This window comes from Panthera tigris, chromosome E1 (genome assembly GCF_018350195.1).
Source record: "Panthera tigris isolate Pti1 chromosome E1, P.tigris_Pti1_mat1.1, whole genome shotgun sequence".
In the NCBI taxonomy this organism is placed as follows: Eukaryota; Metazoa; Chordata; class Mammalia; order Carnivora; family Felidae; genus Panthera; species Panthera tigris.
Window position 1 is genome coordinate 54,402,058 of NC_056673.1, and position 138,925 is coordinate 54,540,982.

Genomic DNA, 138,925 nt, shown 5'->3' on the forward strand with positions numbered 1-138,925 from the left:
TGCACATTCTGCTTGGCCCCGTGGAATCGAGAGGGCTCCCAGGGCCCTTTACCCCCCACACCCCTTGTTGCCTGCAGAGAACCCTGCCAGGCCTCCTGCTGCCTTACATGGGGTTCCAGGGAAAGGGAAAGGCTGCAAGTCCCGGCAGATGGTTTTCCATGGAACTTTGGGTTAAGGTGACCAAAAGAGACGCCTTCTTCAAGTCCTCCAGGCCCCAGAACTTGCCAACAAGAAGGGAGACCAGGATCTAGTCGGGTGGGGTGGAGACTCCAGTTCCTGGCGGGAAGCAGGGGGCCACACAAAGGGCTCTTCTGCTCCACGGCCCCAGGAGATGGGCCTTCAGCTAAGAAAACATTTTCAGTGGTTTGTGCTGCAGGTGCCTCCATTCCTGAATAGCTGGAAGGCAGCAGGCCCCAGGTTGGGGTGGGGAGAGGAGGCTCCCCACCTGTCTTTGCTCCCAGGAAAAGGCATCAGAAGGATGTAGACACGTGTTACAGAAAGTGCTGGGAGGGTGTTAAGGACAGACCCTTGGGGAAGCTGGGAGCCATCAGAGGGACCAGAGGCGGGGCTGGGAAGTGAGGGGGTGGGGCTGGGTTGAGAGGCAGCAGCAAGAGGCCCAGGGGGCAGGACCTCCCCACTCCTCTCACCCCTGCCCTCCCTCATGGCAGACCGTCTGTGGGGAACAAACCGGGAGCTGCCTCTCCAGGCTGGGCACCATCTGGGTGGCCAGGAAGTGGGCCAGGAAATGCCAGGGGAGCTGCCAAGTCCTGAAGTCACTGTGCCCAGGCCTGCCCTTCTCTGAGAGGGGGTGTGAGGAAGGCTGGAGAACTGTGGGGCTCTCTTCAGGGCGTGAGACCTGAGTGCGGGGGGGCGGAGGGGCAGGGGTGTTGGGGAGGCAAGTCAGGGCCATTAGCAAGCACCCTGATGGCAGCCCCAGCTTCCTTTCTCTCGGGTGCAGAGTGCTCTGTGTAGTGTTGAGCTGCTCCTCAGGGGCGGCCCAGTCTCCATAAGGCTTTGAGAAAAAGGAACTTGCAGGGGCGGCAGAGGGGGGCATTCCTCTCTGTTCTCAGACCTGCACCTGTAAGTCAACCTGCCACCTGCCGAGGCTGGGTGGATCAAGCGGGGCAGCTTTTTGACCAGAAAACAAAAGTCTCTTTAGCTCCAAAGGACCCCGCTCTAGGTCTCGGATGCAAAGACTCAGGTCCCATGGAGGTCAGAATTCTAAGATGTCCCCACGACCTCCTTCCCTGGGTTTCACTCCTGTGGTTATATTACATTATGTGGCAAAAGGGATTCGAAGCGGAATTAAGGTGACTCACCAGCTGACCTTCAAACAGGACAGGTATGTGGGTGGGCCTGACTTCATCACATGAGACCTTTAAAAGCAGATTTTCTCTGGTGGCAAAAGGAAAGTCAGATTTCCGAGCATGGGAAGGATTTGATGCGCCATCACTGGCTTTGAAGATGGGGGCTGTGCATGGAAAAGACTGGAGAGCAGCCTCTAGGAACTGAGAAAGACCCCCACCCAACAGCCAGCAAGAAAGTGGGGCTCTTTGTGCTGCAACCCCAGGGAACTGGTTCCGCCCACAAACTAAAGGACCCCGGGAGCAGATTATTCCCCAGTAACAGCTCAGCCTGGCCAACACCTGATTTTGGCTTTGAGACCCTAAGCGGAGACCCAGTCAAGCCCACCCCAGCCTTCCGACCTACAAAATTATGAGCTAATAAGTGGATGTTGCTACGCCTGTAAGTTTTGTGGTCGTTTGTTACTGTGCAATGGAGAGCAGGTGTCTGCACAGGTTGTGTATGTTGAGCCCAGGTGAGAAGGAAAAGGCAGCATTCAAATTTTTTCCCAAAACCCCATCCTGCACTCTGGCTGTGCACCTCCTCCACACCGAGGCACCCAAATCTTTGTCTGCATAGCCTCTGCCAGAGGCCCCAGCTCCACTCTGCAGGCCGGAAAGTTTGGACACAAACTGTTTATAGATAGACCCACTGCAAGTGAAAAGCACACACCCCGTCTTAGGCCTAATTATCCAGGTCTCTTAGAAGTTCGCTTCTCTGCTAACTCTCTCCTATATTTCCGCCCAGGTCTGATGCTGCTGGATCTTGCGGTCCTTGGCAACAGTGAGGTGAAGTCCCTTCTGGCAAATTATCTAAGCCAGACTCCCTAGTTTAAGACTCAGATTATCCTTCCAGATAGTTCCTTCAAACTCAGAATGAACTGCTCTCTCCCCAGTCACATGACCTAACTGCCTTGATTTCATCCTGTGGCAGATAGATGGTCAGTGAGCCATCATCAAAATCTCTGCTCCGCTTTCATAGCTTTTGTCAATAAGGAGCAGAAACTACATTTCCCAGCTGCCCTGGCAACCAGGTATGGTCATGTGACTCATCCCCACCAATAGAATGTGAGCAGAGGAGAAGTCAGCGACTTCTAAGCCAAGGCCAGAAGAAGCAGGTGTGCCCACCCCACCCCCCATCCTCCCCTCCCTCCTCTGCCAGCTGGATGTAGACCCTGGGGAATGGCAGGGGACCCAGATGGAAAGAGCTTGGGTCCCTGAATCACCATGTGGAGGAAAGCCATTGGCCCATCAAGAATACCTGCCTTGGGGTGTTACATGACTAAGAAATAGATTTCCAAGGTATTTGAGTCATTATGCCATTATATATAATTTGAACCATTATATAAAACATGAATGATTGCTATATAGTTGGGGGGTCCGTTACAGCTCTCCAGCCCACACTTTACAAAGCACATACATCCCTCCGCTTGGCCCTTCACCCGAATCAAGTTGCACAAGGTGCTGACTAACCTGGGGTGAGAGCCTCCAACTATCTCTCTGTATTTTGCTTTCCTTGGCTGGCTCCCGTTCCTGCCTTGATACTCACTGTCTGCTTACGCCAAAGTCTGGCTGACTCAGCTGGCCTGGGTTGCCATCCGTCTGCTGCCAGTGAGGGCCTGGCTCCCAGAAAAAATGCACATCTGTTCCCCAAAACATAGGCTTCTTATTTTTCAGCAAAGGTGGTGCAGCAATATATTTGGAGAAGCGAGCTGCTTGCTATTTGGCGCACGGCTGCTGGTTACTTTGGGACGCGGCCAGGGAGCACACAGCCCTAATTCTCTAAGCAAGAGCCTCTGGTGATTGGGGAAGAGCGGGGTACTGGAGAGGGGAGGAAACCAGAAGGAGGTGACAATTCTCTCAGAAAGCAATTAAGCATTTCTTGGTGCCCTCGGGGACAGCCTCAACTTTTGTACGTTTCCCCCAGGGAGGCTGGGGAGGGGCCGGGGGAGGGGAGGAGAGTATCTGTAGCAATAGTTCTTGAAAACTCTGCTTTGTGATGTGGCCACAACTGAGAAGCTCGCTGCAGGAAGGCAGCCTCCTCTTGCCCACTGTCCGGTGATGTTCCCTCCGGCACAGAGCAGCATCTTGTGGGGGGGGGTGGGGGGTGGTGGTGGAATGGACCAGCAATGAGGTCCAAGATACAAGGGGGCCCCTCCCTGGGTCCATCGCTGAAGAACGCTCCAGCAGAGAAGACAGGCCGGACTGTGGGTGGTGGTGCAGCCTAGGACAGGCCCCGGGCTCCACTATAGGTCACAGATGCCACGGCCCAGCTCTCCTGTGGGGTCAGATGCCCCGGAGGTCATAAACTTACACAGCAGCCCTGTGCTTCGAAGGGCTCCAGGATGACTCTGCCTCAGCAATCTCCAGTGCAAATTTGCATTTTGTTTGAGTCTGGAAATCACGGCGGCAGACTCCCCAGGGCCCAGGAATCTAGCCACTGGCTCCTCCTGGCATCTTCTGTCCGGGAGCAAGAGGCTACCAGATGCATAGGGCGGCAGTGAGGTTAAATTACAGCGATGTGACCTGGGCTGCCCCACGGACGCTGAGCCACCCTCTCAGAGAGGGCCGGCGAGGGTACCCGGCCTCCCTGCGCCCCTCGCTGGTTGTCTGAACCCTCCACGTGCAACAAGGGGTACCTCTACTTCCAACTCCAGGCCGGGATTAGCACCAGCCCCGAACAGGTGAACAGAGCAGCCCCGGGGTGCGTGCATCTCATGCAAGATGCCTTTGGAGGTTTCTGCTGAGAATCTTTCCCCAACTTTCCCAACTCCTTCACCGTGGCTCACCGCACACCCTGCCCAGAGAGCCTTTCCCAACAACGAAATCCTCCCTCCCCTATGCCTGACCGGGCCCCTCTCACTCTGTCACTTGCAGCTTAGGACTTTGCTCATGTGTTCCTTCCAAATGTCCCCTCTCCAAATCTAGCTGAGATCTTTCCATGCCTAGTTTGTAAACTTGTCTGCCCTGACCCCCACCTGTGAACCCCATCTCTCCCAGGAGGACCAGGGAGCCCGGATTTGACAGGTGCACTGATCCGGTGTGCACGGGTGCCAGATGCCCACAGAGAATGCCAGAGACCAAGGTCTTCCCAGGACTGGCAGCTCGGATGGCTCCCGGAGCAGAAATAACCCGAGACTGCTGCCCTTTCCTTCTTGAGTGACTCAGCAAGAAGCTGGGGGACAGAAGCACAAACCTGGTCCTGGATCTTGCAGGGGGGCTAGCGGGCAAGGCCATGGCCTTTGGCTGTGTGCGGAAAGGACCTAGTCCACGGCTGGGCACTAAAAAGATGCTCAACCTCACTTAGAATGCAAGAGTCAAATGAAAGTGACACTCAGGCCCCATTTTCCACCGAGCAGATTGGCAAAGATCAAAGGTTTGACAATGGCCCGAACTGGCAAAGGTGGAGAAGGATGTTCTCGTGCTTTGCCAGCAATATCATAAACCCACACAACCTCCATGGAGGGCGATTTGGCAATACCTGCTGAATGCACAGATTCTGCGACCCAGCAATTCCATTTCTAGAAAAGTAACGCCCAGTTGTGCACGTGCATTTGCGAAATGACCTAGAGGCGTGGTTTACGGGAATGACGAGGGATCCGGGGTGCTGTCCTCAGGGGATGGACTCCACACTTACGGTATGCCCAGGTGACAGGATGCAGCAGCCAGAACAAAGAATTAGAACCACTGATGTCCGGATCCGGAGACATGTCCCAGTTACGGTGTAAAGTGGGAAAACTAAAGAAAAGCAAGGCAGGAGCAGAAGAGACTACAGATGGCTGGTTTCAATGATCAATTACGAATGAATGAATGAATGAACGAATGACTTGGCATGCTACCATTTGGTAAAAAGCGTAAAAGAAAAACAGTGCAGGGGCGCCTGGGTGGCTCAGTGGGTTGAGCATCCGACTCTTGGTTTTGGCTCAGGTCATGATCCCATGGTTCGTGAGTTCAAGCCCCGCCCCGGGCTCTGTGCTGATCTTGCAGAGCCTGCTTGGGATTCTCTCTCCCTCTCTCTCTGCCCCTCCATGCACATCCTCCTATCTCTCTCAGAATAAATAAGCAAACTAAAAAAAAAAAAAAAAAAAAAAAAAGATAGAAAAACAATGCGTATGCTTGTCCGGTTGTAGGTGCTAAAGAACATCTCTGGATGGGTACCTAAGAAATTGCTTTCATCAGTTACATGGGAGTGAACATTTTCATCATCTACCTTTCTGTAAGTTTAAATGTTTGAACTGTGACTATATTACCTATTGGAAAAGAAAATACAGTTGCCACTCTGTGGGCCCCACTCTGGAATGGAATGGAATGGAATGCTCCCAGAACTCGGGAGGCCAGCAAGTTCCAGAACAGAGGGAAGAGGTGGACGAGAGCTATCATCCCATCTTACGGTCATGTGGAGGGTTACTTTTTACAGACTGCTTCATTCATGCTGCGCACTCAGTCCTCAGGACAGTCCCTTTCTTTCTGCTGAAGAAATGGAGGCCCAGAGAGGTGAAGTGATTTCTCAGAAGTCACACAGCAAGTGGTTGAGCCCGGACTTGCATCCAGGTTTTCTGCCTCCCCCTCATAAGCCTTTTCCTGCCTCACCCTGTGGCCGGAGAGTACTGGGGACTCAGGTCACTGCTGTGATATTCTTTTAAATGTTTATTTTTGAAAGAGAGGCAGAGAGAGAGGGAGACTGAGGATCCAGGCTCTGTACTGACAGCACAGAGGTGGGGCTCAACTCACGAACCCCGAGACCGTGACCTGAGCTGAAGTCGGACGCTTAACCGACTGAGCCACCCAGGCGCCCCTACCTAGAACATCTCCACCTAGAACATGAGCCAGGCCGCCGTGCTTACTGGTTCAGGCTCCAGCTGTGGTGTCAGAGGCCAGCCTCGAATTCTGGGTCTGCCGCATCCCGCCTGGGTGACTTAGGGGAAGTGGCTTATTGGGCCGACACTCGGTCACTTCATCTGTGAAGCAGGAACAAGAATGCCATCCACTTCAGAGGGTTGTCGTGAGGATTAAATGGGCTGAGTGCCAAGAGAACAGTAGCCTGGAAGTAGGAACAGGCTAGGCTTCCCGCGGCCCGGAGTTGCCCTCTGAGATGGCCCCACTGGGAGCCGTCTACTTCTCAGGAATCTTGCACAAAACAAAAGGAAAAGCATTTTGCATTCACTGTAGTGTTGGTCCTGCACTGTGGGCCTGCAAGTCCTCCTTCTGGTGTTCTGTTCTCTCTCCCTCCTTCTATCCCCACCCTGTCCTGCCCTCCTTGCTTCTGCCCAGCTCTCAGCAGCCCCGAGGGATGCACGGAGACCCGGGACAGCCTCCCTAGCAGAGAAAGGAGGCCACACGTGGCTGTCTGCCCCTTCTCCCCTCTGCCCTCCACTCCCACTTAAACATCCCAGACCTGTCTTCTTTGGAAATTATAATCAACCAGAAAAAGGCGAATAGGAAGGAAGAAGGCAACTAGAGGCCAATTTTTCCTCTCCCTTTCTCCACTAAACAGGTTTGACCCACAGCCTTTAGCTAGATAGCACCTCCATACCACGATCTTTAAAAACATTTTTTTTTATATTTATTTATTTTTGAGAGAGAGCAAGACAGAGCATGAGTGGGGGAGGGGCAGAGAGAGAAGGAGACACAGGATCCGAAGCAGGCTCCAGGCTCTGAGCTGTCAGCACAGAGCCCGACGCGGGGCTCGAACCCACACACCATAAGATCATGACCTGAACTGAAGTCGGATGCTTGACTAAGCCACCTGGGCGCCCCACCACCACCATTTTTTTAAAAACAAAACAAAAGTTTCTCTCTCTCATCTAATGGTCTGGAGGGGGTAGTCTCCTCTGTCAGTGCCTCTCTACTCCACAGAGTCCTTCCAGGAACCAGGCACTTTCCACCTTGCGGCTGGGCTGTTTGCTAAGACACCGGCTTCTGGGGGTTGAAACCGACCGACAGCCCCCGGGTCTCTGGGCCTTTCGGCCAAGTTCGCAGTTTCGCAGCCTGAAGTGCCGTTTTTGCGACGTTAAAGGGGGTCCAAGCAAGTGCAAGTATACATCCCATGGAAGATAGCTCCGCACACCAAAAGGGGTGCCCTCTCCGGACAGATGCGGAGGCAGCAGCCCCGTGGAAGACGGGGTAGGGGAAAATGGATTTTGGGTGAAGGAAAACCTGCGCTTTCTTCTGGGCGGACAGAACCCTGGAGTGAGGACTTCACCGCAATGTCTGGATTCCAGCCGTTCTGGGGGCCGGGACGTCCATGAGCCAGGCACCCAGCGCGGTGCTGTTGTGGCGAAGCCTTCCCCCTGGCCCGCAGCCGGTGCGGGTGCATCTGGGGGTGTCCTCACGTGGGTAGAAGACTGATACCGTCCTTCAAAGGAAGAAAACATTGACAAGAAGAACCATTTCCCTCTTAATTCAGTCTCCCCTTCCCTGCTCCTACTTTATTTTTTAAATTAACCTAGAATAGGGGCGCCTGGGTGGCTCAGTCAGTTGAAAGCCCGACTTCAGCTCAGGTCACAATCTCTCGGTTCGTGCCCCGCATCCAGGCTCACTGCTGTCCCTGCAGAACCCGCTACGGAGCCTCTGTCCCCCTCTCTCTCTGCCCCTCCCCTGCTTGTGCTCTCTCAAAAAATAAATTAAAAAAAATTTTTTTTAACGTTTTATTTATTTTTGAGACAGAGAGAGACAGAGCATGAACGGGGGAGGGGCAGAGAGAGAGGGAGACACAGAATCGGAAGCAGGTTCCGGGCTCTGAGCCATCAGCCCAGAGCCCGACGCGGGGCTCGTACTCACGGACTGCGAGATCGTGACCTGAGCTGAAGTCGGCCGCTTAACCGACTGAGCCACCCAGGCGCCCCAAAAATAAATAAAATATTTTTAAAAAGAAATTATTTAACCTAGAATAAAGCCGACTTTTATCTGTTTTTGGTTTTGTGGCATTTAGATTTGTGTAGCTGCCCACCTCAATCAGGGCAGGACAGTCCCCCCGTCCCGACAACCCCCCCCCCACACACACACACCCTTTCCAGCTTCCCCTTGGGGAGTGGGACCCTCTCCCCACTGCCGGCCCCTGCCTGGCAACCACCGACGTGTTCCTGGAGGTTGTCTTTTTGAATTTTCCAGAGCGACTTCCCCATTCTGCATTCCCACCCACAATGCATGAGAGTTTCAGGTACATCACGTCTCCACCCATGCTTGATATATCAATTTTTAAAATGTCAGCCTTGGGGCACCTGGGTGGCTCAGTCGGTTAAGCGTCCGACTTCAACTCAGGTCACGATCTCGCGGTCCATGAGTTCGAGCCCCGCGTCGGGCTCTGGGCTGATGGCTCAGAAGCCCGGAGCCTGCTTCCGATTCTGTGTCTCCCTCTCTCTCTGCCCCTCCCCCGTTCATGCTGTGTCTCTCTCTGTCTCAAAAATAAATAAATTAAAAAAAATAAATTTAAAATGTCAGCCAATATACTAGACGTCTAGAGGCATCTTGTTATGCTTTTAATTTACGCTGCCCTAATGGCTAATGACGCGGACCATCTTTTCATGTGCTTATTCACCATCTGTATGTCCTCTGAAGTGAAGTGTCTGTTCAAGCCTTTTGCACTGTCCTCCTGGCACCAGCCCAGAGGCTCATCAGATCTGGTTTTCAAGAGTTTTTGTAGAGCTCGGTCTTCAGCCGCCATCGCCATTGGTGGAAGGGGCCAGAAGCTGTAACCTGCTAATGACTCACATCCAGCCCCACCCAGAGGCTATGTAGGGACCCCACAGTAAGTCCCCTCTTTCACACGAACTCAGGCGTGATCCAGAGCCCCTCCTCTCACCTGGGAAACTGCAAGGGTACATTAGGAGCGCTGTGCCAAGAACAGAGGACAAAGACCAAGTGTATTTCTTATTACACCCCGGTACAGACTTTTGATGATGTCCCAACTTCCCTTGTCCTCGCTACGACTTTCACCCTCAGATCAGACTTTGTGTCACTTCTAAGGGAGGAAGAAATGCTGATTTTATAGGAAACTCCAAAACAGCCATTCATTTGCTTCCTGGGAGAACAGATTGTATTTTGCCTGAGGAATATGACAAACTCAAATTTGCTTTCTTTTACTCACTATGGAGTTGGTAAGGGTTTGTAAAAAGATTCACAGGCAAATGAATGCTCTCCACTAGCTCCCAAGGCCAACTCGTGTTCACTCTGACAGCAAAACGGTCTGACTTAGCCTGCAAGATATCACTTATCCGTTTGAAGCCTGTTTTTTTAAAGGGTCAGAGAACTTGCCAGAACGCGCACACACATCATTTCTTCTCAAGTGGAGTGGGAATTCATCTTGTCTCGTTCTGTGATTGTTGGGTCTGGATACACTCCCTGCCTCCCAAATCTCTGGATTCTAGAACGGGCGAGGTGACTCAATACCAAACTAAGAGCAACGAAGAAGGTGGAAGGGGGGTCCCTGGTTGCACGGATCTGACCAGCGCCAGGAGTTGGAACGCCTTCTCCCCACTGGCCTCCCTCCTGGGACTGGAGACCTCACTGTCCTTCTGCCCCTCCGCTCCCAGGGTCTCTAGCCTTGCAGCTAGACCCTCAGCCGAGATTTTGACTTCCTCCGGCCCCACTTTGCCGCCTGTTAACTGGCAACTTCGCTATCTGACCTGCCCATCTCATGGAATGATTTCCAGACACAAATGAGCAAGCACAGAAAATATCTGGAAAGCTACTGCCCAAACTGGCTCCTCTAGGGAATGGAATGGGGTTAAGTGGAGAAGGGGGGCGGGCATCAGGGTGTCTTTCGTGTTCAAACAACTCTGGTCTTGTTTCAAAATTTTTGAAAGTGTGAATTCCTCTTGTGATAAAAAGAAAAGTTTGTGGATGTTCACAGTGATTAAATGCACTAACATAATAATGCATCTCTTCGTCTGGGGGTGTCCTTGAGATCAGACAGGATGGGGATCTGGGTTCCAGGGCAGGTGGCAGAAAGAGAGGGCGTGGCTCCACAGTGGCTGTGAGTCGGCCCCTCCCTCCTTCCTCTGAACCCCAGATACAAGACATATGTTCCTCCCTGGGTATCTGGCCAGACCAGGCTGCAGGCAAGAGCCGTGGTGCCAGAGAGCGGGATGCTGCAGGACAGAATGGAGTCAGCACAGAGCACATTAAAAGAAAATCAATCGCTGGGGCAGCAGCCCACCCGAATGGGGGGCCGGGGGCCGCCACTGTCCTCCTAAAGAGCCAGCTTGTGGAGCTGGGGTTCTGGGCATGCCGGTGGCTCAGCAGGCGGAGGCCGGCCTGGGCCAACTGTATTCGGTGGCCAAGGGCACAGCCAGGGCCTGGCACACCTTCACCGGACAGCGAGGAGGAATGGGGCCGTGTGCATTTGTACTTGTTTATTTATGTTTGGAGCTCCTCGCCTGTGGGTGTGGGTGCTGACTTCCCCGTGTGCTTAGAACCCACCCAGGAGAAGCCCTCCCTGGCTCACAGCCCCTCCCAGGTCTGGGTAGGTGGCTGGGGGCCGGGGGGGTGGTGCATAATCCATGGGGAACCTAGGATATTCAGGGAAAAGGGACCACATAAGGAGACCGCCACTGTGGTGGGAGGGGAAGAGAGGAAGGAATGGCCCGGAGCCCAAGTCGCTCCAGCTAGCTGCATAAACCAGGTCACTTTAACAGCTGAGCTCAAGTTACAGAGTCTCTCAGCCCCCTCTGCCTGGGACACGAGGGACCAATGGTTCTCTGCTTGAGGCTGTAGCTGCTCAGTGGCCAATGGTGGACTCAGGGTGGGGGTGAGGAACGACCTAGGCCCTGAGTCAGCCCTACCTCAGACCCCAGCCCCACTCTTGTCCTGAACAAGCCCCACCTGTCAAGTTGGGAGAGACACCAACACATCTCCTCCAACGGGCTGTCTCTTACTCAGAAGAAGAATCTCTTCTCTCCTCCAAGAGCCCAAATAGAAGCCCAGACAGAAACCACCTCATACAGAGAGCGGCCCGAAGACCTCCCTCATTCAGGGCCTGGGAGTCTTCTGTAAAAGGCCAGATGGCCACGTCTTCTACTTCGTGGCCAGGGTCTCCATCACAACCACTCAGCTCCGCCAGGGTAGGTTGAAAGCAGACCACAAATATGTCACCAAATGGGCGTGACTTGTGCTTCAATAAAACTTTATTCATAAAAACAGACGGCGGGCCAGATCTGGCCTGTGGAGTGTTTGCCATTTGCCGACCCCAGCTGTAATTCACCAGACCCTTACCAGGGCAGGTCTGAGCAGCCTTTAGGGTTAGCTGTCTTTCCTAAACTCTCTAAACCTGCATCAGGGTAGCCAAGGTTCCCGGAGCCTGGCTGTCCACCACTGAAAAGAACAGGAGGAATTTGGCGGAGGTGGGGGGTGGGGGGGCGAGCAGGGGGGAAGCAGATGTTTGCTGATCGGACTTCCACCCCCATCCCCTGTAAATGACTTCACCTTTGTCCAATTTTTTTTAATTACATTTATTTATTTTTGAGAGAGGAATGAGACAGAGTGTGAGCTGGGGAGGGGCAGAGAGAGAGAGAGGGAAACACAGAGTCCGAAGCAGGCTCCAGGCTCTGAGCTGTCAGCACAGAGCCCAACACGGGGCTCTGGGCTCCGATCCACAAACCATGAGATCATGACCTGAGCTGAAGTCAGACATTCAACCGACTGAGCCCCCCTAACCCCGGGCGCCCCACCTTTGCCCAATTTTTAAGTTAAACATGAACAGATATCTCCCCAGTGAGCATAGTTGTGGCTCCATAAATCACCGAGGTAGGTATGATGCAGAGATGAACAAGGAGTGATGTGTTTCCGGGGGTATGTGAGTCTAGAGAACTTGCTGGAAGCCTAGGGAGGGGCGGCTGTGGGAGGAGGAGGGAAGGGGGAGGGAGCAGGGCCCAGGAGCCAGATATGTCCACCTCGCCTGGGGCTCAGGGTCAGGCTACAGTGGGAAAAACAGGGTTCCGGCTCAGAGCTGCTGCCACTTACTCACGAATGACCTTGGGCAAGTTACTTAATCTCTCTAAACTTTAGTTTCCTTGTTTTATAAAATGGAGATAAAAATAGTACCTGGTTCCTGGAGCCCCTGAGGTTTAGCTCAGATAACACGCGTAAAGCACTGAACACAACACTTAACGTGTAAGGGCAGGGCCGGACCTGCTGCTTCGGCTGCTGGCGGACTCACTGGCACCTTCCATGGGTCAGGCTTGTGCTAGGAACCGCTAAGTGAAACCTTACTTAATACTCAAGACGACCCTTTGAGGAGGCTCCTATGACCCTGTTAGAGGAGAGGCAACTGAAACTCAGGAGCAATGCCTTGCCCAAGGCGCACAGATTTAGCCACAGCCACAAGGAAAACGTGAAAGCACACATCCAAGAAGAGAAGGGTGGACTCAGGAATCTCCTCGGATTCGGTTGGGATAATCGCCGTTTTCACTTTCTAGAGGAAGGGGGGGGGGGGGGCTTTGGCCCCTGAGTCACCATCTCAGCCGGAGGCCTGTCTCTCCTGCACCTGCCCTCCTTGCCCAGCGGAACCAAGTGTCCTGGTGGGAAGGTTCTTTGGGGGTTACTGGGTGAACATGCCATGTGGCCGTGTCCCGACTTAGCTGGTATCTCTCCAAAATTCACGTTCGCCTCAACCTCCGAACGTGATCTTATTTGGAAATAGGGTCTTTACAGATATAATTAAGGTCAGGATTGAGATGAGATCATACTGCATGGAATCGAATGGCAGAGTCCTTATAAGGACTGAAAAAGGAGACATGGGGACTTCGGTGGGAGGCCACTTGAAGACAGAGGCAGAGATAGGAGTGATGCGTCCTCAAGCAAGAGTTGCCCGCAGCCAGCAGAGGCTGGGACAGGCATGCAATGGGTTCTCCCTCAGAAGAACTCAACCCTGCCGACACCTCGATCTTGGACTTCTGGCCTCCTGAGCTGGGAGAGAATCATTTTCTGTTCTTTGAAGCCCCCGAGTGCGTGGTGATCGGTTGCCCCAGTCTTGGGAAATTAACACGCCACAGGCGAACTTTTGCGGATGGCTCCCAGTCACACTGGTGCCACCCGGAGTCCCCAGGGACGCTAGTAGGACGGGACAAGGGGCAGGGAGAGGATGCGGGAAGGGGGAAGCTGGTGGGCAGCGCTTGGTTTGGAAAGCCAGGGAGTGTGCTGGCTTTAAGGGGGAGTTTTAGAGGAGCAGCTGCCCGAGCCAGGGAGAGGGGCGAGGTCAGAGAATAAGCAGGAGAGGCGAGGCTGGCGGAGGGCAAGGCTCCATGTCCTCGGTGCCTGAGACAGCGCTGGTGACAAGGTCTCTGTTAAAGAGCTAGAGCCGAGGCAATGAGAGGACCCTCTGGTCGGCTCCCTGTACCACTTCCAGTGGCCCTCCCACCCCCACGTCGAGGCCTGGGCCCGCCCAGCTGTCCACCGGACCATCCGAAACCGCCCCTCTGAAGCCATCCACCTGCTTGGTCAGAGCTGTGTCAGGATGTGGGAGGGAGGCCAGGCTGGATGCTGGCCACGTATAGGCCTCTATATCACAGCCCTGACCTTGGTGCCCAGGGCCTGGTCCACATTCCTGTTGCCCAGAGCAAACCAGTAGCACCTGGGAGACCGGGGGAGGGGACGAAGGCCGCCTAGTGCCTTTTCAGTGGAGGGGCTTTTCCTGTCCCTGCACTCCAGTCAAAGCTGGGCCCTCTGTGCTGTCACAACCACAGCCCATCTAAACTGGGCAGCTCAGGAGCTGCCGCGCCCCCCCTCCCCCCCTCCCTCGTATCTGGGCTGCTTTGCCACGCTCTTGACCATCAGAATATGGCAGAAGAGATGCTGAGCCAGACCTCACCCAGCCCTTGACAGGCCTGGCATTGCCACCAGCCCTTGGGATCACGAATTGCCACTTGAGAAGCCGGGGCCCCACGGCTGGCGAGAGAGGCCCCACAGGGGAGCCCTGCCGAGCTGCCATCTGGGACTGTCAGCCGGGTGGGGCCTTCACACAACCACAGCCCCAGCTGCTGCCTGAGAGACTAGAAGAGACTTAGAGACGACCTCCACCACCAGCGGGGAACCGGCCAGTTGAACCCTGTTGACCCACAAAACCATGAGAGATAAACATAAATTGTTTTAAGCCACTAAATTTAGAGGTGGCTCATTGACAGAGCCCTTAATGATAGGTGTACTCGGAAAGATCCGTCCCCTCATCCCCGTCCCCAGGCTTATTCGTGGGTGACCTTTGGCACAAGCACCTCCCCACTCCCAAGCCCGCAGTCCCTCCTTGATGATTTGACCCCACGGTCTCCGTGCTCCTCGGTGGTGCTGCTCTTGCTGGGATTGGGAGGAAAATTTTACATCAAAATCAACGAATATGGGGCACCTGGGTGGCTCAGTCGGTTGAGCGTCCAACTTGGGCTCAGGTCACGATCTCGTGGTCTGTGAGTTCGAGCCCTGCGTCGGGGTCTTGGGATTCTGTGTCTCCCTCTCTCTCTGCCCCTCCCCGACTCATGCTCTGTCTGTCTGTCTGTCTCTCTCTCTCTCTCTCTCTCTCTCTCAAAAATAAGTAGTTAGTAAAACAAATAAAAGATTAAAAAAATAAAAACTAAAATCAATGAATATCTGCGAAGCAGCTCGGATGTTTGCATCAGTCTGAGGAACTCAAAGAGACACCCGATGCCTTTTATGTGAAGAACGTTAAGTATCTTAGCAGTCCAGCAGGTTGAGCTTTGTTTCACCCATGAAAGTAGCAGGCAGGCCTTATTCCTTTTGTTCTAGAACACGAAGCTACATAAGATCACACAAATATGAGTGACAGAGCCAGGGCTCTGCATCTGTAAAGGGAGAGCTGGTGTGAACCTAGGGGGGGCTTTTGTGACTGCCTCCAGGGACGAGCGCAGTGGATGTGACCCTCGGTGATGTTGGAAGCTGGATCACAAAACGCGAGCTCTCTGCCTCAGTCTCCACGAAGCAGTCAGACCTCCCCACGGCTGCCATGCTGTGAGGAAGCCAAAACCAGCCCACATAAGGAGGCCACACGGGGAGGCCTTGAGGCCACAGCGAGAAAGATGCCTGCTTGTCCCCCCACCCCCACCCCCCACCGGCTGCCTCAGCTCCACACTGTTCCAGCACCGTCGCTATTCAAGCCAGAACAGCACAACCAAGCCCTTCCCGAATTCCTGACCCAAAGAAACCAAGACAGAAGAAAATGGTGGTTGCTGTTTGAAGTCACTAAATGTCGGGGTTATTTGTCGGACGGCAATAGCAGAGTTGGTTGGGGGGCTGGTCTCCCCTCTTTGTCCTAAAAAACCCTCAGAATATGACCCTATTTGGAATAAGGGCTTGTGGGTATAATGAAGATAAAGATCTTGAGATGGGACCATCTTGGATTAAGGTGAGCCCTACATCCAATGGTGAGCGTCCTTATAAGAGACGGGAAAGAAGTCAGAGGCAGAGGCTCGAGTGATGTGGCCACAAGCCAAGGGACGCCGGAGCCACCAGAAGCTGGAAGAGTTAGGGAAGGATCGTCCCCCTTGAGGCTTCAGAGGGAATGTGGCCCTGCTGACATGTTGATTTGGGACTTCCAGCCTCCTGAGCTGTGAGTGTTCATTCCTGTCATCTGTAGACATCTGCAGGGTTAGGCAGCCCTAGGGGACTGATGGGACCACAGATGCTGTGCAGAATGTGCTGCTCTCCTGACCTTGTTTTTGATGGCTCCTGAATCAGGTGCAAAACTGATGACAGAAGTGCTCCCTGGGGCAGGGGGAGGGGGACAAGAAGAACAGGAATTTTCTGATCAGGACTCCTCAGATGATGCACCGTGCCCATCCGTGGGCCCCAGCTCGGGGGAGGCCCAGAGCAGATGGCAGGAGGGTGGAGGCAGGAAGTGAAGGAGCCCCCGGCCGTCAGGCATGCTGTCTCCACCCCAGCTCTTTACAGAAAGGTCTGCCTTTTTGTAGGACAGAGGCATCTGGATACTCAGCTGGCAAAGCGTCCGACTTCAGCTCAGCTCAGGTTATGATCTCACGATTCGTGAGTTCGAGGCCCGCCTCAGGGTCTGTGCTGACAGCTCAGAGTCTGGAGCCTGATTCAGGCTCTGTGTTTCCCTCTCTCTCTCTGCCCCTCCCCTGCTTGTGCTCTGTCTCTCTGTCTCTTAAAGATAAATAAACATTGAAAAAATTGTAAATAAATAAACACTGAAAGGAAGAAAGAAATAAAGAAAGAAAGAAAGAAAGAAAGAAAGGAAGAAAGAAAGGAAGGAAGAAAGAAAAGAAAGAAAGAAAGAAAGAAAGAAAGAAAGAAAGAAAGAAAGAAAAGGCAGGCTCCCATAAGACAAACCGAAGCAGGAATGTCTTGTCGGGGGTCTCAAGTTTTTGATCCTAGAGTTCGGGTTACCTCCCTACAATCCTCAGATTTCAACTTTTTGGCAGTGCGTGCCCACAAAGCGTTCCCTCAAAATCTTGTGTGGCTTTGGGACTAAATCACCAGTTGGCATGCGATGCTTTACAAAGGCAGGGACACCGCAGCGGCCTCGGGTCTTGTACAAGGGACTACAAACTTCAGGGCTGGCAAGGGTCAGGCAGGCAGCATCAGCGAGGGAAGGAGGCTGAGTGTGAGGGGCAAGAGGGGCTGGTGGGGAGTGGGGCAAATGAGTGCTCTTGTTGATGATCGCTGTGGAGGAACGGGGACCCTGAGCTGCCACATCTTCCAGTTTTCTTTTTTTCCCTTCTAATATTTATGTATTTATTGAGAGACAGAGACAGAGCGTGAGTGGGGGGAAGGGCAGAGAGAGGGGGAGTCACAGATCCAGAAGCAGGCTCCAGGCTCCCAGCTGTCAGCACAGAGCCTGACGCAAGGCTTGAACTCAGCAACCATGAGATCATGACCTGAGCCGAAGCAGGACGCTTAACCGACTGGGCCACCCAGGCGCCCCCGTCTTCCAGTTTTCTAAGAGAAGCTGGAAATCCAGATTTTCATGTAAAATCTGATTGAAAAAATTTTTTTTAAGTTTTTTTATTTTATGTTGGGGGGTGGAGGGGAAGAGAGAGGGAGAGAAAGAGAGAGAATCCCAAGCAGGCTATGCACTGTCAGCGCAGAGCCTGATGCAGGACTTGAACTCACAAACTGTGGAAATCGTGACCTGAACCAAAGTCAGACACTTAACCAACTGAGCCACAGGGGTGCCCCTAAAATCTGATTTTTAAATTGTAGTAATCAATTCAAATTTAAAACATCCGGTGGCTAAAACAACATTTCTGTGGGCCAAACTGGGTGTGAGAGCCGCTGTTGTGACTTTTGCCTTTGTGACCATCCAGCTCAGCCGGGCACTGAGCTTAAATCCTATCTCTGCTCCTTCTCTCCTGGATGCCCTCCCACCCCGGTTCCTAGCTGGCCTGGAGTCCTTCCTCCCTTGTCTTTGTTCCCATGGCACCTCGTGCACTTCTGTAACTCCTATCAAGCTGTATCTCAGTGACTGGTTGGCATTATTCTTGCTGATTCAATTATAAATGCTTGGGGGCAGGGACCGTGATTCAGTTGCCTTTGTACCCCGTGCCTGGCACGCTGGGAATATCCAGTAAGGATTCACTGGAATGCACCTGGCAAATTCAGAGGCTGTGGTGGGAAGAGGAGGAGAGACTTGCTGGAGGTCACCTAGCTCACGGGAGGCAGAGCTGGGACTCGAAACCACTTCCTAGCTGCCATTTTCCTGACACACATCGCCGGGTGCCTGGCTTGGCCAAGGAGCCAGTGGGTGCCAGGAACAAGGGGGCTGAATGGTATTTCTTGGCAGGGTCCCAGGACTCCACCAAGAAACAACCGTTAGAGCAACAGTGGCTTCAGGAACAGAGAGGGAGACGTGGGCCGGGGAGATGTTTGGGGCAGTCAGGTGAAAAAGGCGTGGGACAGAATCAGCCTCGGGGGCATGACGTGTGCAAGAGAGAATCTGATAGAGACAAATACGGTGGCTAGAATCCAGAATCCACTGGGAAGTATGAGGAAGTTCCAGTGAGAGACAGCAGCCTGGGCTTGGGAAAGTGGCCAGGACACCAGGACTTTCAAAGTGACCTAAAGGCTGCCATCACGATGACAATGGCCTCCAGCAGGAGAGCCAGTCGAACATCAGCTCCCATTATCACCATTTCTGCTGCGATTGAAGACAATATGGACTGACAGTAAGACACATGGCACAGGGCATGTTGTGTGATGGATCGCACCCCCTCACCTGCCTGAAGAGGTGTTGATGTCCCAATTCCCATACCTGCGAATGTGACCTTCTTTGGAATTAGGGTCTTTGCAGATGTAATCACGTTAAGATAAGGTCCTACTGGAGTAGGGTGGGCCCTAAGTCCAGTATGACTACTCTCCTTATAAGGAGGCCATGTAAAGACACACACTGGGAGGGTGCCTGGGTGGCTCAGTCAGTTAAGCATCCAACTTCGTTCAAGTCATGGTCTCACAGTTTGTGAGTTCGAGCCCCGCATCAGGCTCTCTGCCATCAGCACAGAGCCTGCTTCAGATCCTCTGTCCCCCTCTCTCCCTGCCCCTGCCCAGCCCGCGCACATGCTCTCTCTCAAGAAAGAAAGAAAGAAAGAAAGAAAGAAAGAAAGAAAGAAAAAAGACACGTTGGGAGAGACCGTGTGACAACAAAACAGAGATTGGAGTGAGGAAACTCTAAGCCCAAGATTGCCACCAGGAGCTGGAAGAGACAAAGAAAGATTCTTCCCTGGAGTCTTCAAAGGGAATGTGGCCCAGCGGATATCTTGATTTGGGGCCCCTGGCCTCCAGACCGGTGAGAGGATATATTTCTCTTGTTTAAAGACACCCAGTCTGTGGTACAATAGCCTTAGCAAACTCCTACAGCATGCTTACATCTATTCTCTGACTTGATTCTCCCGACCACCCTGTTAGCTGCTCTCTGCCACTATCTGTGATAGCCAACCTCCAAGATGGCTCCACTGGCCCCACCAACTTGGTATGTATTTCTTTGTGTATTTCTCTTCCACGCGGAAGAGGGCAAACCTGTGTAACCAATAGGATACTGTGGAAACGACCGTGTGTGCCTTCCATGGCTAAGTTCAGTTTCTGCTTTGCCTTCTTTTAGAGTAACCGCACTGGGCAAAGCCTACAACCGTGTCCTGAAGCCACTCAAACAGCCTGTGGAGAGAGGTCTACGTGGAGAGGAACTGAGACGTCCAGCCAACAACCAGCAATGTGTGAGGGCGCCATCATGGAAATGGATCCTCCAGCCCGGTCCAGCCTCCTGATGAGTGCAGCCCTGTCAACCCTTTGGTGGCAGCCTCATGAGAGACTCTGAGCCAGACACCGCCATCGGCTTCTTGATTCCTGCGTGGGAATTTGTTACACAGCACTGGATAGCCGATACATTTTTTCCTATCCCAATGGTGGCAGTATGCGTCGGAATTAAGAGGCCACATTCTGGAGTCAACTATCGTTTACTAGCTCTTGGCCTTGAACAGACTACATCAGTCTCTCTGAGCTTCCTCATTTACAAGCAGGTAGCATCACTGTAATCTGTATTAGAGACTGTTGGAGGCTCAAAAGACTTAATAACATAACTTATAACAGTCCCTGGCACAGAGTAAACATTGTTGTTATCATATGGGTGAGAAGCAGCCTGAGACAGGTGGACAGATGTCTCCATAGCTACACAGCCAGGTACCCAGAAGTTAGGTTGAGTCTGAACCCAGTCTCTTGACTCCTCCCACAGCGCTCATGGTTTAACTGGGTGACTGAATGTGTACCCTGGGTGAGTCTATAAGGTCTCCAACCCCCTCCCCTGCAGCAGACCATTGCCGCCATGAAGCACTGTCCCCAGCTGGCCACACACGTTGTGCTGGGGGTGGAGGGCAACCAGTCAGGTCAGACTGTGGCTCTGGCATTGGCCCTGGGAGAACCCCTCAGTCCCTGAAGGAGGAGTGCTGGAAGGGCATGAGACACCAGGTAGCAGCAGGCGGGCACCCTTTGAGGGGCCTTTTCTGGACCACTCTTCATTGCCAGAGCAGGTCCCAGGACAGTGAATGAGTCACTGCTTTCAGCCCGGGTTCGGACATGGCCTGGAAGGCAGGACAACTCTTTTTGAAATGCAATAAGGTATTAGAAAGACAAAGCTGTCGGGAATCAATGTCCACCACGCAGGCTGCTTTCATTCGAGCTGATCGAAGTGACCTTGGACAGCGAAGGCTCAGAAGCCACCAGCTTCCATAGAACAAGTACTCACTCCTCTTTTTTCTCTACGTCTGTGGCTCCCACCCCACATATGACAGCAGGACACCATGAATGGCAAATGAGGCAACGGGGAGAAGGGGCAGAAATATGAAAAAGCCAGCGGCACTTGAAATGTACCTTTGAAAGGGCAAGATCACCTATGGAAACTGGATGCAAAGAACCTCCAGGTGTGCATGTGGCTAATGACCGGCCAGGTGTGTAGCTCTTTGGAAAACATCAGAGAAGCTTGGTGTGGTTCTTCCCAAACTGTCACTGAAGAGTGGCAGAGCGGGCCGCCTCAAAATACGCCTCTATGGCATAAGGATTATGTTGAGCTGATAATTTTGAGAAACAGCAGACGCCTGGAGAAGCTCTGGAAACTGTCAGAGTCACCCTTTTGTAAGGGAAAATTTACATTTATAAAGGAAATCTCCATCTGTAAGGGTGTCGCCCTCTCTGTACCGGGAAGAGAAAGACTAGACTCTAAATTCCTGGGAATCTTATCTCGGGAGAGACACCTGCACAATCTGCATAACAAACGTCAACTCCTATTTACTTGACTTTTCCTGGTCACCTCCCCACCACTGGCCTCCCCCCACGCCTTTCTTTCTTTGGCCTTTAGCTGAAGATAGTATTTAAGGCCTGAATTCTAGGCCACCTCTTGGAGTTACTCATTTCCCATGTATACATGTTTGTTTCCCTCTTATTAATGTGTCTTTTGTCACAGAGTTCCTGGCAGAGGACCTAGAAGGATAGAGGGAAAATCGTTCTTCCCTCCCCTACTTCATCGTGACCCCAAATGCCCCATGGGAGCAGCCAAAGGCTCTTCAGCTGATTTGCTTTTTCTCTGGAGCCTTACCATTTCTAGAAAGAGAAGGTTGGGTGAGAAGGGGCAAGGCCAGACACCAACAGAAAATGACTCAATGATCGCTGCCATTGACCTCCAGGAAGAGGAAACCTACAAGGGGTCAGCTCCAGAAAAAGGGTTTGTGAGGGCTTGTTGTGGGGGCTGGCTCACATCGAGCCCCCTTCCCGCCTCCGGGATCCTCACCTTCCAACAGACAAGAGTCCAGCGACCTGAGGAGCTCCTCACTGTAGTGCTGCCCCCACTGGGGACCCCATGCCCTGCACTCTCGCTGCCTGTCTCTCCATCGAGACCCAGTTCCCAGGGTTGCGTCCACTTAACCAGACTGTTGTGTGACCACATGCCCTCTCGGCCCCCAGTCCTTCTCGTCACATTTCCCTCCGGTGAATGTGTGCTTGTATTCAAGATAGATTTGCATTTTGGGGCGCCTGGATGGCTCAGTCGGTTAAATCCCTTGACCACCATTCGTTCTGTGCATGTTGGATGGTCCTAACAGGGACCAAAAGTGCCCTTTTAAAAATTGCCCGTGTTAAGAATCTCATTGGCGGGGCGCCTGGGTGGCTCCGTTGGTTAAGTGTCCGACTTCGGCTCAGGTCACAGTCTCGCGGTTCATGAGTTGGAGCCCCGCGTTGGGCTCTGTGCTGACAGCTCAGAGCCTGCAGTCTGCTTTGGATTCTGTGTCTCCCTCTCTCTCCGCCCCTTCCCTGCTCGCACTGTCTCTCTCTTTCTCCCAAAAATAAATAAACTAAAAAAAAAGATAGATTTGTATTTTGGTGGCTTTTAAACTTTATTAGCACAACCATCGTCTGGAGTACTAGTTAAAAGAGAATCGGAATGAGCCTTAAACACTGAGGAACGTCACCCTAATTGGAATGACTTCAGGCAGGGCTGGAAAATATTAGGGGAAAGGGCAGGAGGGCAAGACAAAGGAGGCAAAGCCTCATAGTAACTTCCTTTTTTTTTTTAAGTTTATTTATTATTTATTTCAAGTTTATTTATTATTTATTTATTATTTATTAAGAGAGAGAGAGAGAGAGTGAGGGAGAAGGGCAGAGAGAGGGAGAGAGAAATCCCAAGCAGGTTCCATGCTGTCAGCGCAGCTCGAACCCAAGAACCCCGAGATCATGACCTGAGCCAAAACCAAGAGTCGGATGCTTAATCGACTGAGCCACCCAGGCCCCCCCCCCGCCCCCCGCCAGCCATAGTAACTTCCTGACCCTTAATCATGCCTTTAACACAGGAAGGGCCAAGGGTGGGTGTGGGGAGGAATAGAGAAAACCACAAGGTGCTTGTTTCCTGGAACACTTCCCCTGGGGATCTGATCTGTGCTTCCCTATCACCCCCACACACACACCCGCCCCTTCCAAGTTCATCCTCCTAAGTCCCTCATTCCCCAGCAGCAGTGAACCCGATCCTTCATGGAGCATGCAGGCCTTCTGTGTTTTGCCTGTATTTCACCTTCCTTTCCTCATAGCTGACTTGAACAATTCTTGGTTTAACCTTGCCTCACTGGTTCTTAAGGTCAGCGTGCACTTGGGGGGTGTGCACCTTGGACAACCACTCTTAGGCTTCTTGGCTTAGAGACTTAGGTTCGATATCCAGAGTGGGACCCAGAAATCTGCTTTTAATAAGTTTGTTAATTTTTTTTATGTTTTTTGAATTTTAATTTTTTAAAATTTACATTCAAATTAGTTGGCATATCGTGCAACAATGATTTCAGGAGTAGATTCCCTAGTGTCCCTTACCCATTTAGCCCCTCCCCCTTCCCACAACCCCTCCCGTAACCCTCAGTTTGTTCTCCATATTTATGAGTCTCTTCTGTTTTGTCCCCCTCCCTGTTTTTATATTATTTTTGTTTCCCTTCCCTTATGTTCATCTGTTTTGTATCTTAAAGTCCTCATATGAGCGAAGTCATATATTTGTCTTTCTCTGACTAATTTTGCTTAGCATAATACCCTCTGGTCCCATCCACATAGTTGCAAAGGCAAGATTTCATTCTTTCTGATTGCCGAGTAATACTCCATTGTATATATATACCACATCTTTATCCGTTCATCCATCGATGGACATTTGAGCTCTTTCCATACTTTGGCTATTGCTGATAGTGCTGCTATAAACATGGGGGTGCACGCGTCCCTTCGAAACAGCACAACTGTATCCCTTGGATAAACGCCTAGTAGTGCAGTTGCTGGGTCGTAGGGTAGTTCTATTTTTAGTTTTTTGAGGAACCTCCATACTGTTTTCCAGAGTGGCTGCACCAGCTTGCATTCCCACAGAAATCTGCTTTTTAAACGAACAGTGCAACACAAGGTTGGAGAAAGTCTAAGAACCAGCCTCACCACCGTTTTTGTAAGATGCTCTCTCCCTACGCGATCGGGGAGTGGAGGGAGATGAGCCTGGGGCCGGAGCGTCCCAAATCATGGGCATTCCAGCCAAGGGCTCTCTCGGATGTGTGGTTTAGCATAATCTTTACAGCAATCCCACGGGGCAGGGATGACCACCCCATGTCACAGGTGAGCAAGTTCTGTGCTCTCTGGACAACTCTGCGGCTCTTTCTAGTTCTAAAAGTACAGTTTCATGACAGGAGGTCAAATGCCACACATAAGCCTTCTGTCCCTCACCACGTGACCTTGGGTGGGTTGTGCTCCTATCCTGGCCTCCAGTTTCCACACGAGGATAATAAAGCCGGCCCCATCATCTCCGGGGGCTTCTACAGGGGCTATCGAGACACAGGTTAATCACAGGGGGCTTAACTTTGTTGTAACTGGGTTTGATTATGACTCTAACCTTATGTCACCCAAACTCACACTTCATACTTTATTGCTTACATTGCAGAATCAAATCCTGCAGTGTCGATTTTAAAAGAAAAGAAAAAAGGAAGGAAACAGGCTCTCGGAGGGATTCCACGACTGGCTTTCATCGGGAGGGACTGTGTCCGAAAGCCCGAGCAGGGGTTAATGCGGCACGGTGGGTATGAGGCCGATTGTAAAAGTGAACAAGCAGGGCCACGGTCTGGATGACTGATAGCGAAAACGCAGGCCGTTGCATCAGCGGGCTGGAGTACGGCGGTTTACGGCCAGGTCCCACTTTAGCACAACCACAGCTGCTATTAAGACCCTCAAATGCATCATCAGTGGTTCTGAACTTGGCATAATGACCGAACTCTGCCTTATCATCAGAGGGGAGGAGAAGAACAGTGTGGAAACCAAAGGGGCTGAAATTTCAGCTGCTGCCAGGCGGCCCGGAGCCCCATCACACTCCCAGAATAGCCGGGCTGGGTTCCCGGCAGCCTCCGGCCGCACCGCAGCGGGGCTTCCGGCAAGGGAGACAGAGTCAAGGCCCCAGCAGCGCCGGGGGGATCAGCGGGGACTGGACGCTGCCCAGAAGCCAGCTTGGCTGGAGCGCCCGCCATCCGTGGTGAGTGTGGCGTGTGTGACTCTCCCGTGGCACCCCGGCCTTCTCCCTCACCTCCGGGTCCTGGCTGAGTTCGAGAGTCAGGGTGCCCTCAAATCCCAGGCGGGTGGGGGGGTGGGGATCGGCAGGGGTTTGTGGGCTGCGACTGGGTCTTTTGAATGCCATTGAATGAATTGTGTTGGTGGCTGGCGGGGGCTGGTGAAGGGCTGAGTGGCTCCGAAGGCAGGCTGCCCTGTGTGCAGAGGGGATGTGAGTGACTGTAGGGGCCAGCAGCCACCCGGAGAACAGGGTTGGAGAAGGAAGAAAGGCCTCGAGAGGGAGACACATGGCCCTGCCATAGGCCAGGCAACTGCTCAGCACAGCATTGCCATGAGGCTGGCTTCTGAAGCGAAGGGACTGTCCCGAGAAGAAAGGGTAGCTGAGAAGAGGCTGGCTGTGCACTCGATGCCAGGTGCTCTGTGGCCAGTGTCCTTCTCCTGTGCAGGCCTGTCCAGATCCTTCACCTACTTATTCCCTCCCAAAGATTTATTGAAGCCCTACTATGGGCAAGGCACCAAGGGAACAGAGATGGGTCAGATACCCATCTTTCCTTCAAAGAGCTTCTACCTGTAAGATGCGTTCATTACTAAGGCAGAAGAGGAAAGAGCCGTATGAGAGGTGACAAAGGCTCTCTGCAGCATGGCCCGGAGACGGGCAATCCAGTGGCATTCCAACAAATGGGTTTTAATCCAGGGCTTGGCCTCAGTCTTTAAATCTGTAAAATGGAGGTAATGATATCGGCTCTATTGAACTCATCAAGCTGTAAGGATCAAATATATAGAGAAGACACTTAAAAGTGTTCTACAGGAGCAAGCCATTATGAGTACTGCGATATCAGACCACCTAGCTTTTCTCTGAACTTCCTGGCCTGGATTTCTGGCCCAGAGGGAGGCAGGGATCTGAGTACATGGTTCACAACAGCTGCAAGGCCAAGGCTAAACCCTGAACCTGACCTCTCTCTTCAAGAAGGCAGCCTCACTGAGTTGCTGGCCAGTCAATCCAATATTCTGCTGATATTTACTGCCTTTTTGAATTGTGTGTATAAAGCACTATCCTGGAGCTTTGAATGAAATCAGAAGCCATTCCCCACCAAGCCTATCGGGGGTTAGAGAGGCAAGATGTTTAGGCAGAAGATATAATGAACAACGCAGAGCAATGCCAGATTAGCAAATTCAAGTTAGATGGGGAGCTCTAGGGGAGCCATGGGGTGGGGTCACCAGCAAAACATTCTGTGAGGAGCACAGGACTTTGAACGGGGACTGGTTCAGAGAGACCCAGAGGGGGCATCCTGGACAGAGAATGGGGGCAGCCTGAGTAAAGCCACAGGAAGGCAAGTCCGGAGCTGACTGGACTTGGGAGCTGAACTCTCGGGCCAGAGTGGCCATTTCCTATAGGGGAAAGGAAGGGGATGAGGCTGGTGTCTGGGTTGAGTGCAGGTTGCAGAGGCCTTGAATGCCGAGCGAGCAAGTTTAGTCTTTCACTTCAAGACAGTGGGAACCAGGGAAGGTGTCAGCAGAGTGCCAGGATGAAGGCAGGGAATGTCCCCCAAAGGACAGAGGTTTGCAGGGTGACTGGTGGTGTTGGGGAGTGGTAGGAAAGCTGCAAGTGAGGTCACCAGTTTGGGGCCATTTAGCTGCTACTAGGTGAAGGATATCCTGTCCCTGAAATGTTCTCAGATGTGGGGGGCGGGAGACCCTTCCTGAAGGTAACAGGGAGCTAGATGGGGCACTGCGTATACATTTCTTTTTTGGTTTCGGAAGGGATTGGTGGGCCGAGGGGCCTGAATCCTTGGGCCTTCTGCTTTGACCCTGGTTCCTAGAGTTACTGCCTGTTGACAGCTACTGTCCAGACCTGGGCACTCAGAAAATCCAGATCTCTTCTCCACTGGGAGTTGGTTAGTGGCCACTGAGCCATGGCCAGAGGCAGCGGGGCGGGGGGGGGGGGGTGGCGGTTGGCAGAAGCAGATTTGTGGCCAATGTGGATGGGCCTGGCGTCAGGTGACATTCCAGCAGGCTCTGCCCAAAGCCCACTTCCGGGTACAATTCCAGAGGGATCATCCATGGGCAGCCAGTTGTGGTGAATTAGTGTTTAACTTGCCTGCTCCCAGGACCCTGGCTTCCTATTTCTTAAGGTGCTACCTTGGTACCTGGGTCCTTAAAAACAAACAAACAAACAAACAAACAAACAAACAAACAAAAAAACCCAGGGGGCACCTACTATTTCAAGCACCATTCCTATTAGCCTAAGAGAAAAGGAGACTTAGCCAGACAGAGTAGCCTGGGCAGTAACCAGTTAATATGGAGCCTGGGAGCAAGGAGAAGTCAAACGCACCATCTGTTTATCAGCCAGTTGTGGGGCACCCAGCCGCCTGGCACAAGATTCCAGGTACCTACCTGTCAGGGATCCAAGAGCCCCACCCCCAGCTCAATGAGAAACTGTTCTCGCTTCACTGGGGCCAGGCCACAAGACCAAGGGCACTCGACCCCCAGGGACGGGGAGGTGGAAATGACTGCTGAGAGTGATTCCGCCAGCTGAAGTTGCATCCAGGACTCATGCTACTCATGCAAGCGGGTCTCTCTAGGAAGCACAGCTGAACTCTAGCCTCCCCTGGCCACCCGGTGCCCCAAGCCAGGACATGGAATGCAGGGCATTGCTGGCCCCGGGGCGGGGGTTGGGGGGAGACGGACTTTTCCAGAAGGCACCGGGGCTTGCCTGCTTCCCAAGGCCTCCGGCTCTGGGCAGGGAAGGTGCACACTGTTTGCAAGGCCCCTGCTGTGAGGGGAAGGTCTGCAGGGAACCACCCTCCAGGGGCTGCATCTCAACTCTTGCTGCTACTGTCCTGACCTTGAAACAATGGAGCCACCACCACGTGACAGACTCTGGGCCAGACGCTGGGGACCCCAGATGAGTGAGACATGCCTCCCTCTTGTGAAAGGCACAGTCTAGTGGAGGGGGGGGGGGCGGACAACGGTTAACAAGCTTGATGAAGGTACACTAGGGTCATGATACATCAACGATGCATGATGGGCTGTGCGTAAAGGGGCAAGGCCCAGGGTTCTTTCTGGGGAAGGTGAGGAAAGCTTCACAGAGGGAGCCTGGAGCTGAGCTTTGAGGCAGAGTTGATTTTGTAAAAATTTTGGTCACAGGAAGGACAGGATGTTGGAGGAAGAAGGAAAAGCAGAGGTGAAGGCCCAGAGCATAAGGTTATTCTGATAACCGTAAAACAGAATTGAAAGGTCAGAGATGCAGGTTCTAGAAGAGTTTGGGCACTTTTAGCTGACAGGACTAAGGTTCAGAGGGGGTGCATCAGGAAAGGAGAAGCTGACCTCTGGACACCTGTGAGAGGCAGGCTGTGCGAGGAACATTCTAGATTGGGCTTCATCTGGATGTTACAGAGAGATGTGGGGGAGGGGTTATCATGCCCATGGAGAGGAAAGTGCAGGCAGGGTGCCAGAGAGATATGGTGACTTGCCCAGGTCACACAGCTGGCAGGTGGCAAAGCTGCTTCTGACCCCCGGGCCTTGTCAGTCCCTCAGACAATTGCAGCCATGGATAAAAGTGGTTCTGATGGCCCAGCACGAACTCAAGCACTGTATTAGGGGAGGCGGGGAGCTAGACACTCCCCCACAATCCATCAATCCCGGATCTCTTTGAACAGCGGGCGGGCAGTATCCACCAGGGATGGCTTCCCAAAGTGTTATTTTTTGGTGAAAAGCGGGAGTTCATAAAGGCTTAGATGCCTGTGGGTCATTAAACTGGGTGAAGGGCATATGGGGGGTGGGGTGCAAGGGACCCTGTACCTGGAGTCTTGGAAAGCAAAACTTCCCTTCTAGCCAATGCTGGCTGGTCCTGTCCGGAAGCACCGACCCCCGACCACGTGACTCACGGGGCGGGCAGTGACGGCGGTGGGGGCGGTAATCAAGATCTGGACCTCCCATCTAGCCACCCCACATCCAGCTAGGCCCTGCTCAAGGGACTCAAGCTGGGGGCCCCAGGGATCCTAGAGGCTGAAAGGGCCAGGTCATCTGCCCCAAGGGCCTTGCCTTGTTTTGAAGGCAGATCCTGTTCCAGAGTGAGATGGGGTGAAAAGGGACCCAGCAAACCGCTCTCAGAAAACTGCGCTACATTTCCACGGCTATCCACTGCTCAAGGCTGGCAGGCCTCTTCCCAAACTCCCATCGGGTGGCCAGGCACCCCATACCCCAACCTTACCCCTGCCTGGGCAGGGAATGAGGTGGGGGTAGACTTGCCTCTTGGGAGAGGCCTCTGTCCCGGAAGGAGTTCCAGAAGCTTGAAAGCAAACTGTGATGTTGGGTTGGATCCACAGCTCACCGGCTTCCAGCCCATTTCCCCAACCCCGCCCCCCGACTCGCGCTCAGAATTGGCTTTTCACATATGCTAATGAGCAACCCTCCCAGCAAACTGATTTGGGCATTAGCTGTCCTGTTAATGAAAGCTACTGGTCAGAGGCCAGAAGAACTTGCTGGGTCACTCTGGGCTCGCCCTCAGACACTGGAGGGTCGGGGAGACGTGGGGCAGGGGTGGAGTCACGGGAGGGAGACACGGAGTAGGGTACAACTTTGCAGCCGAACGCGCTCTTCCTCTTAATATTTAAAAGGAACGGAAACAATTCAGTGATCACCACACTCCCCAGACCTGCAAGCGAGGGCAAGGCACAGGGACGGAGGCAGGTTCTAGAAAACCAGGGCCCCACCGCCAGCCCCGGCCGCTAAGCAAACATTCCCTCCTGGAGTCGGAAAAGCCGGTGCGCGAGGGGAGGGGCAGGCCAGAGGTTTATCGCTCGGGCAGCTCCCGGTGATTCATGGAGTTTGACTCCTGCTGGTCGTAGATTGAGGCACCCAAACAGCCCCGGAGGTACCCCCTCACCTTTCCCCGCGCCCTCCCCCCCCGCCCCCCACCTGGCCACCGCCGGACACCCGCTGCCTCCCCTCCCCCCGCTACCCCTCCTCCCGGGCGCTGCAGGCTGTGCAAACACACCCCGCCGCCCGCCCCGCCACCGGCTGGCTCCGACCGCGCGCTGCTGGCGATCCCCCAGGCAACTCGGCGTCACGAGAACAGCACCCCGGAGACCCGGCGCCCTGCCCTCCCTCCGCGTCCCCTGGGCCCTAGCCAGGCCCAACAACCTCTCCCTTCCCGGTGCGCCGCGGCCCCTCCGGGCCTTCCGTGCCGGCTACCTAGGCCCCTCTGGGCGCCCGCGGAGCCCGCAGCCCCAGGGGAAGGCGGCCGGAAAATCTCCTCTTGTTTACTGGGCCAGAGACGTCCCAGACTGGCTTCGCTTCCCCATTTCTGTAGTTCCCTTTCTGCTGATTCCTGGGGCCGGAGGGGAAAGGGTGGCAACCCGCCGATCCACCCCGAGGCAGGGAGTGGGGGGTGGGGCGCGGAGAGGGGCGGAGGGTATTTGAACTCGTGGAAAAGTCCCGAGGGGTGGACTCGGAGTCAGGGCCGATGCGTCCCGGAGCGCAGGGACCGCGGGGGCCGGGTTAAACACTGTACCTCGGGGAACACGACCGTGAAGGCTAATTAGGACAAGTCGGAACAGGGAACGGGGACGCGGGGAGGGGAGCGCGCGCTCAGAGTTGGACTGAGTCTGGGGCGATCGCAGGAAATCCAGGCGCAGGGGAGTCGGGCCCAGGGCGACGTTTGCTCACTGTCCCGGGTGGACCTGGGCCCGGCCCACGCAGCAGGGACGCTCGCGGTTGGCCCTCCCACGCACCTTTGGTGACCCCGGGGCCGGGGAAGGGCCGCGCGTGGAGGAGGCGGACAGTGGGTGTGTGGTGTGTCCACGTGTTCAAGCTCGGGGAGGGGAGGGGGCGCAGAAGGCGTGACAAAGACGGACTTTGTGTCTGAGTGTGCGCCTCGCTCCAGCCGTGAGCAGCGCGCTGTGCCCGGCGCGTGTGCCTCTCGGGCGAGCCAGGACGAAGGTGACGGAGGCTAGGTGAGACGCACCGAGGTGGCCCCCGCTCCTGTCCGTGTGTGCGCGCTGGGACATGCGGGGCGGGAGAGCCCGCCTGCGAGGTGTGCTGGGCTGCCCCCCAAACCGCTTTCCGGAGGGAGAGGTGAGCCCGGAAAGTGAGTGCGCGTGAGTGCGCGCGCCCGCGGGCGGGGGCGTGGCAGTAAACAGCAACAACACTCACTCCAGCTCCGCCAGAAACTCGGTGCTCCCTCCTCGGCCGGAAAGTGCGCCTCGCCGGAGCCTGGAGGTGAGTCGGCTGGGGGAGGGCCGGACGGGCTTTGTTGCTGTGCAAACGGATTGCACATACCTGGAGCGCTGCGGCCGCCCGATAAGCGCTTGAATGGAGGTGATGTCACGGTGATGCCGGCGCCAGCCCACCCTCGCCCGGAGAAAGGAGCCGAGTGCGGGGAGAGGCCAGCGCTAGAAGGAGAGACCGAGCGCGGCCAGCTCAGCCCAGGTCCCGGGGAGAGGCAGGCCCTGCGCCCCGAGCCCCGAGGCCCCCGCCCGGGCCCCGCCACCCCAGGCCAGGACTGCGCCTGGCTCCGCGCCCCACGCCGAGTCCCTCTCCCCCCGCCCGCGCCCGGCTTGGCGCCGGAGGTGGCAGAGTCGGGCGGGCGGTGCGTCCCAGGTAAGGACTCCTGCCTTCCCGCTCCGCCCTCCCCTCCGCCGCCTGGGTCGGGCTGGCTGGCGGTGGGTGCGGGCAGAAGCCCGAGGGCGGAGGACCGGGGGCGGAGGACTGCGCCAACTCCGCTCGGTCGCAGAAACTTTCCAAACCGGAGCCGGCTGGGGGACGGGGGTGGGGGGAAGCCCGGCGCTGTCCCGAACCCCACAATCGGTGCCCCCTCCACTCCGGCCGCCTCTCTGCGTGAGTCCACCGTCAGCAGTGACTTATGGGCCGGCGCCCTCTCCGGTGCCCGTGGATGGGGAGGGCAGGCTTCTGTGGCCGGAGGGAATCGGTGAGAGAGGCTGGGTCCCTGCTCATTCTGTTCCGAAGGCCGGGGGAGCGCCGGTGTAGACCCCAGGAAGCGGGGAGGGAAATTCTCCGAATCTTCCTGTAGGAAGTTTGCAATCAGACCATCAAAGAGCCTCTACTTCTGGCAGCTTGGCTTCTAGATCCCTGCTCCACTCCCCACCCCCATGGCTTTTCCAGGGCCTTTTGCGGCCGCAGGGGCGTTGGGTAGCGCCCCTCCATCCACCCGCCAGCAGTTATACACCCCGGAGAAGCCAGTCATCTCAAAGGTCGCGATCTTGATCCTAAAGCACAGGGACCAGAATGTGTCACAATAGGGTTTTGTGCTTCTGGAGGTCCCCACCTTGTGTCTTTCTATGTTTGGGGGGGGGGGGAATGTTGGGAAGTAGGGCACATTCCAGAGTGGCATTCCAGAGCAGACCCTTGGATTGAACACTTCCACGTTTCAGAATACTCAGGAAATTTTGGCCCAAAGGCCCACTTGATGTGGAGTCAAGGATGAGATTCCCAGAAGCCCCTCCCTCCCCAACCTGGAGACCCCTGGACCTGAGTAAGATGATATGGCCTAAGTACCTAAGTACCGGACTCCAGAAAGGGGGGGAGGGGAGTAGGGAGAAGGGAAGGAGGTGGGAGCACTGTAGGTAGGTCCTAGCGTTTCTCCTGCTGGTCTTCTCAGTGCTGGCAGATGGGGAGGGGGAGGTAGGAGGATGTTCTGTAGTATCCCTGGGTGAGCTTAGGTGCCTTTGAGGGGGCTATCAAAGGTCATGGCATCCTTAAATGTAACCACTGGCTGTGTGTCTTTATCTTACTCTGTATCCTTGAGCCTAAGAGATTCAGACTGGGGCAGTGAGAAGCCCATGGTGCCCTCTTCAGGATGGTCTCCCAGGCCCTAGGTGTTCTCAGATTCTGATGTGAATGGTAGGGGGTGAGGAAGGGGTTGTTCCAGAAAGGTGAGAGGGCCTGACCGCCTCTGATCAAGCCAGTCAGGGCCAGCTGGGCCTCTGAACCCACCGGTGCCTTGGAGGCCTCTCTGCTTCCCCCTGGAGAGGGAAAGAGGGAGGAAGGGGATTCTGGAACTGGATTGGGCTGACTCAGACCAGAGCTGGGGGCTGAGTAGCTCAGCTGGGGAAAGGCCGATTTCAGAGGTGATTAAAAATATTTGTATGACTGATTCCAGAGAGGTGAAGCAAAAGGGCCCCTTTGTCCAGAAAATAATCTGAGACTGGGCTATGCCGCAGCGGTGGTGTAGGAGAAATTCATGGGGCAGAAAGAAGTCCCCCTCCCCCTCCCGTCCTTGGTCCCACTGAGAATCTTGAAGCAAGGAGATGTGACTCCAGAATGAAGAAGGCAGGGGAGAAATGGGCACCGAGTCTGTTCAGCGAATGTTTTTTAAATGCCTCCTGTGTTCAAGGCACAGCGCCAGGTGTTGCAAGGATGCTAAGATAAACAGGTCTTGTCCAGTGCCCTCCCAAACCTTCCAGCCTCATAGGGGAGACATACACACAGAATTTTAACCATCAAGGCTCAGAAGACAGCTGGGAAGTGCAGGGCTTAGGGACCCGGTGGAGGGAGAGTCTCTAGGCAGAGCTGGGTCCATTTCTAAAAAGTCCTTCCCCCTTCTCCACCATCTAAAAGATGGCATGGGTTGACTGGCTGAATCTGCACTCCTGGAGGTCAAAGGACCAGTGCTGAACTCTTTTGAGCTTCCTGCTCTAAATCTGCTGGCTTCCAGGGATCGCTGCCCTAGGCCTGAGTTGCTGTATTCCTATGTTTACCCTCACCCTTGAATTTCCAGGGGAATCAGAAAAATGGATTGTATCAGGGTGGGAATGGTTTGTTTCATCTGGGGCTGGTAAGTTTCAGGGCACCTGGGCAGTTTGGTCCCGGGATGGGGAGGAGGAGAGGAAACAAGTTCCTGTTTCCTTCTTTGGAAGTTCCCACACTGGCAGTGCTGAGAAGGTAGGAGGCTGCTGGATGCCATCAGGGTAAAGGCATGTACTCCAAAGCAAGATGGACCCAGAAGAATAAATGACAGAGGGGTTGCAGAGCTAAATGGGACCGGGCTTGGGGTTTTTTTTGTAATGATATGGCTGTTATCAGATATGAACTTGTAGCGAATTGGTATCCTTTCCCCTCACCTCCAACCTTAGATGTTATTTTGGAAACGATCTCCCAGACCTGTCCATTATGGCTTGTTACCTTTGGCCTTGATCTTTCAACAGGGGTGAACGTGTCCTCAACAAATCGATTGCCTGTGCTTTTTGCCAGGTTGAAATTGTAAAGCACAGCCCTGGTTATGCCGCCTTGGTGCAAAAAACCAACCTTCCGTGGCTCCTCATTGCCTTCAGAAAAATGCCCCAAACTCCTTCCCTGTAGCATTTCTAGTCTGTCGCTAGCCACCTGCAGTCTCCCTTTACAAACTCAGTTCATACTTGAAGTTGATTAAATACTGAATAAAACACTGTTGAAAGATCTTCTCCATTCTGTCTTTTCTGACCCCTCAGCGCAAGGCTTCCTCCTCTGTGTCTTGTGGCACCTTTTTCCCCCCAGAGGCAAATTCTGTTGTGGGGCACTTATTTTCTCATACCTTATTATGGCTCATATTTTCTCATACCTTATCTCTCCTACTGGATTTTAAAAACCATCAAGTCAGGGACTGTATTTGTTCATCTTTGTAGTTTCCAGAGCTTGGGCTTTGTTCCCCTTCCCTCCCCTGGCCCCTCCCCCCTCAGATGCACAGTAAATATTTTCTGATTTGGAATAATCACCTGTTCTAAATGGGGACCCAGCGCAAGGTGGTGGAGGGGGGAGAAGTGCTTGAAGATGTGCAAATACCTGGGGGCCAAATCGGAGTGGCTTTTCTCAGGGCTCACTTCCACATCTCCAACTTTACCACAAGTTCTGGCTGCTTTGCTGTGAGCCCCAAACGCCCAAGATGGGGTTAAATGCTTAGGAACCCATAGCATGTAATCTGCAAATTATATCCCCTGGAGTGGTTCAATGTTCCTCCTTACCCATGAATCCTCTGCTCTTTCTTTCCGGCACTTGTAAATATGGTTTATGCGTTATTGATTTACGATTACACAAAGTCTCCTACAAAAGCTTATTTAAATGTCGATGCAGGGGAAGGCACGGTGCTTTTGCACTACAAGTTAAGAGAAACTGAGCTCTGTGACCATGCAGTTTTTTAGGAACGCAGTAAAGATGTTAGTTTATGAAGAGTTAACGATAGGTCGTATCTGGGGGAAGGAAATAGCAAGCTTAACTGAAAAATGAAGTAGCTCAGAAGGTCGAGATATCGACGGTATTTTCAAGGGGCTTGTAGGATATGTATTAAAGGACTTTGAAAATTGATGCACTTTTCTTATGTCAATTTCACTTTATCCATGAGTTTCTATTTTCCCTGATCCAGTAACAATACTCTTCCACTTCTCAATTATGGAGAGACGACGTTTCTACTGACTGGGATACAGGACTTTTGTTCACCTGTTAGAAATTGGGTAACGGGGTGGGGGGGGCACCTGGGTGCTCAGTTGGTTAAGCATCTGACTGTTGGTTTTGGCTCGGGTCATGGTCTCATGGTTCGTGGGATCGAACCCCACGTCGGACTCTGCTGACAGTGCACAGCCGGCTTGGATATTCTCTCTCCCGCTCTCTCTGACCCTTCACTGCTTGCTCGCTCACCCGCTCGCTCTCTCTCAAAATAAATAAATAAATAAATAAATAAATAAATAAATAAATAAAAGAGAGATCAGGTTAACCAGGGATGGTGAAAACATACGGGGGTAGGTATCACCACCCCCAAAGGAGGAAGAAAGGAAGTGGGAAGAGGAGGATCATGCCATTCCCCCACGAGCCACTAGCGGTCATTATCAGCCCAGGAAAGCTTGGTTGCTGTCTTTCTGGAGGGTTCTGTAGGACCCCAGAAGTGAGAGAGGAAGAGGCAGGGTTACAACTAGTTACTTGAACATAACGGGTGATATGATGTGCAGTACCTACGTTTCATAGTATTTTTGAACTTGGCTTTTTTTTTTTTTAAGTTTATTTATTTTGAGAGAGAGAGAGAGAGAGAGAGAGAGAGGGAGAGAGAGAATCCCAAGCAGGCTCAGCGGTGTCAGTGTGGAGTCTGATGCGGGGCTCGATCCCACAGACTGCGAGATCATGACCCGAGCTGAAATCAAGAGTCAGAGGCTTAACTGACCGAGCCACCCAGACCCTTGAACTTGGCTCTTTAGAACATTTAGAACATTTAGATTTAGAACATTAGATTCTCTCTTTAGAACATTTAGAACATTTAGATGTTCTCCAGGTAAATGTAAAGTCTCTCTTTGGACAGCTCACTGATTGGATGTTTCATTTCTCAAGAACCTGACACGTTCTTGACCTCCACTTCACACAGGGAACATCCAGCTGTTCTTGAGAGCGGGGGTTTCATTTTCTTTGCTGCTTAGCACTTGGTAGAGCCGCTGTTGGGACTGGTGCGATGCGGAGTACGTAGAGTGATCAGTTACCTTCCTGGTATGGATGAAAGATCTCTTTTTTGCCTTCTAGCCACTGCGCCTTAAAGTCTTCCATGATAGATGAGTTCTTGCATTGCCCTTGTCTGGTTCTTGCTTTTAAAATGTTAATGCCTCATAGGAGGATTTTTGCATGAAGTCATTAAGTCCCTAGCTGAGAAATTCGTTTATTTTATCCTTGACTCCAGCAATTGAGCTAGACAAAGAAGTTTGGATTCGGAAGAGGAGAGCTGGCCTGAAAAGTGGGCAGATGAAGGGCAGAAAAGGGAGGTGACAGGGAGGAATCCAAGGGAACTGTCTTCTTCATCTTTTCTGGCCGCAGGCTGCACCCTGTCACGGGTGCTCGTTAAGTACGCGTTGCGTGAATGAGTACGTGGCAGATTGGCCATGGACGTGGGTGTCACAGGGGCAGAGTTGAGGGGCACGGCATCGGGCCTGTTGAACTCTGGGAGTCTCAGGGCAGAGACAAAGTGCTAAATGGGTGGTATGCTTGGTTTTGACTTGCTCACAAACCCTCACACCAGCTACCAGAGCTCAGGGAATATTCGGATGCTGGATAGGCTAAGGGAACAGGGAACCTGAAAATTCAGTGACACTTTTCTCCTTTTCCATGACGAGGGACAGAGATGACAAATGGGCTTCATCTCACTTGCCTCTCTGGTCAGTCGATAGGCCTCCCGGGAGTTCTGTGTCAAGAAGGATTCTGAAGCTCAGGGGACAGTCTCGTCATCAGCTTGCACTGGCTGCCCTGGTTCAGGAGAGGGGAAAGCAAGAGACCCGTGCGTCCGAATCTGGCCGGCCTTGGAGGACTGATTTTACCTTTTCTTGCTCTATCTCTAGGGACCCAGCTGGAGCCTGGCCTGGGAGCCAGGATGGCCATCCCTAAAGCCTTGCTGACATGCCTGGGGCTGCCCCTCTTCCTATGCTCAGGGGCCCAGGCCCAGAATCATGTGCCACCCGGCTGCAGCCCGGACCTCAACCCCCTCTACTACAACCTGTGTGACCGCTCTGGGGCTTGGGGCATTGTCTTGGAGGCAGTGGCTGGGGCGGGCGTTGTTACCACTTTTGTCCTCACCATCATCCTTGTGGCCAGCCTCCCCTTTGTGCAGGACACCAAGAAGCGGAGCCTCCTGGGGACCCAGGTATTCTTTCTGCTGGGGACCCTGGGCCTCTTCTGCCTCGTCTTTGCCTGCGTGGTGAAGCCGGACTTCTCCACCTGTGCCTCTCGCCGGTTCCTCTTTGGAGTTCTGTTCGCCGTCTGCTTCTCCTGCCTGGTGGCTCACGTCTTTGCCCTCAACTTCCTGGCCCGGAAGAACCATGGGCCCCGGGGCTGGGTGATCTTCACCGTGGCCGTGCTGCTGACCCTCGTGGAGGTCATCATCAATACCGAGTGGCTGATTATCACGCTGGTCCGGGGCGGTGGCGAGGGCGGCCCTCCGGGCAACGGCAGCGCTGCCTGGACCACGGCCTCCCCGTGTGCCATCGCCAACATGGACTTTGTCATGGCGCTCATCTACGTCATGCTGTTGCTGCTGTGCGCCTTCACGGGGGCCTGGCCAGCCCTTTGTGGCCGCTTCAAGCGCTGGCGCAAGCACGGGGTTTTCGTGCTGCTCACCACGGCCACCTCCATCGCCATCTGGGTGGTGTGGATTGTCATGTACACTTACGGCAACAAGCAGCACAACAGTCCCACCTGGGACGATCCCACGCTGGCCATTGCTCTTGCCGCCAATGCCTGGGCCTTTGTCCTCTTCTACATCATCCCTGAAGTCTCCCAGGTGACCAAGGCCAGCCCAGAGCAAAGCTACCAGGGGGACATGTACCCGACCCGGGGCGTAGGCTACGAGACCATCCTGAAGGAGCAGAAAGGCCAGAGCATGTTTGTGGAGAACAAGGCCTTTTCCATGGACGAGCCGGCCTCAGGTAAGTGGAGGAATCCCCTCCCCACCTGCCCGTCTTTCCTTCTGCACTGCTTGTGGCAGGACACGGGGCTGTTTTCCTGGGCAGAATGGAAGTTTCTTGGGTTTATCTGTAATTTCCTGCCTGAAACTCCCTGAATTCCAGATTTGAAAAGTTTTTTTTTTTTCCTGTACTTTTTTTCATGAATGTATTTTCACTCTAAAATTTCAAACACCACGGATAAAACTCCCCTCCACCACCCAGCTGTCTTCCCAGTTCTACTCCATTCTTTCCTGTTCCGTCTTTAGAACGATAACCACTGATCGTGTACCTCCGCAGGCCTCAGTTTCCCCACTTGCAAAATGGGGCTGATAATGGTTCCTGTTAAATAGGATTCTTGCGAGGAGTAAATTCATGCATGTGCTCGGCACTAGGAAAGTACTCTAGAAGTATTAGCTATTAGCTGTGTGTATTGCCATTATTTTACTATTGTTAGTACCCTCCCAGGACTTGTTTTTCTCTTAGGTATACATTCATAGTCTTGGTTTCTGTTAAAAGTCTTCCCAGCTAAGATTTTCTTCTTTTTTTTTTTTAATCTTTATTTTTGAGAGAGGGAGAGAGAGACAGAGTGTGAGCAGGGGAGGGGCAGAGACAGAGGGAGACACAGAATCTGAAGCAACCTCCAGGCTCTGAGCTGTCAACACAGAGCCTGATGTGGGTCTCGAACTCACAGACCATGAGATCATGACCTGAGCTGAAGTTGGATGCTCAGCTGACTGAGCCACCCAGATGCCCCTCTTCTTTTTTTTTTTTTAATGTTTATTTATTTTGAGAGAGAGAGAGAGAGAGATCCAGCAGGGGAGGGGCCGAGAGAGAACGAGAGAGAAACCCAAGCAGACTCCAAGCTGACATCATCGAGCCGGACGCGGGGCTGGAACTCACAAATCGTGAGATCATGACCTGCGCCGAAATCAGGAGTCGGACGCTTAACTGCTTGAGCCACCCAGGCATCCCAAGATTCTGTTCATTTTATTAAAAACTCTGTGCCACATACCAGTCTAAGCAGCACCCACTATCCAGCTGGCTTGTCCCCAAGCTCCTGTCACGGCTCTTTGTTAATGGGATGGGGCTGTCCTGTTGGAGCCCAGCACTAGGGGTGCCGGCCAGCCATACAGCCTTGGAGGGGTCGGGCTGAGGGGGTTCTGGAATTGGAAGAGGCAGGGGTGGGTGAGGTTTCTGCAGCCTGTGCCAAGCCCCCTCTGGGAGTAGCTGGAGAAGCAGGCAGTGGGGGTGGGGTGGGGGATGATTCTCTGGGACCCTTGGCCAGTTGAGTTCCCAGTTTCCCAAGGGAAGAGTATTTCTCTGGCATTTGTTAGTCTAGCCGTTACTGAGCACCTACTGTGTGCCACGAGCCGCGCCTTTCCTGATGTGTCCTGTGGCGTGCGGTCTCGCGTGATTTCTTAGCCAGCTGGCTACAGCCCCTTCACCCGACATGACCAGGAACTAGAGGTACAGAGCCCTGACCCCCACGCCCAGACTGGGCTGATTAAGATGTTTGGGGGCTTAAGGCTTTAATGCCCGACTGTCAGTCACCAGCTCTGGGGTCTCTGCTAGAGGTGCGAGCCAGAGGCAGGGAAAGCTCTAGAATTAGAACTCCCTGCCTCTTTACAAACTGAGACGCCCATAATCTCGATCTGGGGGAAAGGAGTGATCCTTGTCCTGCCTGGCACTTGACCTTTGATCTGCCCACTGGGGTGGCCCTGGGCACATACCCGAGCAGGACCGATTAAGCGCTTTGCGGGGGAGGGGGATGGGGCAGGGGGCAATTGGTGAGGCTGGGGGGGAGGCGGGGCTTGTGTGCACACTTGGGCAGGACCTTCCCTGCCCACCTCTGCTGCCTGGCCCAGAAGCCCCAGCAGTACTCAGCCTTTGTCCTCTCAAGGCGAACACTTCTGGGGCTGTGAGGGTTTTTCTTTTTCTTTCTTTTTTTTTTTTTCTAAATGGAAAAATCAATGGAGCCGACCCAGCACTTAGGAAGCCAGCCCTGTATAGTTGTGGTCCCTCAGAGCCGCGGGCCATCAGTCTGCAGGAGACAGACAGCCGCCCGCCTCTCCTTGAGGCACAGCCTGCTCTCGGGCCCCAGGGGTTGGTCAGCAGCTTTCCTCCGACACCCTGGGAACCCCAGCAGGGGAGAACAGATCGGGATGCCAGCTGGGCCAAGGCCTGGGGAGGTATTCCTGGAACTGAAAATCATTCTGGAAACTTGCCAGCGTGCCACAGGACGGGAGGTACACTCAGTCCTCCTGGTGGGGCTCTGGGCCGTGGCGTCCTGGAGGGTCAGCATCCAGTTCTGCTTTGTGACGACGTGAGGAGTCTCAGGCTGTGGGGTCTCTGCTGTGCCTACCCTAGTGTCTAGCAGCTGGCCTGCAGTGATAGAGGCCAGCGCTGGAGCCTGGCCATCTTGGAAGGCGGCCGAACGAAGGCCCATGTGCCCCTCTTGGCCTCTGGCCCCGCAGGGCGGATGGGGATGTGGAGGTTGCTGACAGGAGCAGTTTTCTTTGCTGAAGTGGGGGGAGGGGGTGGTCCTCACACGGCAGGGGGGCCTGAGGGGAAGGCAGGCAACATCCTGCTTGCCTTGATTCCCGACAGAGGCATGCTGGGCTCTTGAGGGGCCCCCACACCTGCAGCCTTACCTCCAAGCTGGCCAACCCCGGCCAGGCTTCCTCCCTGGGTTCGATGTCCTCCCTGGGCAGGTGAGACCCCCCCGCTTCCCTCTGTGTGCTCCCCTTGGGGAGCCCTGCCTGAGAGTCCAGCCTCCAAACGGCTCCTGTGTTTCTTCGCAGCTAAGAGACCGGTGTCCCCATACAGCGGGTACAATGGGCAGCTGCTGACCAGTGTGTACCAGCCCACCGAGATGGCCCTGATGCACAAAGGCCCGGTGAGTGGGGTCCCAGGGTCTCTGTGACCCTGCTGGGGTCACGGAGCCCAGCCTGAGCGGGCAGGTGCAGAGGCCGTGTGGCCAGCGCAGGGTGGGGTGGGGTATGGATGGAGAAGGCTGGCTTCTCCCTCTGATGCATCAGGCTCAGGGAACCAAGCGGGGCTCCTGATGCCCTTTTTCCGGAGTTGTATACACCGCCCTCAGCTTCACCGCAGTGGGACCTGCCCCGTGTCATGGAGCGTCGCACAGTGACTGGGGTCCCTTGCTGTGGAGAATGCAGAATAGGCCCTCTTTGAGCTGGTGGAGGTGCCAGCTTTACCCTAAGCAGCTTAGGGAAGGACAGAGGAAGGTCTCAGCCAGGTAGGTAGGTAGGTGTCATTCTTTGGTGCCCCCAAAGGCACAGAGGACCCCAAAGCAGATCCAGGTTAGTATTAACTCCTCGACCACAGCTGTCCCAAGAGGGCCCAGGCTCCCTTCCCCCCACAGGCAGGAGAAGGCAGCTCTCAACCTCACCCCCCCACCCCCCAACAGTGGGTTCTGGAAACCAGATGCTCCATTAGCCAGCGGGGGGTGGGAACAGGAAGACAGGGGTTTAGATTTTCACTCACTCCATATATGTTCCTTCTCCCGGGCTGGCAGTCACTGTGGGGAGAGGTCAGTGACCCGCCTTGGCAGGATGCTGGGAACCGGAAACGAGGGAGGTCAGCGGGGTGGTGTTCTCATCCCGCCCCCCTTCCCTGCCGTGAGCCCCTGGGGTGGGGGGCAGGGTGCAGTGAACATCTGAAACTTACAGTCCCAGACCCTTCCTTCTCCCGAAGCTGAACCTGTGAACCTGCAGCCGGGCACTGGGAGGGGAGGGAGTCTCTGAAGGACATTGAGTTTGCTGGTTACAGCCTCCGAGGCTGTGGAACCCCTCCCTCTCCCCCACCCCTGGATCCTTCCTTCAGCGGATGCCCCAGCCTTGCCACCCTTCACTCACCTGTGCACCTGAGTCCTGCTTCCCTGAGTTGCGGGTAGGATCTGGACGGACAGGGATATTTCCTCTGATGTGGTGATTCTCAAAACGTGGTCTCCAGATTCCTCAACCCCCCCGCCTCCCGCCCCCAGCATTACCATCACCGGGGAACTTGCTATAAATGCAAACTGGATGGGGCTGGTGGTTAGCATCTCTTCAGTGGTATCATCTTGATAACTTGGAATCTGCCACATGGGGAGTACCCGCCCACAGAAATCAGTGGAACGTTCCCTCCCTCCTCACCCCAGGTAAACATTTACCAGGCCACCACTGGGTTGGATCCTGACTAGGTGTTGGCTGTGGCTTAACAAACTGCCCAGGTGATTCTGTTGCACACCCAGGTTGGAGAACCACCCATCTAGATGTCCCTGGAGCTAGATGTCCCCCCAGGGGAGCTGGGGGTTGCAAACCAGCAGGAGGAGCACCTGGGGCCCGAACCTGGGTGCAAACGAGTGGAAGGACCAGCCGGTTCTGATGAGACAGAAGGCGGCTTGGGACCCTGAAGCGGCAGGGGTTTCGTGGTGGGTCTTTCTGTAACGATAAGGCAGGTGGGGCAAGGAGTTCACCTTCCCTCCAGGGTGAGAGCTGGGCCGGGTGCCTCTGGGCCCTTCTCACCCCACAGTTGTCTCCCCTCCACAGGAATAGGGTCATCACAGCTCTAGCCAGGTTCCGGGCAGAGAATTTGTTGTGTGTGTGTGTGTGTGTGTGTGTGTGGTTTTTTGTTTTTGTTTTGCTTTTTTGTTCTTCAGTTTATTTTGAGAGAGAAAGAGAGAGAGATGCGGGAGGTGCAGAGAGAGGGAGAGAATCCCAAGCAGGCTCTGTGCCAACAGTGCAGAGCCCGATGTGGGGCTCGAACTCACGAATCCGAAGATCCTGAAGATCCTGATCTGAGCTGAAACCCAGAGTCAGACGCTTTCACCGACTGAGCCTCCCAGGCGCCCCGAGAATTTGGGTTTTAAGTCTCCACATCTGACTAGCCGGCCCAGGCTTCAAGATGAGAAACGTGGGCTAACCGAAGGCTGTCCTCGGCCAGGCAGACAGCAGCTGTGACTGCCAGGCGGTGTAGTGCCATTTGGAGGCCTCCGGGAAGAGTCTGGGGAGACGGGCGCCTGGGAGCGTTACCAGGCAGGCAGTTGCACTCAGTATGTGGTTCACCCTCCACTGGGCCCCAGGATTTCCCTAAGGCATTGGGAGCAGGAGGGAGGGGGCTTGAGCAAAGGGTCCTTCGGAGAATCATTGTGAAGCCCCAGGACCGTCTGAGGTGACAGGCGCCTCCTCTGTGTCTAGAGGCCTGGAGCTCTGCAGGGTGAGGCTTGAGGTCAGAGGCCAGCCCCTCCGCTTCCAGAAGTGGGGACACTGCTGGGGGAGGCGGGGGGGGGGGAGCAGGGAGGGGGCAGCTGGCAGGCACGGCCCCGCAGGAAGCAGAGTGTTTGTGCGTCCGCCCTGGCGGAACCTGGCTGTGAGACCTCCTGTCCTTCCTTCCAGTCTGAAGGAGCTTACGACGTCATCCTCCCACGAGCCACCGCCAACAGCCAGGTGATGGGCAGTGCCAATTCCACCCTGAGGGCCGAAGACATGTATGCGGCCCAGAGCCACCAGGGAGCCACATCGCCGAAAGACGGCAAGAACTCCCAGGTCTTTAGAAACCCCTACGTGTGGGACTGAGTCGGCGGCCAGGAGAAGGCAGGCAGATTTGGGAAGGGCCCTGCGGGGACCTGGCCCTGGAGAAGAGCCCACTGCTCTCCTACTTCCCTGACCCCTCAGTGGCTCCGGGCGACTGTGCCCCAGAGCCAGGAAAGCCCTCCCTGTCTGCCAGTGTTTGGGCGGGTGCAGGGGGGGGGTGTCCCAGGGCCCCCCACTCCCCCCCCCCCGAATCCTCGGTGTTTGTGGAGTTGAGAAGCTCACCTTAGCTTCATGCTCCAGCCAGATAGTGTTCTTCTTGGGGGTGGTGGCCAGTCAGTGCCAACACTTTCTGGAATCTTCCAAGAGATTCCTGCAACCTCGAGAGGTTTCTCAGGAGCGTCTGTCCTGGGTCTTGCTCCTCTGTGAGGAGCAAGGGTGCCTAATAAACACGTTTTTGCTTTATTAGCCCTTCCTCTGGGAATGTCGTTTCTGACCTGGGCTCTTGGTCACCGAATGGGCCTCCTCCTTTTACGGGCTGTGGGTGGTTCCTCTTTCTCCCTCCAAATCCAGTTCGTGTGAAAGCTGCTGCCGATGTTTCCTTCCATGCAAGCAAGTAGCTGACGCCTGTACCCAGGGAAGGAGTCTGCAGCTGAGCCTGGGTAACCCTGCAATTAGAACGAATTTGGGGCCCAGCTCCTGTGTGGGGTCTAGTCCAGCTCTGGGTTTATCTGAAATCAGGCAGTTTTCCTCCAGGACCCCCTCCACCTGCCATACGTGAGGCCAGAGCAGGGAAGGCAGGGGCCCGCCATCAGGCAGCTCTGTGGGTAAGGTGTGGGTAAGGGAAGCTAGGCCGACTTCAGACCCTCTTCGGGGCAATGGCCGTCAAGGTCCTTTAGGGGACGAGGCGGAGAATCGTCGCCTCGTGCCATTAGAGCACACTGTGCACTGGGACTTGTTTACAAAGTGGGTTTCCAAAGGTGGAAAGGGTCGGCCGGTTCTGGTTGGTTTCATCCCTGGGCAGTTATTAACATGTTCACTTGCTCAGTCCTTCACTGTAAACACAGCCTTTCCACATCAGCTCATTTTATTTTTTATTTAAAAAAAAAAAAAATGTTTTTTAGCGTCTATTCACTTTTGAGAGAGAGAGAGAGAGACAGAGCGTGAGCTGGGGAGGGGCAGAGAGAGAGGGAGACACAGAATCCCAAGCAGGCTCCAGGCTCCGAGCTGTCAGCACAGAGCCCGATGGGGGGCTTGAACCCACAAACCACGAGATCTTGACCTGAGCCGAAGTCAGACGCTTAACCGACTGAGCCACCCAGGTGCCCCCACATCAGGTCATTTCAAACCTCGTAGCTGTCCAGAAAGATGGACAGGACAGTATTCTGTCCTCTTTGTGGAGTCAGCATCCCAGAATCGTGCCATTGTAGGGTTGGACAGGGCCTTAGAGGCAAGTTAGGGGTTTCGAGGTCCTGGGCCCTCTCACAGGTAAATAGACTGAGCCAGAGAGGCCACACAGCCTCTAGAAGTGGCCACCCCAAGACCAGCCAGGTTGTCTTTGAGACCCATCTTCCTAGGCCTACCCTGGGATGGCCAGTAGGCCCCAGTGGCCGGGGCCTGGATGAGCGCAGAGCTTTGACCCTTGAACACCGGCTCAGGGCTTTGCAAAGGGGCTGCCAAACCCGCCCCTCCCAAGCTTGGGAATGTTTCTCCCCAGCTGGTCAGAAGCTATTTTCTGACACCGGTTGCAGGGAAAAAACAAATGTCTCTATTGGAAGGGAGAGAAAGGTTGCCGGAAGAAAAACAAACTTCTCCCAGAGTTTCCCTTCTATGTCAGATTGCACCAGCCCCCCCGGGGCCTCAGACACTTTTTTTAGTAAAAGTCAGTGCTTGGGCCCCGAGCAGTAGGGGGGGTCCCCTTTGACTCTTGTTCTTTCTGGTTGCTTTAGGCTCAGTCCCCGCAAAATAAAACAAGATGGTAGAAGCCCTCCTCCCTGAACCACACGCCGTCCTGATGTCCTCAGGCCTCTGTCCAGGCTGGGCAGGGCCCAGCACCTCTCCCGCCCTTGTCATTGGAGCTGGGAGGGACCGGAGGCCACCACCCTGAAGCAGTGGACTGAGTGGGTACCTGTGAAGCCCCGAGGTGTGTGGCTGGGGCCCCAGGGCCAGCCCAGCCTTTCCTGGTCCCCAAGTGACTGAGGCCACAAGGATCTGCAGAACTGCTAGGCCTGCCTCCGTCCCCCGTCAACGCCCTTCCCCCCCAGTCACAGCCCGTGTGCCCCCATGCTGTGGTTCTCCAGATGGCCATCCTCAGATGCCCTGTCTTCACGCCCTGGGCCTTCCGGCTGTTTTGGTGTCCAACATCAGCTTGCCCCGCCTGCGCCTGGGTGAATCTCCTCCGTGAGTGTTGGGAGCAGAGCCCTGGCAGAACTTGGCTCCCGTCTTTCTCATCAGGGCCTCCTGCCGCCACCTGGACCGTGGAAGGCCCCTGAGCTGGGACAGAGCTCAGCCCGAGGCCTACGCAGACACCGCTCCTCTTCGCGGCTTGTGGGTGCTGGGTCTCAGCCCCTTTGGTGCTTCCCTCACGTGCCCCTTTACGCCACAGCCCCATGCCTTCCCCACCTGCAACCGACCGGGGTGCATCGAGACACAAGGTGGGGTCTGGGGCCGCATTCTCAGGGGCCAGTTGAGAGTCCCAGGCCACGTGGGTTGGGGTCTCCACTGCTCACAGAACTGGGACTTGGCTGAGGTACACATCTCTGCTGGCAGTGTTCTCTCCCATGACATGCTCCAGAGGGTCCTGATGGCCACGGAGGGAATGGAGGGGGGGCATCCTTTAGGACCTGATGACGGTGGCACCGAGGACGGAGATGTGTGTACAGCTGGAGACTCGTGGGGACGAGGTCTTCTGACTTGGTCCTGCCCTCAGGTACCAGACAGAGCGGGCTGGTCTGAGGGGGCCTCCCCTGGCGCATGGCTGGAGCTCAGTGCTCAGCGCAAGAGTTGCCTCTGGGGGCCCAGGGTGAGGCAAAGAACCAGAGTAGGACCTGACCTTGCCCTGTAGTCCGCCCACAGCTCTCCAGCGCTACCCTCCTGCCCCTAAGCAGGCTGTGCCTTTGTTAACTGGAATATTTTTCCGGAGCTAAATTGGGCTAACAGGTCCTGCAGAGAGAGTAGCCATAGACTGTGTGTGACAGCACGTCCCCCCCCCCCCCCATTACCGATCCCTGTACTGGGTTACTTACCTCCATGAATGGTGCATTACGTCCCTCTGATGGAGGGGAAGGGGGAGCTCTGTGCACCTCAGGCTTCTCTTGATCTAGGTTAGCGGCCCCAAGATCCCTCACAGTGAATAAAGGCACTGTCTTTGCTTTTCAACGTGATAGTCTCCTGTGAGTCCTGGCCCCGCCAGGCAGTCCCGAAGAGCAGCCTGCGGTGAATGTGGGTTTGTTCATAGCCTGAGTCCTCCAGGGATCCATGCGTAGGCTTGGGAAGATGGGCTCCTGAAAGATACAGGCTACCCTGGCTTAGTTAGGGACACCCAGTGGCTCTGCTCCCTCCAGTCCTTGGCCAACTGGAGACAATAGGTGTGTTTTTAGGAGGAAGGTGCCTTCCCCCAAGTGGTCCAGCTACATCACAAACGAGCCTGGAATGGGAAAAAACTAGAAGAGTCTAGAACCTGTTGCCGGTGACATCAGACCTTGGTAAATTTCACACCGACCAGCCACTCAGCTGGAAGCAGAGTAGTTTGGACCCTCACTGCTCAGAATCAGATGACTTCATCCTCTGTGAGGAATTATAACCACAGAAACCCGGTGTGTTCGTTGAGAATTTTTCTGGGATTTCATAATACATATTTGTAACCTAGTCTCTTTGCCTTCTAGACCAATCGAGGCTGTTTGATTCCAACGAACTTTCTCTTGGTTAAGGATTTATTCTAAGGGAGGAAACTGAGCCTCCCAAAACAGCCAAAATGCGTGGCCCCGCCCGCACCCCCACAAGGTCTGGGAATGTAGGGATGGGGCGACAGAGGAGGACAGCCCCTCTCATAGTCCTGGGGCAGCCTGGTATGCTGGAGGCCATCACTGAAATACAAGAGCTCCTGGGAAGTCAGACAGGGCCAGGGGATGATCAGTACCTCCCCTGAGAACCTGCCAAGGGCCGTGCCCGGCACACTGCAGTTTTGGTTCCCTGTAATGGTTTACACCTCACATAAGAGCAAGAAACAAACAGGCGAAGTGACTTGCCTGGGGTCATGTCCTCCAACCCGTTCTCACCAAACCTAGCCCTTTTCTCTAGCTCCATGGGGTCTGCAGAGATCAGACTCAAGTTCAAGTGACCAGATTTTGTTTCCGGTCTGCCGTGTGCCTCCTGGGCCCTCCCGGAAGCTGCAGCCCCCGCTTCACAGCAGCCACATGAATTATTTAGTACCTGCGCCTGGCAGGGTAATGTTCTGACCTCACCCTCGCCCTTGGGTTGAGGGCGCGGCTCTGACCTTCCTCTCACTGAAAAAGGGATACTAACGGGTGGAGGCTGGGGTGCTGGACCCCTCTGTGGGGTGCGGGTGAATGAAAGAGGTCCGGGGAAGGAAATGAGGACCAGAAACCAACTGCCCTGTCAGCCGGAAGCAGTTCCGCAAAGAGAGCGTGACCCAGGTATCAGACAGGTACGGGTTCGGATCCCATTGCTTGCTTAACTAGCTGTGTGACCTTGGGCAGCTCCGTTTGCTCACGTGTAAAACGGAAGTACTAATACCCCGAGTTGGTTTTTAGTGTCCTAGCTCCTCAAGTTCATTCTGTGAAAGTCACAGCCAAGGCAGAGCTTCCAGGAGCTAGCCGTCTAGTGTTTTCTGCCTAGACACAATGGTTTCTAGGCCAGATTTCGCTGAATGCTGTCCTCCAGAGGGTCCACCTTCCCTTTTCTCTGCCGTCCCCCAAAGGTCCCAGGGAGGTTGGGGTAGCGGGTTGCTTGGATTGGAGGGGGATGCTAAGGAGAGGGACAGACCTCCCCTGGCAGTGGTTGACAATCCAGGTTTTCAGAGGGTCACCTGGGTCACCGGAAGTCAAGAAACCACGCTGAAGAGGGGGGATTGAACTGCTTTCAGTCCACAGCAAATGTTTACCGAGCTCCAACTCTGGGGACTCACAGCCTAACTCCTCCTTTGCCAAGTCAGACGCGAGGGCTGAAGTGGATGTGGTGGCAGCGGGGTCCCTCCTGGATCCGTACCGGTCGGTCGGCCTTAGGCAGGTGGATCACGCTTCCACCAGCGGCCGCTCCCCGCCCCCCAACACGGCTCCACGCTCCTCAGGTGGGACCTGGTTCTTACTGGCTCCTCTGACTCTGCCTCACTTTCCTCATCTGTAAAATGGACCCCGAGCCTCCAGCTCTGCTTAAGCCGTGGAGGTGAGGCCCCCGGCAGTTTGAGAGGTGACCCCAAAGCACACGCTGTGCTGAGGGGGCGCCCTCGCGTCCTCAAGGTCTGGCGCAGAACTGGGTGCACGCAGGACTGTCCCTGGAACAGAGATGCGGGGGCCCGAATCCCAGTGGCTTTCCGCTCGGTCCCCAGGCCCCTTCAAGCCACGGCCGGGGGCGCCCGATTCCGACCCGGCCGCCCAGAGTGAGCACGAAGGCTTCAGCATCCGGCGGGGCCGGGGGCCTGCGAAGGTTTTAGGGAGCCGTTAGCCGAGCGCTCCCGCCGCGGCCCTGCCCTCCGGGGCTCCAGGCGGAAGGCGCCGGCTCCCGAACGCAGTCGGCCGCCGCCGCCACCGCACCCAACCCACCTGGCGTGCTGGGACGTGGGGGTGGGGACCGACTCGGGGCTCTGACGTCACTCTCGCGGGGGCCGCCCCCAGCCAACCCCAGGCCGCCTCCCGCGCCCCGCCCCGACCTCCCTGCAACCCGATCCCCCTCCGCCGGGACGAGCCGGCCCCGACCGGCTGGCTCCGCTTCCACCGCCAGCTGGGAGTGGGCGGTAGCGTGGCCCCTCCCCAGCCCGGGGGCCTGGCCCAGACCCTCTGCTTCCGCTCAGCCTCCCCTCCCGTGATTGCAGTCCTTTGTGACTTTTTTCCTGTGCCCTCCCGGTCTGTTCGGCCCCAGACGCAGGCCAATACCTGTCGCGGTCATCCCGGTGTCTCTGGGCCCTGAACGAAGCCGGGGCCCAGGCAAGTAGGTCTTTGTCCCCACGAGGCGGAATCCCTTCCGGGAGGAGCGCTGGGCTCATTACCTTTGCATTGCGGGGTGCGATGGGGCCCCGCGCACTGGGAGCACCATCGCGGCCTCGGGGCTGCCTCCAGAACAGAGTTTCTGAGCCTCAAACCACTGACATTGGGCCCGGATCGTTCTTTGTGGTGGGTGCTGCCATGCGCATTGTAGGATGCTAGCATCCCTGGCCTCTACCTGCCAGATACTCAGTATCATCACCATCCCCCTAGTTGTGACAACCAAAAATATCCCCAGACATCGCCCAGTGTCACCTGGGGGCACACTGGCTTGGGTTGAGAAACACTCCCCTGGGGTATTACAGTGGCCGTGGAACCTGCTGCCCACAGAGCAGGGGGTCCTGAGCCGGGACTTCTGCCAGCGGGGTCTCTGGGACAGCATTCCTGGATCCCCTTCTCCACGAGGGTTTACAGATGCCTGTGGCCAACCTAGGGACTGTGACCGCTGGCCTGATGGCATTTGGGCAGCATGGTGACCAGCCTGCTCCTCTCGCTGTGCAAACACCTTCTGGCCCCTGCCCTGATGTGAGTGCTGGCGGAGACCAGGGACAGAGAAACTCGGTGAACTCGGTGTTCCTCTGTAGCAGCCGGTAGTTGGGCACCAGAAAGAGACAGGGTGTGTCTGTGTCAGTCAGGCAGCCTCAGGGGTTGGTGGAGAGGAGGTGGGGGAGGGGACGCAGTGGGCTGAGGCCACCAACCGAGCCCAGGGGCTGTCAGGTCTGAGGGTTAAGGGAGCATCCTGGTCAGCTGGGGTTCAGATGTGGACTCTTGGGGGCCGACCAGATGTGGCAGGGCTCAGTCTCTCTTTCCACAGGGGAGGCAAAAACCAGGCGCTCTCTCTCTCTCTCTCTCTCTCTCTCTCTCTCTCACACACACACACACACACACACGCACATACACAAGCATGCATGTGCACACACATGGAGGTTGGGGGGCCAGGTAGGGGAGCAGGGTTTTAAAGGACAGAAATAAATCAGTCCCAGCTGGAGAAGATTCCTTCTGTTCCTTAACCAGGGCTGTTTGGGGGTGGTCATCAAGATGGCCTCAACATCAAGATGTTGGCATCAGATTCCAGCAGCATCTGCCCCCCATCCCCCACGCAAAGTAGAGTTTCCAAAAGAATCCAATCCCATACTTAGAGGGGAAGGTTTTAACAGTGGCCCCTCCTCATAGATATTCATATCTACCTGTATTTGCACAAAGAGTCAGGGGCGCCTGGGTGGCTCAGTCGGTTAAGAGTCCGACTCTTGGTTTCAGCTGACAGCGCGGAGCCTGCTTGGGATTCTGTCTCTCTGCCCCTCTCTCTGTCCCTCCCTTGCTCATGCTCTCTCTCAAAATAAATAAATAAACTTTAAAAACAAAACAGAGTCACAAGTCCCCATACCAGTGTAAAGTGGAGGGGGTGGGTCACCGGGGCCAGGCTCGTGAAGGTCAGGAGAACTTTTGACTGTTTTCTTGCTCCCTCCTTCTATCCCTCCCTCCTTCCCCTTCCTCTTTCCTTCTCCATGAAAATAAATTGTGTATTTTTAAAAAAATTGATCTGAGAAAAGAAAAGGAACCCCAAGGTGAGCTCACCTTGTATCATTCCTCCCTCCCCGGACGTGACCCCACCCACTGGTATTGTCAGTGCTCACCCTTCACAACCGCCAGACCTCAGCCGTCCTTGGCCGCACCTCTCACGCCCCACCCTCCGAGAAAAATAGGCAGCTTTCACCCTGCCTCTGTTTTTTTTTTTTCTTTTTTTTTTTTTCCAGAGCATTCTCCCCTTGGGAGGACTTTTGAGGAGGTTGTAGATGGAGGGCCCGGTAAGGCAGAGTGTGTTCATGGCATGTAGGTGCATGGGACCCCCGCCTCCACGCCCACTCCCCACCAACCTTGCTCAGTAGCTGCAGTTCTGAGGACACTGAGTTAGATTTGCAGAGAATACAGACGTGGGAATGACTTCTGACTCACTCATTCATTCGCTCATCAGTCCTTCCTCAATGTTTATTAAAGGCTGCTCCCTGCCATCACGCTCATGAACGTCAGGTCCCTCCTTGAACTCCAGCACACAATTCTCCCTCCTCCTCGGGGATCCGTGAACCCCACCTCCCGGGGCACTTCAGCCACACGCCTGCCCCGGGGATCTCTGGGAGGGGCTGTCCACCCTCTGCGTGAATTCTGCAGCTACTTTACTATCTCATCAGGTGCCGTCTTGTTCTCAGGCTGCGAGGACAAAGCCACACCCTGTGTGTGCAAGTATCTGTGTACCCATGTTGGGAGATGGGGGCTCACGTGGGAGAGGCTGTGTCTCAGATCCCAGTGTGGAGTGGAGGGGGCAGCCTGAGCTGGATGAGTGTCTCTCCCTTGGTCAGGGTCATGGAAGTTGGGGGGGGGGGTCTGAGTCATCAGAATTTCCCTTCCCCTTAGGGACCAGTGGGCAGGGAACCTGGTGTATCTGTGCGGGCCATCTAACAAGGCATCACAGACCCAGTGGTTTACACAACAGAAATGTGTTCTGTCCTCTCGGTTCTGGAGTTTGGAGGTCCGAAATCAAGGTGTCAGCAGAGTTGGCTCCTTCCGAGGTTCCCCAAATGAAGGGTCCGTCCCGGCGTCTTTCCTGAGCTTACAGATGGCCATCTTGTCCCTGTGGCTCTTCACGTTATCTTTCCTCTATGTGTGTCTCTGTGTCCAAATGTCCCCTTTTTATAAGGACACCAGTCATACTGGATTAAGTCCTGCCCTAATGACCTCACTGTACCTTATTCCTGTAAAGACCCCCATCTCCAAATCAGGTCCCATTCTGAGGTACTAGGACTTCACCATAGGGAATGGGGTTGGGAGGGAATTCGGCCCCTAACAGCTGGGGTTCTTGGGCGAGGTGGGAAGGGGGTGGGCCTGTCGGTGCAGGCAGTAACCAAGGCCACTTGAGGAATGCAGAGGGCCCTGGGGAGAGGCCGTGGAGCGTATCATTCACAAACGCAGTCTTGGTTCTCTTGGGAGGACGATGGGGCACCCCCACACGGGGGCTGAGTCTCCCTGGCACCAGGTTGAGATTCTTCCCCACCCCTAGGAAAGCAGATGGCATTAATAAGCGGCGACAAGTATCTGTTGTCCATGGGCCAAGAACATTGAGATCCGTGTGCCCCCTTCCCAGATATGGGCTACAGATCTGGGTCAAGGGTGGGCGGGCAAGGAGCAAACGGGGAGAGTGAAGTCCCTCTGTTTAGACAGTGTGCTTTCTTGTCTTTCATGTTTCTATAAAAGCATCTGTCCCCCAGCATCCCAGATGAGGCAACAGAGCTGTGATTGGATGTCACCATGGGCCCACAGTCGTCCCCTAGGGAAGCCATAAAAGCCATGGGCACCTGCCCACCTCGGGGCACAGAGACACCGCTGCCTCAGCCACCCCCAGGAGTGAGCAGCACCAGCCCGTCTGGGCCTAAGACCACCTGGGAGGAGGTTGGAGAATCCTGTCTTCCAAGGACACACGAGCCAGAGGTAACACCCAAATGCAGTGTCGTGTTCCCACTGGAGGGCAAGAGGGACAGCTAGTCCTCCTGACTGGTTTCTGGCTCATCGGGGTCCTCAAGGAAGTTCAGCCTTGCAGGGAGGGAGGGAGGTCCCCCACCCCGGCATTCCCGGGTACTGGACGCCAAGGAAATGCCTTTTCAGGTGGCCATCCTGCCTCGGCTGTCCCAACTATGACCAGGGAAGGTTTTCTGACCACCCTTTGGCCAGCCAGGAGCGGGGGACCTGGGGACAGAGTCAGGGCTTCTTGGAAGAATCTTGACACTAATCCTAGAAGTTCTGCGTTTTATCTTTGTTGTTGTTGTTGTTGTTGTTGTTGTTGTTGTTGTTTCTTCCCTGTGTTTTATCTTTCTGATGGTCATTCCTTTAGGACCTTCCTCCACGTGCAGATTTTAAATCTTGAAATCCTTAGAGAGGCCCTAACCTCGTCATCTCCACCTTCTCTCCTGGGCTTTACTTCTCCTTCACTGGGGTCTCCCAGTCCCTCCTCCCAACGCACAGTCGGTGACAGGGGGAACTGCCAGGCTGTAAACCAGGATCGTGCTGGCCACAACCTCACCCGTGACACAAAGGTGGCCTGAGCCATCCCATCCTGTGCTGGAACTATTCTTTTCTTTTTCTTTTAATTTTTAAAAAAAAAGTTTAAAAAATTAATTGGTTTTGAAAGAGAGAGACAGAGAGAAAGCGCATGTAAGTGGGGGAGGGGCAGAGAGAGAGAGGGAGAGTGAAAATCCCAAGCAGGCTCCATGCTGCCAGCCCAGAGCCCAAGGTGGGGGGGGGGGGGGGGGGTGGAGGGAGCTCAAAGTCAAGAAACTACAAGATCATGACCTGAGCCAAAACCAAAAGTTGGAAGCTGAACTGACTGAGTCATTCAGACGCCCCTTCCTTCCTTCTTTCCTCCTTCCTTCCCTCCTTCCTTCCTTCCTTCTCTCTCTTCCTTCCTCCCTCCCTCCCCTCCCTCCCTCCCCCTTTCTTTCTTTCTTTCTTTCTTTCTTTCTTTCTTTCTTTCTTTCTTTCTTTCTTTCTTTCTTTCTTTCTTTCCTTCTTTCTCTCCTTCTTTAAAAATTTCCCCTGAACTATTTGTAACACAGCTTTGAAAGGGTCTGGACTGCCACAACCATTAGATACTTTTCTGTTGCTCACACGATGCTTTAACAAATACTTCTGATGCTCAAGGATGTAGAGGCACAGTGAGTGCAGCAGGGAACTCTTCACCAGGACTCCAAGGCCCTCCTTCTGGATGGGACATGTCCCCGACCTCTTCCGGGAGCCAAGGGAAATCCAGAGGCTGTCTGGGGGAAGCTGTAGGGCTTCCTGTCTCTGTACCCTGCACACGTTCATGCCAGAGAGCTCTTTAAGTCCACTTGCACTGGCTTATGTCATTCAGCAAATATTATGGAGTTGGCTGGGAAGTGCAAGGCACAGTCCTGTCCTGTCCTGTCCTGTCCTAATCTAGCTTAGCCTATCCCCCGCCTCTGAGCACAAGTAGAATCCCAAGCATCCCAATTCTGCATGGTAGAGCTTCCTAATCTTGTTTGATTGTAGGTATCATCTTGGGCGGCTTGTTGAAACGACAGGTTTCCAGTCCCAGCCTTGGAGAATCTGGATGCAGGAGGTCTGAGATGAGCCCCAGAAATCTGTATTCCTAACCGGGACCCCAGTGGCTGTGACAGTTAACCAAGCTTGGGGCCCTGTGGTGGAAACCCAGATAAGCTATATACTGTCCCCACTCCTGACTCCCCTGAGGGTCCTGTGAAGGCTGCTTGGGAGCGTTGGGACAGCTGGGTGACTGGCCCACAGTGCGGGGAAACTTGCAATCACCTGGTGGGGACTGCCTTGGGGGGCAGGGTGTGTGAGGTAGAAAGGGGAGGAGCCAGATGACCGAAGGCCTGTCGTCCCATGGACTGAGGCTCTCTTTGGGGTCAGGCTGGACATCCTTCTGGAATTTTCAAGGACTCTTCATCCTTCTCCCAGAATTCTTGGAGGACAGAAATCAAACGGGACTGACTGATGTGGGCAGGGTCACAGAGCTGGGATCCAGGACCCCCAGGCCACTTGTCTGCACTGTTTCTTGTGTCTGATAGAAGGGAGAGGCCCTTTCCCACCCTGGCCACTGGGATTTTTGCCTTGACTTGAGTATCATTTCTACCTTTTAAGGCAATCCTTTGTTTTCCTGTCTTTTTCTATGTGCTACCCACCAAACTCTGAACTCCCCAGAAAGGAGAATTATGGTTTTATCTTCTTGTCCCTATCTTCGGGACCAGCGCTTTGCACAATGTAGGTAGTCCTTAAGTAGCTGTCAAATAAACCAATGAACTGGGCATAGAGTGCCCTCTGGTGGGTTCAGAAGCATGGCAGTGTCTCAGATCTTGGCTGGAACAGTCAACCTGAAGGGACTTGTCCTAGCCCTCTGTAGAAGAGTGAGGACCAGGAAGCTGTTCTGTTGGCTTTGGATATTAAGGAAGAGGCACAGGCTGAGGCTCACTTCACTCCCCCCCCACCCCCCTCCCCAACACAGCAGGATGATGATGATGTGATAAAGCCAGTGTAGACAGCAACCTCAAAACTTTATGGAGCATGGATACTGGGGAGTAGTGCCATCATTGTCCCCGTCTTACATACAGGTGGACAAGCTGAGGCTCAGAGAGGTTAATAACTCAGCCAAGATCACACAGCTTGTCAGTGGCAGGACTGAGATTCAAAGTCAGGCCGTGAGACCCAGAGTCCCTGCTCGTCGTCACTGTCGGTCAGCATCCATTTACTTTCAGAGCCAACTCTGTGGGTCTGATCTTGTGGAAGGATTGGGGCTGGGACACCAGATCCCACAGCCTTGGGGCTTTGTTGTTATGTCGAGTTCCCTTGTGCAAACGCCCTGTCTGTGGAGAGAGTTTTGGTGATCCAGGGGTTAGAGAGTGGCTCCCTGAAATCAAATGCACAGCTGATTTCTGAGTTACAACTCTGCTCCTGGGTGCATCCAGGGTTTGTCTTAAACTTCTTGCTCTCTTCTGCAGCATCCCACCTCCCACACCCTCCCTCTTCCTCAGCACGTGCAGGCAGTCCCAGGGCTCCGCTCAAATCAACTGAGTCAGAACCTCAAGGTGCACCTGGGTGGGGAAAAGGGGAAGGAGATTGGAAAGGTGGCCCGGGCATGGGTATTTTTTTAAAAAGCTCCCCAGGCGAGTCTGATGTTCATCCACGGTTGAGAACCCCAGCTTTTGCATAAACCAATACGGTCCGTAGGGCTGGAAAGCTGTCTCAGGATTACACCTCTTTCTGCTTCACTGACGGGCTCCCCAAGCGCTGTTTCTTCCACATCCCATCCCCTCCCTGCACAGACAGGCTCATGCACTCGGACCCCTGAAGCCACCCACCACAAAAGCCAAGCTTCCTATTTTCTAGAGCTGGAAACTCCGCAGCACTGAAGGTCTCATCTTGGGTCTCTTCCTCAACTGTGGCCAAAACACACATTCAGAAGGGAGTTCCTGTCAGCAGGGAGCCTTAGAGTACGTGGGCCTTGACCCCAGAGCTTTACGGTAGAGGGCAGGGAGGTTGATGCGTTCCGGCCTCTGCCTTCTCAGTCCCAGAGGTGAGGCTGCTGCCCTCCCCCACCTGCAGCCTCAGCCCTGCCCCCTTCTGTAACCAGCCTGCTGAACCTAACAGGCAGCTGGGCAGTCCCAGGTGAACCTCAGCTGACCGTCTGGTTGGGCATCTGAGCGTCCCCTGGGTCTCACTGGCTGGGAACCAGGCACCCGAGAGACCCCAGAGCCTGAGTTCCAGCATCCGCCAGCCCTCCTGTGCGGCCTGGTCTGAGAGCTGGGCTCTCTGTCTGTTCCCTTCTCCATACTTCTCCCCCTCCTCCCTTCCCCTGTCCCTCCTCCACCACAGAGGGACCCCCTGCTTCTCAGAAGCCCCCACACTTTCTTTCCAAGGGGCTGGAGCCTTCCCCTCGCTCCTGGTCTATTGGCTGGAGGATCTGGAAGGATCAATGCCACACGCCTGGATGTGTGTACGGAAACCTCTCCACTTCCTGGTTTGCAGAGATAGGAACAACGTTACCGTCCAGGAAAGCCGGCAGTTCAGACAACCACCCCTGGGTGGCGATAAGGGCTGCTCGGCCGCTCAGTTCTGAATTTACCTGGGTTCTAGGGAGAGCAACCTCTCTATTGGAAGCAGACAGCACTGCCTCTGGCCTGCTGGGACCCGCTGCCTGATTTGTGTTCCCTAGTTCCAGCCACCTTGGGAATTAGGACCAGGACTGTCGGACTTCCCTGGTCCAACAGCCTGCCTGCTCTAAGGCCAGGTTTAGCCATCGGACCTACCCCAGCCCTACTCTCTCCAGCCCGTGCTCACTCCCTACTCCACTACCTCATTCTCTAGGGCCCTCATGTGTCCCCAGGGGCCAACCAGAGATAGAACAGACAGGCAGGGCCGGACTGGGGTAGAGCCAAGGTGCAGCCAGTGGCGGGGCGTGGGGGGGTGGGGGGGGGTGGGTGCAGTCAGGAGTGGAAGCATGGAAGGTGTCGGGATTCAGGGTGCAATGGAGCCGGATAGGAATGAGCTGGGCATACCAGAGGCCAGGCCAGGGCAGCGGATCTTGCCTTCAGCACTGCTGACAAGCGGCCCGGCCACTACTCCACGTGGTTCCTCGCTTCCTTGGGAGAGATAGAGACAACCACTCCCTCTTCTGGAAGTTTTTAGCTACTTTGGTACTTGATTCGTTGACAGCCTTCCCCGTTTCCTTTCACTTTACAGGAAGGAGGGAACCAGCTCTTTGAAATGCTAACATCTGATCAGCGCCAGGAAGGATCTGAGGGAGATTGGGGCAGATGAGGGAATAAAAAATCAAGAAGAAGGACATACACAGGTCAAGATGGGGGTGGGGAGGTGGTGGACAGAAGGCCTGTGGGCTCATAGCCACAACAGGCTTTAAATTTGTTTTTTAAAAATTTAGGTATCATGCTGTAACATTTACTCATTTTATATGTGTGCTTCAATAATTATTAGTAAATTTACAGTTGTACGACCATTACCAGAACCCAATTTTGTTAGAGCATTTCTTCAAACTTAGGATTGACATTATTCCTTTTTTTTTTAGTAGGAAATTTATTGTCAAATTGGTTTCCATACAACACCCAGTGCTCATCCCAACAGGTGCCCTCCTCAATACCCATCACCCACCCACCCCTCCCTCCCAACCCCCATCAACCCTCAGTTTATTCTCAGTTTTTAAGACTCCTCCTGGTTTGCCTCCTTCCCTCTCTATAATTTTTCCCCCTTCCCCTCCCCCATGGTCCTCTGCTAAGTTTCTCAGGATCCATGTAAGAGTGAAAACATATGGTATCTGTCTTTCTCTGTATGACTTATTTCACTTAGCAGAACACTCTCCAGTTCCATCCACGTTGCTATAAAAGGCCAGATTTCATTCTTTCTCATTGCCAAGTAGTATTCCATTGTGTATATAAACCACAATTTCTTTATCCATTCATCAGTTGATGGACATTTAGGCTCTTTCCATAATTGGGCTATTGTTGAAAGTGCTGCTATAAACATTGGAGTACAAGTGCCCCTGTGCATCAGCACTCCTGTATCCCTTGGATAAATTCCTAGCAGTGCTATTGCTGGGTCATAGGTTAGATCTATTTTAATTGTTTGAGGAACCTCCACACTGTTTTCCAGAGCGGCTGCACCAGTTTGCATTCCCACCAACAGTGCGAGAGGGTTCCCATTTCTCCACATCCTCGCCAGCAACTATAGTCTCCTGATTTATTCATTTTAGCCACTCTGACTGGCGTGAAGTGGTATGTGAGTGTGGTTTTGATTTGTATTTCCCTGATGAAGAGCAACGTTGAGCATCTTTTCATGTGCCTGTTGGCCATCTGGATAGGATTGACATTATTCCTAAGTGAGTTGGTTCCTTTTAAAAAAATTTTTAAACGCTTATTCATTTTTGAGAGAGAGAGAGAGAGAGAGAGTGAGAGTATGTGTAAGTAGGAAAGGGGCAGAAAGAGAGGGAGACAGAGAATCCGAGGCAGGCTTCATGCTTTTAGTACAAAGACCCACACGGGGCTCAAACCCACAAACCGTGGGATCATGACCTGAGCCGAAGTTGGACACTCAACTGACTGAGCCACCCAGACGCCCCGAAGTTCTATATGGTCAATTCTTCTTCTTCTTTTTTTTTTTTTTTTTTTTTTTTTTTGAGAAAGAGAGTGCACAAGTGAGTGAGGAGCAGAGAAACAGAGGGAGAGGGAGAGAAGTGGGATTCACCTGAAGCGGGGCTTGAGCTAAGTGAGTTGGTTCTTAAAGTCACAGTTTATGGGACATCCCCTGCTGGGAAGGAGAGAAGGTATCTTTCCCATTGCTCTGCACCTGGGTCCCACCACCAGCCCACACTGTGAGTTAATATTTTTATAAACCTCATAACTGAGGAACAGTTCCATTTCTTGCCGCGTGTGTGTGTGCGCATGTATGTGTGCATGTGCTGCATGTCAAAAGCCTCGAATTGCTAAATGTCTAATTTTCTTTAATACTCTTTTGGACTCTCTTCATTTTGTAATATACTAAGTGACTCAGAAAATGGAAATGGCCAGACCTCTCTGGCTCTCAGGGAGGCACAGAAAACCGGAAAGAAATTAAAAAGAACACACGAGATGCAGGCAAGTTGAGGCAACACATTTGGCTTCACCTCTGCGGACGGGCGGCGCGTGTAACACTCACCTGCTGTGTCAGAACAGGCGTGGCCATGTCTATAGCTCGCCCTCACCCACGGCAAGGTGCCACGAGCTCTGGGCTGGCCTGAGGTGGCCCTTTGAAACACACACATTCTACCAGCTTCTGGAAATGCCTGTAGGAAGGCTGCTGTGTGACGGACAGATGAGCTGGGAGGCAGCGGTGGGGTGGGGGGAGTGGAGCGGTCAAGGTGGTTACAGGGGTGTGTGTGCATGTGTTTGAAGAAGCGTCTGACCTTCCTGAGTTGGGGTTATTCCCAGAGTGTCAGACACTCAGATATTCAAGCTCGAGGCCAAATGTGCCCCTTCCCAAGCCAATTTTAGAAGTTTCTGAATGGATGGTTTGCAGGTTCATCCCATCCCCACCCACCCCCTGTCAGCGCAGGGGCAAGAGCCCCCAGAGACTGTTTTAGGTTCGTCTGGTGTCATTCTACATGGAAAGAGGCCTGGGGCTGCTCTTGGGAGAGGAAGGAGGAAGAAGCAGAAGGTGGTGATGGGTAGGGGGGAGGCCGGGGGAGGGAGGACTCGGGGGCCCAACATCCTCTTCCCCATTACACTCCTGGGTCAGCAGTTTGGTGCCCTCCACTGCCTTCTAGAACTCACTCTCCCCCTGCCCCGAGCAGTTACCCACTCGACAGTTGTAGTATGGCCCACAGAGCTTGGGGTTGTTGCACCCACCTCCCAGGTTATCAGCTGTGATTCAGGAGACACACGAGGCCGGTGCTGGGGGAGGCTGCCCCTACCCACCCGCCAGCTTTGTGTGTCCCTGGGGGGATTGGCAGAGGACGGTCACAGAGCCCTGGATGCTGCCCCTGTCTTCCCTGCCCGGTGTGCAGGCTGCTGGCCTCTGCTTGCACCTAGTTTCTGTTGAGCAGTAGTTTAGGGTAAGGGCACAAGTCTTAAGTGCTCAGTTGGATGGATGATCACATGCTCACACCGTTTTAAGCTCTAGCCCTTTCTTCTTCCTGAGGATGGAGTTTGGCAACAGGACGAGAGGGGCCCTGGTGCCCTGGCTTCCCTGTTATCTGTCCCCAGATCTGGTTTTCCTTCCCTGGGCAACATGGTGGGCACATGAACCTGGGGCTGCGGGGGCCCTGCTTCCATGGAGTCTTACCATGAGAAGGGAGGCATTCAGTGTCACCCCAGCATGGGTGAGCAAACCCAGAACCAGACTTTGCAGGGGCCGGGGATGCAGGAGGGGCCTCAGAGGGGCCTGGAGGAGGCAGGGATGTCTTCTGAGGGGATGGCTTGACTGCAGCCTGGAACGATGGAGGAGGTCGAAGATGAAGGAATGACCCATGTCCCCTCCCGCAGCTGCTGATCCCGTCCCTACGACTGGGACTTTGCGGAGCCCCAGGGCTGCCCTCGGGGCAGAGCCAGGAGCAGTCCCCAGGTAGATGCTCCCGCCGAGCTCTGCAAAACCCTAGGTTGCAGGTGCAGACATTCTCTACAGGTCCAGGCACCTTCTCTACAGAGGACCCTCATTGAGCAGGGGCTCTGTGGCCAGGAAGTCCTCTGGGGGACAGAGAACACTCTCAGGCCTCTGGCCAGCACTGACACTCCTCTGCTCGCCCACAGTTTCCGCTCAGTCTAGACCACAGCATGCCCGGGGCCAAGCAAGAGAGCGTGTTACAGGCTACGACCAGCTGGTGATGGACTGCGACCCTGGGACTGTGGAATGCGCTGGAATATAGGTTGGTCAAGCTGCCTGGGACCCTGGAGGGTCCAGCCATGCTGGAGTAGCTTCCCCTGAGATGGGCAGGAGGAGGCTGGGGTGCGGGCAGTCTCGGGGAGTCCAGCGGAGAAACAGTCCGGGCCAGATTGGGCAACCAGATGTTTCCTTTGCTTCATCCTCCTTCCTGGCCGCCCCGCCCCCACTGCCTCTCATGCACAGTGGTCTGTTTGCCTCGGGAATCCCGAAGACATTGACCCCCTGGAGACAAAGCACTTGTCCCATAGTAGGTGCTGGTTTCTTCTCCCCTCTCATTCCAGGCTCGCCCAAGTGTCAGCTCCCCTCCTACCACCAGCCAGTCATGTGGCCACTAACTGCTGTGCAGCCCTCGGTGCCCAGCCCCTTGGCCTTTTGGCCACCCTTGAGGGGTACCCACAGTGGGCGAGGTGCTCCCAGAGACCCCCGTGGGCCTTGAGGTCTGGAGACGAGGAGGCAGACTGATGGGAGCCACCGACTGCCCAAGGGAGAGGGCGGCTCTGAGATTGTGCCCCCTTAGAAAGGGAAGTTCTGCCGAATGGCCCCACAGCTAAACCACCCCCAAATCTTTCCTGGGACCCCTACCGTTCATAGGACTCAGTGTGGAGCCTGCTGCCACTGTGTCTGCCCAGAGAGTGTCCGCCCCTGTCCCCGCTGGCCTCCGAGTGCATGTGTCCATGCTGCGAAGAGGCTCCGAAGCTGATGAGAGGTTCTGCAGCTGCAGGACCCCTCCTGGGAAGGTGGGGGCTCAGGCCTGCGGCTCTCAGCCTTGGTCTTCCCCTAAATCATGTCTGCTAGTGGTTATCGGTGGTGGGGAAGGCGTCATTTCCCTCATTTTCTAACATCACGTGGTAATTTTGCATCATTTCGTTTCTTCCCTAGCGTTTGCGGACAGGTTGGGGCCAGCAAGGTGGATGTGGCAGGGATCGAGGCCCCTGCCCTTCCTCTTTCAGTAGTCTCGATGTTTCTCTGTGCCCCTCAGAAGAATCACACTCCATAGCTCACAGCCTATTCATGACGCATACATCTCTCTATTGAATCCTATCTTCCTACTGCCTTTCTTTAAAATGTTTTTATGTATGTTTGAGAGAGAGAGAGAGAGAGAGAGAGAGGGAGACAGTGAGTGTCAGTGGGGGAGGGGCAGAGAGAGAGGGAGACACAGAATCCAAAGAAGGCTCCAAGCTCTGAGCTGTCAGCACAAAGCTCAATGCAGGGCTCAAACCCACAAACCATGAGATCATGACCTGAGGTTAATAAGACACTTCATCAACCGAGCCACCCAGGAGACCCCCCTCCTGCCTTTCTTTAAAGTAAAGATGTATTCCCCGGGGAAAAAAAAAACTGACCTAAGGACATTATTACCTCACTTTTGAGTATTTTTATAATTATTATGCTGTTCATTCCCACAGATTGGCCGTGATCATTGACATTTTGCAGGAGACACAGATTTTTACCAACGGTTGTACCAGTGCTAAGCAGACAAGCCACGGGAGATCCTGGCTTCCTGCTTCTCAGTCTGGTGCGTCCCCCTCTGAACCTTGACATTCAAGACTGTAGCAGTGTCTTTTGGTGGTTGAATTGGAAAATATGCATTTCTGGAGAAACTTTGTGGTTATTAGACCAAGGCAACCACCAAGTATACCTCTCCTGCATTTTCATGTTCAGTTCAAGATCTTGATCTTGAATCCTCATGAGCTTTAGCTAGTCTATGACTGCATTGCCATAGACATTCTTCTGATGCCCACCACACTCTGTGCTTGGAACCTTCCAGAGGAGAATGGACAAGTTTCCTTGGTTCCTTGTAGCTTCCCGGGGAAGGTGCTCCTGTGGCCAGAAGGGAGGAGGAAAGTGAAAATCCTCAAAGGAGCAGGGAGAGAAGGGCATTCTTGGGACTCCAGAGATGGCACAGGGCTCCCTGTGGGTGGCACTCAGTGCAGGCTATCAGATGACATGTCACACATTAGGATTGGCTTCCTATGTGCGTGTGGCCATTCTGTGTAAGCTGAGGGCACTTGTCACAGGGTATACAGGTGTGTGTGCGTGTGTGTATTTAGAGTCTGAATTCCACGTGGATCAGGGAAGGAGGGGTCCCTGAAAGCTTGCTAAGTGCCCACTCTGTGCCCAGCCCTGACCTGGGACCAGCAGGGGCTGCACAGGAAGGAAGGTCACAGCCTGAGGAGACGTTTCTAAGACTGAGAGCCATTCAGAGACTCTGAGGTCACTGTGCCAGCTTAGGGGTCTGGGCCTTGAGCTGCAGGCTCACAGAAGGGGAGCTCCCTGGGGTGGCCTCATCAAGGCTGGAGAAGGATGCTGGCCCTGATTGCTCCCCACTGGGTGCTCGCCTGGACCTGCAAGGAATTTCTGAGCCCAGCTGGCCTTGTGCTTTTGGGGGTGTGACGGGAGGGGCGGCTCAGGTCTGGGGCGCTGTGGGCGAGTAGGGGTCTCACCCCTGGAAGTATCTGTGGCATCTGTGGCACAGCTGGGATGGGTAGAAGGGTGCATGGTTCTGGTGGGGGGGAGCGGGTCTCAGCCGGTCCCCATCCCCGGTGGCTGTGCTCCCTCTGTGCCCTTCATTTTCTGACCAGCCCTAGGAGCAGAACCTAAAGAAACTGAACAAGGAAGCAGCAGGCACAAAGAAAAGCAGAAGTGAAAACCTTGGAGACTTGACCCTCCTCCTTGAAGGGGCCTGAAGCCGCCTGGCACTGCCGTGGGTGACGTCTGTGCGGAGAAGATGAGGTGGCCGGACCAGGCCGTGTGGCTGCCGTTGGCTCTGCTGCTTCTCTGGGTCCCAGGTGAGGGGCTGCCCGAGGAGGGGGAGGCTCAGCGGTGAGGGAGGCTGTGGGGGACAGGGGAGCACAGGAAGGGGCACTGGGAGAGGGGCACCCTGTGTCCACCACGTAAGATGGATCGTACCCTGGAAACGTGAGACAGGGCATTCACCTGACCTTCCATGAGCCACATTGGGGCGCCCAGAAGGGGCTTTGAGGGCAGTTTCGGATGGATTATTCCAGGAAGAAGGAGGGGCGACCAGGTGGCAGCAGAGCGGGTGGGAGAGCGGCTGAGGCTGAGCACACCGAGGGGAGGGGGGTGTGTTTTGTGCAGGTGTGGAGGAGGGGTGACGACTGGCGGGAACACCACCCTCTGGGGTGCACTGACGTGTGTGTAGCCAGGGCAGCGCGAGGGGCTCAGCGTCCTCAAGGCAGAGAGATGGGGACAGAGGGGAGGGGACGGTGGTGGGGAGGAAGGGGAGGGCAGAGAAGTCACGGGGAGGAGAGCTTCTCCAGGGAGCAGAAGACTTCCCGTTTCCAGGGATCCGGCTTCCATGCCTCTCCGGAGCTCTCTGCACACAGGCACGCACCGCCTAGACAGGTCTGTCCCTGGGGTGCCTAAAATCCTTTTGGTCATTTTGATTACAAATTGCATGTTTTCTTTGACTCCGTTTGCTAACTGGTTGGCCACAGGGAAGCTCTTCCCTTTGTGTATTAATTTGGCAATGGGTCACCCTCCCACAGCTACTCTGTCCATCACCCTCTGGGGCGTCCTTGTGTTTTCATGGAATCTGCCTACAGTGGGAGCTCGTGGTTCCTTTTGGATATCCGTTTGTCCCGTTTGTTTCTCTCATCGGCCACAGGCTGGTCCAGCCAGAATGATGCAGTGACCATCCTTGACTTGTCTCTGACGAGGGCAGGTGTCCACTGTTTCCCATTAAGTGTGAAGAAGGTGTCTGCTTGTGTCTCATTACAAAGTGTTTTTTTTTTAATTTTTTTTTAACGTTTATTTATTTTTGAGACAGAGAGAGATAGAGCATGAACGAGGGAGGGTCAGAGAGAGAGGGAGACACAGAATCTGAAGCAGGCTCCAGGCTCTGAGCTGTCAGCACAGAGCCCAACGCGGGGCTCGAACCCACTAACTGCGAGATCGTGACCTGAGCTGAAGTCGGACGCTTAGCCGACTGAGCCACCCAGGCACCCCACAAAGTGTTTTTAAAAACAGCAGCAACAGGGGGCACCTGGGTGGCTCAGTCGGTTAAGCATCTGACTTTGGCTCAGGCCATGATCCTGGGGTGCATGAGTTCAAGCCCTGAGTTGGGCTGTGTGCTGACAGCTCAGAGCCTGGAGCCTGCTTCGGAGTCTGTGTCTCCCTCTCTCTCTGCCCTTCCCCCACTCATGCTCTGTCTCTCTCTCTCAGAAATAAATAAACATTAAAAAAAAAGAAATACGTTCCAGCCAATAGAGATAATTTATATTTTCCAAAACGTAGGAAATCATTTGTTTTATCTAAGTTTACAGACTTGTTTGTAGAGGCTTGTAAATTACCTTGGTTATTTTTCTTATGACTTGTGTATGTGCGTCTCCTTTTTTTCTTGAGTTGGCTATCACTAGAATGTTGGTATCTTCCATACGAAAAATCAAGTTTCCAATGTATACACTAACTCCACTGTGTTCCTGTTTCTTAATTCGCTGATTTCTGCTCTGACCTTACTCTTTCTTTCCTCCTGGGTGGGGTGTATATGCGTGTGTTCCTCTCCTGACCTCCGGAGTTGGGGGATTCACTTGTTTATCTGGGGTTCTCAGGGATAGGACTTGGTGACCATGAGCAGCCAGAAGGGAGGCTGGGGTCTGGAAGAAGGGGCTGCTGTGATAAAAATCTTGGGAGTGACAGAAAAGCAAAGGAAGGGAAGGTTCTGGCTGACGGGGGGTGGCCAATGTGAGATGGGGAAACTTTGGGGGTGACTCCCAGGGCACCCCTGACCCAGGCCCATCTGGTGAGGGGCCCGCACTCGGCTGTGTTTTCCAGGCTGCTCCTCTATAAGTGGCCCCACCTCCATGACGGGAACCTTGGGGAGTTCCCTGAGCGTGCAGTGTTCATATGAAGAGCAATTAAGAGGACATTTCAAATACTGGTGCAAAAAGCCATGTTTTTGGAAAATTGTGGAGACCAAACGGTCAAGCAAAGAAGTGAGGGACGGCCGCGTATCCATCAGGGACTATCCTGCAAACCTCACCTTCATAGTGACCTTGGAGAACCTCACAGAGGATGATGCAGGAACATATCGATGTGGGATCGATACGTCCTGGTTAGGAGGATATTTGCAAGACCCCGCTGTCCACATTGTGGTGTCTGTGATCCCAGGTGAGTTGTACACACCCCTCCCCCAGCGCCAGCACCAGGGCCCCTGAAGGGTCTCAGGCGGGAATAGTCGAGGCAGGAAGCAGATCAGAGGCTTGGAGCAAACTGTGTGTGTGTGTGTGTGTGTGTGTGTGTGTGTGTGTGTGTATGAGGCGGGTAGTAGGTGGAGGAAGAGAGTCAGGGTGGCTTCCTGGAAAAGCTGACCCCTCTGCTCAGTCTTGGGAAGGGGCAGCTGAGAAGGCAGAGTGTGCAAAGGAGAGAGGGAGCCATGCTACAGGACGGTGGGAGCTGAATGGAGAGGCAGGTGGGGCCAAACGGCGAAGGTGAAGGTGCTGGGCATAGCGGGGCCTCCAGCCAGACTTGCAGTCAGACTTGGAGTTTAGACAGAGATCCCAGGCGGGCAGCGTCTGGCTGTGGCTAGAGGAGGATGAATCTGGAGCACAGGGGTGACCTACGGGCTCTCCGGAGGGCCCTGACCCTCCTCCACAGGATGGGATCAGGACTGCTGGGGGCGCACAGTACCCCGGGCCCCAGGCCCCAGGGAGACTGTGGCCCCGGGGGGCCCTCGGTCCTGCCTCCACCCTGAGTGAGCATTTTGTGTGAAATCAGACCAAAAAGGTATTGGCAAGTAGCGGGAGAGTCCGATAGCGCTATCCCGGGTCTCGTTTGTGTTTCCGCGCCAGCAACAACGTCCGCCCCACCCGCAAACATCACTGTAACCCAGATCTCAACAATCACAGCTGGAATCACGACCACGCCGTCCTCATCCTCACCCACTGTCCCCATCACCATGGGAGCCACCCACAGTGCAAGCAGCCAAGAGGAGTTCCAGCAAAGCCAGGGCGTGGGGTGAGGTCCTCTGTCCCCGGTCCCTTGTCCTGGAGGTAGGCCCTCGCCTCAGGAGTTGCTCAGGGCCAGGGGAAGCCTCGAGGTGGGGATGGCAGGAAAGGAACTTCTAATGAGGGCTGATGCTCCTACCAGGGATGTGCTAAATGCCCTACACGTCACTAGGGCCCTGGGCCGTCACCGCCCTCATGTTACGTAGGCGCAGACGGCTCAGGGAGGTTAAGTGATCTGCCAGGTCACGTAGCTACGGGAGGCGGGGGGTGGGGGGGTGGGGGCTTCCACCCAGGTTTACATGACTCCAGAGTCTTGGTTCCTCCTTCTAAACCTGTGATTCTTTTTTTTAAAAACTTTATTTCTTTATTTTGAAGGGGAAGAGGGGCAGAGAGAGAGAGAGAGAGAGAGAGAATTTCAAGCAGGCTTTGCATGTCAGCACAGAGCCCGACATTGGGCTCAAACCCACAAACCGTGAGATCACGACCTGAGCCGAGATCAAGAGTCGGACGCTCAACTGACTGAATCACCCAAGCACCCCTAAACTTGTGATTCTTGGTCTTTTGGGGTCACAACCCCCCAGGAGAATCCGACAATGCTTACAGACTCCTTAGAAAAGCGCGTGTAGTTGTAAACCACTTCTGAGGATCTCAGACTCCCTCACCAGGCTCCACCTTGGGTCCTGCCATTCAATGCCAGCACTCACCACCTGGAGTTACCACAGACCCCGCGGGTTGAGGGCTCAGTTCCATAAGACTGCCTGACTTCAGATGCCAGAGCAGTTTGGGGATCCCCAGGCCATCACGTTTCTGGCCAACTGGCTATGAATTTGGGGGTTCCCATGACCGTTTTGGGTTTGATAATTGGCTAGATAGCTCACAGAATGCACGAAAGCCCAGTGCTTACGAGTATGGTTTTATCATAAAGGAAAAAGGCCAGAAGCAGCCAATGAAGAGACACATGGGGTGAGATCTGGGAGGGTCCTGGGCACAGAACTTCCCTGCTGACTCCTAGGAGGGTCAGAGCACGTCGGGGCACATGCCATTACCTAGGCACGATTGGTTGAATCACCGGCCACATGATTGAACTCCATCCCCAGACCCCCTCTACTTCCTGAATTTCAGGCTGGCTCAGAGCCCCAAGTCTCCATAATCATGGGGGTGGGCCTTCTGGTGACCAGCCCCAGTCTTGACCCATTCATCTCTTAGCATAAACTCAGGTGTGATCCGAGGGGTCCTTCAATAACAGAGGCTAGCCTACTATTGGGGAAATCCTTAGGATTTAGAGTCTCCCTTCCACAAGCTAGGGGCAAAGGCCATTTAGATTCTTCTTATTTTTTTTAAGTAATCTCTATACCCCAATGGGGCTCGAACTCACAAACAAGAGTCACATGCTCTACCGACTGAGTTAGCCAGGTGCCCCCATTCAGATTCCTTATTCTATGACCCCCCAAAACCCTTCCACAGGCCTTCCATCAACCCAAGTGACTATCTTAACATCAGGCAAGGTGAAATTCAGGTCCTAAACACACCACTTCCAGAACCGACTGCAGATACACACACAGGAGGCAGAACTAGGTTTTGTAAGGCCTGGAGCCTCTGCAGTTTGGTGTGTGTGGGGGGACTTACATCTTTAAGAAAAAGACATGGGGTGGGGCGCCTGGGTGGCTCAGTCAGTTAAGCGTCCGACTTCAGCTCAGGTCACGATCTCACGGTCCGTGAGTTCGAGCCCCGCGTCAGGCTCTGGGCTGATGGCTCAGAGCCTGGAGCCTGTTTTAGATTCTGTGTCTCCCTTTCTCTGCCCCTCCCCCGTTCATGCTCTGTCTCTCTCTGTCTCAAAAATAAATAAACGTTAAAAAAAAAAATTAAAAAAAAAAAAAAAAGAAAAAGACATGGGGTGTCTGGGTGGCTCAGTCCATTGAGTGTCCAACTTTGGCTCAGGTCACGATTTCACCGCTCATGGGTTTGAGCCCCGCATTGGGCTCTGTGCTGACAGCTCGGAGCCTGGAGCCTGCTTCCGATCCTGTGTCTCCCTCTCTCTCTGCCCCTCCCCTGCTCACACACTCTCTCTCTCTCCTTCAAAAGTAAATACACATTTTTTTTAAAAAAGAAAAAGACTAGAACATTATGAATGCAAGCTAGACAGGAAAGAAGAGGCTGGCAAGCGAGGGACCTGAAGTCAGCTTCCCACGACCTCTGCTGTGGCTTGTTCGTATGCGAAATGGCAGAGCCACAAGGTGATTTTTTTTTTTTTTTGTGGCAATGTTTGTAACTGCAAAAGGCTGGGGGACATGCCAGTCAGAAGCAAGACGTAAATAAATTATGGTCTGTCCATGCAGTGGAATACTAGGCAGCGGTGGAGAAGAGCGAGGGCCTTCTTTATTCACAGACGTGGAGAGATGTCGAAGACGTGTTGCTAAGTAACAAAAATAGTGTTGGATCACACCTCCTTTGTGTGAAAGAAGGGGGAAAATAATGTGTGTTTCTATTTTCTTGTATCTGAATAAAGAGCTTCTGGAAGGTTCTTTGTTTTTTTTTTTTTTTAAATAAACGTTTATTCATTTTTGAGGGGGGCACAGAGAGAGAGGGGGGACAGAGGATCCGAAGCGGGCTCTGCACTGACAGCAGCGAGCCGGATGTGGGGCTCAGGAACCGTGAGGTCATGACCTGAGCACAAGTCAGATACTCCACCAACTGAGCCACCCAAGTGCCCCTGGAACGTTCTTAAGTACACTGATATACTGTCTACTTTAAAAACATTTTTTTTAAATGTTTATTTATTTATTTTTGAGAGAGAGAGAGAGAGAGAGAGAGAGAGAGCGCAAGCAGGGGAGGAGCAGAGAGAGAGGGAGACACAGAACCCAAAATAGGCTCCAAGCTGTCAGCACAGAGCCCGATGCGGGGCTCATGACCTAAGCTAAAGTCGGACACTCAACCGATTGAGCCACCCCGGCGCCCCTCTCCTTTTTTTTTTTTTTTAATGTGACCTTTTCTGTCGATTGCAAATAAGTGGGGTTGGGGGGGGGGAGTGCAAGCTCCCACCTGCTCAACACTGCCGTGTCCTCCCCAGGCTCCAAGTACTCCTTTCCTTGTTGGTGCTTCTGCTGCTTCTGCTGGGGGGAAGCTTGTTCCTGGCCTGGAGGATAGTTCGCAAGCGGGTCAAAGGTGAGTCAGCCCCCTGCTGGGTGGGGGGTGGGTGGGCAAGTCCCAAGCTCCTCCCTCTCATTTTTGAGGCTCTGTGTCCTTGTTCCCCAGAATGAGCATCAGGAATGTATCCTCGGACCACATGTCCTGGGTGACCCTCGAGGCCAGGCCCCAAAGGAGGTGTCCCTGGTATGGCGGAGACAGGCCATGGAGGGGGCTCCCTGGAAGCTTGTCTGTGAAGCGGTCACCCTCTTCTGTCTGATACCCTTCTGGAACCTCCCATACTCTTGAGGGTGTTGTCCCGCCCAGCCCCTGCCCACCCTCACACTCTCGAAGACAGCTGTTCCCAACTTCCTGTAACATGGTGGGAACCGTAACATCAGTGGGTGCTTCTGCATTTGCTCTGGGCCCCGGGGGCACCTCCTCTCGCTACCCTCTTTCCCTGGCTTGCTCCTGGTGGGCCTGGGGGCTCTCAGACTCCCTTTCCTCTGGGACCTTCTCCTGGCTCCCCAAAAGCAGCTTGGGGGCCCCTCCTGGCTGCACCTGTGTGCACGCACCCTCATACCCTTTTCACACCAGACTCTCCCCGCCTGCTTCCTCGCCTGTCTCCCGCCGGCCTGTGCTTCTTCAAGATCAGGGACTGGAACTCAAGAAGGCACCCGGTCAGTTTTTGTTGAATTAATGTATTGCTTAGTATCTCGAGTCATGAGGGCATCTCAGATGCTTCGGGCATCCTGGGGCCCACTTGCTCTCCTCTGGGCTCAGACGCAAAGAGAGAACACATGTGGCATCCCCAGCACCCTGTCTGGCACTCAGGAAGTAGGTGCTCAGCCGACTCTAAACGAGCGAATTCAATAAAAAGAGCAGAAGGATGCAGATGTGACCTTGTTGCTGGCTGGAGGCCCAGCTGTCACCCACGGGGCGCAGGTCTCTGCCCGAGTTGCAGGGGGAGCCTTCTTTGCTCTAAAACTTCTGGACTCCATGAGCAGCTGCCTCGAAGGGGAATCCTTGCCCGGCCTTATGGGAGGAGGGGTGCATGCCCCACAACTGGCGGTGGGTGCTCCCGGAGCCCGTGCATCCTGGGGATCGGGGCGGGGGCCCACCGTGGGGGTCAGGCCTTTGGTCAGGCCTTTAGAAGACGAGTCGACCTCAGCACGTGTGTGCCTGATACAAGGAAGGAAAACCACTTCCCTTTCCCGCTCCGCTTCCCCCACATCACTTCTGAGTGCCCTCCTCCTCACCCCAGGCCAGGCCTCCCTCTGGGATTTTCTCAGCCTTAGGCCCGTGGGTCCCAGCCCTCTCTGCCCTTTCACCTAGAAAGCTTCCCTTTCTTTTTTTTTAATGTTTATTAATTTTGAGAGACAGAGAGAATGTGAGCAAATGCACACGCCCTCTCACAATCAGCGGAGGGGTGGAGAGAGGAGGGCAGAAGATCCGAGCAGGCTCTGTGCTGACAGCAGAGAGCCCGATGCGGGGCTCAAACTCACGAACTGTGAGATCGTGACCTGAGCCGTAGTCGGATGCTTAACCAACTGAGCCACCCAGGCGCCCCAAGAACCTCCCTTCTGAAAAACGGGGATATAAGGTTGTGGGAGAACAGGGGCGCCTGGGTGGCTCAGTTCGTTAAGTGTCCGACTTCGGCTCAGGTCACGATCTCACAGTTCTTAAGTTCAAGCCCCGCATTGGGCTCTGTGCTGACAGCTCAGAGCCTGGAGCCTGCTTTGGATTCTGTGTCCCCCCCTCTCTCTCCCCCTCCCCTGCTCGCATGTGCTCTTTCTCTCTTTCTCAAAAATAAATAAATAAACATTAAAAAAAAATTTTTTTTTAAAGATTATGGTAGAACATTCAAAAAATAAGCAAAAGCACAAGGAAAGAAATAAACTGTCCATAATAATATAATAAAAAAGAAAACTCCCAGCACCTGGAGAAAATCAAGCACTGACATTTGGGGCATATCCTTCTCGTGCTTCTCAATGTTTATTTATGCAGATATGATTTCTTACTTATGGCTTGCTTCTACCACAATCCCTCTTACACACACACACACACACAATGCACACACACACAATGCACACACACACACATATTTGCACTTAACCTACCATTATCATTTTCCCTGCTGTGCAATGTTCTAGAAGTCTCTTACTGCAGAGTTTAACGATGTGTGGGGGATTGCACCTTGCTTCGTGGACCCTCTGTCACAGGAGAAAGGCCTTGTGTTCAAAGATGCTGACACTCCCTCCCCATCCCTGCAAGTCTCAGCTCCTGTCCCCACACTGTCCTTGCTGCTCTGCTGCAGCCTGGTGCCTGCCTGTCACACACAGCCTGTCTTCCCCTCCGCCCACTCATGATGAGTTCATTCATTCCCTTGCTCACGCACACAGCACAGCTGTCCGGAGCACCTACTGTGGCACCGGGCCCTGTGCTGGGCTCTGGGGGACACAGTCGTGACCAGGAGAGACTGGGTTCCACCTTCCTGTGCAGCTGGCTCTGGCCGAACTTTCTCACTGCCACATTCCTTCCCCAGCAATGTCCACCCATCTCTTCTCCACCAGCCACCAGGTCACCCACAGAGAGAGAGGGTGGCAGGAGCCTGCACGCAGTATTTGGAACAGAATGTGTTTGCTCCTCAGAGCACCCGGTTGGTGTTCCGTTAAGCCAACCGAGAGCCCTCAGCTAGCACTTGCATCCTGTGTGTCTCCTGAATGTCGGTGTCTCACCTTTGACTCTGGGGCTCTATGAGGGGTGGGCAATGTCTGTCCCTGGTGCATCTAGTGCGGGGGGCTCTGGGGTTGCCTGGCCGTGCAGCTACACTAAAGGCATTCCGGCTGTGTGCACAATCCCCACTGCCGGCCCGCTCCTGGGTCTCCGGGTTCCAGCGGCCAGGGGTGCACAGAGCTGTGTTCAGAGGCAGGTCTCCTGCAGAGCAACGCTGAAGACGCCACAGGCCAGAGGTTGTGTGCCCTGAACCGTGGTTCCCCGGAGCCACAGGGCCTCCTGTGTATGAGGGACAGACCCCCAAGCCAGGGGAATCAGAGCAGATGACCCCGGTGACTTCTCATGGTTTGATGCAGTACTAAGGTCTCCATAAGGACGGTTCCTTTTTTATTTTTAATTAAAAAAATTTTTTAGGGCTCCTTAAAACACAGATTGCTGAACCCATCCCCAGAAGTTCTGGTTCCACACGTCTAGGGGAGGGCCTGTGGATCTGCGATTTGTTTATTTGGGTAAAAAGCACATATTGTAAAATTTGCCATCTTGGCCATTGTTTTTTTTCATTAATTTTTTTTTAATGTTTGTTTTTGAGAGAGAGAGAGAGAGCAGGGAGGGGCAGAGAGAGAGGGAGACACAGAATCCGAAGCAAGCTCCAGGCTCTGAGCTGTCAATAGAGAGCCCGATGCGGGGCTCAAACTCATGAACTGTGAGATTACGACCCGAGCTGAAGTCGGACGCCGAACCCACTGAGCCACCCAGATGCCCAGTCATCTTAACCATTCTTAAGTTTACAGTTTGGTGATGCTGTGAAAGAAATCTCTGGAACTGTTTCATCCTGCGGATAGGTCCTTGTAAACAGGTGTCCTTCTCTGGTCTACTCCCACTTGAGAGCATTCTTTATGAGTGACTCTTTCGAGACCTAGCTTTGTATGGCCACTCTCCCCAAGCCTGTGCCTTCCCGCTGGTTCATTTATTCTCTCCTCCACTCATGCATTCGTTTTTCATTTCCTTCTTCACCCACTCGCTCTCTCTGCAATTCCTACCCTGAAGTGACAGGTCCTCAGCGTCAAAGTCTCTAGGGAAAGTCCTTCCTCCAACTGGATCATAGGGGATCCTTATCCCTGTTTTGTTCTCGGATTCAGACTCCTAACTCTTCTCTCTTCAGCTGGTGAGAATCCAAAGCCACTCCGGACCCATAGTCAGGTAAGACACAGGCAGAAGGTGTGCCAGGGTGGCTGGCGGAGAGAACAGAGGACATTGGGGGCTTCAACAGTCCCACTGGCCGGTGGAGGTCTGAGTGCATTGTTGATGGATGGAGTTGGGTGCTTGCCCAAGAGCAGGGAGAATGATCTCTGGGACATCTGGTGGTTGGGTCTCTGGATAATTAGCTCTGGTTAATCTGTCCCCACCCCCATCCCCCATAGAAAGTGGAATGATGGAGGGTCCTTCCATGCTGACTTGGGGGGGGCATTCAAATACTGCCCAGAGGGGACCAGAGTGGGGGATGGGGGAGGCACGGTGGGGAGACTGGGGCTGGGGCACCCAGAACATTGAGAGAAGGGGTAGATGTCCGCAGGCAGGCAGGAACAGAGGTCCCTCTGAGCTGGACTATGGAGGGGCTCCGTGGACACCCGCCAAATCTCCACACCTTCTGCCCACCCAGAATACTCTGCAAGGTGAGCTCTATTATGCGAATCTGGAGCTGCAGACAAGGACGCTTCAGGGAGAGCCCGTGCAGCCGAGACAGGAAGAGGTAGAATACAGCACTGTGGTGAGTGTGAGGGCCTGGCGGCTGGTGGGAGGAGGGGGAGGGGAGGGCCTGGGCTCTGTGAGAGGCACCGCCCTGGGGGGTGGCAGCAGGCAGAGAGGGAAGGGAGGGGCTGGCTTGGTGACCTTGTGCCCCACCAACACAGGGCCACACAGAACCTAGGTCAAGTGTAGACCTTGCCAGAGCTTGGTGCCATTGTGGCTGGGGGCTGGGGCAGAGACGAAGGGGCTGTTGGGGTGGCCAGTGATGGTCAACAGTCAGTGAAGCGGAGCATTTATTATGCACCTACTATATACCACACACCGATGTTAAAGCCTGTGATTTCCCACTGTTTTGGTACCATTATCTCTTTGGCATTAACTCTACGTTTCAGGTTTTTAATCAATGACCCCCCTGCAAGCCAACCCTTAGGCACAGTGACTGTAAAGTGCAGCGTGGAAGAGGCTTCTCCAGCAGGGGTCAAGACCCACCCATTAGGGGAAGAGTTCGGGGAGAGGTTGGGGACCCTGTTGTTGGAGAAGATGAAGGGAGAAAAGCGTCAGACATATGGCCCTGGGACTAGCAGCATCCTTGTTTTTCTAACTTGGTGATTAATGATCTCAAAGTCGATCCAGGCACCCCACCCCCCCTGCCCCGTCTCCAGGTCTCATGCCTGGGACTTTGTGCTGTGTTTGAACAGGTGGGGGTGAAGCAAGGGTGGGACAGGACAGTGGGGAAGCCTGGACCCACCGCCATGGAGCCCCTCAGGGTCCCCTCAGGTGTCCCTTGTCTCCATCCTGAGCTGGGGACCAGTGCTTCGCCTGCCTCTCCCTGAGCCTCCAGTCTCTCTCTCTGCAGAAGAAGGCTTCTCTGGAAGAACTTCACTACTCTTTGGTGGTATTTGACCCCGAGAGTCAGGATTCTAAGGCCAACAGGATTCCCTCCCGGAGGACCCTGGAACAGGAGCCAGAGTACAGCGTGATTAAGAAGACCTAAGCCTGTGTCTCTGGCCCCACCATCTGGAGGTCTCTGTGGGCCACAGGCCCCCTGAACCCTCACCCATGTCCCCCTCAGTCTGCTCCTCTCAGCGGTCACCAGCAAGGCAACTGGGCCCCCCTCAGGCTGTCGCTTTTGTGCCATCAGCCTGGCCGGCTTGATTGGGGAGGAGCAGGACCTGTAGAGAACCCTCCACCCCCCTACCCAGCTCCTGGGACATCCTTCCTCTTTGTTTCATTCCAGCTGTGTGTGGAGCGCAGAGGCTCAGTCCTGTGTGGCTCCAGGAAAAGATGTGACCCATGTAGGATGGTACCTCTGAATACCTTTATAAATCACAGCTCTGTGAAAGTGTGTGGGTGCCACGGCATGGGGAGCACTGGCAGAGAGACTGGGAGAAGGCAAAGGCCCTGATGATCGAGTCTCCCTGGTTTCAGAGACAAGGACCCTGAGTGCCCATGGCTCCAGAGCCAGTGGCACATTTCTCTGGACTCTTGGATGACTTTATTTTTAATATTAAGACATATCAATAAAGTGCAAAATCTCTTGAGAGAGGAGAAAAAAGTTATTTAAGCAATGCGTGCTATGTGTCTGCAATTCTCTATTAAAGAAAGCTCCTTCCTTTTGAAGGCTGAATAGTATTCCACTGTAAGTGTATATCGCACTCTGCTTATCTTTTTATCCACTGATGGACACTGTGTTTTAGCTATTGTGAGTATGTTGCTAGGAACATAGTGTATAAATATCTCTTTGAAACTCGTTTTTTCTTTTGGTTCTTTTTCTTTTTTTTTTTTTTGGTTAGTTTCATTGTGAATGTTTTATTTATTTTTGAGAGAGAGGGAGAGAGACAGTGCAAGTGGGGGAGGGGCAGAGAGGGAGGGAGACACAGAATCCGAAGCAGGCTCCAGGCTCCGAGCTGTCCGCACAGAGCCCGATGCGGGGCTCGAACCCACAAACCGCGAGATCATGACCTGAGCTGAAGTCGGACACTTAACTGACTGAGCCACCCAGGTGCCCCTGTTTGTTTTGACAGCAGCGTCCTAATGGTGGTGAGGTGGTATCTCACTGTAATTTTGATTTATGTTTCCCCAGCAATTCGTGATGCTGAGCAACTTGCCACATGCTTGGTGGCCATTTGTATATCTTCTTTGGTGAAATATCTATTCAACTCCTTTACCCATGTTTGAATTGGGTTTTTTGGTAGAATGTTAGTTGTCTATATATTCTGGATATGAATCCCTTATCAGATATATAATTTGCAAATATTTTCTCTCATTCTGTATGTTGCCTTTTTACTCTGTTGGTAGTGTCTTTGATGCACAAAACTTTAAAATTTTCATCATGTCCTATCATGAATTGAATGCTGAATTGAATGTTGTGAAGCTTTTGACCTGTGTTTCTTTCTAAGAATTTTTTTACAGATTTCGTTCCTATATTTAGGCCTGTGATCCATTTTGAGTTTGTTTTTGTATATGTTTCTAGTTAAAGGGCCAATTTAATTCTTTTCCACGTGGATATCCTGTTTTTTCCAGCACTGTTGCTTGAAAAGACTGTCCTTTCCCCATTGAATGGCCTTCACTCTCTTGTTGAAAAGCATTTGACCACACATGTGAGGGTTTATTTCTGACTCTTTTTACTCCATTGGTATCTATGCCTGACTTCATGTCAGCATCACTGTCTTTTAATTACTGTGGCTTTGTAGCAAGTTTTGGAGCCAGAAACGTGGGTCCTCCAGATCCTCTTTTTCAAGATTGTTTTGTCTATTCCCTCGAGATCCCACAAGATTCAGTATAAATTGTAGGATGGGTTTTTCTATTTCTGCAAAAAAATGTCATTGGAATTTTGATAGGGATGTATCTTAATGATATCAAGCCTTCCAATCCATGAACATGGGATGTCTTTTCATTTGTGTCTTCTTTAATTTCTTTCAGCAATGTTTTGTAGTTGTCATTGTACAAGCCTTACACCTCTTGGTCAAATTAATTCCTATGTATTTTACTTTTTTTTGTTTGTTTTTTTCTTCCAAATTTTTATTTAAATTCTAGTTAGTTAGCATATGGTGTAATATTGGTTTCAGGAAGTATTTTACTCCTTTCGATTTTCTTGTCAGTGGAATTGTTTTCATAATTTTCTTTTCAGATTGTTCATTGTTAACGTATAGAAATATGACTTATTTTTTGTGTGTTGGGTTTGTATCTTCCTACATTGTTGAATTCATTTATTAGTTCTAACTTTTTGTTTTTGGTAGAGTCTTTAGGGTTTTCTACATGTAAGATCATATCATCTGCAAACAGAGATAATTTTAATTCTTCCTTTCCTTTTCTTTTTTCTTTTTTTTTTTACTTCTTCATTTCCAATTTTGATGCCTTTTATTTATTATTCTTGGCTAATTGCTAAGCTAGAACTTCCAGTGTTATGTTGAATAGAAGAAGCACAGGTAGGCAGCCTTGCCTTGTTTGCAATCTTAGGGGAAAAGCTTTCAGTCTTTCACAGTTGAATATGATGTTCACTGTGGATTTTTCATACATGGCTTTTATCATGTTGAGATAGTTTGCTTCTATTCTTAGTTGAATATTTTGATAATGAGAAGGTGTTGGATTTAGCCAAATGCTTTTCCTGCATCCATTGAACTGATCATGTTTTTTTTTTCTTTCTTCATTCTGGTAATATGGTGTGTTGCATTGATCAATTTTTATGTTGAACCATCTTTACATTTCAAAAATAAGTCCCACTTGGTCATGGTGCATAACCCTTTTAATATTTTGTTGAATTCAGTTGATAGTATTTTGTTGAGGATTTGGCATCAATGTTCACAGGAATATCGGGCTTTAGTTTTGTTTTCTTGCAGTGTCTTTTCCGGCTTTGCTATCAGGATGATTCTGGCCTCATACAATGAGTCTGGAAATGTTGCTTCTTTTTCTGGTTTTTAGAAGAGTATAGGAGGGATTGGTATTTGTTTTTCTTTAAATGTTTAATACAATTAATCTGAGAAGCCATCTGGTTCTGGGCTTTTCTCTTCAGAATATATATTTTTAAGTATTTCATTTTCTCTCTGTCTCTGTCTCTCTCTCTCTAAGTTTATTTATTTATTTTGAGAGGGGGACAGACATAGGAGAGCAAGAATCCCAAGCAGGCTCCACACTGTCAGCACAGAGCCTGATGTGGGGCTCAAACTCACAAACCTTGAGATCATGACCTGGGCTGAAGTCAAGAGTCAGATGCTTAACCGACTGAGCCACCCAGGTGCTCCTTGTCAGGATATTTTTGATTACTGATTCAGTCTCCTTATTTGTTATTGCTCTGTTCAGTCTTTCTCTTTGTTCATTTTTTTCTTTAAATGTATCTTTATTTTGAGAGAGAGAGAGAGAGAGACAGTGCAAGCAGGGGAGGGCCAGAGAAAGAAGGAGAGAAAGAATCTTAAGGAAGCTCCACACTGTCAGTGCAGAGCCTGACACAGGGCTCGATCCCATGAACTGTGAGATCATGACTTGAGTTGAAGTCAAGAGTCAGACGCTTAACCCACTGAGCCACCCAGGTGCTCCTCCATAGTCTTTATTCTTGATTCAGTCTTGATTCAGTCTAGGAATTTGCCCATTTCACCTAGGTTATCCATTTTGTTGGTGTACGGTTGAACAACTGTAGCAATCTGATGAATCTTTTTGTTCCTGTGAAGTCAGTAGCAATGCTTCAACTTTCACTTCTGATTTTGGTATTTCAGTTTTCTGGGTTTGTTGTTGTTGTTGTTGTTGTTTTGTTTGTTTGTTTGTTTGTTTGTTTGTTTGTTTTTAAGTCCATCTAGGTAAAGTTTTGTCAATTTTGTTGATCTTTTGAAGAAACAAGTTTGGCTTCATTGATTTTTCTCTATTTTTTTTTTGTATTCTCTATTTTGTTTATCTACGCTCTAATCTTCATTATTTCCAACCTTCTGGTAGATTTTGGTTTATTTTGTTCTATTTTTTTCTTTAGTTGTCTAAGTTGTAAAGTTAGGGTTTTTATTTGAGATCTTTCTCATTTAAAACAATTTTTTTGTAAGTTTACTTATTTATTTTGAGAGAGAGAGGGAGGGAGGGAGAGAGGGAGAGAGGGAGAGGCAGAGAAAGAGGGAGACAGAGTATCCCAAGCAGGCTTCACGTTTTCAGGGCAAAGCCCGATGCAGGGCTTGGACCCACAACTGTGAGATCACTACCTGAGCTGAAATCAAGAGTCGGAAGCCCAACCGACTGAGCCACCCAGGCGCTCCAGAGATCTTTCTCATTTTTTAACATAAGCCCTTCCAGCTATAAGTCCCCACCTTAGCACTGCTTTTGCTACATTCCACATTTGGTGTGTTGTGTTTTTATTGTCATTCAGCTTTGAGTATTTTGTAATTCCTCCTTTGATCCACTGGTTGTGTGAGACTGTTTTGTTTAGTTTCCCACAAATTTGTGAATTTTCTAGTTTTACTTCTGTTATTGATTTCTAGCTTTACCCTGTTGTGGTTAGAGAAAATACTTCATATGATATCTATTTTTTTTTTAATCTACCAAGATTTAGGGGCACCTGGATGGCTCAGTCGGTTGAGCATCTGACTTCAACTTTGTGAGTTCGAGCCCTGCGTCAGGCTCTGTGCTGATGGCTCGGAGCCTGGAGCCAGCTTGGGATTCTCTCTCTCCCTTTCTCTCTGACCCTCCCCTGCTCATGCTCTCTCTCTCAAAATAAATAAATAAATATTAAAAAAAAAAAAAGAAAGTCTGAATCTTGCATCCAGGGCTCCTGGATTCTTAGTGTTTTAAAACCCTCTATTTTGAAATAATTTCAAAAAACATGTGAAAGCAGTACCCAAAAGTCCTAATATCCTTTACCCAGATTCACTTATTTTTTGAAAACATTTTGCCACATTTGGTTTCTCAATATGTTAATATCTGTACATATTTTTTTCTAGAATCTTCAGTGAGTAGGCTGCTTACATGGCTTCCATTGGAGTAAGCCTGGGACACCCAGGTTCTGTCCTGCTGTGTGTCCAGGGGTGCTGGATGGCGCCCTCTCCCCATGGTGCCCGGCCCTTGTTCTGCAGTTCAGATTCCCCTCCACAGACTGCCAGCCTGATAAACATTTGCAGGATGAAAAACATTAGGTTAAGTATCCATATATTCATAGCTGGTCCAAGGAGGTGGAAGGTATTTCTACATTAGCCCGAGTCTTTTCGAAAGATGACCCGGGCTTAGAAAATGATTTCAAGACTATGTTTGTTTTTAAACCTTACAGCCCAACAAGTCGGCTGTTTGGGTGAACCCCTTAGTGCAGCTGGCCTTGGAGCTAGACAGAAGGATTGGACAGCTATGTGTCTCCACCTTGTGGCTGCGTCTGGAATCACACATCTTGGATTCCAAGCGGGGCGTGTTTGCTCGCCGATGTGGAGGGAATTCTGGGTTTTCCAGGTCAGTGCGGCTGAGCAGGGGAAGGGCCTGAAACAGGGTAAGGACAGGAAGACTCCTGCTTGCTTTGCAGTTCCCCTAACCATCCACCCCGTGGATGTCATTGTGCTGAAAATTCCATTCCTCCCCAAACTTGAGCTCCCTTATTTAGCACCCAATTGCCTCTTCTCAATTCCTGAATTCTTCCCACCCTGACCTCAGCATGTCAGAGGGAAGGGCAGTCGCCCCACCTGTAGCCGGTGTGGCGGATTTGGGGTCAGACAGAACAGGTGTTAAATCCAACATCTGCCCTTACCAGCTCCACATTCTGGGGTTGGCATTCAAGGCCACCCCAGTCTGTTGGCTCAACCATAACCAAGGATGGCCTAGTTCCCCTCTGGTGCTTTTCTCCCTCGCCAGGCTGGTCAGAAGCAAGCTCTTTATAAAGGCTCTCGCCACTCCCCCACTGCAACCCCACCCCAATCCTCTGTGCTGTTTTTTGCCTCTGAGACTCTTTCCAGACGACCCCTCCTGGATTCTCACTGCTGAGACTTCTTTGTTGCCATTCCTTCGATTTATGGCTTGCTAGTCCTCAGCAACTTTCAATTTGACCCTTTGGACTCCCCTTTGCCTTACATGCAAATCTGAGCCACCTGGGGCAAATGAACCACAACACATCCTAACACCCAGGCCAAGGGCAAATCCTGGGCTCCATGTGTCTGGGAAGGAAAGCGGAAAAGGGCTGACAGTGTCTACTTTCAGGATTGTTGACAGAGTCTGTGATGCACCAAGCAGAGACCTTGAACCTAAATCTGCTCTCCAGATGTGTGAATTCCTCCCTTCTTCTCCCTCTTTCTCTTTTTCCTTCCTTCCTTCCTTCCTTCCTTCCTTCCTTCCTTCCTTCTTCTTTATAGTAATTGTTAAGTAAGTCTATAAGGCCCATGTGACACCTGCATGAGTGGGGGAGGGGCAGAGAAAGAGAGAGTGAGACAGAGAATGCAAAGCAGGCTGTCAGCACAAAGCCCCATCTAGGACCTGAAACCCAGGAGCCGTGAGATCATGACCTGAGCTTTAGTGACGCTTAACTGACTGAGCCACCCAGGCGCCCCAACCTTGTGACCTTTCTTTTAATAAATTATAAGAGGGAGCCTAACTCGTCCCTCTCCACCAATAGAGCCCAGCAGAGCACATTGGTTGTTTGCAGAATGACGGTGTGACGGGGTCAACCTCAGCTGCCTTATGCAAGTTGCAACAGCCAGTGTCTTATGGTAACATATTAGAACAAATCATACGGATGGTGGCCAGGTTCCAGCCAGACACGTAGCTATTTAATGAGTATGCTTTAGCATATCCCATTGCTACTGAGAATGCTACTTAAAAAAATTATTTAAACAAACTTTTGCCAATTTGAGAGAAATGAGATTGCATTGCTTTTCTTTTTTTTTTTTTTTTAATGTTTATTTATTTTTGAGAGAAAGAGAGGGGAAGGGGCAGAGAGAGGAGACACAGAATCTGAAGCAGGCTCCAGGCTCTGAACTGTCTGCAAAGAGCCCCCTGTGGGGCTTGAGCTCATGAACTGTGAGATCACGACCTAAGCTGAAGTCAGACGCTTAACCGACTGAGCCACCCAGGTGCCTCTTGAGATCTCATTGCTTTTAATTAAAATATCATTAATTCAGAAAAGACCGTATAATTTTATACTCAGATAATGTCTCTGAACATAAAAATACAGAAGGAAAGGAAAAAGAAAGGTGAAGTAAAAGAAAAAAGTCCATAGAGTGCTCAGAAAATTCTAACACTGCAAGAAAGTATATAATGAAAAGTCCTCTTTGTCCTTCCCAGGCTCCAGTATACTAATCTTCCATGAAAGTAACTCTTGTTTTCTATTTATTACATAGCCTTCAGTAAATTTATTATTATGTTAAAAGTATTTCTTTCTGAAAAGATCACTATTTTCACTGTATATATGTGGGTGACCTTTCCACACTAGCATGTATAAATCTACCTCATTCTGTTTTTTTTTTTAACTTTAAAAAATTTTTTAAATTTATTTTTGAAGGAGAGAGAGAGAGACAGAGCATGAGCTGGGGAGGAGTAGAGAGAGAGGGAGACACGGAATTCGAAGTAGGCTCTAGGCTCTGAGCTGTCAGCACAGAGCCTGACTTGGGGCTCGAACTCACAAACTGTGAGATCATGACCTGAGCCGAAGTCAGACGCTCAACCAACTGAGCCACACAAGTGCCCCTCATTCTTTTTTGTTTTTAATTTTTATTTGTTTGTTTTTTGAGAGAGAGCAAGCATGGGAGAGGCAGAGAGAAAGAAAGAAAGAAAGAAAGAAAGAAAGAAAGAAAGAGAAAGAAAGAAAAGAAAGAAAGAAAGAAAGAAAGAAAGAAAGAAAGAAAATCCCAAGCAGGCTCTGCACTGTCAGCACAGAGCCTGACTCGGGCCTTGATCTCATGAATCGTGAGATCATGACCTGAGCTGAAATCAGAAGTTGGAAAACTTAAGCAAATGAGCCACCCAGGTGCCCCTACCTCATTCTTTTATATATAGTTGCATTGTTTTCATTCATTTAATAAATATTTATTGAATACCTATTATGTGCAGGGGTGGAGGGCATCCTGTATTTCACACCAGAGAGAAAACAGTGAAGAAGATACATGGTGTCCTTTCCTTCTCTACCTTGTTCCCTAGTAGGGGGTGGACAGATAATAAAAATCACAGCCCAGTCAATCATTGGAGAGGCCTGGCCAGGTGTCTGGAAACAGGTATCCTGTCCTGGCTCAGACTGATGAGAAGTCTGGCTGGAAGGGATGGAGGGGGTCAGATGTCACCCATTCCACAGATGTGAAAACTGAGGTCTGGGGAAGTGAAGGGGCACACCCTAGTCTACACTGTACAGAGCCTGGATTCAGGACCAGGCTCCAAATAGGCCTGAGTCACCTTCTTCAAGCTGACTTCCTTCACCAGCCAAGTGGGTTTGAGACTAGCCTTACCCACTAGCTACAGCTGCAGGAGGGACAGTGGGATGGGCATTGATTGAGGCGTGCCAGCTGTCAACGCGGTGTGTGTGCTCACATTACCCAATGTTAGTGGCGACCTGTGATGTCACTTCCCCTCCCTCCCCTGACCACCTGTCCATGGATTCTTTCTGAATCCTTCTTGTAGGCTCTTCTCCTTCCTTGTGAATTTCAGGCACAGCACAGCCATTTAACATGCAGGGGGGACACAGCGGTGGGAGGAAAGGAGAATGTGTGTGAGTAGCATGAGGGCTTGGTGTCCTTAACAGTCTTTTCCAGAAACATCACTCCGGTGAATTTGCCCGAGTCTGGTCCTCAGGCTTGCAAATCTAGAACCCAGACTCCATCCAGGCAAGTGGAAAGGCTCAGCTTTATGATACTCAACCCAAGGGACTTATCTGGGGAACATTCCTTCCCAGGGATCTGAATGCCTTCATGCCCTTCCCCACTTTTCTGATGTCAGCTCACTGGCAGGTCGCCTGAGTGGGCAGAAGGTAGGTCGGGAACATGGGTGAGAGCAGGTGTCCCTGCACTGGGGGCTCCCCTTCCACAGCCAGGCCGGCTTCCGATGGCCCCCTTGGTCTCTCCCTTCCTCTGGGTCCCATCACCAGATAACCTACTATTGGCTTCCCATTTTTGTCTAGATTAGAGTCTCTCAAACTTGGCACTATTCAATGTTGTTGAGTGATTGCTTTTGAAGATCCAGTTCACATTCTATAAATTCACCCTTTGAAAGTATACAAATCAGTGGTTCTCAGCATACGTACAAAGTTGTACAACCACTACCACTATCTAATTTCAGAACATTTTTTTATTCCCAAACAACAAACAAACAAACTCTGTACCCATGAACCCCACTTTTCCTTCCCTCATCCCTGGCAGCCACTAATTTACCTTCTGTCTTTATAGACTGACCTGTTCTGGACACTGCATACAAATGGAGTATGTCCCCTAGGGGGCAAAATTGTCCCTGGTTGACAGCCTCTGGTTTAGAGGGTTGCTTTGGCTTATCAAGGTTAAGTCAAATCATGACACTCATCCGTCGGTCCTGGAAAACATTCTATGTGTCCTTCTAAACTTCCTCTCTCAGTCTCCCCAGCGCTGAGATATAATTTAAATTACCTTGCCCTTCTCACCAGGAAACAGACTTTTTTTTTTTAATGTTTATTTTTGAGAGCGAGCATGAGTGGGAGAGGTGCAGAGAGGGGAACAGAGTGTCTGAAGTGGGGTCTGTACTAACAGCAGACAGCCTGGTGTGGGGCTCGAACTTATGAATGGGGAGATCATCACCTGAGCCAAAGTCAGACACTTAACTGACTGAGTCACCCAGGTGCCCCCCAAAACCAGACTCTTAATTATAGAGAAGGAACTGGTGGGTACCAGAGGGGAGGTAGGTGGTGAGTGGGTGGAACAGGCAATGGGGATTAAGGAGCTCACTTGCGATGAGCACCGGGTGATGTACGAAAGTGGTGAATCACGTGAAACTAATACGACACTGAATGTTAACTAACTGGAATTTATTTATTTATTTAAAAAAAATTTTTTTTTTACATTTATTTATTTTTGAGAAACAGAGTGAGACAAAGCATGAGCAGGGGAGGGGCAGAGAGAGAAGGAGACACAGACTCCAAAGCAGGCTCCAGGCTCTGAGCTGTCAGCACAGAGTCCGACGTGGGGCTCGAACCCACGAACCGCGAGATCATGACCTGAGCTGAAGTCGGACGCTCAACCGACTGAGCCACCCAGGCACCCCAACGAACTGGAATTTAAATAAAAATCTTAATAAATTACCTCGTCCTTCTCAGAGTCAGACCGCCCTCGTACAAACAGGCACCCCATTTTCTGTCATTTCCCCATTCCCTTATCCTTATTTAGCATCTATTTACTAACTGTTTTAGGTACCAGGGGCTGCCCGCACCCAGGGAATGTGGAAGTAACTGAAACAAACAAAGTTCCTGATTCATAGCTTTCCTCTTCCTCCTTCCACTCATTGCTACCAATAACAAACATTTGTTGGTGCCTGATGTGCAGAAAGAGGAATCAGGAGTTCTAGAAATTTAAGATGAAAAGTCTGTCAGAAGCCATCACATCTATGCCCTCACTGTACATGGGACATTGGGAGGAAAGGAGGAGGGAGATCAAGGAGACAGTCACATCAGCACAAGGACCAGGATCCACATGTCCTGACCTCACTATAGCGCTCTTTGGCTCCCATTACCCAGGACTGGGGGTGTCTGTCTTGATATGATCACCCCCGCCCCAGGCTTTCTCGGGGTGCTTGATGAACTCAGCCTTATTAACTGATGTGCAATCCAAGGCAGAGTTATTTGTTCCTTTTTAAAAAATTATTATTTTAAAAATTAGTGTTTAAAAATTATTATTCTTTTTGAGTCTAATGGCATTCAAGAAAGAGATTTACCCAGAGAGGAAAAACTAGAAAATCTGTACAGTACCCATCCTGATTTTATTCTCAGATCATCATCTTTTTAGCGGGATGAACTCTGACCCAAACCTGTCCCTCTAGCCTCATGTCCCCTCCTCCTGCCATCAAGAAGCACCCCCCTCCCCGGATAATTCCCCGAGAAGTGCTGGGGAAGGCTCAGAATCCTTCCTTTCCAGTTCCTGCTTCTCCTGATGTATAAAAGGCAGCAAATCCCAACCTCATGTGGACCTTACCCCCAGCAATGTCCAGTAGAACTCTAATGGGAGCCACATGTGTAATTTTAAATTTCCTAGGAGCCACGTTAAAAAAAAAACTTTTTAAAAAGGTGAAATTAATTTCAGTAGTACATTTGATTTAACCTAGTACACTCAAAATATTATCATCTGATGATATGGAGATACTAAAAATTGGTTTTTCATAATAAATCTTCAACACCAGGTGTGTATCTGATGCTTACGGTGCATCTCAGTGCCCACCGGCCACACCGTCACATGCTCAGTAGCCACATGCGGCTTGGGGCTATCATATTGGTCTGGTTGCTAATTACCCAGCTCCCAGCCCAGATCCCTTTCCATCTACCTTCTCCTTCCACCCCTCCAGCTGCGTCTTAATTTCATGTGTTAAAAAAGGTAACGGTGCCAGAAACGTACAGAGCTGGGTCGAGTTTTGGAAACGTGGCCATGAGCTTTGTCTTGGTGACTTAAGAAGGAGAATGCATCGGACGTTCTACGTGTGGCGAGCTTCTTTATTGCACTACCACTTCTGCCTGTGGCCAGCCACCCTTCCTCTCCAAGGCTGTCATTTTCTCTCTTTGTGCCCTAAATAAAATTCTCAAAGACGACCATTCTGCCCCCGTTTCCTGTTTGAAAATTAGGTTCTGGTTAGCGAGGGATTTTTTTCCCCTTCCCATATTTGCTTTATCAGGATCGGTTTCACTGGTGTTCATCTTATCTTTGGAACATGATATCAAATGGTGGGTGGTGGAGACCCATATGATTCTGCGGTAGCCTCTGTGTTACCAACATGGGGAGGGACTGTCAGTTCTTTATTATCCTGGTAATATAATCTATGTTTGTTTGTTTTTTCCCAAGGTTGGTTGGAGCAGGGAGCAAATCACAGCACACCAAGGGCTCACAGCAGGTGCACATCACCAAATGAGACATCGGAAGACACATCCAAAAGTCCTCCACTTCCTGCATAAACTTGAGGGCCAGATGTCAGATGACATCTTGTGCCGTCTCTGGCTGCTCTGTCTGAAGGGATAATCACCAGTAGATGAGCAGGGATGTCACTGAGGCTCAATTAGGTATCTCTGACAAAGGATCAGACTAAACTCTACCACCATATACTGGGGACCTCCTAACTGGGGACTCTGGTCTGTGCCTCGTAGAATTTCGGATTCTTCCTGCTCCCAGGCCCACACCAGCAATGCCCCATCTTTCTTCTGCTGATGTCAGGTGAGGATGCCCTGAGGACATATCCTTCCTGGGAACATGGAGGAGAGCTGAGCTAGCTTAAAGGGCCTTAGCACTGAAAGGGCAGTTGTTCCCTCAGAAATCTGGAAAAATTTCAGAGAGAAATTAGCAGCTGAATAAAGTATTAATAGTTGTTGTTACCAGGGCCACAATCACCTGGGTTTATCCTTAAAAGTGGGAAAGAGAGGGGGCACCTGGGTGGCTCAGGTGGTTAAGCATCCGACTTTGGCTCAGGTCATGATCTTGTGGCCCCCGAGTTCAAGCTCCACATCGGGCTCTGTGCTGACAGCTCAGAACCTGGAGCTTGCTTTGGATTCTGTGTTCCCTCTCTCTCTGCCTCTCCCCCACTCATGCTCTGTCTCGCTCTGTCTCTCAAAAATAAATAAATGTTTAAAAAAAAAGCAGGAGAGGATGGCTAAGGCAAGACTTGAGCTGTGAGAAGCTTGTGCCCTCGAGGAGCCTTCTGTTTGCAAAAAAGGGGAGTTGCTATTGCCCAGGGGGAAACTGATTTGGGAAACCCAGGAGAGGAGGAAAGAGTCACATTCCCAAAGCTCAGCTCACAGAGAGCCCGAGGCCTTGAGAGGTGGGTGTGAGAGCAGGGAGTTTGTCTTGTTTACATAAACCAAGGCACAGGGATCCAAGAAGATACCAGACAGGCCAGAGAATAGAGTGGGTTCTAGGAAGGTTTCTGTGGCAGACATCTGGATGGCCTCCTACACAACTTCTGTTCCCCCAAGATGGAGCCACCATCTTGTCTGGCTGTCCCCCCCTTCCCCATGTGAATGAGTGATCGGTTCAAGGTGTCACCTTTGTCTCAACCGGCCAATGAGATGTCATGGGAGAGCTGGTGGTCAGGGCTCCTGGAAGGTTTCTCAGAGCGGTCACCCGATTTTCTTTCCCAGAAGCCCTGAGTCTGGGTGTGATCACTGTTTACTTCACACTCTCTGGGGGAGAACAGGCCACACGATGAAGGCAATGCTGAGACCATGATGCAAAGAGTAGGAAGCAACTTGCATCAGCCAACTCCAAGGGCATCCCCAAAGGCCACACAAAGCAACTAAAACTCCAAAATGAATAGTTACCAGTGAAACCAGAGAGGAAGCTTGTGGCTACTCCCGCCAAGTGCTCTTACAGGGAGGTCAGTGTTCTGGAATGAACTCAGAGTCTGGGGCACAGTAGACTCAGGCCACTGAAAGGGAGGGGCTGTACTTAAGACACCATTTAAGACCAGAATCCCTAAAGGGTCTGCGTCCTCAGGAAAATAGTAGATTAGGAATTACCTGCTTGTGAACAAAGGGAAATGATTCAAACAGTAATAGTAATAATAATTAATGATAACTATAACCTGCTTTTATTGCAGCTTCAAGGAGAAAACGGTATGAGCAATCATGATAATATGAATAGCATCCTTTGAGAATTGTAAGCATGAGGCTGGGATTCAAATTTACCCTTCCCACACGTAGGGAAACCCAAAGCAGGAAAACTTAAATTAAAATGATACCCAGCAGAAGCAAACATAAATACTTCCCGGAGGGAAGCCATCCTCAATCCACATTTGGCCACATCAAATTTAGCCAAATGCAAGCTCCCACTATAATATTATTGAGCACAGAAGGAAACAAGCCACCATAAAAGTCAGTAGAACCAACTATAGGTTTAATTCTCTGGAGACTTCTGTTGTTGAGATGATCTGATGAAGAATATAAAGTCTGTTGGATGGGCTTAACAAAAGAAAACATTAAAGGGACGCCTGGGTGGTTCAGTCGGTTGAGCGTCCAACTTCAGTTCAGGTCATGATCTCACGGTCTGTGAGTTTGAGCCCCGCGTCGGCTCTGTGCTGACAGCTCAGAGCCTGGAGCCTGCTTCAGATTTTCTGTCTCCTTCTCTCTCTGCCTCTCCCCTGCTTGTCTTCTGTCTCTCAAAAATGAATAAATGTCAAAAAAAATTTTTTTAAAAACATACTGGGGGCGCCTGGGTGGGTCATTCGGTTAGGCATCCAACTTTGGCTCAGGTCATGATCTCAGGGCTTGTGGGTTCGAGCCCCATGTGGAGCTCTGTGCTGACAGTTCAGAGCCTGGAGCCTGCTTCGGATTCTGTGTCCCTCTCACTCAGTCCCTCACCTGCTCATGCCCTGTCTGTCTCTCTCTAAGAATAAGTAAAACATTAAAAAATAAATTAATTAATTAATTTAAAAAAAAAAACCCATAACGATCATGCTGAACAGCAGATTTGTGACCGAAGGGGACATTGTGATCTGGACAGGTCCCCCAGAAGGCAGGCAGAGACCAGCAGATGACACACAAGTGAGGCTATGAGGTACAGAAGCCAGAACGGAAGATCTACTATGCGCCTGCTCCAGTGGTTCTCCACCGGGAGGATTTTGCCCTCAGAGAACATTTGACAATGATGTTGGGAGGCAATTTTTTTTAATGCTTATTTCTTTTTGAGAGAGGGAGAGAGAGAGAGAGAGAGAGAGAGAGAGAGAGACAGAATATGAGCAGGGAGGGGCAGAGAGAAGAAGACAGAGAACCCCAAGCAGGCTCCTCATGGCAACGCAGATCCTGATGGAGGGCTTGAATTCACGGACTTCGAGATCATGACCTGAGCTGAGATCAAGAGTTGGACACTTAACCAACTGAGCCACCCAGGTGCTTCCATTTGAGAACTTTTTTAAAAAAGCTTCATTGACGTGTAATTTATAGTAAAATGAAAATCCCTAACTGTAAGTACGCAGTTGGACAAGTTTTAGTAAATGGATATAACTGTGAAACTACTACCATGCTCATAAGGTGGAAATCTTCCATCACTCTGGAAAGTTCCCTCGTGCCCTTTTGCAGTCAGTCCACACCCCACCTTCAGTCTCTGGCAACCACTGAGCTGCTTTAAAAAATTATAGATTTTTGTGTCTTTTTTTATGTGGGATTCACCTAAAATGTGAATTTTATTTTATTTCTTTATTCTTTAATTAGTTAATTATTTAATTTACACCCAAGTTAGTTAGCATATAGTGCATCAATGATTTCAGGAGTAGATTCCTTAATATCCCTTACGCATTTAGCCCATCCCCCCTCCCAAAACTCCTCCAGCAACCCTCTGTTTGGTCTCTATATTTAAGAGTCTCTTCTGTTTTGTTCCCTTCCCTGTTTTTATATTATTTTTGCTTCCCTTCCCTTATGTTCATCTGTCTTGTATCTTAAATTCTTCATATGAGTGAAGTCATATATTTGTCTTTCACTGACTGACTAATTTCACTTAGCATAATACCCTCCAGTTCCATCCACATAGTTGTAAATGGCAAGATTTCATTTTGATTGCTGAGTAATACTCCATTGTATATATATATACCACATCTTCTTTATTCATTCATCCATTGATGGACATTTGGGCTCTTTCTGTTCTTTGGCTATTGTTGATAGTGCTGCTATAAACATGGGGGTGCATGTGTCCCTTTGAAACAGCACACCTGTATCCCGTGGATAAAAGCCTAGTAGTGCAATTGCTGGGTTGTAGGGTAGTTCTATTTTTAGTTTTTTGAGGAACCTCCATACTGTTTTCCAGAGTGGCTATACCAGTTTGCATTCCCACCAGCAGGGCAAAAGAGATCCTCTTTCTCCACATCCTCGCCAACGTCCGTTGTTGCCTGAGTTGTTAATGTTAGCCATTCTGACAGGTGTGAGGTGGTATCTCATTGTGGTTTTGATTTGTATTTCCCTGATGATGAGTGATGTTGAGCATTGTTTCATGTGTCGGTTGGCCATCTAGATGTCTTCTTTGGAGAAGTGTCTATTCGTGTCTTTTGCCCCTTTCTTCACTGGATTATTTGGTTTTTGGGTGTTGAGTTTGATAAGTTCTTTATAGATTTTGGAGACTAACCTTTTATCTGATATGTCATTTGCAAATATCATCTCACATTCTGTTGGTTGCCTTTTAGTTTTGCTGATTGTTTCCTTCGCTGTGCAGAAGAGTTTTATTTTGATGAGGTTCCAATAGTTCAGTTTTGCTTTTGTTTCCCTTGACTCTGGAGACGTGTTGAATAAGAAGTTGCTGTGGCTGAGGTCAAAGAGGTTTTTGCCTGCTTTCTCCTCTAGGATTTTGATGGCTTCCTGTCTTACATTAGGTCTTTCATCCATTTTGAGTTAATTTTGTGGACGGTGTAAGAAAGTGGCCCAGGTTCATTTTTCTGCATGTTGCCATCCAGTTTTCCCAGCACCATTTGCTGAAGAGACTGTCTTCATTCCATTGGATATTCTTTCCTGTTTTGTCAAAGATCAGTTGGCCATACATTTGTGGGTCAATTTCTGGGTTCTGTAATCTGTTCCATTGATCTGAGTGTCTGTTTTTGTGCCAGTACCATACTGTCTTGATGATTACAGCTTTGTAATACAGCTTGAAGTCCAGGATTGCGATGCCTCCTGCTTTGGTTTTCTTTTTCAAGATGGCTTTGGATATGCGGGGTCTTTTCTGGTTCTGAATTTTATTTTATTTTTTTAAGTGTTTATTTATTCATTTTGAGAGATAGAGAGCACAAGCAGGGGAGGGACAGAGAGAGAGGGAGAGAGAGAATCCCAAGCAGGTTCCATGCTGTCAGCACAGAGCCCAATGTGGGGCTCAATTCCACAAACATTGAGATCATAATTTGAGCTGAAATCAAGAGTCAGATGCCTAACTGACTGAGCCACCCAGGTGCCCTAAGATGTGAATTTTAGATGAAACTCACACAAAATAAATTGAACCATTTTCATGTGGCATTTAGTACATTCACAATGTCATGCAATCACCACATTGATTTTGTTCCAAAATACTTTCATCACGGCAAAAGAAACCCCATACAATGGTCACTCCCCATCCCCCTGTACCCCAGCCCTGGGGAACCACCAGTCTGCTTTCTGTCTCTATTACTGCTTCTTTTTTGCCTCTCCCAGAATTGTATCTGAAGGGAATCATGTAGACTTTGTCTTCTGCACCTGGCTTCTCTCACTTAGCATGACCCATCCCTGCTCTAGAACATCTGGTAGGTTGTTTCTTTAAAAACATTTTTTTAACATTTATTTATTTTTGAGAAACAGAGAGAGAAAGAGCAGGGGAGGGGCAGAGAGAGAGGGGAGAGAGGATCCCAAGCAGGCTGTGGGATGTGAGTGCAGAGCCCGATGCAGGGCTTGAACTCAGGAACCGTGAGATCATGACCTGAGCCGAAATCAAGAGTTGCTTAACCAACTGAGCCACCCTGGTGCCCCAGTTGTGGTTTTTTTCCATTGCTGAGCAAGACTTGTTTATCCTCTTGCCAGGTGAGAGGTGTGTGGCCAGGTTTCCTTGGGATCTGTTTCCTCTGGAGTCCCCCATGGTGTCCCCTGCAGTGTTTCTTGCCTGCTTAGTGCACAATACCGGTGTGCAGAGTGTCTGAATGAGATGGAGAGAGTCCAAATGTGCCAGAAAGGAGATGGTACACAAGAGGACTGGTGACCGCATGTGGCTTCCGGGTCACCCTCCACCAGGCTCTGACTGGGACGACGTCGGGGCCAGGACCAAGGGATGGACCAGAGATTGGCTGAGGGGCCCAGGCCCAGCTTCCCAGGAGGGGTGCCAGCAGTGGCTCAGGGAGCTTCCCTTATCTGCAGCATCTATCACATCACTCTGGGTTGATGGTGGGGCAAGTCTGGATTTGCCCTAGGGGCTAGGTTTCTTGTTCTGTTCTTTTTAATTTATTTTTTATTTTATTTCACTTTTGATTATTTTTAAATGTTTATTTATTTTTGAGAGAGAGAGAGAGACAGACAGACAGAGTGTGAGCAGGGGAGGGGCAGAGAGAGAGGGAGACACAGAATCCAAAGCAGGCTCCAGGCTCCGAACTGTCAGCACAGAGCCCAATGCGGGGCTCCAACCCATGAACTGTAAGATCATGACCTGAGCTAAAGTCGGACGCTGAACCGACTGAGCCACCCAGGCTCCCCTCTTGTCCCCTTCTTGTTGCTACCTGCAGAGGCGGATTACATAAAATTCAAGTTCCCAGTTCTGGGTGTGAACTCAGGTGGCTCACTCTGGGCTGGCACCACTGTGTACTTCCACCTGAGGGATCTAGGAGCTTGTCTTTCACTTCAGCTCTGTTGCCACCCAGCTGTGTCTAGTGAGTCATCCAAACCGTTAATTCCTTCTTAAAAAGGAAGTGGCTCTTTCAGTAAAACCCAGGTTTAAACCACATAGTGAATTCCCAGGAATTCAGCTTTATCTTGGGGACCAACTTAGCACAGAAGAATTTATTTAATTTCATGTTTTTCAGAAGAATTTTTTTTAGTTTTATTTTTTAAAATTTACATCCAAGTTAGTTAGCATATGGTGCAACAATGATTTCAGGAGTAGATTCCTTAACGCCCCTTACCCATTTAGCCCCTCCCCCCTCCCACAACCCCTCCAGCAACCTTCAGTTTGTTCTCCATATTTATGAGTCTCTTCTGTTTTGTCCCCCTCCCTGTTCTTATATTATTTTTGTTTCCCTTCCCTTATGTTCATCTGTTCTGTCTCTTAAAGTCCTCATAGGAGTGAAGTCATGATTTTTGTCTTTCTCTGACTAATTTCTCTTAGCATAATACCCTTCAGTTCCATCCATGTAGTTGCAAATGGAAATATTTCATTCTTTTTGATTGCCGAGTAATACTCCATTGTGTGTGTGTGTGTGTGTGTGTGTGTGTGTGTGTATACACCACATCTTCTTTATCTATTCATCCCTTGATGGACATTTGGGCCCTTTCCATACTTTCGTTATTGATAGTGCTGCCATAAACATGGGGGTGTATGTGTCCCTCTGAACTAGCACACTGTATCCCATGGATAAAGGCCTAGTAGTGCAATTGCTGGGTCGTAGGGTAGTTCTATTTTTAGTTTTTTGAGGAACATCCATACTGTTTTCCAGAGTGGCTGCACCAGCTTGCATTCCCAAGAAGAATTTTTTTTTAATGTACTTTGCTTTACCTGCCAAACCAGATAAACTCTTTTATGAGTCCCTTTCCAGGTCCTTTCTGGTCTGCTTTCAGGTAATTTAGTGTTACTTTGTGTCCTCTGTGAGGAGCTAGTGTCCTGAGGGAGCTGTCCCATCGCCCAGAACTTCTGGTCTCCTCTCTTATCTGCCTGGAAAGATGTCTCAAAGAGCCTGAGTGGTCCTGGTTTCTCACTGACTTCCCCAAGCACTTCCAAGAGTGGACTGAGAGCTCTGAGCTAACGCTTGGCCTACAGGGTGTTCTTTAATCCCCGTGGTCATGATTGCTTTGTGAGACAGGATCTGTGCTCATCCCCATTTTCTAGGTGAGGAAATTGATGGTTAGTGAAAGCAAAAGGTCCGAGATGGCAGGCAAGAAAACAACAGAGCTGGGGCGTGAACTCAGGTCTGTCCAGTTTCAGATGCCATCATGTTAACCATCACCCTATGATGTCTCCCTCCCAACTTCCTGTCTTCAGGTATCTGTTATTCATTGTGCCTGAACTAGAGTTGTCTTCCTTCCCTCTTATCCTGGTCGACATTTCTTGGTAACTTGTTAAAACCTGTTGGTAAGCTTCTGGTTCATTCTAAATGCAGCCTCCTCTAGCTTCTTATTTTCTTGTTGCAAGTGGCAGACATGGTGAGTGGGTATACCAGATGACTGGCTGATGACGCGGCTAGTGTTTCTGGTATCCTAGATGATGTGCTGAGGGTTCCAGTGACAGAAGCTTTGGGAATCAGATGTGGTCTGTGTCACCCCTCAGAGCTCCTCAAAGGTGGAGGGAGACCCAGGAGCCTGGGGGCAAGTGAGGCTAGGTCCCACTCCAGAGGAGGGTCAGGGTCAGCCAGAGGAAGGAGGGGCGGCCTCCATAGTTGCTTTAGAATTTGAGACTTACTGGGGCTCTTGGGTGTTTGACTCTCAGTTTCGGTTCAGGTCATGATCTCACAGTTTCGAGGGTTCGAGCCCCATGTCAGGCTCTGTGCTGGCAACACAGAGCCTGCTTGGGACCCTCTCTTTCTCCCTCTCTCTGCCCCTCCCCCACTCATGCTGTCTCTGTCTCTCTCAAAATAAATAAATAAATAAATAAATATCGAAAACAAAAGAGAATAAAACTGCTATAAAAATCCATGAGCATTCCCGCCAGCAATGAATGAGGGTTCCTATAGCTCCACACCATCACCAGCATTTAGTGTTGTGGATGTTTTGGATTTTGGCTATTCTAGTAGGTGGGTAGTAGTATCTCATTACTGTTTGAATCCCGAGCTGTGCTTTCTAAATCATCTCCAATGGTGGCTGCCAGAGGAGAACCCATGATTTACCTTGTCACCTGAAACCTTTTTATTCAGTAATAAAAGGGGGGCAATTGATATGAGGTCAGGTTCTTGCATTTCAAGCCAAATGTACAGGAGGAGACATCTGGGGGGGGGGGGCTCCCTTCATTCATACAATAGTCAATGTGCCCTGAAAACGGTGCCTGGAGTCAGTAGGTAATTTAGTTGCATTTGTTGAATGTATGAATGAATGAATGAATGAGTGAATGAGTGGATGAATAAATGAGGGCGTGAGGATCAGACCTGGCCCCAGACCCATGTTTTCAGCGGGAACAGTAGCCTTGGCCCTCATTCCCCCAAAGTCATCTTTGCAGCTCCCCACTGCACGGTGGTCCCATCTCTCGGGGACTGAGGCTGACCTCCACCCTCAGAACACCTTCTGTCCTGGCCATGATGAGTTGGCCCCAGTCTTGGGGCTGCACAGATTCAAGGGTGATTCATGAACTCCGTTGGAGCTGGCAGAGCAGGACGTGGGCAGGGGGCTGTGGGTCTGATGTTCCTAAGCTAAGAAAAGATTTGAAGAAAGATGACCAGCAAATTAGGACCTGGAGTGGAGGAATTCAGAGTCCCCTTCCAGCAAGATGAGATGAGACAGTGGTGCCCAGAGGAAGCCCAGCCCCAAGGCCTCTTCGCTGTTAGCCTCCACAGCATGGGTTTAGGAGGAGCCCAGGAGAGCTGTTGGGGCTGAATCTGGACCCCATTCTGGGTGGAGACTTGACTCCCAGACAGCCAGGCTGGGGCCCAGGGGGCACATAAGGAGACCAGCCATGAGGATCTGGAAGCCCAAAGCAGGTTGAACAAGCCAGACCGGTGAGCTGTAGGGAGAGATGCTTCAGAGGCCAGGCAGGGAAAGTGCTAGAAACTTCATCCTTTAGCCTCATTGGTTAAGAAAATATCATTCAGGGGGTACCTGGGTGGCTCAGTCGGTTAAGCATCTGACTTTGACTCAGGTCATGATCTCATGGTTCGTGAGTTCGAGCTCCACGTCAGGCTCTGTGGTGACAGCTCAGAGCTTGGAGCCTGTTTCGGATTCTCTGTCTCCCTCTCTCTCTGTCCCTCCCTTGCTTGTGCAATGTCTCTCTCTCTCTCTCTCTCTCTCTCTCTCTCAAAAATAAATAAGCATTGAAAAATACTGGGAAAAAAAGGAAGAAAAGAAAACACCATTCAGGACATATCTGGCATCAAACAGAACAAACCCAATGCCCCAGGTGCTGGCAGGGCCCTTCCCACTGTGGTGTCCTTTCTGGGTGGGGCTGCCACAGCTTCTCCTGCCCTGACCAGCTTCACCCTGTTCTTGGTGAACTTCCTCTGTGGTTGCAAAGCTCCTCAGAAGTACAGACCCTCCAGAGAGAGAGAGAGAGAAAAAAAAAAAAGAAGTAAGGACCCACGAGAAGGAGACTCATGGGGAAGGAGAAGTTGTGTTTCTTTCTTTTTTTTCTAACATACTTTTAAAATATAGATACATATATTGTTTTTTTTTAATTTTGTTAAAGTTTATTTATTTTTGAGAGGCAGAGAGAGAATGAGACACAGAATCCGAAGCAGCCTCCAGGCGCTGAGCTGTTAGCACAGAGCCTCACACGGGGTTCGAACTCACGATTCCCAAGATCATGACCCGAGCCAAAGTCAGATGCCTAACCAGACTGAGCCACCCAGGTGCCTCAAAATATATACATTGTTAAGTTTATTTTTTATTCTGAGAGAGAGAGGGAGAGGGAGAGGCAGAGAGAGAGAGAAGAGAGAGAGAGAGAGAGAGAGAGAGAGAGAGAGAGAATCCCAAGCAACTCCACAATGCCAGCAGAGACTGATGCAGGGCTCAAACCCACAAACCATGAGATCATGAGCTGAGCCAAAATCAAGAGTCAGGCTCTGAACTGACTGAGCCCCCTAGGCGCCCCAGCCGTGTTTCCTTCTTAGAAGAGCAATGTGTCCCTGTGCTCTCCACTTCTCTGTCTCCGCTAACTCTGGGTTACAACACGTGCTAAAGCGAACACATGAGGAACTGTGCCAGTCTAGAGCTGTTTAAGGGCATGGGGGCCTTGGCACCCGGCTCCTAGTGGAAACACATTTGCTGGAAAATGCTCCCCGGCCCCAGTACCTAATTTATAATTTCTGTCTTTCTCTGTACCCTGGACAGTGGGTGTAAGAGACAAGTTTTGCTTGACAGTTTTCATGGGAACCAAAGGGGTTCCCAGAAATGTGTGTGTGTGTGTGTGTGTGTGTGTGTGTGTGTGGTGGGGGGGAGGTGTTCAGGACAGACAACAGATGCCTACTCCAATGCATTCTCTTGGATGAAGTCCTGAGAGTAGCAATCCAACCACAGAATCTTCACAAAGACATAGAGGTTGTTGAATATCAACAGTAAGACACTATGCGAAAAGCTGGCATCAGGGCAGCAACTGTCAGTAGACTTGTACCCTTTTGGGCCAGCTGGCCTTGCCCCCCAAGAGCTGGTTGTCACCTGAATCTGGTTGCATCTTGAGGAGGCTGGATCCAGGGAAGTTTTCACAAAGGTGGACCTTTGGAGCTGGTGGACTGTGGACCTTGGTCCCCAAAAGAGTGACTCAATGGGTCTTAGTCTGACTCAAAGTCTGTCTTCTCTGGGCACAGTGGAATTTCAGGCCCACCACTGACCAGAGCTCCAAACCAAGCATCAAGTGGGAGAAGGTTTTTCATTGGCTGAAGGGCAAAGGGAAGGCACTATAGCTTCCCAGTGGATGGGGGTTTTTCCCAGCTTCCAGGCTGGGCACAGGAATTCGCTTCTCCTTTACCCACTGGTGAGGCATCTTCTTGTGGCCTCCTGAGGCTGAGAACCAGGGCCTACTTATTAGGACAAAGGGCAGGGTGGACAAGTCGCCTAGGTGTTCAGAGGGAAATATTCCTCATAGAACCAAGAGCTGAGGCATGGGGAAAATGGTGAGATGTTGCTCAGAGGGCACAAACTTTTAGTTTTAAGATAAATTCTGGGCTCTAATGTATAGTATGAAGACTATAGTTAATAATACTGTGCAGTATATTTGAAATTTGCTGATGGTGGATATTTTTTGTTTATTTATTTATTTTGAGAGAGAGAGTGCAGGGTAAAGCAGAGAGAGAGAGAGAGAGAGAGAGAGAATCCCAACCAGGCTCCGCACTGTCAGCACAGAGCCTGACGTAAGGCTCAGACTCACAAACTGTGAGATCATGACCTGAACTGAAACCAAGAGTCAGATGCTTAACCAACTGAGCTACCCAGGTGCCCCTTCACCATTTTATTTTTTAACGTTTATTTATTTTTGAGACAGAGAGAGACAGAGCATGAATGGGGGAGGGGCAGAGAGAGAGGGAGACACAGAATCGGAAGCAGGCTCCAGGCTCTGAGCCACCAGCCCAGAGCCTGACGCGGGGCTCGAACTCACAGACCGTGAGATCGTGACATGAGCCGAAGTCGGACGCTTAACCGACTGAGCCACCCAGGCGTCCATTTTATTTTTAAGTAATCTCTACAACCAGCATGGGGCTTGAACTCACAACCCTGAGATCAAGAGTTGCACACTCCACTGACTGAGCCAGCCAGGCACCCTATCTTAGACATTTTTAATCATTAATATTATTTAAACAAATTAATTATTAAGATTATTTACACATCATCATTTAGGAGAGGCAACATCACTTCCCTCAGACAGTTTTCCTGAATGCCCTCCCCAACCTTGAGGTAGTTTCTGAGGCCCAGCAGCCCTGAGGAACAGAGGCAGCACCCAGGAAGCCCCAGGCCTGGAGGGGTGAAGGGCAGGGAGCCCTGGGGAGCCAGGACAGAGGAAGAAGATGGGGGGTGGAGGTGAAGGAAGGCCGGCACTGGAGCTAGGCCCAAAGAGACTCCTGGTCCCTCTTCTGCTGGGCTGTCAGAGTGGTGTCCTCCCAGGGTAGAGGGGCTATGCCCCAGAACCAGGAGCCCACCATCTGTGTGTGTGTGTGTGTGTGTGTGTGTGTGTGTGTGTGCACGGGCATCTGTCAGGGTTCTCATGGGCACAAGTCATCCGAACCCAACCTGACTTAAGAAACAACACTATAAACCAGAAGTCTGGACATAAAATGTGCTGAGCTGGTGTCAGGGAAGACAGGGCTTGGGCTCCAGGCCAGCAGCTCTGACCATGAGCCCCATGGGGCAGGGGCATTTGCTGCCTGCAGGAATGGAACAGGTGCTGGCTCTCTGGCACCCCCTGACTCCCCAGGAGGGCCCTGTGCTCTGTCCCTGAGCTGTGCCGAGCAAAGAGGGTGCCCGGCTTCACCTTAGCACACCCAGCCTCAGTGACCGCGTCCTAAGGACTCAGAGGTATTTCTTCCACAGCCCACGTCTCCTCTGGAAATGGGGTCCAGGGGTCAGAAGGTTCTGTTCATCCGTCTTTCTGAGCGGCTGTGTCTTTGGTGAGAAGATCAAGGACAAGTTCATGTAGACAGACTGTCGTTACTGAGGCCCTTCAACCAAAGGACAACACCAACCAGTATGAGCAAGATGGGCACCTTCACGAACACCAGAAGGATGTAGCGGTTCCTGCAAGAGGGGACAGAGCGATCAGGCCCCAGGCACCCCAGGTGCTGTCACGCTTGCTTCCCTGACACAGTGGGCACTAGCCAGCCCAGCCAAGCCTGTGACCCTACTCTGGCCAAGCCCCGCAGCCCTACTCTGAAGGCTGCCATGAACCTTAATGGCCCAACCACAAGGGCATCTCAGAAGTAACTTCAACTTTTTGGTTTTTCTTTGTTCTGGGTCCACCTTCCTTTCTTTTTTCTTTATTAAAAATTTTTTTAACATTTATTTTTTGAGAGAGAGACACACAGAGCTAGAGCAGGGAAGGGCAGAGGGAAGAGGGAAACAGAATGCGAAGCAGGCTCCAAGCTCTGAGCTGTCAGCACACGAACCACGAGATCACGATCTGAGCAAAAGTCTGATGCTTAACTGACTGAGCCACCCAGGTGCCCCAGGGGCTCGTGTTCCTTTCTAATCGTCCTTTTTGTGGCTCCCCTTTTCCAGAGTGCCTCTTGGCACAGTAGGGTCCCTCACAACAGGCTGTGTGCCTGCTTCTGTGACTTCGCTATGTAGTGGCACGCACTAGGTCATCAGGCTTTTTTTGTTGACAACTAAATGGGCAGATGATGTTTATAGAGAAAAAGATTCTACAGAGTGGCTTCCCGGGGAGGGCTGGCATGGGGAGACAGGGGTGAGGAGTGAGATGGGCAGGAGCAATGGAGGGGGACACTTTGGGCCTTGACCTTGGCTGTGGCGGCTCTGGCATCATGTGAGGGCACAGAAGCAGAGTAGGAGAGGCCCCAAGTAGGGGTGGGTAAGGACGGCAGCCACTCACCTGCTGTAGGAGACAGACGATACCCCTGCATGGCCATTGGTGGTTCTCCTGGATAGCATGCTCGCCAAGGTGGTCAGAAGTGTTCCCTCTAGACACGGGCAGAGTCAGTCACAAGTTATGGGCACAGACAGGGCACTCGTGCGCGGCTAGTGCCCTGCTAGCCCTCCCCGGGAGCTGCCCTGCCCCTGCACTGGGCATTGCGTCTCTGGATACAGTCCCCATGCTTCTCCCTTGCTGCTGAGTCTTCAGAATTGCAGCATAGTTGCTTTCCATCACTTTAAAGTGTGACAAGAAGAAATAAAAACGAAATAAGAAGAAGCACTGCACTTGCTTGGGGGGAGAGAGATAAATCTTTCCACCTTCTCTCCGCTTATCCCTCTTAGGTGGGACTCTTGGCTGGGGGCAGGTCCCTGGTCTTTTCTCTCAAGTGGGGCCTGAGCTGGGCTCAAGGACAGGTGGTTCCAGAAGTGAGGTGCCCCAGTTATTTGGGTGGTAAGGAGGAGGAGGACTTTGGAGGACTGGTGAACCAGAGGGCACATTCTGGTTCATTCGTGAGCAATGGTTGTAATAAGTTAAACATCTTCATGAGGCACTATGAAGACGATTTATGGTGGCCTACTTGGTCATGGATTCCTGAGTCACCATGACCTGTTTTTTTTAGTTGAGTCCCAGGCCTGAGGAGACCCCAGGACTGCCAGAGGGGTCCCGTGACATTAGCTTAATGGCCAAAGCCTTCCTTTTGCCTTAAAGCATCCACTGTTACACCAGCCCCTTTCTGGGTCCCTCTAACTCTCTGCTCCCTCTTATGCAGCCAGGAAAAAATAGAGAAGAGAGTGACTGGGGTCCCACAGCCACTATGGATTGGCCAAGCTCCTGGGGTTCAGTGCTGGGGCCCTCTGGGCTTCCCCAGGTGTCTCCCCTTCTCCTCTCTGTGTAATGGCGGGTCTGGAGTGTGACTGTCAGAGAGTGACCATTTCCTAGAGTAATGTCTGCGGGCATCCAAGGTCAAGCCAGAACTCTGATGGGAGAATGTGGGGCTGCCAGGGCTTTCCGGTCCACAGGAAAGCAGGCCTGGGCTGTGGGCATCGAAGGCGGGGTCCACGTCCCCACCCCCACCCCAATGCTGGCCAGCCCTGCCCTGCATCAGCTGGATGCCTCAGGGAACCTCAGATGGTGATGGAGACGCTGTTCTCAGGCACTCAACTATTTTCCTTCTGCCCTCGGGCAGGAGGAACCTCAATCTTTCTGTCCTGAACACGAGGGCCTCACTGTGTACATGAGAAAGTTCTCACCTGGCTCAATGGTCACTCTGATAGGTGCCCCGAGGTCAGGTCCACTCTTGCTGATGCCGCACCAGTAAGTGTCTGTGTCATCTTGCCTGACTTTCTCCATGGTCACTGTGAGGAAGTGGTGACTCCGGTTGTCCCCAATGGACACACGGTCTCCCTTCACTTCTAGCTGTGATCCTGTGGTTTGAACGAGGATCCTGCACAACTCCCAGTATGCTCCACGACACCACCACTTCCTATAGGTATCCCATCTTGGTTGATAGTCACACCGCACAGTCACAGATCCGCCCTCTAAGCCCCTCACGGACTCTGGGCCTTGGATGGAGAGGCAACCTAGAAGACAGAATCCCAAGATACATCTTCTGCTACCTGAGCTCCATGGGCTCAAGTGGCCCCAGGCTGGTGTCCAAGGACTGATCCAGGGTCCTCGCCTTCTGGGCCACGCCCTGGCTCACCCTGAACATCCACCTCCTCCATCCAGCTTCCCTGTCAGCTCTCTTGGTGACAATGTCCCGGCCTCTTGGGTCCCTCATCTCATGGCCCTGCTCACAGCAACAAAACTCCCAAACCTCTGACACTGTCTTTCCTGGTCTTCTCAACTCAGCCCTCATTTAACCTCTTCCTTCTCTGACTGCTCATCTCAGAGGCCTCTGCTGATTTCTCTTCTTCCCTCTTTAAATCTTGGTGCAGACAGTGGTGTGTTGGTAAATAAATACTTAACAACTAGGCCTCTGGGGGAGAAAATCTCTGTCTGTAGCATTTTTCCAATTTCTGTAATGTAACTATTCCCACCCTGGCTGGTTTCAGACAATCGAGGCAATGTCAACGGCCACACAGCTCGAAAGAGAGGCCCCAAGTCAGTTGTTGTGAGTCAGTGTGATCCAGTCTGAGAACACCTTGGCAGTAGCCCAGGGTCCCCTCTCCAGGTCTCATGTTGTCCCACTTTATTACACCCCCATGGAGGGATTCCCCATTTCTATGATTTCAGTTACTGTCAATATGCTGATGGTCCCCCAAATCCCATGTTTGTGGCCCAAATTCTCCCCTTAGCTCCAGTCTACCATTTCCAGACACACACTATACATCTCTACCTCAAAATCAATAGTCACAGAACTAAATCCACCTGGAACTTGGTCTTCTTCAGTGTTTCTTTTTTCTAGTGGAGGGCTCACATAGCATGCTAGCAAAGGTCAACTGGGAGTGGGACGGGTTAAGGACAAGCACAAGTGCAAAGGGTATTCTTCTGCTCTGGGGACTGAGCCAGCTAAGCTGACCATATGTGGCTGGACAGACACTCTTTGTCCTTGGCAATGATCACTTGTGCCTTGGTCACATGGACGTGAACAATCACAGAGAAACAGAGGAACACAATGGAAGCCTCTCCTGACTGTCTTAGATGGAGAGCCTCAGGGCCAGGACAGGGAGGTGGGGGCGTCTGCATGGGGCAGAAGGAGTCAGGTCTGTGGTAGGTGAACCTCTTCACACCTCGAACCTTCTCCCTGATGCTATTTTAGGTCACTTGAGGTTTGCATTTGTGGTTGGCAGAATTATGCCCCACCAAAGACGTTGATGTCCTAATCCTAAGAATGTGTGAATATGTCACCTTACAGGGCCAAAGGGAATTTGCAGATGTGATTAAGTTATCAGCCTTGAGGTAGGGCGATTATCCTGCATTATTCAGTTGGGTCTGAGGTCGTCACCAAGGTCCTTATAAGATGAAAACGAGGGTGTCAGAGTCAGGGGGAGATCGGAAGATGCTACATTGCTGGCTTTGAGGGAAGACAAAAGGATCATAAGCCAAAGAATGTAGGCAGCCTCTCAAAGCTGAACAAGGTGAGAAAGAGGATTCTTCTCCAGGACCTCTGGAGGGACTCCAGCTTTGCCTACAACTTGATTTCAGCCAGTCAGACTATTTTGGACTTCTGACTTTCAGAACTGCAAGATAGTAAATGTTGTCATTTCAAGCCACTAAGTTTGTGGTAATTTGTTACAGCAGCCTTTGGAAATAAAAGTAGTATTCCATCAGTAGAATGAGCTCTATCTATGCTTTTCAAACCAACTGTATTTCAGGGAGCCTTGGTGGCTCAGTTGGTTAAGTGTCCGACTTTGGTTTGGGTCATGATCTCATGGTTCGTGAGTTCCAGCCCCACACTGGGTTCTGTGCTGACAGCTCAGAGCCAGAAACCTGCTTCAGATTCTGTGTCTCCCTCTCTCTCTGCCCCCCCACCCCACTCATACTCTGCTTCTCTCTCTCTTTCAAAAATAAACATTAAAAAATTAAAAAAAAAAAACAATTGCGCCACTAACGCACTTGAAGGAGATCTTGGCATCTTCATTAGTCCTGTCCTTCCCTTTTCCCTCTACAACTGGTTGGTAAACAAGTTAGTCAACTCTGCCTCAAAAATGTTTCTCAAAATGATTCTCTTCTTTCCTCCCCTCCGTTCGTGATGACAGCATGACACGGCAGAAAGGGAGTGAATGTGGACACAGAAAGACACGTCTACCGCACGCTACTTGGGAAATCTTGGGCAAGCTACTTAACTTCCCTGGGTATTGCTTCTTGGTTTGCAAAATGGCTGTGGTACTTTCCATTCTGCAGGTTGTTGTAACACTCAGGTACATGTCAAACCACAGACCATCTTTCGGAGTTTGCCTCACCAGTGAGAGACTGTCACCAAGTCAGGAGCTCATCTGGTGCCTAGATCATGGCTGTGGTATCCAGCAAGATTTCTCCACTGCACCCCCTTCTCCAGTGCCTTCTGCATATCACTGCTGGAGTCATGTGCTAAAACTGTCCCCATCCCGTCCTCAGCAGCACTTGTCATGAGCAGATCTCATGATCTCTTCTGCAACCACTTGCCACTGTCTCAGGATGATTTAAAACTCTTTAGTTGGGCATTCAATTTTTTTTCTTTCTTCCATTTAGATCCAAGTTCTCTGTCCACCACTGTTTCCTACCCCTCCTTGCCTCCACTGGACCTTATAGCCTGATGCCCCCAATTTTCTCTTCTCTGACCCTTCTCAGGGGCCATGTCACTGCTCACATCCTTTCTTCCATCTGGAAACCCTTCTCCAAGCCCAGCCTGCCTACTGGTCACCTTGTTCCCTTTCCCAACCAGAACTGCTTCGTCCCGTGGCTCCCATGCCTTTATAGGAACCTGGATGCTGCACTGGTATTTTGTTACCATTACCAGCCTCTCTCACTGTCTCCCTCACTAGGACACTGAGGAGCAGAGATTTTGAGAGAGAGGGACACAGACAGACTCAGTGTACATCTACATCTATATCTATGTAGATGGGAGAGACAGAGACAGAGACAGAGTGTGAGCAGGGGAGGGGCAGAGAGAGAGAGGGAGACACAGAATCCGAAGCAGGCTCCAGACTCTGAGCTGTCAGCACAGAGCGTAATGTGGGGCTCGAACCCACGAATGGTAAGATCATGACCTGAGCTGAAGTTGGATGCTCAACTGACTGAGCCACCCAAGTGTCCCAAGTTTATGATTGTTTTTACAAAGAACCTGGACATCAAGATCTTTGGACAGAATCATTCGATTCTGGCATGTGTAGGAAAAAAAAACAGGACAATAGTTGTTGTAAACTTTTATCAGTGGTCAGTGCTGAAATTGGGGTGGAGGGCAGAATTTCACTTCCCTTTTTTTTAAGTTTATTTATTTTTGAGAGAGAGAGAGAGAGACAGACAGAATATGAGCAGGGGAGGGACACAGAGAGAGGGAGACACAGAACCCGAAGCAGGCTCCAGGCTCTGGGTTCTGTCAGCACAGAGCCCGATGCGGGGCTCGAACCCACGAACCATGAGATCATGACCTGAGCTGAAGTCGGACACTTAACCAACTGAGCCACCCAGGCGCCCCCAGAATGTCACTTTCTAAATCATACATTTCTATTACGTGAGAATGTTTACAACATCACTAACAAAACAACTAAGAAAAAATGGTAATAAGCAGAAGAACTCAATTAGGAAAAAGGTTGCTAAGGGACACCAATGATGTAAATTAAAATCAAATGCAAGAGTCAGCAGAAAGGGCACCTGTGTGGCTCAGTTGGTTAAGTGTCTGGTCATGATCTCATGGTTAGTGGGTTTGAGCCCCGCATCAGGCTCTGTGTTGACAGCTCAGAGCCTGGAGCCTGCTTCAGATTCTGTGTCTCCCTCTCTCTCTGCTCCTCCCTCGCTCATGCCCTCTCTCTCTCTCTCTCTCAAAAATAAATACATATTAAAAAAAAGTCAGCAGAAATGGTCAGACATCAACAATATAGCTACAGTCCAAAGCCAAGACTCATTGTAGATGGTATTTGCCAACAATCAAAGAAGAGAGATGGAAGAGTGGAAGAGAGATGCCACTCCTTCAAAACCGAAGTGTCATTGACCATAGCTTTGTTAATTTAATCTGTCAGTAAAGCATTCATAACGTGACTGGGCTTGTTTTAAAAAGAAATATGTGCAGCACGCTTGGGTGGCTCAGTCGGTTAAGCATCTGACTTGCGCTCAGGTCATGATCTCACCATTTGTGGGTTCGAGCCCTGCGTCGGGCTCTGTGCTGATGACTCAAAGCCTGGAGTCTGCTTTGGATTCTGCGTCTCCCTCTCTCTGTCCCTCCCCCACTTGTGCTCTGTCTCTGTCTCTCAAAAGTAAATAAACATGAAGAAATTTTTAAAAACAAAATAAAATAAAAAGAAATATGTGGGAGGCTTTTATAAGCACAGCCCGCGATGGGCAGAACCACTCATCAAGTCTTTGTGTTTTGTCGAGAGTTGGTGTGAAGGAAGGACAGCCAGCAGTCAGCTCAGAGGAGGACTCGGGAGTGGGACCGATGGGTTTTCAAACCCTAAACTGTTTGAATCTCCATTTTTCCTATCCCTGACTCTGAGATGGAAATTCTCTCCCTTCATGTCAATCCCTCAGGGAAGTTTGCCCCATATGCATAATCCTTGGTGAATAGTCTTGTGTCAAAATCGAGAAAACAGTTGCTCTCTGGGTTGATAGCAAGTGACAAATGACACAAAATGGGCCAAAGGCAGCCAAGGGCAGGGCTCAGAGCAGAGGGGCTCACGTGGGTGTGGGATGTGCAGAGGGGGTTGAGCCCACCTTGCCCTGCAATGATGGGGCAGGTGTCCCTGCTGGGGTCCCCTTGCAACTGCACCAGCTCAGGCTCCAAAGAGTAATTTCTGGGCTACAGGTCTGTGGTTCTCTGCTTCTACGTGCAGATGCTTACTGAGCACCCATCTGTGCCAGCACCCTGCCTTCTCCTCTAGGTTGCTGCAGGACCACAAAACTGAACAGACAAGAATGTCCTACTGGAAGTTGGGTCATTCTGACCTCAGCCCATCCACATTCATTCTTTGTTTCACAGAAGTAACCCCAGAGTGTCTAATGGCCATTTGCTAGTGGGGTGGCTTTTCTTGCATCATTGACTACTTCACTCCCTTCCCTCATTAACTTGCAGAGTTGGAGGAGGATGAGGGACACCCTGTCTTGTCTCTGCGGCACCCGGCCTGCCCAAGTCAGAGCAGCCACTGTGCCTCTCAGCCTTCGTCTGGAGGAGAAGACAGTGTGTGTGGCTTATTGTATGTGAGCCTGTGTGTGCACGTGAGTGTGTGTCTAACTCTGTATGAGTGTGTGAGAGCACAGATGTGAATGGGGGTGTTGTGCATCTGACTCCACTGTGTGTATGTTGTGTGTGGGAGCCCAGGCAGCTCACCCTTACCCTTGGCCTCCTGCTGAGCTGGATGTTGGGATTAAGAGAGGAGCAGATGGGGGTCTCTGAACTCAAATGCACAGGTAGAGTCCTGGGGGAGATGCAGGCATTCTGAATTGCTGTTCTTTGGGAATTCTGGGACATTTGGAGTCCCGCCTAAGGAGCGTAAAAGTCACAGAGAAGCTGCTGCCCTCCCCACCCATCTGCAGGCATTATCATGGGCTTCCTCATCATTGATAAAATCAACAATGGTGGCAATAATTCGAGAATGACCACAGCCCTCATCTATTTATATCTGATCCGAATAACAGGGTCCCACAATGTTACAGCTAGGAAGGGCTTCAGGGACTTTCATTCACACCAGAAATCCAGGTCTTAGAGCAATGAGGGACTTGCTCGTGTCACATGCCCCTGTCAGGACTGGAACTCCAGTCTCCCCACTCCCTAGCTATGCCCTTTTTGGGGGATCCCTGTGGACCAGTCTGTTTTGCCAGATGGTCAGTCTCCTGGCCCAGAGAGAAGACTGTGTGACCCACACACAGAGCATCTGTTCTGTAAACCTCTGAACTGTCCCTAATGTCTTTTCGGTGTGCAGTGGCTTTCCAAGGAGGAAAAGATACACAACCCATCTCCCATCTCCCACCTGGGTTCCTGAGCAATTTTCTCTTTGAAAGGCTTGATTCCTAGGCCTGGCCTCCAAGGGCCTTCGTAATCTTGTCTTGTGTGTTTCCAACCTCACGACCAACCAGTCACCCCATGGCCCCCTGCCCACTATGGGCCCCCTGCCCACTGTGGGCCCTCAGCCCACGAGTGCCCCATCCTTTCTCAAGCCTCCATGTCTTGGCCAAGCACTCCCCTCTCCCTGGAATGCTCTTCTCCCTTCTCTGCTTGAAGGGTTGATCCCTTTCTTCAAGGTTCATCAAACGGATGCTGTCTGTATGGTCCTCTTTTTAATTTTTTTTAATGTTTATTTATTTTTGAGAGGGAGAGAGACAGAGCATGAGCAGGGGAGGGGCAGAAAGAGAGGGAGACACAGAATCAGAAGCAGCTCCAGGCTCTGAGCTGTCAGCACAGAGCCCAACGCGGGGCTCGAACTCACGAACCATGAGATCATGACCTAGCCAAAGTCGGACGCTTAGCCAACTGAGCCACCCAGGCATCCCATGGGGTCCTCTTTTTAATGGCCAGCCCTGTTTCCCTTTTCCCTTCACTTCCTCAGGGCCTGGAGTATGCCTGGCACAGAGTAAGACCCCAGTATGCTTTTGCTGAATAAATGAAAAAGAGCCACTTCTCATTTCTCCAGATATGACACTTCCCCTTCAGCCTGGGGTCGCTATCCATCCCCTGCCCTGCCCTAATAGTACGAAGTCCCCAGGGCCCCAGCCGCGCTCACCTGGGAGGCTGAGAAGAAGAACTAGCGGCAGCAGCATGGTCCTGCCTCTCGGGCTCCTTGTCCCTCTGGATCCACAACCGGAGCTCACACTCGGATCCCAGCTGGACTCTCAGAGCTCTGCCGGAGCCCCAGCTTGCACTTTGTTTGACTGGACCGCCTTTGAGTTTCTTACCTATTCACTTCCTTTTATAGAGTATTTCCTGCTTTTAATTATTCAGCAAACTGGGTGCAATTTCTTAGAAGGGCCAGATCACAGGGCACGGAAGTCCCCACTACGTAGGAAAGAGGAGACAGGGCTGTGCAGAGTGAGGAGGGGCAGGACGATGTGTTTCTGCAGAAGGGTCTCAGCAGGATGCATCGGACCCATTGGGCTTAGGGCCCAAGGGGTACAATAGCCTGCATGTCAGCTCCAGAAACATTTCTCTACCACAGCAGTGGGTCCCAGCAGCGGGGAGCAGAGCCTCCTTCCCACTCAGGTGTCAGGTGAGCAACCTTGGTGCACTTAGAGATGCATTTGCTCAGGCATTACAACCAAGGGCATAAAAGTGCAGGCTATAGGATCAGACAGACCTGGGCTTTAACCCCAAGCACCGCTTACAAGCTGTGTGGCCACAGACAACCTATTGAGCCTTTCTGAGCCTCAGTTTTTGTATCTGTAAACTGGGCTCGCAAGAGTTGTTATAGGAATTAAGTGAGAAAAGGCATGCAAAGTTTTGAGGACACAATCCTGGGATGGGGCTAGCACTCTACATTATTATTAGTGCCCCGGGTAAAGCTTTAGATGCTAGATAGGCAGTCAGACATAATAAGCCTAGGGCAGGAGGCTGAGAGAAGGCTGGTGAACTGGGTTCTCTAATTAGTAATAAAGCAAATTCTAGCCTTAACCTGACCTAATTTAATTGGGATCTTGATTTATAACCCAGTAGCTAAAACTCTTAAAGAACAGCTTTGTGTTTTTTTTTTAATTTTTTTTAACGTTTGTTGTATTTTTTGCGAGACAGAGCACAAGAAAGGGAGGGGCAGAAAGAGAGGAAGACGCAGAATCCAAAGCAGGCTCCAGGTTCTGAGCTGTCAGCACAGAGCTCGACATGGGGCTTGAACCCACAAACGCAAGATTGTCACCTGAGCTGAAGTCAGACACTCAACAAACTGAGCCACTGAGACACCCCCCTCCCTTTTTTTAAATTTTTAAACTTAAAAAAATTTTTTTTAATGTTTATTTTATTTCTGAGACAGAGACACAGCGTGAGCAGGAGAGGGGGACACAGAATCTGAAGCAGGCTCCAGGCTCTGAGCTGTTGGCCCAGAGCCCGACATGGGGCTTGAACTCACAGACCATGAGATCATGACCTGAGCCAAGGTTAGATGCTTACTGACTGAGCCACCCGGGTGCCCCTTGAAGAACAACTTTGGGGAACAGATGAAGGTATTTCTTCCCAGGTGTCCAGAGCCAGCTGTGGAGAGAGAAGGTCTTCCTGGAAGTCCTGGGGTCTGGGGCACATTCGGAAAGGCTGAGAGAAGAAGAAGGCTCAGTCCTGTAGTGACACACAGCATATTACCGATCTACAGTAATCAAAACAGTATGGTACCGGCATAAAAACCTCTAGATCAGAATTGAAAGCCCACAAATAGCTCCCCACATGTAAAGTCAACTAACCTTTGACAAGGGAGCCAAGAGTGGCCAAGGGGGGAAGAAGAGTCTGCTCAAGAAATGGTGATGGGAAAACTGGAGAACCACGTGCAGAACAACGGACTTGGACCCCTCACAAATGCTGACTCCAAATGTTGATTCAGACTTAAATGTAACACCTGAAACTGTAAAACTCTTAGGCGGAAACAGGGAAAAAAGCATCTTGACGTTGGTCTTGGCACAGAGTTTTGGAAATGACATCAAAATGACATCAAAAACACAAGCAACAAAAGCAAAAATTAATAATAAGTAGGACTGGGCTGCATATTAAAAACTTGCTTGTTTTTTAAATGTTTGTTTATTTATTTTGAGAGAGAGCATGTGTGAGTGGGGGAGGAGCAGAGAGAGAGAGAGAAACAGAATCCCAAGCAGGATCCACACTGTTAGCACAGAGCCTGACTCGGGGTTTGAACTCATCAACTGTGATATCAGGACCTGAGCTGAAACCAAGAGACTTATGACACCTGGCTGATTTCTAGACCACAAGGGCGGGGGTGGGGGGGTGGTGGCGCTAAGGAATGGGGTGTGTCTCTCTTGGTCCTGCGCCCTCGTTATTTACCAAGTCCACACCTAACTGTGAAGGTCCCACCAAGTGCCAGGCACTCTTCTGTGGATACAGCTCTGAGCCACTGAAACACAATCCTGCTCTGACAAAAGTGGGGGGATTCACATAAGGACTAGGTCGACACACTCATCAAGATAAGTGTGCATGTTCGTGATGAGTTGGATGCTTAACCAACTGAGCCACCCAGGCGCCCCTCATATTAGAGTCTTGTGCACAGCAAAAGAAACAATCAATAAAATGAAAAGATAGCCAAAAGAATGGGAGAAAATATTTGCAAGTCATATATCAGATAAGGGGTTAATATACCAAATATATAAAGAGTTCATGCAACTCAATAACAACAATAAAAATAACAACTTCTATAATGTGATTTGGCTTTTTTTTTTTTTTTTTTTTTTTTTAATATGTTGGAGAGTCACCTGGGTGGCTCAGTTGGTTAAGCGCCTGACTCCTGGTTTCGACACACGTCATGATCTCACGGTTTGTGTGTCCAAGGCCTGCATCAGGCTTTGTGCTCATAGCTCAAAGTCTGGAGCCTGCTTCAGATTCTGTGTCTCCCTCTCTCTCTGACCCTCCCTCCCTCCCTCACATTCTGTCTCTCTAAAAAATAAATAAACATTAAAAATTATTTTAAAAAGAGTATGCATTTATTGGATACATTCTTTTGTGTCTATGATACATTGCAAGAAAAAAAGTTACCAAAAAAGTTTACAGAGTATTCTTTTTTTAAAATTTAATTTAATTTAATTTTTTAAATTTACATCCAAATTAGTTGGCATATAGTACAACAATGATTTCAGGAGTAGATTCCTTAGTGCCCTTTGCCCATTTAGCCCCTCCCCCTCCCACAATCCATAACCTTCAGTTTGTTCTCCATATTTATGAGTCTCTTCTGTTTTGTCCCCCTCCCTGTTTTTATATTATTTTTGTTTCCTTTCCCTTATGTCCATCTGTTTTGTTTCTTAAAGTCCTCATAGGAGTGAAGTCATATGATTTTTGTCTTTCTCTGACTAATTTTGCTTAGCATAATACCCTCTAGTCCCATCCACATAGTTGCAAAGGCAAGATTTCATTTTTTCTGATTGTCGAGTAATACTCCATTGCATATATATACCACATCTTTATCCATTCATCCATTGATGGACATTTGGGCTCTTTCCATACTTTGGCTATTGTTGATAGTGCTGCTATAAACATGGGGGTGCATGTGCTCTTCGAAACAGCACACCTGTACCCTGTGGATAAATGCCTAATAGTGTAATTGCTGGGTCGTAGGGTAGTTCTATTTTTAGTTTTTTGAGGAACCTCCATACTGTTTTCCAGAGTGGCTGCACCAGCTTGCATTCCCATACAGAGTATTCTGATAGAAATGTGGACAACAGCTGGATGTATTGGTCAGAAGGCCGTTCCCATCCATGAGGGGCGCTGTGTTCCCGGACAGATCATCAATGGGCAATAGGTGTTACTGGTCTTCATAATTAGGCTGACTCCGCCCGTCCCCCAGAACCCCTCTGAGGTCTGGTCACCCAGAGGACCACACTGAGCATGCTTAGAAGCAGGGGCACCTCCAGGAAGACCAGGAGCAAGAAGTTGACGCTGCTGAGCAGGGACCTGTGGGGGACACAGTGACAGACAGTGAGCCACATCCTCAGGGAGAGGCCCTGGTACCCTCCGCTTTCCTTCTGTCCCTGTGCCCATGTCCTGAGGCCCCAACAACCCATGCGGAGATGAGTCCCAGGTGGGTCCATGGCATGGCAGCCCCACACTAGAGACTGCTTCCGTACCCCTCAGGCTAACAGGTGGCCTTGAGACAGGACGGTGGACACGAAAAAGGGCCCGGCCCCTGGAGTGATGTGAGGGAGGCCCCAGGGAGTGACGTGGGACCTGGGCCAGGAAGAGGGTTCTACCTCAGCCTTCTGCATTGGGGGTTACCCTGTCTGTGGACTAGAAATCAGTATCAGGGTTATTTGTCTGGTGTCTGCTCTCCCGTAAACAGTATCTCCCACGAGGGCTCGGAAATGTTAGTTTTATTCGCAATGAGCATCTGGCACCTGTGTGGCACCTGGTTCAGTGGCTGATGATAGAAGGGACAGATGACATGGCTCAGTTCTCGCCTCCCTCAGAGGCCTGGTGTTCGACAGGATGCCACTCTGGTCAGGGCTTGGGGGACGGGGGAAGGAGGGGGCACAGGGCAGGGCCACCGGCCCCCAGAGCACCTGGCCTGGGCCGAGCCCTGAAGGTGTCTTTTGTAAAACTCTTGATGCTTGCTCTTACCTCTCCCTGGAGCCCCATTTCTGCAGACACCTGAGTGGCGACTCCCTAAATCCTGCAGGTCCCCAGTGAAATGTCCTCTCCCTCGTGGTTGTGTATTAAATAGCTTGCCTGTCCCCCTCCTGCACGTGCCCTCCCCGACCCCTCTGATGGATTTTTTCCAAGCACTCATCATGAATACGCACTTATCATGATGAGCATGTTGACTTAGTCCTTGTGTGAATCCCACCCCTCACTTTTGTCAGAGCAGGATGTGTCTCAGTGGCTCAGGGCTGTATCCACAGAAGAGTGCCTGGCACTAGGTGGGACCCTCACAGTTAGGTGTGGACTTGGTAAATAATGAGGGTGCTGGGCTGAGAGAGACGCACCCTCATTCCTCAGCTCCCCGTGTGGTCTAGAAATCAGTCAGGTGTCATAAGTCTCCCCATGAAAGCCTCTTACCCGGGATGTCGGCTGGGACTGGGGGTCTCTTGTTGGATCGCAGTGCTCCCCGTGGGTGCTGGCAGGGTTTTGTGAAGGCCTGGGGGGCTGGTGGACCTCATGATGCTGGGGGCTTCAGTGGAGCCTGAGAGGGAAGCACACATCAGGCCTGCCGCCCTCCCCCTGGGTCTCCCACTCGGTCAACTGTGTGGTTCTGACTCACAGAGTCCTGGTCACTCAGAGATTCCAGTGCATGGACAGAACACATGGCTTCAGGCTCAGCCACAGCCACACCATGTGCACCCCGGCAGAGGATGGGGTGAGGTTTACTCTGTAGAGATTGTAGGAGATATGTCTGGGGTGAGGATCACAAAAGAGCACATTCAGCAGAGTCTGCGATGAGTGACGGAAACCCTGGCCCTCAGTGCACTCGGCCCCCAGAACTGTCAGCCAGGCCTACGAACCTGGGCGGCCCTTGCACAGTCCTCTCTGGGGGAGGGAATGACCAGAAAGAACGATCTAGGGAGACAGACACACACCCAGTGGACCCCATAGAAAGTGGCCTGTCTTAAAGCCAATGAGAAGAAGGCCTTTGCCTCAGGTCCCCAGGGACGCCTGTGGACACTCAGCTCCTCACTGTTGAGTAGAAACCAACAGAGGGCATGGGAGGGAAATGCCTCATGTATGAGAGACAAACTAAGACCCACAAGAAGGACCTCAGAGTTCCCACAGAGGAACCAGGGACAACAGCAGAATAAGAACACGAGATAAAAATCCACAGACTTAGAGGGATGACCTTCATTTGGTTCTTAGGAAACAAAAACAGGGTTCTATTAAAGAAGACTTATTCGGTATATTTGGGACCATAAGACCTGAGAACTCATTTTCTCCTCCTTCTCCTTTGTCTGAGGGGAGCCATTTCAGGGGTTTCTCTGGGTTCCCTCCTGTGGGGACGAGGTGCCAGAAGAAGAGGGGGAGGGTCAAGTTGGAGGGCGGGGTGGTTCCCAAATGGTCACAGAAGCTCCAGATCAGGGTCTGGAGCTCATTCTTGGGCCGTCTCGAGGTTGCTGCAGACCTTGAAAATCACAGCTGTGAGGCTGGGGCCCCAGGAACCATCCATGACATAGTGATGTTCTCTAGGGCCCCAGGGTCATGGGCAGCCTATAAGGGTGAAGAAGAAATATCTGAGGGGTCCTGTTTCCCATTGGGAGGATAGAGAGATTCCAGGAGGAGACTAGGGTCCCTTTAGAGTAGACAGGACTCTTGTCAGGGCAGGAAGGCAGCTGACCTCAGACTCGGGGCCTCTCCCATCCCCCTTCCCGGGAGAGCTTTAGGCTTGACAGTGTGTCAGGGTGTGGCATACAGAGGCACCTACGACAGCCAGGGGTGTGCTTGTGTGAGTGTGCAGACAACACAACACATGCACACATGAATGCACATACATCTAGACACACACATGTGGACACGCCCACAAGAGCACATACATACACCTCCCCGGTGTCCCGCGTCACCAGCCCCATCCTCTCCCTGTTCTTCTAGCCTACGTGTCACCACTTTCCTGAAGGTTCGGGGTGACTGGCCCCAGTCTCAGGGTCCCTAGTACTGGTGCTGGGGGAGGGGTGTGTACAGCTCACCTGGGGTCACAGACACCACAATGTGGACGGCGGGGTCTTGCAAGTATCCTCCTAACCATGATGTATCGATCCCACACCGATATATTCCTGCATCATCCTCTGTGAGGTTCTCCAAGGTCACTGTGAAGGTGAGGCTTGCAGGATGGTCCCTGATGGACACGCGGCCATTCCTCACTTCTCTGTTTGACACTTTGGTCTCCACAGTTTTCCAAAAACATGGCCTTTTGCACCAGTATTTGGAAACTTCTCTTAATTGCTCTTCATATGAACATTGCACTCTCAGGGATCCCCCCACAGTGCCCGTCACGGAGGTGGGGCCACTTATAGAGGAACAGCCTGGAAAACACAGCCAAGTGTGGGCCCCTCATCAGATGGGCCTGGGTCAGTGGGCTTGGGGTCAAGGTGCCTCTTGGGTCCCTCAAGGGCCCTCAGGATCTGGAGGAGGCCTTGGCAGGAGACAGTCCTTTCCTGAGACCCAAGGGAGAGGATGTCACAGAGTGGACAAGGAGAGGCTGTTCATGGTGTGTGTGTGTGTGTGTGTGTGTGTGTGTGTGTGCCCGCGTGTGCACATGATGCTCCAAGACATCACTTCTGACTGTGACAATGATGTTAATGGTGGACACAGATTCCCTCTCATCGGTGCTGCTCAGTCCAGGACAGTGGACAAGATTCACCTGCTTCATGCATTGAATCCTACTGGTCACTGCTGAGGCAGTAGCTGGCCGCTCCTGGAATTTTCTCTGTTCTCCCTCCTCCCTCCCACATCCTCCTTCCTTCCCCTTGGGTCCCTCTCTCCCCACCTCCCCCTGCCCTCCCTCCCACCAAGGGCCGACTTCCCTGCCCAGGCTCAGCCCCACTCACCTGGGACCTGTAGAAGGAGTAGAGCTGTAGGCAGCCATGCCCTCCCATTCCCCAGGGTCATTTCTATGGCACAGACGTCACCCACAGCAATGTCAGGCTCCTGAGGGGGAACACTTTCAAGCCTCCTCACAGAAGGTCTGGTCTCCACGTCCCACTTCTGCTTTCCTAGGCCTCTTTGGTTCCTTGTTCAGTCTGTCTTTGGTCCCCACAGTCTTCTTCCATGGTCACTCGAACTGGTCAGGGTGGAGGAAGCTTGGGGACAGAAGAGCATGGGCTGGTGCAGAGCCCAGGACCTGGTGCCCTGCGTGCTTCTCAATCTGTGGACAGGTCCTGATCCGGGTCCAGGGCCGGCGTGGGATTGCCATCCCTCTCCACAGCCCACAGCTGCTCCTCTCACTATCCACATTCACCCCCACACTACGGAGCCACATCAGAGCATTTCCTCCTCAGTGGGCCACCCACACCCTTGTGACACGTCACTTCCTTGTGCTCAGGAGGTAAAGGCCAGAGCACCCATCAGTGGTGACCACAGTGGTGTCAGGACCCCCCCAACCTGCAGCTCCAAGCACTTCCACAGTCCCCCATGGGACCCCTGCTCTCCTCTAGCCACACAGGTTGGCACTGTGACCTCACATTCCTTCAAAGGTCTCATTTTGGGGTGCCTGAGTGGCTCAGTCGGTTGAGCATCTGACTTTGGCTCAGGTCATAATCTTGAATCTTGCAGTTCAAGAGTTCAAGCCCTGCTTCGGGCTCTGTGCTGACAGCTCAGAGCCTGGAGCCTGCTTCAGATTCTGTGTCTCCCTCTCTCTCTGTTCCTCCTCTGCTCACACACTATCTCTCAAAAATAAATAAAAAATTTAAAAAAAGGTCTCATTTTGACTCTGGGTTCCCAACCAGGGTACAAATCCCTCAGGCTGTGTTTCTCTGTTCTCCAGACATAGACATGGAGCAGCTGTCACCAACATGAGGACCTCACTTTTTACTTTCTTCTTTGGAAAGTCCACTCTGCTGTGACTTGCAGGGGAGAGTACTGAGAATGGACAAGAGGATGCAGGGATTGGAGGTACTGATGAGAAAATGGGGACACGTGAAGCTGAGGCTGGGCCTGTCCTCTCCAGCCAGTGGCACAGAGGGGTGGTTGTGTAACAAGGTGGTGGTTCACCAAACACAAGTTGCTGCTGTCTCTTTTGGGTTCACGGTGGTGACTGGGCGTCTCTTCAAGGTGCAGGATGGGGGAAGGTCCTTGCCTGGAGGTGAGGAGGCAAGTCTATCTTAACTCAGAGTGGCTCATTCACATGACGTGATGGATTTGGGATGAGTTTACCTTGGAAATGGTAGTGAAGCAGGTCAAGGTTCAGGGCCCAACATCTTGCCTGGGTTGTGCCAGCTTCTCAGCATTGTCATGCGCAACCAGGTCTACACAACAAAGTCTATCAACTTCCCCCTAAACACTCTCTCCCCAGATCTGGTCCTCTCCTGCACTATCTTATCCTGATCAAAGACAACAATATTTCCAGTGTTATTGCAACCAGACCACGACACCAGGGATTCCTCTCTCTGTCACTCCACTTAATGCTTATTCTAGCACTTTCCATCTTCCTATTTCCTCTCTTCCCCCTGACATTACAACTGTACTCTCTCTTCCCAGTGCGATGGTGACATCCCTGTTCTTCCTTGTCCCCCCAGTGCCTTGACCTTCCTCTTTCCCACTCATCAGCAAGAGAGTACTTCAACAAAAGTCAATAGTAGCTAGTACTCTTTGTCCCATGCCCTTCAGATCAAATCTACTCTTCTTGGTTGGTCTACATAGCCCAAGAGGACTCAGCCACTGCTGGGTTCTGCAATTCCATCTTGCCCCCCTGCCCCAGTGTGCCCTGTGCTCCAGCCACAGTGCCCGTCCTGCCCCAGGGCCTTATCACTTGCTTGTTCCTTTCCTTGGATCCTTTGCCCACCTCTTCTCATTGCTTGTTCCTTCTTACCCTTTAGATTTCACCTTGGATGTCACCCCTTCAGAAAGCCTTCCCTGATCACCCTTCCTAGGGTCACCCTGTTGTCTAAATCACTGGTCTCTGTTTATTTCCTCCATAATTCACCAAACCTTGTTATTATGTTTTATTTTGGTGGTTTCTTTCCACTCCCCCACCCCACTAGGATATATCATAGCAACATTTGGGATCTGTTGTATTCACCACGGAATAACCCGGTGCCCAACTGTAGTATGTGACAAATGGTCGGCTTATGATAAATATTTGCTATATGAGTGAATGAGTGATTGAGTAAATAAACGAGAACTGAATTGGCTGCAGACACTGACCCCAGGCAAGTCCAACTAGATTAGATATCTATTGCTGCATAACAAATTCCCCCAAAACTTAGCAGATAAAAATATCAAACAATTATTACCTCACACTTCCTGAGAGTCGCAAATCTGAGAGTGGCTTATCTGGGTGGTTTGGTTCAGGGCATCTCTTTCATGAAGTTGTGGTCAAGATGTTGGCCAAGGCTATACTCATCTGAAGGCTGGACTGGCCTAGAGGATCTGCTTCCAAGATGGCACACTCACATAGCTGTTGGCAGGAGACCTCAGCTCCTTGTGCAAGAGAACTGCATGAGTGTTTTCATGATATGGAAACTAGCTTCTCCCAGAGTGAGTGATCCCAGAAGGAGCAAGGCCCAACACATTTATGATTGATCCTTGAAAGTCCTATACAATTGCTTCTGCCTGGGTGGTTCAGTCGGTTGAGCATCCGAATGGCTCAGGTCATAGTCCCACAGTTCATGGGTTTGAGCTCTGTGTTGGGCTTTGTGCTGATAGTGCAAAGCCTGCTTCGGGTTCCCTGTCTCCCTCTCTCTCTCTGCCCCTCCTCTGCTCTCTCTCTCTTAAAAAAAATTAAAAATTAAAAAAAACAAAAAAAAACCCCACAAAAAACCAAACCTTGAAATTATAGCTCTGAAACTTTGCTTGATTTTTTTTTGGTGGGGGGGGGGGCAGTTGTCATTTTGGTCTTTCTTCATATAACAAAGAGTTTGCATAATCTCTCCCCCTTCTAGCTACCTTGCCAACAGCTCAGAAAATCAATAAACTGACCAGAAGCATGTTATAAGGGTTGATGTCAGGATCCGAACCCAGATTCCTCTGGCTCCACTGCTCAAGCGTCTTTCCCTCGTACCATAACTCTGGTGGGGAGAGGGTGGCCAAGAGACAGCAAGGGGGAGAAGCACAATCTTCAGACCCAGGAAGCAGAATGAGAGGATTTGTCAGGCAGCCAGTGGCCATTGTAACCCAAATTGAGAAAATTGACAGGGACTCACTGTTTCCTGAAACTTCTCCACCCACAACCATCTCTCTTCCTCTCTCACTTCCCAAGTGCTTCTTCTTTTTCTGAAAACACTTCAGCTTCTGCCAGCTCCTGATTGCCCTGAAAAGTTGGAAGGTCCACCGAGTGGGCAGTGCAAAAACAGCAGAAACTTGACTTTAGGTTTGAGTATGTGCTGTGACGGTTAATTTTATGTGTCAACTTAACTGGCTGTTCAGATGGAGCATTATGTCTGGATGTGTCTGTGAGGATGTTTCTGGATGAAATTAGCATTTGAATCTGCAGACTCAGTGAGGTAAGTTGCTCTCCCCTGGGTGGGTGGGCCTCACCCAATCTGTTGAGGATCTGAGTAGACTTCAATGACCAGCAGAGGAAGGAGGAATTTGCCCCTTGCTGCCTGATGGCTTCAGCTAGGGCATCCATCTTTTCCTGTCCTCTGCATTCCTGGCTCTTAGACCTTTGAACTTGGAATGAATTATACCATTGCTTTCTTGGGTACTCCTCATCTACCATAACCATGGGGGCCAATTCCTTATAATGAACTCTTCATAATTTTCCTATTTGTTCTGTTTCTCTGTTTCCCTGACTAACACAAGTGTTTTTGACCCAGTGGCGATTTACTTCTCCAACCCTCAAGCCTGCACATGAGGGAAGATCCATGTGAGGACTCAACACGGGAGGATCCAAAAACTCACCACCTCCTGTCACCTCCCACTACATCTTCCAGAGTTGATGGAACATTGGTGTTTTAAAGGCTGCTATAGAGAAATGCAGAGTAAAAGCCTAGGAGGTCAGCAGGCTGAGCATGAAATAGCATGGGAACCATCCACACAGTGAATTGGGTCTCTCTTTTGCAAGCAAAAAATAATGAAGCAAAGATCAAGTTAAAGGAAAATGTTATGCCTTTTCTTTGGACTAGAATCAGAAGTATCTTTTTTTATTCCTCTTTGGCTTCATGGTCCCCCTGAGGTCCAGAGAAGCCTGGGCCACTTTTATTTTGTGAAGCTCTCAGCATCTTAAGAAAAGAGAGATTCCAAAATAGGGTTACAAAAGTTACGGTATATATATATTTTTTTTAATTAAAAAATTTTTAATGTTTATTTATTTTTGAGAGAGAGAGAGAGAGAGACAGAGTGTGAGCAGGGGAGGGCAGAGAGAGGGAGACACAGAATCTGAAGAAGGTTCCAGGCTCTGAGCTGTCAGCACAGAGCCTGATGTGGGGCCTGAACCCACATACCATGAGATCATGACTTGAGCTGAAGTCAGATGCTTAACCAACTGAGCCACCAAGGCGCCCCCAAAATTACAGTGTATTTTAGAGTTGGAACAGGTGGCAGCTTGGCTTGGCTCCCAATGCCAGCCTGTAGGATGCCAAGTCCCACTATCTGCCTGGACCAGGTGCCCCGAGTGCGGTGGCTCCGATGGCACAAGCTTGTCTTCAGGATGCCAGCAGGGGCCCCTGGGCTGTGGGCACTGGGGCTTGCAGAGGTGCTGACCACTCTGGCACTGAAGGGAGAGTGTGAGTACTCGGGGGACCAAAAAAAAATTATGGCATATTTTAAATGTGTGAAGTTCATGAATCAACTTTTTGATACACAAATGGTCATAAGGTATAATTAATTGGGCTATAAAAATGATTCCTGAATTACAGTGTTAATGTATGTGTGCGTTAGTAGAAATAAAACACACGTATAAGTACATAGGATAGACAATTCAATGAAGCCCTGCGATTGTGTCAACAATTCAACATAGAGATAATGTTAAAGACCATTTTTGAGAATGTTCCTGGGATGCCAGGCCAGAGTCAAAGTACAGACATCTCTCCCCATGCTGCAAGGTAGACCCTCCCACCCCAGCCTCCAGCCCATGTCTGCCCATCTCTCTTGGTCCCAGCACCTCTGTCTCCTGGTTTCTCACCTCCTCAGATGCCTTTCCTCAGACCTTGCTGGCACCAATTATATCTTTGAAAAAGCTGCTTCCCTTGTTCATGGGAGGTGAGAGGAAGCATTGCCAGCTGTCACCACACCAAGTTCTAAGCCAGCTGGCCATGTTCAGTAGGGGGCACTGGGTCCTTCTATCTCTTCCAAGGGTAAGAAATCCAGAAGAGCCCTGCAGACGCTGCTTCTCAATAAAGCTGAAGCCCTGGGTAGAGTCAGAAGTGTCTTGTCTTTCTGCTTGGTTCTATTCCGTCCTCCAGGCACAGGGTATTAGGGCCCCGACTTATTCTAGTCTGAACTGCCCTTTGGGCTCCAGATCCTGGTTGGATCTTGAGCTTTGGACCTGTGAATGTCTGGGTCCACCTCTGGTTGGTCCCAAAGGAGACAAAGTGACCCCACACGCATAGCTGATGATGTAAGACTCAGCCTGAAAAGGAAAGGCCATGAGGATACAATGGGTTTGTTTCTAACACCCAGGGGTGGCCAGGATCAGGGTATTTGAATCACCCAGGAGGGACTCACCCACTGAGAAGCAATCCTGTTAGAGTAGAATTATCATTATTATTAGCTTTTTAGTGTTTATTTATTTTTGACAGAGAGAGAGAGAGAGAGAGAGAGAACCACAGAGCATGAGCGGGGAAGGGAGAGAGTGAGAGAGAGAGAGAAAGAGAGAATCCAAAGCAGGCTCCAGGCTCTGAGCTGTCAGCCCAGAGCCTGACACGGGGCTCGAACTCACAGACTGCGAGATCATAACCTGAGCCGAAGGAGGATGCTCAACCGACTGAGCCACCCAGGCACCCCAGAGTAGAACTATTTTTAAGTCCTTGAACAGGGTCTCCAGAGAAGCTCTGCAAATGGCCACTATCACCATCTTGTGGTGGCTTCAAAAACTGCAACAAGTGTGCTCTGGCTGTTTTCTTCGTTCTCATCCATGAGGTTGGGAAATAGAAATGCCTTCTGTATCTGGGTATCAGGCCATGTTATGATCCTTCCAGATCCCTTCAGACAGAGAGCTGGGCCTCAGGGAAAGTCTCCATCCCCTTGGGAAAAAAAATTTGGTTTTCAGCAAAATAGATTAGAACTCAGATTTGGGAGGGATTAGCAACTGTTTAAATTTTCTTTGATTTCTGTCATCAGCATTTTGTAATTTTTGGTGTAAGGATCCGCTACATATTTTGTTAAGTTTATACCTAAGCATTTCATTTCCTTTGGAGTTATTGTAAATGGAATTGCATTTTAAATTCTGGTTCATATATGTTCATTGTTGGTATATAGAAATGTGGTTGATTTTTGTGTGTTCATCTTGGATCCCATGACCTGATGAACTCACCTATTGGTTCTACGAGATTTTGTAGATCACTTGAGATTTTCTACATAGACAGCTATGTCATCGGCAAATAGGGACAGCTTTATTTCTTCTTTTCCATTCTCTATGCCTTTATTTCTTTTTCTAGCCTATTGCAAAGGCCAGAATTTCTGGATGAGTAACAATGATGTTAGGATGAGTAACAATGGTGAGAGAGGACATCTCTGTCTTGCTCATGATCTTAGACGGGGAGCATTTAGTTTGTCATCACTAAGTATGTTAGCCTTTCTTTTAGATGATATTCATCAGGTTGAGGAAATTCCCTCTATTCTTATTTTTATGAGTTTTTTTTTTTTATCATGGGTGGGTATTGGAGTTTGTCATATGCTTTTTCAGTGTCAATTGATATGATCTTATGATTTTTCTTCTTTAGTTTGATATGGTGAATTACAATGAGTGATTTCTAAATATTGAGCCAGCCTTGCACACCTCAAATAAATCTCACTCCATCATGGTGTATAATTCTTTTTATGCATTGCTGGATTCCATTTGCTAATATTTTGTGGAGGATTTTAGTGTCCATGCTCATGAGACATACTGGTCTTTAGTTTTCTTTGTACTGTTTTTGTTAAGTTTGGTATCTGGATAATACTAGCTTTTAAAATGAATTGGGAAGTTCTCACTCCTATCCTCTCTTCTGGGAGAGATTGTGCAAAAATGGTGTTAATTCATCTTTAAATGCTTACTAGAATTCTCTAGTGAATATGGGCCTGGATATTTCTTTTTTGATGTTTTTAAATTACATATTTCATCTCTTTAATGGTAATTGGACTTACTGAGGTTGTTTATTTCATTTTGGGTCAGTTTTGGTAATTTGTGGCTCTTAAGAAACTGGTCCATTTCCTCTAAGTTTGTTACATTTATGGATATAAAGTTGTTTGTAGCATTTCTTTATTATCCTTTAATGGCTTCAGGGTGTTAGTGACACCCCTGATATCATTTGTACATTCTGTTTTTGTTCTTTGTCAGTCTTGCTAGAAGTTCATTGTTTCTAAAAAAAAAATTTTAATGTTTTATTTTATTTTTTTGAGAGAGAGAGAGAGCACATTTGTGCACTCTCTAGCAGGGGAGGGGCAGAGAGAGATGGAGACACAGAATCCAAAGCAAGTTCCAGGCTCCGAGCTGTCAGCACAGAGCCCGACGCCGGGCTCCAACTCACAAACCGTGAGGTCATGACCTGAGCAGAAACCAAGAGTCAAATGCTTAACCACTTGAGCCACCCAGGGGCCCCTGTTTTTCTGTTCTCAATTTCACTGATGCCTGCTCTTATCTTTATTATTTTCCTCCTGTTTGCTTTAGGTTTATTTTGCTCTTTATTTCTGGTTTCTTTTTTATTTTATTTTATTTTATTTTTTATAATTTACATCCAAATTAGTTAGCATATAGTGCATCAATGATTTCAGGAGTGGATTCCTTAGTGCCCCTTACCCATTTAGCCCATCCCCCTTCCCACAACCCCTCCCTTAACCCTCAGTTTGTTCTCCATATTTATGAGTCTCATGTTTTGTCCGCACCCCTGTTATTATATTATTTTTGTTTCCCTTCCCTTATGTTCATCTGTTCTGTGTCTTAAAGTCCTCATATGAGTGAAGTCATATGATATTTGTCTTTCTCTGGCTGACTAATTTCACTTAGCATAACACCTGCAGTTCCATCCACGTAGTTGCAAGTGGCAAGATTTCATTCTTTTTGATTGCCAGGCAACACTCCATTGTATATATATATATATATATACCACATCTTCTTTATCCATTCATCCATTGATGGACATTTGGACTCTTCCCATACTTTGGCTATTGTTGATAGTGCTGCTATAAACATGGGGGTGCATGTGTCCCTTTGAAATAGCACACTGTATCCCTTGGATAAATGCTTAGTAGTGCAATTGCTGGGTCGTAGGGTAGTTCTATTTTTAGTTTTTTGAGGAACCTCCATACTGTTTTCCAGAGTGGCTAAACTCTTTTTTTTTTAATTATTTTTTTAATATATGAAATTTATTGTCAAATTGGTTTCCATACAACACCCAGTGCTCATCCCAAAAGGTGCCCTCCTCAATACCCATCACCCACCCTCCCCTCCCTCCCACCCCCCATCAACCCTCAGTTTGTTCTCAGTTTTTAACAGTCTCTTATGCTTTGGCTCTCTCCCACTCTAACCTCTTTTTTTTTTTTTTCCTTCCCCTCCCCCATGGGTTTCTGTTAAGTTTCTCAGGATCCACATAAGAGTGAACACATATGGTATCTGTCTTTCTCTGTATGGCTTATTTCACTTAGCATCACACTCTCCAGTTCCATCCACGTTGCTACAAAAGGCCATATTTCATTCTTTCTCCTTGCCACGTAGTATTCCATTGTGTATATAAACCACAATTTCTTTATCCATTCATCAGTTGATGGACATTTAGGCTCTTTCCATAATTTGGCTATTGTTGAGAGTGCTGCTATAAACATTGGGGTACAAGTGCCCCTATGCATCAGTACTCCTGTATCCCTTGGATAAATTCCTAGCAGTGCTATTGCTGGGTCATAGGGTAGGTCTATTTTTAATTTTCTGAGGAACCTCCACACTGCTTTCCAGAGCGGCTGCACCAATTTGCATTCCCACCAACAGTGCAAGAGGGTTCCCGTTTCTCCACATCCTCTCCAGCATCTATAGTCTCCTGATTTGTTCATTTTGGCCACTCTGACTGGCGTGAGGTGATATCTGAGTGTGGTTTTGATTTGTAGAGTGGCTAAACTCTTGAGGTAAGAGTTTACATGATTGATTTAAGACTTTTCCTTTTTTTTTAGTATAGGAATTAGAGGCTATAAATTTCCCTCATAGCACTGCTCTAGCTGTCAGCACAAAGCCCAACATGGGGCTTGACCTCATGAACTGTGAGATCATAACATGAGCCAAAATCAAGAGTTGGACGTTTGGGGCGCCTGGGTTGCTCAGTCGGTTGGGCATCTGACTTTAACTCAGGTCATGATCTTGCAGTCCATGAGTTTGAGCCCTGTGTCGGACTCTGGGCTGACAGCTCAAAGCCTGGAGCCTGCTTCAGATTCTATGTCTCCCTCTCTCTCTGCCCCTCCCCCACTCATGCCCTGTCTCTCTCTCTCCTTCAAAAATAAATAAACATGTAAAAAAATTTTAAAACAGAGTTGGACGCTTAACCGACTGAGCCAACCAGGTGCCCCATTTTGATATATATTTTTTTAAGTTTTCATTCAGCCCAGTATAGTTTTTCCCTGCTGATATATATCTTCTCATGTAGATACAAGAAAAAGAAAGGAAAAAAGAAAAAATATTTTCTCCTTTTGATGAGAACTCTTAGGATTTACTCTCTTAACAACTTTTCTATATATCATAGAGCAGTGTTAGTTGTAGGCATCATGTTGTATAGCATATCCCTAGTACTTATTTACCTTATAACTGGAAATTTGTACCTTTTGACCACCTTCCTCCAGTTCCCCCCACACCACTTTTGCCTCTGGTAACTATGAATTTGGTTATTTTTTGTTTTCGTTTTTGTTTTAAATTCCACATATGAGATCACACAGTATTTGGCTTTCCTGACTTATTTCACTTGGCATAATGCCTTCAGGGTCCATCTTTATTTTTGCAAATGGTAGTATTTCCTAATTTTTTTATTCCAGAACAATATTCCACTGTAAATCTATACCATAACTTTTTTATCCATTGGACACTTAGATTTAAAAAAAATTTTTTTAATGTTTATTTTTGAGAGAGAGGGAGAGAGACAGACAGAGCATGAGTGGGGGAGAGGCAGAAAGAGAGAGGGAGACATAGAGTCTGAAGCAGGCTCCAGGCTCTGAGCTGTCAGCACAGAGCCCGACGTGGGGCTTAAACCCCGTGAACTGTGAGATCATGACCTGAGCTGAAGTCAGACGCTCAACCGACTGAGCCACCCAGGTGCCCCTGGACACTTAGATTATTTCCATGTCTTGGCTATTGTAAACAATGCTGCCATAAACATGGAGATGCAGATATCTTTTTGAGTTTGTATTTTCATTTCCTTTGGATATATTCCCAAAAGTGGAATTGCTGTATCATGTTGTATTTCTATTTTTAATTTTTTGAGGATAATCTGTGTTGTTTTTTGTAGTGGCTACACCAATTTATATGTCCATCAACCAGAAGGTTTCCTTTTTCTCTATATCCATTGGCAACATTGGTTATATCCTGTCTTTGTTATTTTGGCCACTCTAATAGGCATGAGGTGATATCTCATTGTGATTTTAATTTGCATTTCCGTAATGACTAGTGATGTTGAGGATCTTTTCATGTCTGTTGACCTTTCATATAGCTTCTTTGGAGAAATGTCTCTTCGGGCCTTTTACCCATTTTTTAATTGGGTTGTTTTTTTGCTCTTGAGCTGTATGAATTCTTTATGTATTTTGGATATTAACCCTTTATCAGGTATATGGTTTACAAATATATTTTTCCCATTCCATAGGTTGTTTCTCACTTTGTTGATAGTTTCCCATCAGCTGTGCAGAAACTCTTTAGTTCGACATAGTCCCACTTGCTTCCTTTTTATTTTGTTGCTTGTGCTTTAGGTGTCATATCCAAAACATCATTACCAAAACCCATGTGAAGGAGCTTTATTCCCATGCTTTCTTCTAGGAGCTGCATGGTTCCAGACCTTACAGTTAAATCTTTAATCCATTTTGAGTTAACTTTTGTGAGGGCTGTAAAAAAAAGAATCCAGTTTTATTCTTTTACATGTGAATATCTAATTATCCCAGCACCATTTGCTAAAGAGACTGCTTTTTCTCCATTGCATATTCTTGGTTCCCGTGTCAAACATTAGTTGACCATATATGTTTGGGTTTATTTCTGGGCTCTCTGTTCTGTTCCATTGGTCTATTAGTCTGTCTATATGTCGGTACCATACTGTTTTGATGACTATAGCTTTATAATATAGCTTGAAATCAGGAAGTGTGATGCCTCCTGCTTTGTTCTTCTTTCTCAGGATTGCTTTGGCTACTCAGGGTCTATTGTGGCTCCACATAAGTTTTAGGAGGTTTTTTTCCCTACTACTGTAAAAAATGCCATTAGAATCTTGATAGGGATTGCCTTGAATCTATAGACGGCTGGTTCTTGGCAAGGTGAATGATTTCTGTTAGATCCTGAACATTTTTGATATTATATTATGAGTCTCTTGACCCTATTTAATCTTTCTTCTTATTTTTTTATCTTATTTCTAGTTTTTAAACAAAGGAAAAATGTGGAGGGCCTTTATATGGCTATAGTGATTAGGACAATATGGTAATGAACACAGATAAGTAAGTAGCCCAATTAAACAGAATAGAGCACCCATAACCAGACCTGTTTTTACCTGGACACCTGATATAACTCAGGTAAATGGGGGAAGAAGGAAAACTGATAAATATGTTGGAATATGTGGTTATCCATATGGAGAAAAAGGAAAATGCTTCCAACTTCAAATCACAGAAGAAAAAAAAACCCGATCCCAGTTGGATCAAGGACTTAAAATGTGAACTGCAAAAATTTTAGACTGTTAAGAAAAAATATAGGAGGTTATTTTTATAACTTTGGGATAAGAAACGTTTCTAAATTATGGTACCAAAAGCACAAACTATAATAATTTTGATGAATTCAAATACACTAAAATTCAGAACTGTATTTATGAAAAGACTCCAGAATGAAAAGACAAGCCACAAATTATGTGAGCACATATGAAAAATGTATAATTGATAAAATTTCACCAAACAAGAGTATGATTCCAACAAGTCCTATAATCCAGTAAGGAAAAGAGAGCTAACGCAAGAACGGTAGGCAAAACTTGAACAGAAGGGGAAATGCAATAGAAAGTGAAAAGGTTCTCAACATGATGGCAGCCAGAGAAACTTAAATTAAAACCACAAGAAGGTTGGGCATGGCAGCCTCCTCCCTGACTTCTTCTTGCCCACAAAGAATGTGCCTGGAACACATCCTCACCGGGAGATAGGATCCCACACGGACTGTGCTGGGTTTATTGACTTTTGCGGGAATCCCTTTCAGGTTCACTGAATGCTACTTTGTTCTGCTTGAGTGCTAGAGTCAGTGACCCTCAGGCGCACCCCAGTTTCCTATATTTCAGACCTCATTGGGAAGGAGTCTGGATTCTTGTGCAAGACAACTGGGGTGCATGCGACCACACTGCCCATGCTGGCTGTAGAGTGGACGCACCAGCCGTAGGAACAGATCCACAGCCTGGCTCCCTCTCTCTCTCCTTGTGCTGTAAGTAAACCCTGCTCCCCTTGAGCCTGGTGTGCATGTTGTCTGTTCTCAGTGACCTCGAATCCTGCACTGACCTCTTTCCTGGGTCACGCTTACCTGCCTTTTGACCTTGGCTGCACAGTCTGGCCATCCTGTAAATTGTGAAATGAAAACTATTTCAAAATGGCAAAACCCCAAAACTAAAAGGTCTGACCAACCAAGTAGTCACACAGAGGCAGAGCAATGGGGGTTCTCAGCTATTGCTGATGGGAGCATTAACTGGGGCAGTTAACGGGGTTGGAAAAATCATTTGGCATTATCTAGTGTGGTTGAGCATGCACAAACCCTAAAACCCAGCAATTCCATCCCTAAGCATCTACCTTAGTGAACTTATTTCACGTATATATTAGGTGACCTGTATAAAAATGTTCACAGCGGCACTGGCTGTGGAAAAGCCCCAAATGGGCAACAACCCAAAGCCATCAACAGAAAAATGGATAAATAAGATGTAATATATCTTATCTTCTTCTCTAATCTGAAGGGCTGTATGTCTGGGCAGCATATCAAAAGGCACGAAGGACTGAAGCATCTCTTAGTTGGGGTCCCCACAAAGGGGGAGGATACCCTGAGGACAGCACTGAGCACGGTCAGGAGTGGGGGCACTTGCAGAAAGACCAGGAACTCCAGAAAGTGGACGCTGCTAAACAGGGGCCTGCGGGGAACATGGTGACAGATGGTGAGCTGCCTCCTCAAGACGAGGCCCCAGGTCTCTCCTTTCTGCCCCCCCAAGTCTCTCTGATCAAAGATCCCGTGGACCTAATAACCCACATTTGGGCTAGACTTGGATATTTGGATATACTCACCCCTAGCTTCTCAGCTCAACAGCTGACTTTGGGGGTTAGGTGGGTGATACTGAGAGGAGATAGAGGGTTTCCCCGGGGCAGGACCTGGCTTTCAGAAAGAGCTTCTTTACCCTAAGCCCCACTCCTTCTCCTGCCATCAACACTCCCAGGAACCCAGCTCAGATTGGGGTTGTTTTGGGTGATTTCTCAGAGGTCAGAGATCATTTAGGAACCAATCCTCAAGTGAATGCCTTGGCATCTTCACATCTGATCCTGGAGCCTCCTCTGCTGAAATCCTTCAGTGGCTCCCCATCTCTCAGAAGATGCAGCCCACCACTCCCCCACCCAAAGCTCGCCTGGCCTGTCCACATCTACCTGACTTCCTAGCTTCCTGCCCCACTGGCCTCAGTCAGGGTGCTCACCTGCCCTGAGCTTTGCTTTTGCTCAGCCCTTCCACTTTCCCTCCCTCACCTGCCTGAGGCTCTTACCCAAGAGGCTGTCCCTGTCCCCTGTCACTCCATCCTCTGAACTCTTACCCTTTCTTCTCCATGACACTTATTACAAACCAGTATTATTTATGTCTTTATTTTCTGAAACCAACTGTTAGAACACAAAGCTCGTGTTTTGTTGATTGCTCTATCCCCATAATCTAGAAATAAGTCTTCACTATATAGGCTCTTGGTGAATACTTGGTGAGCGAGTGAAGAACGGAAGGAATGTTGAGTTGAGAGGCTGCCTTGAGGGTTCTCAGCAGGGCGAGGTCACCCAAAAGCGGGCCCTCACTTTGGGATCCCTTGACCAACTAGTCTGTGCCTGACACCAATTTCTGCTGGCAAGTTAGGGGTCCTGTGGAATGTTTCCCGCGTGCTGCCCAGCCAATCACCAGGCACATCTACATTATACACACATTTTTGTATGTGTGATATATTTCATTACATGTTTTCAAGGTTGTTTTTTTGTTTTGTTTTGTTTCGTTTTGCTTTGCTTACAAGTTTTTGGCAATAAAGTGAGAAGAGAAATAAAGTTTGGGGGCAGAAGTTCTTCCTTCTCTAGTCTGAACAGTGATGTCTCTGGACAGGATATCGATGGGCAAGGAGGGCTGTAGGCCGTCGTCATCAGGCTGACTGTGTTTCCCACAAATTGCCCACTGAGGCCTGTTCACCCAGAGGACAGCACTGAGCATAATCAGAAGCAGGGGCACCTCCAGGAATATGAGGAGCAGGAAGTGGACGCGGTCAGGCAGGGACCTGTAGGAGGAACACGGTGACTGGCAGGAGTTTCCTCCTCCACAAGAGGCCCAGGCTCTGCCTCTTCCCCACCTGCTATTGTGCTCAGGTCCCATTGCCTCAAAAGTCAGTATCAATGTCCAAGCTGGTTGGTATCAGGGCCGGACAGCCCCGTGCTGAGGGCCACAGACTCCTGTCCTTCAGCTCAAGAGTTGACCTTGAGCGTCAGGATGCAGTGGTGAAGAATGGAGAGGAAGGGAGACCCCCGGAAACAGCTTTCTGAACCCACAGTCCTCAACACTCACAGGAACTCAGCTCTTGCTGGCCCCTACTTCAAGGATGAAATGCCCCCTTTGAGTGAATTCCTCACTCAAATTCATCTTGACTCACCTTCAATACTGTCCATCATGGGAGCAGCTCTTCTGCCGAAACTGTTCAACAACATCAAGCCCCAAGAGTGACCTCCCCAAATTCAGCTCATTGGCAATCCTCTCACACCCTGGGTCCCAATACTTAACACCACCTCAGCTCCTCACAAATGTTTGTGTCCCCTCCCCCACACTGGGCCTTTGTTTAAGCTCTCTACCTTCCCAACCCCTTGCCTGGCTCGCAGCCTGAGGGGTTGGCTGATGCCTGCCCCTCTCCACTGATGCACTGGGCTCTTGCAAACCCTGTTGGCACCATGGTTCATGTGCTCTTTGCCTGCTTGAGCTCCGGCCAGCTGTGGGTAGTCTTGGACCCGCCAGTGGTTTCCCACCTCCAACTCGTCCATCTCTTTGCCTGAGGGCTCTCTCTAGCTATAGGAATGTGTGCTTGCTGAGCAGAATAGGCCAGAAATGCCACAGAATCCATGGTCCCAAGAGTGACCCTCTCTCTGCCTGCAATATTCTTTCTCCAGATTCTTGCTTGTTGGCTTTCCTGCTTCCTTCAGGTCTCTGCTCAAATGTCTCTTCATTTGAGAGGCCTTCCTTCATTACTCTAAGAAAATAGCAAAGCCCGCCATCTTCCTCCACCATGAGAATAGATGTATGTGGATCACTACCTCAGCTTCTTCACCACTCAGTGGGAGAGTTCTGAGGAATGTCCTATGTCCTATGTGGTATCTCCCAGGGCACCTAGTGGGACAGAGCCCAGTTGCTAGTGTGATAGCTCCTTTGTCAAAGTTACACTTTGCTGGCTTTTTCCATTTCCCAGCTCCCTCACTATACTTCCTGGGATCACCTCTCCATAAATGAATTGCACGTAAGTCCTTGTTTCAAGATCTGATTTTGAAGAAACTCAGACTGAAACAGTCTCTTGGTTATTTGTTTTCGATGAATCTTGATTCCTTTCATCATGTCCCATAATCTTCCCACATGCCCCATCACCCTATCCTTGACACCTGCTTAATTCTCCTCCGTAGGAATTATTATTAATGGACATCTTTCTTCCATCTATCTATCTGTCTATCCATCCATCTGTCATCTATCCATCCATCCATCATCCATCCACCCATCAACTATCCGTATCATCTAATTGTCTGTCTTTCTATCCATCTACCCATTGTCTAAATCCACCCATTTGAATGGGACTTTCTTGAGAGCACAGGCTTGCCTGTTTGTTCTCTGTTATATTCCTAGCATTTAGATCAGTTCCTGGCACATAACAAGCAAATTAAATGCTTGTTGAATGAGTGAATAGTTGAGGAAACTTGCATCTAGGAAGCCCCTCCCTAGGGAAGGAGCCAGGCAGTGGTAAAGGACACTGGGACACACGCATGTTACCTTGGGGTTGGATGGATCTGTGCTCACTACCAGGGACGTTGGAGGTCCCAATGTCACAGAGCTCTTGCTGCTGGAGGCTATCGTGAAGGCTGATGGTGAAAAACAGAGGCCCAGTGCCCAGTGCATGATTCTCCCTAGCTAGGCACCTGTCACCTGCAGGGTTCTGAGTTCACAAAGCAGGGGGAACTCAGGGAAGGGACTGGGCTGGAAGTTCCGGGACCACTGTCTCCCCTTTGCCAGACCCAGACCTGGCCAGAGTGTAGCGTATCCCCACCCCACGCCATACCAATCTCCTCTGCAGATGGACAGGTCATAAACCAGGACCAGAGAGCCATCGCCTTCCCCATGAAGCATTTCAGTGTCCCTCATCTCACTGGAAACAGGAGTGTTTGAAAGTTGGCACAAAAGTGAGACCTCAGGTGCCCCCTCTCCAGCCAGTGCAGCCATCCTGCCTGGTCCCCCTTGGCAGAACACCGGAGAGGTCGATTCAAGGAAGGTTGAAGGTGGAGACACGCAGTCTTGTGAGGACAGGAGGGCCTGATAGAAGCACATGTCACAGGACCCTCTGCAGCGACACCAGCCTCAGTCCTCAAGGCCCACAAATATTGTCAGGACCTGGGGCAACAGCAAGGGCTTTGGATGTCACACTCACACTGTCCCTCACACCCTCACTCGCACACATACTCTCTCACACATGCATGCACACACGTGTTCTTTCACACACACACACTCCCACCCACCCATATTTCCCACACACTCACACCCACACAGCACGCCCACTGAGTCTCTAAGGCACAAACACTGGGGCTGGCTCTTTTCTCCCGAGCTGAGATTTCCTCAGGTGCTCTGCAGGCATTAATTAGCTCAGATCCCTTCTTCAGGGGCACCGGAGGAAAGTAGGGTCTTACCTGGGGGAAACAAACACTTGAACCTGGAAAAAGAGGTCAGGCAGGAAGCCATTGAGTCCTTCTTCCCGCAGTATTGTCGCGATCCCACATCTGTATTTCCCTGCATCATCTGTAGTGAGGTTCTCCAAGGTCACTGTGAAGGTGAGGTCTGCAGAATGGTCCACGATGGACACACGGCCACTCCGCACCTCTCCCTCAGACCCTCTGGTCTCCACCATCTGGTTCCAAAGTAGCAAGCATGGTTGTCGGCACCAGTATTTGGTAAATGTCTTGTATTTCTCCTCATACTGGCACTGCACTCTCAGGGATCCCCCCTCGGTGCCTGTCACAGTGCTGGGGCCACTCAGAGATGAGAAGCCTGAAAAAGACCATCGGTACTTTCTTCACCTGAAGAGCCTCGACTGGAGGGGCCTTGAGGGTCAGGTCCCCTGGAAACCCAGAGGTCACCCTAAGGCTCAAGGAGGGAAGGGTCAGGAACCGAGAGGTATGGGTTGTAGGTGGACACAAGGGGGAGACCTCTGAAGCTCCCTGGTGTGAGATTCTGAGACACAGAGAGCCTGTGTGGGCTCAGCCAACTTAGAAGTGGAGGGAGAGGAAGATTTTGGGTGACTTCAGATAGGTTCTGGGTCCCCAGACCTGTCAGTACCTAAAGGAAATGGCTGTGTCCATCAATTACCAAGAACTGAATGAAGCCACTGAGTATATTCTGAATAAACAGATGGATGGATGGATGGATGGATGGACAGATGGAATAGAAAACAGGAAGCAAGAATGGGAACAAAGGAAGTCTAGATGAAGCACAGTATTGAGAGCTAGAAGGAAGCCTTCAGCTTCTGGCTATGTCCCCTTCCCAAATGATCACCTGTAAGCCCCAAGCTTATAATCCCTGCTTGTATAGATGGGACCTCCTGTTCATATGTCTGGGTCATGCTGGAGATGGGAGTCAGCCAGGGGTAGAAAGAGACCATCAGGAAGGGGTTCATTTGGGCTCTGATTCAAGGACATTCACACTCGATGTCCTTCCTGGGACAGAAACCTGTGGCAACACTTGCCATCACCTGACATCTTTAGGGACTCCCTGCTCCACACTGCTCCCTTCCCCACCCCTCGGCAGTCACCCACCAGCCTTGCCATGCCCTGGGCCTCATCTCTAGCTCTTCTGCCAAACCCAAGGTTTTGACATTGTCCTCCCTCCCCCAGTCACCCAGGAAGCTCCAGTATGAAGTGATTAGGACCCAGCCCCCTAAACCCTGTGCTTCCTGCCTGGAGAGCCATGCCGGTCCCAGGCACCTGAGGAGTCCTCATTACGCCAAGGAACAGCTATTGTCTGATCTATTCTTTTTTTATTATTAAAAAAATGTTTTTATGTTTATTTTATTTTTGAGAGAGAGAGACAGAGCACAAGCAGGAGAGGGGCAGACACAGAATCCGAAGCAGGCTCCAGACTCTGAGCTGTCAGCACAGAGCCCGACACAGGGCTCGAACCCACAAACCATGAGTTCATGACCTGAGCTGAAATCGACACTTAACCGACTGAGCCACCCAAGCACCCCATTGTCTCATCTGTTCTTAACAAGGAAGGAGGTTAACCCAGGGCAAAAGGACAGTGAGAAATTATTTGGGCAAAATACCCAACTAATTTTTGCTTCCTCATTTTAAATACCTTGCATTTTCTCACTGGATTTCCCAGCAAGCAAGCTCAAGTGGCTCACTGACCTATATTCTACAACACAAGGCTGTCTGCCTCTCCCACCAATAATCTGCAAAGCAGTGGTTCTCAGCAAGGGGTGATACTGCTCCCCCAGGAGACATTTGGGAATGTTTGTAGACATTTTTGGTTGTTCACAACTGGAGGGGTGGGGAGTTGTTCCTGGCATCCAGTGGGCAGAAGCCAGGGATGCCGCTAAACATCCTGAAGCGCACAAGGCAGCCCCTCAACACAGAATGGTCCAGCCCCAATGCCAACAGTGGAGAGGCTGAGGAACCTTGCTCAACGGGGCAAAATGCCCCAGTCTGAGGCCCTCCCGAGGCAGGCTTCTGGCTGGGGAGACTGGGAGCCACAACACTGAACCGTGTGCAGTTGCTGCTGTCCCAGGCTCAGGCTGTGGGGGCGCTGTTCTCTGCGTTTCTGATGGGGTCAGGGACGCTTTAGGACTGGCTTTCCACGTTACCTACTCTTTCAGTTGCTTAAGCCCTAGCCTTCGAGATCTGGAGCTGCTTCCTCAGGTCTGGGTAAGAAAACATTGTTAGAAATGCTCTGTTACACCTAGACCCTGACCTTGACCCTGAGGCAGCCCGGCATCCCCTCCCCCGCCCCCACCCCCACAACCCTCCTTGTGTTTTTTCTTCTCCACCTTCTCCTTGCTGAAGCGTGAGGGCTCTCTCCCCCCTGTCTCAGCTACCTCTGGGATGCTGCACTGCTCCTCCCCGGCCCGGGTTCTCTCTAAGATCCTACAGGACAGTGCTTGCTCTGTACCCATCAAGCCCCAGAGGCTTCCTACAGCTCCAATTGTAAGTCGAAGCCTTTGGTAATCTTAAAAAAAAATAAATATAAAGTAAAAGAGACCTGCCTGTTAAGTGTAATGGCAAGTAACCGGGTAGACAGAGAGAGATTTATCTCCTTTAGGAGCAGGAGGATGGCGTAGCTTGAGGTCTCCACAGGCCCTCTTGTGTATGGCCATCCCGCTGGGCTTGTCTCTGTTGCTGGAAGGTCATTGTCTACAACCCTGGCGAGTGTGTTTTCCTTTTGTCTGGTCTTAGTCTTACTGGTCAACCAGCTCCTGTGCGGCCTCTTGCCATGAGGCAAGGACTTTTGGACTTGGGCTTACAGACCAATTGAATTATAACTCTTATTAAATACAGAAAGTGTCAGGGTCCCTAGGTGGCTCAGTCCATTGGGCATCTGACTTCGGCTCAGGTCATGATCTCATGGCATGTGAGTTCAAGCCCCCTGTGAGTTCAAGCCCCCTGTCAGTCTCTGTGCTAACAGCTTGGAGCCTGGAGCCTGCTTCGGATTCTGTGTCTCCCTCT

At 50.9% G+C, this 138,925-nt stretch overlaps 5 protein-coding genes and 1 long non-coding RNA gene across 18 annotated transcripts in view; 2 read left to right on the forward strand and 4 right to left on the reverse strand.

Moving 5' to 3' along the window:
* The first annotated feature begins 24,715 nt into the window (after positions 1–24,715).
* GPRC5C (G protein-coupled receptor class C group 5 member C) lies at positions 24,716–47,016 on the forward strand. 5 transcript variants are annotated; one of them, XM_007091215.3, is made up of 5 exons: positions 24,716–24,801; positions 37,139–38,221; positions 41,041–41,135; positions 43,636–43,785; positions 45,720–47,016. In XM_007091215.3, the coding sequence occupies exons 2-5, from the start codon at positions 37,171–37,173 to the stop codon at positions 45,750–45,752; spliced, it is 1,329 nt and encodes a 442-aa protein (XP_007091277.1). In that variant the 5' UTR covers positions 24,716–24,801; positions 37,139–37,170; the 3' UTR covers positions 45,753–47,016. The 5 variants fall into 5 exon arrangements, with proteins under 5 accessions (XP_007091277.1, XP_042822681.1, XP_007091279.1 ...); XM_042966747.1 differs by lacking the exon at positions 24,716–24,801 and adding an exon at positions 29,441–29,712; XM_007091217.3 differs by lacking the exon at positions 24,716–24,801 and adding an exon at positions 30,655–31,058.
* On the reverse strand, positions 43,649–47,099 carry LOC122233594. The gene is made up of 3 exons (XR_006211226.1): positions 47,016–47,099; positions 44,056–44,438; positions 43,649–43,710 (listed from the first exon to the last, which is right to left on the reverse strand). It is a non-coding gene; the product is annotated as an uncharacterized LOC122233594 (long non-coding RNA).
* Positions 47,100–53,220: 6,121 nt separating this feature from the next.
* CD300A (CD300a molecule) lies at positions 53,221–89,087 on the forward strand. 6 transcript variants are annotated; one of them, XM_042967755.1, is made up of 10 exons: positions 53,225–53,468; positions 61,805–61,920; positions 63,344–63,453; positions 64,520–64,726; positions 66,732–67,067; positions 67,748–67,913; positions 70,971–71,065; positions 74,925–74,962; positions 75,423–75,530; positions 88,447–89,087. In XM_042967755.1, the coding sequence occupies exons 4-10, from the start codon at positions 64,666–64,668 to the stop codon at positions 88,618–88,620; spliced, it is 978 nt and encodes a 325-aa protein (XP_042823689.1). In that variant the 5' UTR covers positions 53,225–53,468; positions 61,805–61,920; positions 63,344–63,453; positions 64,520–64,665; the 3' UTR covers positions 88,621–89,087. The 6 variants fall into 6 exon arrangements, with proteins under 6 accessions (XP_042823693.1, XP_042823689.1, XP_042823691.1 ...); XM_042967759.1 differs by having other exon boundaries at positions 53,221–53,468; positions 63,344–64,726; positions 67,805–67,913; XM_042967757.1 differs by lacking the exon at positions 63,344–63,453.
* Positions 89,088–96,858: 7,771 nt separating this feature from the next.
* On the reverse strand, positions 96,859–111,813 carry LOC102961981 (CMRF35-like molecule 7). 3 transcript variants are annotated; one of them, XM_042967762.1, is made up of 4 exons: positions 110,868–111,813; positions 103,764–104,093; positions 102,472–102,559; positions 96,859–97,633 (listed from the first exon to the last, which is right to left on the reverse strand). In XM_042967762.1, exons 1-4 carry the CDS (start codon positions 110,902–110,904, stop codon positions 97,567–97,569), a joined length of 522 nt encoding a protein of 173 aa, XP_042823696.1. In that variant the 5' UTR covers positions 110,905–111,813; the 3' UTR covers positions 96,859–97,566. The 3 variants fall into 3 exon arrangements, with proteins under 3 accessions (XP_042823696.1, XP_007091282.1, XP_015397119.1); XM_007091220.3 differs by lacking the exon at positions 96,859–97,633 and adding an exon at positions 100,665–101,660 and having other exon boundaries at positions 110,868–111,811; XM_015541633.2 differs by lacking the exon at positions 96,859–97,633 and having other exon boundaries at positions 102,021–102,746; positions 110,868–111,809.
* Positions 111,814–114,398: 2,585 nt separating this feature from the next.
* On the reverse strand, positions 114,399–118,771 carry CD300C (CD300c molecule). Its single transcript, XM_007091221.3, has 4 exons — positions 118,309–118,771; positions 117,448–117,783; positions 115,835–115,958; positions 114,399–114,733 (listed from the first exon to the last, which is right to left on the reverse strand). The coding sequence occupies exons 1-4, from the start codon at positions 118,367–118,369 to the stop codon at positions 114,601–114,603; spliced, it is 654 nt and encodes a 217-aa protein (XP_007091283.1). The 5' UTR covers positions 118,370–118,771; the 3' UTR covers positions 114,399–114,600.
* An 11,138-nt stretch (positions 118,772–129,909) lies between these two features.
* The window catches only part of CD300H (CD300H molecule), an 11,793-nt gene continuing 2,777 nt past the window's right edge, over positions 129,910–138,925 (reverse strand). The window contains exons 2-3 of one of the 2 annotated variants that reach the window (XM_042966721.1): positions 135,896–136,253; positions 129,910–131,308 (exon numbers count right to left, since the gene is read on the reverse strand). In XM_042966721.1, the coding sequence (XP_042822655.1) occupies positions 131,041–131,308; positions 135,896–136,253 (626 nt within the window). In that variant the 3' untranslated portion in view covers positions 129,910–131,040. Of the gene's footprint in view, positions 131,309–132,955; positions 133,246–135,895; positions 136,254–138,925 lie in introns of those variants that run through there. The other variant, XM_015541667.2, reaches the window with a different exon arrangement.

Excerpts from the sequence above, each read along its gene's own strand:
- GPRC5C (XM_042966745.1), top strand. The coding sequence starts at position 32,280 with ATGAGATTCCCAGAAGCCCCTCCCTCCCCAACCTGGAGACCCCTGGAC. Across the intron at positions 38,222-41,040 it reads CATGGACGAGCCGGCCTCAG|CTAAGAGACCGGTGTCCCCA; the intron begins GTAAGTGGAGGA and ends GTTTCTTCGCAG. Across the intron at positions 41,136-43,635 it reads CCCTGATGCACAAAGGCCCG|TCTGAAGGAGCTTACGACGT; the intron begins GTGAGTGGGGTC and ends CCTTCCTTCCAG.
- CD300A (XM_042967755.1), top strand. The coding sequence starts at position 64,666 with ATGAGGTGGCCGGACCAGGCCGTGTGGCTGCCGTTGGCTCTGCTGCTT. Across the intron at positions 67,068-67,747 it reads TGTGGTGTCTGTGATCCCAG|CAACAACGTCCGCCCCACCC; the intron begins GTGAGTTGTACA and ends TTTCCGCGCCAG. Across the intron at positions 75,531-88,446 it reads AGGTAGAATACAGCACTGTG|GTTGGTTGGAGCAGGGAGCA; the intron begins GTGAGTGTGAGG and ends TTTTTTCCCAAG.
- LOC102961981 (XM_007091220.3), bottom strand. The coding sequence starts at position 110,904 with ATGCTGCTGCCGCTAGTTCTTCTTCTCAGCCTCCCAG. Across the intron at positions 104,094-110,867 it reads TCTTCTTCTCAGCCTCCCAG|GTTGCCTCTCCATCCAAGGC; the intron begins GTGAGCGCGGCT and ends TCTGTCTTCTAG. Across the intron at positions 101,661-102,471 it reads TCGTCTGTCTCCTACAGCAG|GAACCGCTACATCCTTCTGG; the intron begins GTGAGTGGCTGC and ends CCCCTCTTGCAG.
- CD300C (XM_007091221.3), bottom strand. The coding sequence starts at position 118,369 with ATGACCCTGGGGAATGGGAGGGCATGGCTGCCTACAGCTCTACTCCTT. Across the intron at positions 117,784-118,308 it reads ACTCCTTCTACAGGTCCCAG|GCTGTTCCTCTATAAGTGGC; the intron begins GTGAGTGGGGCT and ends TGTGTTTTCCAG. Across the intron at positions 114,734-115,834 it reads AGTCCCAGCCGACATCCCGG|GTCCCTGCTCAGCAGCGTCA; the intron begins GTAAGAGGCTTT and ends TGTCCCCCACAG.